Source organism: Nilaparvata lugens, chromosome X (assembly GCF_014356525.2).
Source record: "Nilaparvata lugens isolate BPH chromosome X, ASM1435652v1, whole genome shotgun sequence".
In the NCBI taxonomy this organism is placed as follows: Eukaryota; Metazoa; Arthropoda; class Insecta; order Hemiptera; family Delphacidae; genus Nilaparvata; species Nilaparvata lugens.
The window spans coordinates 85,099,005-85,243,183 of NC_052518.1; the positions used below are offsets into that span (position 1 = coordinate 85,099,005).

Consider the following 144,179-nt stretch of genomic DNA (forward strand, 5'->3'; position numbering starts at 1 on the left):
CCTGTTATCAAATTCAGTCCCATATTATCAATACATTCCAGTGCAGTTTTGGAGAATTGTATTCACAAGCTACACTAGGATTGATCAGTAGGCTACTCACAGATAGAACAATCCATAACAATAGACCAGACATCATATTAATAGATAAACAAAATCAAATCACATATTTAATAGACATTTAGGCATACCTAACACACACAATTCAAAGCAATACAGTAATGAGAAACTGCTTGGATATTTGCCTTTGACAGAGGAGATAAAAGATGTGGAAGCAAGAGAGAGTGATGACAGTACCTTTGATAATGTCAGCAACAGGTGTTACACCAAAGGAACTGCCAGAAAGGTTGCACAGTTTGAGACTGTCTGTATAGGTGCAAAATTTAATGCAGAAAGCAGTAATACTTAAATACTAAAATAGAACAAGGTGTCATTTTGCTAAATAAGGCAATGACACCTTACTATTACTCATGGAAATGAAGATAAAAAGAGAATTATAATGATAATCCTGTGTCGCCAACAGGAGGACAAACTGCTGAAGTACTTCCAGAGTGCAAACAGTGGTCTGCTAAATGCTATTTGTCTAGTAGACAAGGAGTATAGACCATTTCATCTGGCACAAGGAGTCCAATTGTAACTGCTGGCTCAGTAGAAGAGAGAATAGAAGCATGGAAGCAGAAAGAGCTGCATGGAAGATTTGCTGCAATACTTCATTCTGAGTGTGTTGATAGGAAGGAATCTATTTTTAAATTGTTGTACACTAGTGGCATATTTTTTGAAACTGAAGGTTTTCCCATTTAGGACCAGGTTATCTGCACTAGAGCTTACAGAAAACATAGTGGGGTACACATTGGATAGCAGCTATCAGCTTTGTGGGGAAGGCCATAGAATCAATACAACATATTATTTGTGGTGGCTGTTCTGTATTAGCTGGTACAGAGTGACCACCTGTTTATCTTAGTAGTTTGAGCTGCATGTGAGCTTCTGGCTGTCTATCGCAGTCCTAACTCTAGCCTCTCCGCTTTCATAGAAATGTATTGTAACGAACAGTCAAATAGATCTATTCGCCTATTAGCTGGTGATATTAATATTGTGATCTACTAAACATTGCTCCCAACTCTACTGATGTCCTGAATGATGCTGGTTATTTAGCCTGCATTGATAGCCACACGTCCAGCTATATAGTGGCATGTGTACCGACCACTTTTTTATCAGACTCCCACAATTTTTTAAAGCATCTTCTGTTATTTTACAGTCTTCAGTAACTGACCACTACGCGATATGTTTGAATTCACTATCTGTCAACTCACCCAAACCTTCCTATGTTGATAAATTTGTAATGAGAACAAATTGGAATGAAATAAGAGAATCTCCAAGTAGGCAAAATTGGGATAGCGTCACTGAACAAACTGATGTTGATATGGCTGCTGACCGATTCATTGACATTCTTCAAAACATTATCGAATCTAAAACTTCTAAAATAAAACTATCAGCTAAGAAAACCCAAATTAAGCCATGTATCAGCATGGGACTTGTTAATTCAATTCGGCATCGCGACAAACTTAGAAAACTTAGACTCAACAAACAACCTTTCAACCAAATTTAATAAAATGAATTTACACAATATAGAAATACTCCACACTCTGCAATTAAACAAGCCAAACATTCGTATTATAAAAATAAAATTGAAGAATCTTCTCATAACCCAAGTAAGCTCTGGGCAGTTATAAATGAAATTTCAGGCCGGCCTGTCAAGAAGCAGCCTTTCCCTATAAAATCATTTATCGAGACTCACGAAATAACTAATTCACAGTAAATTCAGGAGGTCAGCAATAACTTAAATAATTTTTTTCGGCAGTGGGTAAAAACTTGGCAGATTCCATCATAGCACAGAGTGTGCCAGAGATAATAGATCAGGGTCATGCTATAGAAACTGTCTTTGAGTTGCAGCAAGTCTCTAGGACTGATTGACACAATCAAAGGCCGATCTGTCCCTGGCTGTGATGGGATCCCAACTGGAGTTTTCAAAGAAAATTAGACTCTCTAACACTCCCTATTCAGCACATAATCAGGCTTAGCATCGAGATGGGTCATTTCCCAAGTGCCTTAAAAACGGCTAAGGTGATCCCAATCCATGAATCAGGGCCAAAAAATGCATTCTCCAACCTCAGACCAATTTTTCTGCTTGAACGATGTCTAAAATTTGTCAAGAAACAGTTATCTAAGTACTTCTCCGTGAATAAATTAATTTCTGAAAACCAATATGGGTTTCAAGAGTCCAGGAATACTTCCGACACTCTTTTTGAAGTTACCCGGTTTATATCAAATTATATCAAAATAAATTTTCAATTGGCCAAGGCCTTCGATTCCATTGATAAAGATAAACTAATCACCAAACTCGAGATGATTGGAATGAAGGATAATTTACTGGAATTGTTTAAAAGTTATTTCAATAATCGACAGCAGTATGTTTCCATTGATGGCAAAATTAGCAAAACAGAACCTGTTGAATATGGTGTGGTTCAAGGAAGTACCATTGGGCCATTACTATTCATTATTTATATAAATAATCTTTCAAAGTTACAAATTAATGGAAAATTGTTCTTATTCGCGGATGACACAGTATTGGTGTCAACTGAAGGCACTTGGGAGAGGACCTATTGCAGTGCATCGTTAATAGACCTTGCCAAAATATAAAATTGGTGCAACCACAATTGTCTAATGGTTAATGTCACCAAAACTAAATTTATGCCAATTGTAACAAGAAACCAGGCTGATCCTGGCCCAATAATATTAAAAATACACTCTTGTGGAAACGCAAGGATGCAGGATTGTGACTGCAGTACTACCGTATTGAACGAGTTGATAGTTACAGATACTTGTGTGTAGTAATAATTTATTACAAGTTGAATTGGGGGCAACATGTTCAGTGTGTTTCCTCTACACTCTTGGAACCACTGGCTGTCACACAGAGAGCAATTTTTAAAACAATCTTGAAAAAACCATAGATATTTGACTAGCTTGCTTTTTTCAATGAAGAAAGAGGCTCTCATAATTGATGTGGCAGTGCCCCTTGATGAGAATCTAGTGGGTACCATTGTCAAAAAGAAAAAAAAATATCAACCCCTGTCAGTTGAACTGGAAGAAATGTATGATTTGAGGAAAGTATTAATAGTCCCTATAGTTGTGACTGCCAATGGACTGATCACAAAAGAATGGAGAAAAGCAATGGAACAACTGCAGTTTGAAAACTGGCATATGAGAATTATGCAGAAAGCAGCAGTTCTTAGTACAGCCAATATTGAACACAAAAGTTTCTAAGCCTCTGATCTAGAAATGAGAGAATGAGTCTCTGATTTGAATTGGAACTATTTAGTTTTGAGATCAGAATTGATCCCCAGCTACATAGTATTGGAGATGAGAAATAATTTTATAATAATAATGTTTAATAATAATAATAATAACCCAATCGTAATATCTGTGAATGGTCTGATTCTTAATTCAACAGTGGAGAGCTGTAAGGTTATTGATGTCTCAGAAACTCTGGTAGGGAAAATGCAGAAGTCTGTTCTGCTTGATACAGCTCGCATAGTACGCCAAACGCTCCAACATACTTGGTAAAATACTTTATCAATAATAGAAAATAATGCCAAGAGGTTGCATAAATTTTGCCCCTCTTCGCATAAGCTATCCGCAACTGCGTGAAAAAGAGAAGAATATAACAATAATAATAATAATAATAATAATAATAATATAATAATAATAATAATAATGAATTGGAAAAAGGGCAATTCTCTTTTCAGCAATAATGAGACATTGTTCTACAGGAGCCTTGCCAAGACACAAGAGATGGACAGCAATAGAACTCCCAAGTTGAAGGATGTAGAGGATTACTGGAGGGCATTGTGGGCACAGGGTCAATGTCACAATCCAAATGCAACATGGATTCACAGTGAGAACAACAGACTTGGTGGAAAAATTCAAATGCCATCATTGGTAATAACAGAAGCACAAGTTGCTAGTGTGCTTGCAGTAGCTGGAAATTGGACATGGATATGGATATTAAATCCCTACAACAAATTAATGTATGCAATCTAAAACTAAGTATTGATAATGAGCAATTTGAAACTGCAAGTCTGGAAAATGGTTTCTCCAGGAGAGGAAGGTGAATGTAGGGTGATACAGGTTAGCTTCATGCATATCTGTGACTGCATAGAGTTTCATGTAGCAAATCTTTGATTGTTTCACAGGGGCATAATTTGTCATATGCCAGTCTAAAACTGTGAAGTGTAACATAAAGAAAATCTTGAACTGCTTTACAGGAAAATGATTCTAGTCGTGACTGCATTTAAGAACCATCATCAGCTAGTCTACAACTGATGACAAGGAAATGATTTGAATCATGCTAGTCTGAAACTATGTAGGGTGACATAAATGAAATCTTGAACTGCTTTACAGGAATTAATATCAGACACACTAGTCCAAAACTGTGTGGTGGAAATGATAGCAATTCTATACCTAACTGGTATTATAGGAAAATAGATCAGGATATACATATCAATAAAATAATGTAAATAGGATTTAATAGCCAACCTGTGACTCATAGGAAAGGAAATGATTCAACATATACTAATCTGAAACTGTGTATCAGGATTAATAGCCAATCTATGACTGCTATTATAGAAAAGGAAATAATGTAACATACTCTATCTGAAACTGCATACCGTATCAGGAATAATAGCAATTTTCTACTACTATTATAGGAGAGGGAACAGATTAACATATGCTAATCTGAAACTATGTATCAGGAATAATAGCTAATCTGTGACTGCTATTATAGGAGAGGAAACAGTTTAACATATGCTAATCTGAAACTGTGTATCAGGAATAATAGCCAATCTATGACTGATATTATAGAAGAGGAAATAATTCAAAATATGTGAATCTAAAGCTGTGTTTAAGGAATTAACAGCAATCTAGAACTGCTATTTTTGGAAAAGAGACAATTCAACATATATGCTAATTTGTGACTGCATATCAAAAAGAATAGCTTATCTGTGACTGCTATTATAGGAGAGAAAACAATTCAAAATACACAAATCTATAACTGCATATAAGGAATTAACAGCAATCTGGAACTGATATTTTTTCAGAGGAAACAATTCAACATATGCTAATAGAAATAATAAATGAATAAATGCCTTTATCGAATGTAATTGCATTACACTTATACAATTGATCTACAATAGTCAGCTGGCATATACTCCATGGCAAAGATCTGTCAGGAGGAGTTGGTAAGCTGTTTTTTACATCATTTTTTTTAATCGATAGAAAATTAATAACATAAAGATTGGAAAAGAATAAATGAGAAATAGGTGAAAAAAGGTTTATACAATAAAAAAGAAAAATCAGAGCAATAGTACCTTATGTAGTATAATTAAAAACTGAATTTCTGGATCATGAAATATCTATACTTCCATGCATCTCCACAGTATTGTCCCACTAGCTTCCAGTTGTCTTCATTCAGATGTACCTTCAGCTCAAGAACCGGGCATCTGGCTATATGAAGTGGATTATGTCATCTTCCTCGTTCATATTGCAGAGAGAGCAGATCCTCACGTCTTGTTGGTGTGAGTAATTGTTCAGGTAGATAAGCTCTGTCCTTGACTTCATGAACCACTTAATCCATGAAAAGTCCACTTGTTTGTAGATGTATTTGGTGAATCGAGTCAGTTCCAGATACAGGAAGCATCTCTGGCTTCTCTGCAGTCTGCTATTGAAACCCTCTCTCAGCCCCTCTAGTAACCTCTCTATCGCCTTCTCGGCGACTTTAGTAACAAGTGCTCCAACATTGCCCACAAGGAATTTTGTTGCCTGTATGCCATAAGCCATCTGCATATCCGTCCAGTCTCTGTATACAAATACCTCCTTCTCAATAACCCTCTTGAGCAGAATATGCGGGTATCTGTTATTGGGCAGATTGATGCATCTCTTCATGTACTTGAAGTGGAGCCTCAATGTATAGACAAAGAGTGGTAAGAGTCCAGTTTCAATTAGGAGACAGTAGTTTGGGGCCCACATCAGTAGGTTGAAAACCTTCTTGAGGAAAGGACGTTGAACTTTTTCCACTTCCTCAAACATCCATCCTCTCCAGCCATAACACACTACAGATCGAGCCATCACCTCAAATACTCCCAGCTTTGATTTGAAGGGGATTTTTTTTTGTGAGAACAAACCATTGAAAATATTCATGGACAACCTTGCTGCTGATGATCTCTCCCTAAAACGATCTGTTAATGATAACTGGGTGTCAATGTTATCCCTAGGTATTTGTAACTGTTTACCACTTCAATTGGTTCGTTGTTGTACCTCCAAACATCATGTCTACTCGTTTTGCCTCCTTTCCTGAAAATCATTATCTTTGATTTGTTCAGATTAACCTGCAGGCTCCAGTTCTTGCAGTATCCTTACAAGCCAGCTATCATCCTTCTCAAGGAAAGTCTGTCCAGAGCAAGAAGAGATATGTCATCTGCATAGGCTAACATCTTTATACATATATGTCTCAAATATGTCTACAAATATGTCTCAAATACTCCTCCATCCAGCCAGTGTTCCAAATCATTCAGAAATAGTAAGAATAGCAAGGGGCTCAGTAGGCAACCCTGCTTTATGCCGGTGCACATTTCAAACTTCTCCAACAATCCCCGAAGTCCCCAAACTCCAGCTGTTGATCCATTGTAAAGACTGTGAAGTGCGTTTAGCATCTTGCATCTTGTAAGACATTTCTAGTGCTGACAGTTTATAAAACAGTTCCTGCCTGTATATTCTGTCAAAAGCGGCCGACATCAACAAAGAAGACATAAACTTTCCTTCCTCAACCACATAACTTGATGTTGACAATACTCATGATATTGAATATATTGTCTATAGTGGAATAGGACTTCCTGAAGCCAGCTTGGGACTCACACAGGATGTTGTGATGTGTTATCCATTTCTCCAGCCTGTCAAATAGAGCTCCAGTAAACAGTTTATACACTGCATTGCAGAACGATATTCCTCTGAAGTTTGTGGGCTTATTGCTGTCTCCTTTTTTAAAAATCGGGAAGATAATGGACTCCTTGAAACAGCCAGGGAAGTCAGAAAAATCAAAGAAGCTGTTGAAAACGTCTGTTAACCTCACCAAAAAAGCCACTGAAGCATTTAAAAAAAATCCATTTGTAATTCTGTCCTTGCAGGTGCCTTATCTTTAGCTCTAGCAAGCACCTTTTTCAAGTCCTCTAAATGAGTGGTGTGTCCAGAATATCATCCGCTATGTACGGTTCAGCATACAATTCTTCATCCAGAGTGATGACAGGATTCAACAATTTTTCAAAGCGTGATAAATCTAGTCTACCCAGTCTTCTAGTGATATATGATTTCCTGCTCTGAAGCTCCTTTTCCTGAAACATCTCACAAGTTTCCAAAACTGACTCTAATCTTCCACTGTCTTAAACTTCTCTGTTGATGATAACCAAAACATTTTCTTCTTTCTCAGACATAACTGTTTAAAAGCTTAATTTGATTCTATAGGCCTGTCTCTAATAGTATCAGACTTAGTTTTTCGAAATGCTTTCAAAAGGGCAAAAGACTCCCTTCTTTTCTTCTCACAATACCAATCATACCACTGCTCTTTATTCCTCACCATAGTTATTTTTTAACTGTCGGCACAAGTTCGTGAATTAGGTATAGCAGGTATCTGAGGTCATCCTTTGCTGAGTCGATCCAATGCAGTCATCTCCTCATTTTCAAGGACAGCTCGTTTTAACAGCTATTTTTTGAGAGTAAAGAATTCAACATACCTATTATGCTAATAGGTAACTGCATATTAGGAAGAATAGCTAATCTGTGATTGCTATTATAGGAGAGGAAACAGTTCAAAATACATGAATTTATAACTGCTTATCAGGAATTAACTGCTATTTTTGGAAAGGAAAAAATTCAAAATATGCTAATCTAAAATTGCATAAAAGGAATTACAGTAATTTGGAACTGCTATTTCAGGATATGGAAAAAATCCAGGATATTTGTGTGAGTCTGCAACTGCATGTAGGAAACAATAGCGAATCTGAGACTGCTATTGAAGGAAAACAATTTAAAATATGCAAATCTAAAACTATATGAGAATCTAAAACTGTATGGGATATTAGAGCAATCTGAAACTGGTATTTCAGGGTATGGAAAAGAATCCAGGATACGTGAGTTTGCAACTGTGTGGAGGAAACAATAGCAGATCTTAGACTGTTATTAGAGGAAAAAATTTAGAATATGCAAATTTAAAACTGCCTATGAGGAATTAACAGCAATCTGGGACTGCTATACAAGAAAAGGAAAAATTGTACTGGTAAATTGTTCCCTAATGCCACCAGAAATAATATAAAAATACTGAGAATGCATGTAGACCAATATAACGAATTGTGAGACTGCTCACCAATCCCTATAGTACAACAAAACGTCATGAAGCGACGGGACAGGGTCTTTAACAATTCAATAGCTCTACAATTACACTTGAATGTCTCACAGGATCCGCAAAAATCGCGACTGTAACATAGAAAGTAACAGCTATATCCAACCCTTTCAGTTCACCCAAGTAGACTGGAGTTCCTTATCGGTATCCCTACCAGACAGGACGACATGAACATCCCAAGTACTACATGCAAGCTGGGAAAACAGCTCGAGGAGAGAAAATCACCATGGAAAATCCCACCTCACAAGTTAACTAATAGCCTGATCCACACACTCTACCTACAACGAATGTAGCATAGAGCTCCCTATTGGCTATCCTACCAAATAAAGACGTTGCGGGGCGGAGACCCCAAGATCCTCACACTACCAAAGTTACAGGTAAAGTGAAAACCACCACGTAATGTACATAACCAGGTAATATATATTGCACCACCCGGCTATGACCACAGACTAGAAACACAGCCAAAGGGGTGGAAGGGGATCAATGCAAAAGGGGATACACATTAGAAAATACAGATTAACAGCACAAAAAAGTTCTCACGCAAAAGACGAAAACATCACATTATAAGGTGAAAGCGAGGACAAAAAGAAGATAATGATGCAATGATACAAAAGATGATTATTGTAATATAGAACAAGTCCTGATAAGAACGAACAAACAACCTCCCTACAGACTGCTTCAAGTAAATTAGACCTGCAAGAGAAAGTTGGGAGCATGATCTCGGTGATGTGAATTGTGCTGCTGATGGATGCTGAAAATTTAATTTCAATAGTAGCCAAAATTTTCTATAAGTCATAAGTATACATTCTTGGTTCTTCTTGGTATCTATTTTCTAATATGGTTTCTATTTTGATGTTTTTTATATTCCCCAATAACAACAAGATACACTATTCATCCCCCTTTCCTTGTTCGCATCATTTGGGGTTCAACTGCTTTATAAAGCAATTACCGAATACTGATTGCTCTACTTTCTACGAATAATTCTATTGTTGGAAAACGGATTTTCCCAGTTTCCCATTATTTTCAAAATACGTTTTTGGATTTTAAGTAATGGATCAATGGAACTGAAATATTAGCTGCACTCTAAACTAACAGATCATACCTTATTAGAGATTCAACTAATGTTACCTAAGTAAACAGTTTTTAACATTTCTTTGTTCATATGGTTTGAGAATCCACAATAAATATTTAAGATTGCCTAATGGCAACTTAAAGGTTATTGTGTTGAAGAGAATAATGACACATTATCTGATTTTTAAAATTAAATAACTACCATTACAAATATTACAAAAAATAGAACATAACATAGCCAAGTTGACCCAGTAGCAACTAGAACAACTTTATAATAACCTCAAATAATAATATTCATCAAATAATTAATATTCATTTATCAATGAATATTGATGATTTTGGATTGAAACAGGGTAAATTATAATTAATATATTAAGAATCACATAAAACCCGGGATTGACAGTCAGTGATACTACTATGTATCAAACTTAGACCGGGATCCCAGGATCCCGGGATTGACATCATTAGGCTACTCTTGATTCGATATAACATCAATAAGTCTTACATCCTTTCTGAACCACTATATTTGATCATATTTGTCATAAGAAACTAGTTTTTTAGACACAAAACTAAATTTGTGTCTAAAATGTTGTTCAATGTTTAGGCTTCTAAAACGTCTGTTTTCAATGTAACATATAATTACAAACCTCCATTCACTACCTATTTATTTGTTGAGCTGAAATCACGAGATTTACATAAACTTTCTCATTGAATAAATGTAAGATATATATGCAACACATTGACTAATTATTATTATATATATATTAAATATCATTGACACATTGTTAAAATTATTTTCATATATGGCTCATTTTGTTTCATCTGGGCATAAAGATGGATTTTAAATGAGAACAAAAGTCATTAACCTTCTACTACCAAGCGGGGTAATTGGACTACCCCAACCCACATTTTGTCTATTTTTTGTAGATTATGTTGATGTATTTCATTGAAACGTTGAGTACTTGTTAAAAACATATCACTTTAGTTATTTTTTCTCAAAAAATCATTCCATTTCTCTTATTTTTGAAATTATTAGCAGATTTATCCTTGGGGTAACTTTATTAACCCACTTGGTATCCCATTTCATGAAATTTTTGGTATATTTCATCCATCATTGGAATACACAAGAAATTAATTTAATGTTAAATTTTCATTTTTTGCCAAACCTGATTCATAATGATCACTCAAAATCTAAATTTAAAAAATGTGCTTCTCTATAAGTAACTTTATTAACCCACTTGGTATCCCATTTCATGAAATTTTTGGTATATTTCATCCATCATTGGAATACACAAGAAATTAATTTAATGTTAAATTTTCATTTTTTGCCAAACCTGATTCATAATGATCACTCAAAATCTAAATTTAAAAAATGTGCTTCTCTATAAGTAACTTTATTAACCCACTTGGTATCCCATTTCATGAAATTTTTGGTATATTTCATCCATCATTGGAATACACAAGAAATTAATTTAATGTTAAATTTTCATTTTTTGCCAAACCTGATTCATAATGATCACTCAAAATCTAAATTTAAAAAATGTGCTTCTCTATAACCATAATTTAATTTTTTGACAACAATTCCCCTACAACAATATGATAGAATGCTCAATTTTGTTGTCTTGTTAGTTTTTGATTGGATATATATTTTTTAACAAAATAAATTTATTTTTAATTATATTAATAGTTTTTGTAATGCAATTGATCTATGAATTAATGGAAAAAGTTTTAAATAATTATAGAAAACAGAAATCTTGTTGGGGTAGCCCAGTTACCCCACTTGGTATTTCGTGTATGTGAAAAACGTTGGTAGTAGAAGGGACCAGTTATCTTGTTACAAAATAAAAACGAGCTGGGTTATTCTAGATTCAATTAAACTGGGGTACAAGTGTACCCCGTGCGCCTACTTGTGTTTTGCTATGGCTACACAAACAAGAGGTGTGATGATGCACTCATTCAGAAACTGAAACAAGAAGGGTCATCGAATGAGGACGATTCTATGGAAAATGACAATAATTTTGGAGAAGCAGATATTGTGAAGCACTAACATATGATCGTAAATAATAATCTTCCAGCAATATTTATTTATTTTCAAAGCACTTGAAAATGACATTAATGTCCGAAACATGTTGTGACAAAATAATTTAAAAGGGTAGGTACTGAGATTTATATTTTTATTGTTATTAAAAGTAGCCCTATAGAAAAAAGACAATAAACTAAGTACATTTGGGATAATAGCAGGGAGTCAGTTATTATGTTAGATATTTTTAATATATTTATGTTAGATAAATTTTCTGCCCATTAAGTAATGAAAAAGCAGAAAATGCTCAAAATACACCAATATTTGGATAACTTTAACAAAATTTTGAAGCCCACTTTACACAAAATATCAAGACCATCTGAACCTCTGTAACAAATTTTATATTTTTTTGTTAATTTGTTTTCAATGAAAGCTGAGAAAATGTTGAATAATTACAGTTTTAGGTGATTTTGAACATTATCAGGTGTGATTTCAAAGTCCTTATGAGCACATCTTCAGAACTAGTTCAATCTCAAATTCTCTCAACACAAAATTTGTACACTCCAGCTGAATCTGTGTACCAAATTTAGACATTCTCTGTCCATTAATAAACACAGAAAAAAATCTCAAGAAAAATGATTTTGACAAAGTTTTATATACAGAATAATGGGTGATGAGGGGTTGTCGGAGCGTGGTCAGCAGGTGAAATTATGGTCAAAGTCAAGGTAAAAGCATGATGCACTAGAATCGGCAAAAATATCATATTCTTTCTGTTCATTTGTTTTCGAAAAAGCTGAGAAAACGCAGAAAAACGTTGAAAAAACTATCGGCTCTTGTCGAAACTTTGTAACCCTTCCAAGATGAAATTTGTAGACCCTAGCTGAACCTTTGTAACAAATTTGAACATTTCGTGTCCATTGTTAACCACAAAATGAGAAAAAGCAGTAGAATGCTGAATCCGGCTAGACCTCTGTACCAATTTTTAACGTTTTCTGTTCAACATTTGTTTAAAAAAATGAGTAAAAGCACAAATGATAGAAAATGCCAATTCTGTGCATGCATTTAAATTAGATTATCTAATGCGTGAATTTATAGATCTATACTATACTATTATCATACACAAAAATATCATACCAAATATTATCATAACTATTAGTCCAGTCACTATATACATTCGGTATATAGTAAGTTGTCCACCATTCCATCAATGTTATTTGAATCAGTAAGCCTTACACAGTCCCAATCTTCATTACATAAATAATTTATTAGCATCTGTAGTTTATTTTCGTTAAAGAGTTGCTACTGGGAGAGTTGTGATCAGTATTTGAAGTAAGTCTTATATGTAAGGAAGTGCAGTAATGGTCAGTTAAACTAGTTTCTATTATGGTTGCGAATGAATATTCTTTTTTAGAAGCTTTTGTTTTAAAAAATATGCGGTCAATGCAACTATTACTATGATTCTGTGAACGAGTAGGTTTATTAATAAATGATTTGAACCCATTCAGATGCATGACTCCTAGGTATTCGTTAATTATTATCAATGATATTTATGTTCAAGTCATCCATTATTATGAAGTTATCAGCATTCTCTGATTGAAGATAGGAATCCAAGCTGATAAGGAATTCATTAATGTCAAGCGACGGTGATCGGTAAAGTGCTAATATTTTATATAGTTTATAATCAATCTGGATCTCCAAAGCTATTAAGTTTGTCATGCTGATTTCTACTTCAATTCTACTAAAATCAATCTCATTTTTTCACAAAAACACACAACCCATCACATTTTGTAAACTTATTACCGTGATTTATAGGACTATATCCATCAATATTATAATGAATTATCAAGCTAAGTCTCAGTCAAAATAATTATTTCAAATCTAGTAACAATGTTGCTCAAGTAATAGAGGAATTCATCGAAATTCTTAACAATACTGCATATTATGTTAATGTTTAATTGAACTCACTAATGGCACTCAAGTGTTACTTTTTCCAGTAGAGCCAAAATTGTATTATTACTTTGCTTATTATTATCACATGATCTTGTTAATTATATTGTACTGTATACTTCTAAAAATTTTTACTTTTGTTAACTTTATTATTGTTATTATTTTGTGATTGTAGAAATGTATTTAAATTATTTGGCAAATAAATTAATTTCAATTTCAATTGGTGCTTGCAATATATATTGTAGTTCTGATTATTATTCTGATATTATTCGGATACATGAGAGAAGACCAGAACAATTATTTTATTCATGCAAAATTTCCTTGTGCTAAATACAAGTGCTTGAAAGTTGCAATAATTCCAACAACATAGAAGTCAAAATAGAAGTCTTGTTGAAATTATTGCAGCTTTCAAGCAGTATAGAAGCATAGAAGTAATTTAGCAGAATCGTACTCCAGTCAAAAAATGAATTAATACTTGAAATAAAATTGATAGTTGACATAAATCGAAGTTCACTGGAATTCATATCAATAAATTCGGCTTGAATCTAATCACTTCAACACACCTGGAGAACACTAAGGCTCAAGTCACACTTACACGACTCAGGTCGAAAAGAGACTCGACTCTTACTAGTCGAGAGCATGTGTTTCCAAATGGTGACGTCGCAGAGACCAGAATCGACTGGTCTGAGTGGCACCATTTGGATGCTCTCAACTAGTAAGAGTCGAGTCTCTTCCCCTACCTGAGTCGCGTAAGTGTGAGTTGAGCCCTTCGACCATTAATATATTAATGGTCGAAGGTTGAGCCCAACAGAAATCTACAATACTATAGTTAGGTCCACGTTATAATGGCAGTGGAGAAAGATAGGAGAAAAACCTTGCCGAACCTCTGTTTTGTCAATGCCTTCTATAGACGGTAGCAGATACAGGTTTAATGATGTAATATTAACGGTTCATTCTCGTTTAAAATAATCAATTATTTTTTATTAAGCAGTAAGGAATTATATTTTTCAATAATTTCATAATGAATTTTCATAGTTAAAATGAAATATTTTGTTAATTAATTATTAATTTCACATTGTTAAAAGACGATCTGGCAAAAGAGCAAAGCGAGAAAGATATATAGCGCTATTCGCTTTGTCGAATGATATACAAGGATAGCAATACTATTGCTAATCAAACACTGCCATTATAACGTGGACCTCACTATAATATTTTTCAATATTCACTATTCGGCCCTCAACATGTCGATTTTGTTGAAGGGGTTTATTGAAGAAAACTAGAAAATGAGTAGCGCATGTATATTTATATATATATTATCATAGTTTCACGAAAGCAGAAACAAAAGGTAAGGAACCTGAAGGCGCGGCGAGTACCAAGATGCGAAGAAGCACACCGAAATGATGTGCTCCTCCTTCGCACCCTCACGGAAATGATAATTGGCCAAATAACCTTCAGCCAAATAGAATGCGCTCCTTTCGTGAAAAACACATATTTTTTAGCTTCAACCATCATCACCAATTACATTGTCCTCGCATTGATTTTTCGCAAAAGGATTTTTGATCAAAATCAAAAGTTAATGAGATTATATAATGTTCTATGAAAATCACCCGTTAGATACACTTTATTTCAATATTTACTAGTGTAGATATAGAGAAATTGAAAGAGAAAGAGAAGGAGATAGGGAAATAGAGATAGAAAAGGAAAGAATGAATTAATTTTGTGAAAGATAAAGGCATAAAAAAGAAAGAGAGAGAAATGGAAAGGGTGAGAAAGAGAGGAAAACGAAGAAAGAAACAGAAAGGATAAGAGGAAGAAGAAGAAGAATAAGAAGAAGAAGAAGAAGCAAAAGGGAGAAGGAGAGAAAGGGGACGAAAAAGAAGATGATGAAGAAGAAAATAAGATGATGAGGAAGAATATAAAATAGGCGAACATGTTTTTTTTTGACAACTCCTCCTTACGCTGATGACAACTCCTTCTCACATTTACAACACTTATGATTCGATGATCAGCTGTTTTGAAACAAAAATTATATTTTTCATTGTTTATTCAGAGAGAGAAATGGGAGGATAGGATAGAGAGGAAGAGAGAGCGAGAGAGAGAGGAAATCGAGAGAAAAGAAGAAGAAGTGGAAGAAGAAAAATAAGGAAGAGGTGAAGAAGACGAAAGAGAAGGAAGAAGTGGAGAATAAAAAGGGGAAGAAGGAGAAGTCGGAGAAGGAGACGGGAGGAGAAGATGGAAGAAGAAAATGCTGAGGAAGAAGATGATGAAGAAAAAATAGGAAAAAGCATATGAAGAAAAAGGAGTAGAAGAATAAAGAGAAGAAGAGAAAAAATGAGAAAATAGTTTAATGAAGTGGCATTTTCGTGCGACCAGGGATACGGTACCGGCGCGGTAACCTTCTGTTTGATTTTACCATTTAGTGATAGCCGTAAGTGAGACTCTGCTATTATTTCGATCTGTCTAATTAAATGATTCTATTGATTAAATTATTAAATGATTAAATTATTCTTTATCAGGCCTACACAATATGAATATCAGATGGATTAGTAAGTTCATCTCGCAAAATGGAAATAGGCTACATTTAAGAAATGCAGATCGCAGCCATAAAAATCATCAATGCCCAACATGAAAATCCAAGATATTTATCTTATTATTTGAAAATTTAAAAATACAACACATTATTAACTCTTGTTCCAAATAGGCCTACTATCCAACAGAATATAGTTCTCAAAAATATAAAATATATAATTTCTTTAGATACATTACTTACTATGACATAGGTTACGAGAGAAAACTGGCATTACAGTACCTACCATCCATAGAAGATAGAACCAAAGACACTAACAATTGACGCAATAATTTATCGATAATTTATTGATTCACAGAATGAAGCTGTGAATCAACAAGCGGCAAGCGATGGAAAAGGAGGGATTTTACTTTCTTCTTTCTTTGTGCTGTGAGTGTGAGGCCCTTTCAATGCCCACTAAATCCAATTATTCAATCCAGATTTTTTAATTGAATTTCAATTTAATTTAAATTTTATCCAGCACTTTTAATTTGTGCGAGGAGTGAAAATTTAATTAATAATAAATTCAAAATAATTTATTAATCAATTAAAATAATAAATAATCAATAATATTTATAATATATTATTTAATATCAAATCCAATATATTATTGAATTATGATACCGGTAATAATTATATTCAATTCAATTCAGTTTATTTCCAAAAAACATAATACACGAATAAGAAATACAATATACAACATATTTTGGAATCCCCGTACTAGACTATCCATCTGTGTGTAGGGGGGGGAGTTCCACTTTATACATAATAAGCTTAATCTGCTCATGGAAGTAGATAATAAATAGAGAATACACTTATGTTATGGATGTATTATTAATATTCTGATTATAAAATAGATAATATATCTTGTTGATGTATATTTAAGAATGAGTATGTAGGAATAAGTATACTTAATACCTTGATTGATTAAAAGAATAAATAAAGAAGAAAAAACAATATTTTTTGAAGACCGCAGTGGCAGGGATTCCAGAAATTCTCAGAAGAGAGAATGAAAAAAAAGCATAAACCAGAAAGGCAAAACAGTCAAATCGGTTATATCAATAATAAAATAAATACCAATCAATTGTCTGGAAACTTTGAAGTCGTGTTGGTCACCAAGCATAACGAGATTGGAGTAGTTCTTCTGAAGCTTCCCAACCAATCTAGTACAGCCACCTGTCCACCCTCTTCCTAAACACTACCAAACTAAATGCCTCTGCTTCCCTAATCACCCCTGGCACATTTCTGTACAAGATATGGGCCAGGTATGAAGGATTTGTCAATTCAGAGCCGTGAGTCAGCTGAGGTATCTCAAAGCTGTAATTGGATCTGTGGCGAGTTGAGTAGCTATGGTTAACTGTTTCTCCCAGAAGTTCAGTTTTGTATTTTTTGATGTGGATCAACAAGGATTTAATAAAAAGTTGTCTAACATTCAGTACGGGAAATTCGATAAACAATTGTATTGTTGGGTATCTAAGTCTCTCTTTAAAATTGTTTTTATAATTGATCTTTGGGTCACTGCGAGAGGCTCAATGACTGAGGAGGAAGCCCCTCCCCAAGCTAGAATTCCATATAGTATTATAGATTGGACATAGGCAAAGTAAACTACTTTGCACTGATCCACACTCAGAACATTACTAAGCTCTGAAAATGCGTGAAGCAGCTTTCTGAGCCTATTCTTAGCACACTGGACATGTTGTACCCAACTCATCTTGGAATCCAAGACAACGCCCAGGTATTTGTAATGATCAACGCGCTCAATCATACTACAATTACATCCAGCAGACCTGGGATTATTACAAGAATGCATCGTTAGTATTAGTGAGCCTGGATCAGCTTGATTTCTTGTAACTATTGGCATAAACTTCGTTTTTTCCACATTTACTGTAAGGCTATTGTGATCAAACCAGTTCTTTATTTTTGACAAATCAATTGAAGCACTCGTCATGTAGGCCTCCTCCCAAGTGCTCCCAGTAGACACTAGTGCTGTGTCATCAGCAAACAGATACAACTTACCTTCAACTACCTACTAATTTTGACAGATTGTTGATATAGATTAGGAATAGCAGTGGCCCAAGGGTGCTTCCCAGGACTACCCCATACTCAACATTCTCTTTATCACTATTTTCACCATTTATGCAAACTGATTGCTGTCGATTGTGAAAGTAACTCTTAAACCATCGGAGAGAGATATTTTTTATCCCCAATGATTCAAGTTTTTTTATTAAAATTCTCCTGTCAACTGTATCAAAGGCTTTTGCCAAGTCCAAAAAGGTTATCAGTACTTTTCTTCTTGATTTAATACTACTTGAGATAGCCCTAGACATATTGAAAAGAGTATCAGATGTATTTTTGGACTTTTGAAAACCATACTGTGAGTTGGAGATGAGATTGTACTCCTTTAAATACTTAGTCAGTTGTATTTTTATACACTTTTCGATTATTTTAGATAATGTTGCCAACAAAGAAATAGGTCTGTAATTGGAGAATATGCCTTTGGGGCCTGATTTATAAATAGGTATTACTCTGGCTGTTTTGAGAGCGCAAGGAAAGTGTCCAACCAGAATGCTTAAATTGACTATATGTAGGATAGGATGTATTAAATATGTCAATATTGTTTTTAATCACTCTAGTAGGGATTCCATCACAACCTGGAGCTGATCGCCCTTTCAAACTCTTCACTACCTCCTCCAATTCCTGCCTTGAGACCGGTTGCAGCTGAAATTCAGAGTCCACAGCATGTTCATCATCTCTCACTACTGGTGCATCCTGGGTTATTATAGAATTTGCTAGGTTTGCCCCAACTGTGGCAAAATATTGATTGAATTGGTTGGCAATTTCTTTAGTTTTTTGAGAGTCGATGACTTCACCAGGGCGGGAGAATGCACTAACGGAGAATGATTTACTATTATCTATACGACCTGAGATTTCGTTTATAACCGACCAAAATGTTCTAGGGTTACCAGTCGCTTCTTCAACCTTGTTTTTGTAATAGTTATACTTGGCTCGCTTGATTGCTGAATGTAGCATATTTCTATTAATAATTCTATATAACTATTTATTAATAATTAATTAAGAAGTGGCCGTAGTCGAGTGGATCAGATGCTGGCTTCATGATTCAGAGGCCCGGGTTCAAATCCCGGCCCGGGCAAGATATTTATCTCGGGCCACTCCCGTGTTTCGGATGGACACGTTAATCGCCGGTCCCGGCTGCCTAAAAAGCAGTCGTTAGGTCATGTCAGAGGCCCTGAAATTGATCAGTTGCGACCTGAAAACTCTGACACCAGACCTGAGCCAGCCAGGTCACTCGATATTATTATTATTTATTAATAATTAATTAAAAATAATGATAATTTCATTAATAATAATAATAATAATAATAAATCAATTAATAATTCAACTGATTCTTTTAATTTATATAAACCAGTGACTATAGAAACTATAGGGGGGTCCAGATTATAATGGCAGTGGATAGAGATAAGAGAACAGCTTTGCCGATTGTCTGCCTTAATTTACTATACTTCTACATTGTAATAACGGATTTGACAATGTTACGAAGCTATAGAAGGATAGCGATATCTGTTTTGTTGAATGATAGACAAGGATAGCAACAACAATGTTGATCAAATACTGACATTATAACGTGGACCATGCCATGTTCAATCATTGGCCCGGTTGCACAAAAGCCGGTTAAATTTTAATCATGATTAATTCCACGAGAACCTATCAGAGAAGTTGTGTTTTCAAAAAGCCTTTTTTCGTCTCCTCTGATTGGTTCTTGTGGAATTAATCACTGTTAAAATTTAACCGGCACATTCTGTACAAACATGATTAGAAAATTAGCATTGTCGGGAATCAGCTGTTTTGGTATGTGACTACCGTACGTCTGTGGTCTGTGCCAAATAAAAAACATCAACATTGATGTTGGGTCGGTCTTGGGTGGCTATGATCATGATGTGTGATGGCCTACACTGAAGTATTGTCTGATGGCATCTATTGTTAACATTTTATTTTTATAACATCATGAAAAATATTATTCTCGAGTTGGCTGGCAGTTCATGTGGCACTGGTATTTCTTCACTTGTATCACATTCAACATATTGGTAGGTTTCAGTAGGAGACCTACTGTAGATCTCTGTAACAGAGATTGATAGGGGAGTTCAAGACGAGTTCAACCATGATTCACATTGTTGTCGATTTCTAAGGATTAGCTGAACAAACATGGTGGAAAGTTGGAATTTTTTATCGATTTTAATTTTTTATGGCTACAATAGGGTTTAAAGTGTAATCTTATGTGAAATTTGACGAGAAATCCAATGCAACTCGTTTCAAGTTCGTAGCTTCAGTAGTTTTTGAAATATTGCAAAAATGTGCAATTTTTTTAACGAGTTTTGAGGTTAGCTGACCTAAGCAAGCCTAACCTAACCATGCGTAAAATAGGACTGATTTGATTTGGACTCACTGATGGTAGCAAAAATGTATATAATAATAATTGAAAAGTAGGCCTATAGTGTAACATTTTTTTATTTTTCCAAATAAGTTATCTCGAAAAATTTTGAGTTTAGGTTATCAAGTGACTGAAAATTTTCTCTTCAGAATTTATCATTCTACATTATCCAATAGTTTGAAATACCTATCAATCATCATGTAAATAATTCAACCTCTTTTAAAGCAAAAATTTGCACTTTTTTGCAATACTGTGATGTATATTAGTGAAAATAGATTAAAAAATTCCACCTTCCCACCATGTTTGTGTTCAGCTAATCTTTCGAAATCGACAACAATGTGATACAATGTTGAACTAGTCTTGACCTCCCCTATCGATTTAGGCCTATGTAGGTCTCAATGCTGGATTCCGCGACCCAGACCCATATACTAATGAGCCCCCCATGTGGTGCTGGCATTTCTTTACTTGTATCACATTCAGCATAAATCTATTCTATTGCCCAGTCCTTGCATAATGATTGTACATAGCAACTGTAGGCTACTCAGACTGGAATGTGGTTTTTGAGAAAAGGTAGATGTTTGAGAAACATATTCCTTCATGGTCAAAAAGCATGTTGAAAAGTAGATTGGTTTTACCACAGTCTGATGGTCCAAATTATATATACTACATCTCACATGGTTGGGGAATAGAGGCATATGATGCCGCTGCCCATTATCCAATTCCAGACCACAGCCTCTTACCAAAGTCAATCACTTTATATATGTTTTAATGCTGCACAACATGTTTCATACTAGATCAAATTACTTTTGTCAATCGATCAGTCGAGTCGTGACTTTGTTCATGCCCTTCACAACGCATCAGCACCTTGTCTCCTCTCCTCAACAACACCTTGGCAATCTTAAAAACACTTGGTACTTTGGTTTTCACAATTCATTCTGAATAGAATCAATCCTCCTTGTACAGGGTCACCTCTATTCCTCACCTCTAATATAGTCACTATGGGTCACACACGTGTTTCTGTGAACAGCTCATTCAACTAATTGGGTAGAAATTCCTTGTCAAAAAGTATTTTTATACTTGCTGATTCTAATCTTGTCACCTGCAATATTGTGATGAGGACCTCGATGAAACCTGTCTCCAACCTTATCCTTCGAGCTCTCTTGATACTGATGGAATTAAAGCATATCTCTTGATACTCTTGGCGCTGTCTATCAAGTTTTGAAACTAGTATTGCTTCATGCTTCGCATCAACATCTACTGGTCTCATACCTATTGTATGATGAATCCTGCCATTGTACTCTTTGAGAAGTAAAGTTAAAATATCTGTCCAGTGATAGGTCCCTCGTTCAGTGAATTTGACCCACATTTGAATCGTTCCACCATTAAAGTTTTTCATCAGAAAAGGTTGAATAATGATTGATACTATACTTTTGCAGAAGATGCTTTAACTTTGAATTGAACCATTTTTTACCATCATCAGTTTGCAAATGTTTCATTGGATATTGTCTCAACATAGGTTGCATTGCCTTGACCACTTCATCAGCTGACTTATTTTTTATTGGTACAGCATGTGCATACTTACTGAGACAATTGATAATTGTAATAAAATACTTATATAACTTGTATATATGACGTGAATATGAAATTATCTTCAAGGTCAGCTTGATAGAGGTCATCAAGTCCTTTGACAGTGACCATCCTTGTTGGATAGTTCCGATGAGTGGGCTTGTGCAGCTCTCTTGCTATGGCAGCCTTCCCCATACTGTATGCAGTCTGAACAGCAGACATTTTACTATTATTTATACATTTTGCTCTCTCACTAATAAAAATGCTTATTGATACTGATATCAATTAATGAGGATGATAGTGTCATAAATAACCTCCCTGTTGCTTATCATATACAATATGGAGACCTTGAGCCCAATGATAAAAGAAAGACTCACATCTAATTTGGAAATTACATTTTACATTTACACTGATTACGTGTTGGACTGGTACGGTAAACAAAAGATTGAAGTGGTTAGGGGTTTCATACCATCCACAGTCTTTTTTGCTGAAAATTTTCAACTTCAGTGGAGAATATTCGTGTCATTTTTACAAAATAATTATTTAAAATTTATTAATAAATTCATAATATTACAATTTAAAAAAATTGAATTAGTTGAATAGTTGAATTAATAATAATTGATTAAATATTAAAATATTATTATTTATGACACAGAGTGGCCCATAAGTTAGTTGACGCTAGCAATTTTAATCTAATACACCTTTGTCAATTGACTTATGGGCCACTCTGTATATTGAAAATATATTCAATTATATATTATAAATATTATTAATTATTCATTATTTCAAGTGATTAAATGTTTAATAAGACTAACAAGATCGGATAAGATGAGAACCTGATAAGCATATTTGAGAGAAAGATTCTCCTCAGAATTTTTTGAGAAGTGCTGTTGAATGGGGTCTGGTGCAGAAGAAGAAATTGTGATCTGTACACTAATTTATAATTTAAAATTGAATTATTCATTTTACAAATAATTAATTTTTTTATTGATTTTAAAATTACACAGACAAACATTTGATGAATTATAGGACATTTTTACTCCCAATTACTCACTTTTCACATTCAATAGTAACTGTAGGTAAAATTTAATGTATAATACTTGCGCAAAGTTGCTCTGCTGCACCCAAGAAACCAGTAAACGTTTCTTTCGGTGATGCAAAGTGTCACTTTGCGCACTAGTTTGGACATGTATGTGACCTTTTTTCTTACAATATTATGGAATTGAAGCTTTGTAATATTTTATAATACAATACCCAGAATGGAACATTCCTATTATTTGTTTGTGTATTTATTTTTATTCTTATTTTTCTCTGCAACTGGTAGCAAGAACAAATCAATAAAATATAATATCTAGTTATATTATAATTTTAGGAATTTTATGAAACAGCATGCATCCTATAAATATCCTTCAATCTTTTTTTTCAAAATCTTGCTAATATTTTTTAAGATTTAATTATTGCGAACTTTTTTTTATAAAAATACTTTTATTCTCATATATAGGCTATACCTATTCAACTAAAGCCTGCAAGCTTTCAGTTTTCATGTGGAAGTGAATTGTGTTGGATATCCAATCCATATTCAATAAAAACTACTTGGAAACGTTAACACTACTGATTTCAATTATAAAATCAGTGGTTTTGACAATTCAAAGTAGTATTTTTTCCAATATAGTCTTGAGTGGCTACAAGAAAAATAAGCCTTAGCTGTATCTACGTACAAATAAATAATGTATATTGATTGCATAGGCATAGGCTAGTTAAAATTAATTAGAATTTATTGTTGATCAACATCAAAAAACATTATACTGCTGATAGACGGTGTTCACCTATTGTTTTTACCAATATTTTCTTTATCATATTTTTTAACTTTTCCTCGTGTTTATCTTGCATGAAAATTTATTATGGAAATATTACATAGGCCCAATTCATGAAACAGCAGCTGTATTTTACTCGCAAGAAATAGTTTTTATTTATTTCTTTTCTGTACAGTTGATATTGTGGTAATTATTCATATTAAATAAAAATACTAAGAAATTGTCAAAAACCACACATTTATTGATACTCAGAAAGACCGGTTTCGGTTGTTACACCATTGTCTGGTAGAGATTGACAATGGTGTAACAACCGAAACCGGTCTTTCTAAGTATCAATAAATCTGTGGTTTTTGACAATTTCCTAGTATTTTTATTTAATTATATTTATTTTGTAATAGATCGAGTATAAGAATACATAAATAGTAAAATTCAAAGTGGAAACTCATAATTCTCTCCATTCCTAAAATATTAGGAAGATCTGTACATAATTATTCTTTATATTTTCAACTGATTTGTTATTTCTAATAATAAGTTATTTCTTGTTAGAGTGATGCTCACATGAGCTCTATATTATATACGTTTGTACATAGGTAATGGAACAAGTGATGAGAGATGAGTGGAGGACCTACATTGCTCTAGGTGGGTATCGAACCACCGGAAGGTGATTTTTTTAACTCAAGCATAGAACATAGCATTAGAGGAGACAGCTCTTCAAGTGTTCACCCTTACAACGGGAGTATCTGGCGCATGTGTATATCTCAACTTATCGATAGCTTATCAGAGCGGCCACAGAGCTAATTGTTTTCCGTTATTCTTAAAATCTATATAATTAAGCAATTTATAATCTAGTCTCTCTTATAAAAAAAGTTACATCATGGCTCTGTTTCTCGAAAATCACAAGCTATGACATATTTACCTATAGATTTTAGCGGTACCGGTGACTGAATTCACTACATCAGGGTGACATTAGGTACATAAGGGTGGCCATTTTAATATCTGAACTCCTCTAAATAGGCTACCAATTATGAGTTTTTAAAAATCGCTTCCCGGTGGTTCGGAACCCAATTAAAGCTGCAGGTCCACTCATCTCTCATCATCCGTCTCATTACCCACACACAAGCCTCTAGAACTCATTTGGACATCATTATCCTCAGCAAGAAAAAATGAGCCCTGTCTGAAATTATTTTAATGCCATCTCGTAGTGTTGCTACTATTGCATATAATAATAAACTACAGTAGTTACTTTGGGAACATCATATGTTTATATAGTGACTTAAACTTTTAAAAGACATCATGTGTTTCAATAGTGGCATAATATTAATATTCTCAACCCTCAATCATATGTTACTAATTAATTTATTATTTTATGATTCACTTTCATAAATTTAGTTTCACATAAAAAAGTCACGAGAAAGCATTAGTACTCTCGAAAGTCACAAAGTACATAATTCACTAGTAAATATCAACAGACTTGTTACTCTTTTTAGCAAAAATCACTTGTCCTTTTACATTGACAATGCCAATATATCTTCCAAACAACTGCGATTTTTTGAAATTCGCCAGTGATAGTCCCTTCTTATTTTTATGATATTCAATTATTCACTTCAATAACCGGTTATCATCACTAGTGAAATCCGATCAAAATTTTCACTAAATTCAATATGACATAGTAAATTTTAAAATATGACATATTGATTTTAGTGAAAATTTTGGTCGGATTTCACTAGTGATGATAACCGGTTATTGAAGTAAATAATTGAATATCATAAAAATAAGAGGTAACTATCACTAGGTAGTGAATTTCAAAAAAATCTCAGTTTGGAAGATTACATTGTATTGACACTGTCAATGTAAAAGGACAAGTGATTTTTGCTAAAAAAAAGTAACATGTCTGTTGATATTTACTATAGTGAATTATGTACTTTGTGACTTTCGAGAAACGGGCCCCAGAAAGTCACAAAAAACTGGGATAAATTTAGCAAAATTAACAGTGGTACATAAATAACAATATTGATAATGGGTTGGCAAACTGTTGTAGGTATGTGCTACACGATGTAAGTGACATAAAAGCTTACTAGCATGACACTTAATGAAGAATGTACACACCTCCAAAGTACTCTGACAGCTAGTATATGAAGTTCCAGGGAAATTAAACTTTGAATAATTTTAAACAAAAATGTTACCAAAGGGGAACGCTGTGCTCAATGACGGGTTGAAAAAGGCGATGTCATATCAAGCCGGACATTAACGAACAAATGACCGCTCCGGCTCAGTGGGAAGGCTTTAGCATTGGAGTAGGTGAAACAATGTGACACGAGAAGCATCCCAACATATGCGCAGTGCATTTTTTGTCCTATTGTGTCGCGTCCGACCTGGTGTCACATCACCCTAATAAGCTCTTATAAAGTATTACTATTGTGTAAATGGATTTCAATTTCAATTAAAATCTTTTAGCAACAGCAATATATTTCTGTCTTTATAACGATCAAGTTCGATATTGATATATGATATGTTGAGCTCAAGTAAAATACATGTATATGTTCCTATTGCAGTTGAAAACATACCTGGTATGATGATAGCGCATACTCAGCCTACATTCTGGAAATTGACATGTGCATTGCAAATAAAATCTATTTTGGATGTAATCGTGTTAAAGACTTAGTCAATGAAATATTCAGTGTTATCTGTTCTAAAACACATTGAAGATGATAATGCTTTGCTCCAAAACAAGCAATGACTCTATTACATTGGCCTGTTTAAATAACTTAAAAGATTCTGCGTACACACCGTATCCTACTTTTGCTTATATGCCCGATTAGGCAACCTTTTAAGTAGGTTGCATAGGATTTATCCTATGTAGGATTTATGTAGTAAACAGTAGGCTACAGTTTTTCATTCTTATTTCTTTGCTTATAGTGAAAGAATGAATAAATCTTTTTGTAAACCACCTTTTCAATATAAATATATTAATCAATCAACAAACTGTGATATTAAACAGAATTTTTTCAATAGAAAATACCAAGAATGAAAATGGTTCCTTGAAATTTAAGATTTTACAATTATTTTATCATACCTGCATAATGACTACTTGAACTCAGGCTAGCCTTGAAAGCAGCCTATTCCAATAAGTTCAAGTTGGGCTGTAGGGCAAAGAACACCATATGAAGAACACAATATCAGAAGAGGGCTTGAAAATATAATCATTATTTATTAGGTAGGCTTTTGATTATTTTGTGTCACTTGTATCCATTTCAAATTGAGAAGCTACTGCATATTATAACATTATAATCTTTTAATAGATAGCAATTAAGAGTTCAGATAATTTTAAAAACATATTCAAAACTGAGCTCTTAAGATTAGGTAGTATTTGTGTGAATTCTGAAACATTCTAGAAGGTATTGATGATTATTCAATTTATTCAAGAAATACGTAGAAATTTGTGAACATGTCGCAATATATATTTTTCAACATGTAAAAAGTTAAACAATTTCCCAATTTTTATAGGTTCACATTTAGCCCAATCAAATAGTACATCGGACCAAACAATAATTAAGGTAATTGATTTTATTGTTTTAATCGGTCCATTTGGGTATTAGTAAGAGTAATCTATGGTTTCCCACCAAAATTTCTGAAGGCATAACATTTGGGAGCCTGAAAACCAAGAGATTTTGGTACTTTTTCAGTTTTTTCACGATATCTCCAAAATCAATTGTTCAATCGATATTTTTGTTCTATTATTTTTTTGAAGAGAATTAACTTCTCTACAATTTTCATCCCCTAAATGTATGGAAGCGAGTTATAGCTTGTTAATTTTTTTCAACTTTGCGAAAAACCGCTAAATCCATGTTTTTTTCACTTCTTATAAAGTGGTATGTGGTATTTTTCGATCGTAATTAGAGTATTACTAAGTTGTCAATACAATCACTAATGATAGAGTTGGAACAAAAAAGGTATATTTTAGGGTGGTGATTTAATTTATGAGACTAATGATTTGGCGCTAACTTCTTTTGGGTGAATTCAGACCAACTGCTAATTGCTAAAAACGGTCATTGTTGGAAATAAAAAGTGCACGTTATACAGTGTTATAGTGTGAAAATAATAAAGTATCCACTTGAGTAGATTTCATAAAAATAGTCCAGTTGAGGATGAAACAGCAGAGTGCCTCCTCAACACCCCCCCCCCACCACCACCAAAACACCAAACGACGTTACCAATTCATCAGGTTTAAATATGAAATATGAATGTGCTTTTATTTTTCATCAACAGAAGAGGGATGATGTGTGTGGTTAAAGATCAGATTAGATTAATTCATACAAATAGATAACTTAGTATTTTTGCTTGGATCCTAGATTTCAATAATAAGTGAAATAAAAGTTATTTTACTATAAATTACACAGAAAGTTATGTAAACTTCTAGAATTCAACGAAATGGTGATGAAATGCTTGCTAAATCTACAATAATAATTTTTATGCTATTTCACCTCAATCCTACAAGTACAACCACAGCCACATACTCTCCATTTACACCAAAAGTGGTTGTGACACAACATCTGCCTTTTTCGGCCGAGGAAAATTGGAGTTATGCTCTACACTCAAAACCCACCCACAACTGGAGGACACAGTAAGCATTTTCAACAAACCTAATGGAACCCAACAGGAGGTGGTGGATGCAGGAGAAACTTTTCTAAAGATTCTGTACAGTGGTGCAAGACTTAACTCTCTGCCAAGTCTGCTTTTAGGAGTAAACATAGCCTCCCAAGACTTCCACCAACTGAGGATGCTGTACGTCATCACTTCTGCCACCTAATCCAATCTTGACAGCAAGCTGAAACATGTTGGTGCTCTGTGAGTGGTGATAGCAGTGTTCTTCAGCCTTCACTAATGTCACAGCAGCCTGCACCAGAGTCTCTTCAGCACATTGTGTCCTGCTAATGTAAAACTGGATGCAGTAGGGCATATAAATGCATCAAAGCAGGACTGAAATGTTCACCCATCTGCAAAAATTGCGATGGGGTAAACTGCGAAAATATGGTGGTGGCAAACCTTGAGAATGAAGATGACCTGTCCCCGGACTCAGGCAACCCTGAAAATGATGATGACAATGAGGCCGGCAGAGCACCAGGAGATAAACAACAAACAACCTGGCCCATCCAAACGTCCACGGAGGCAGTAATAATAGGTATGACTTCCTCAAAACTGGAGTAACCACTAGAGTAGATTTTATAGTTCTTACTGGAGTAGGGATTATTTACCTAAGAGTGAGTTTATAGTCCAGTGAGAGTTGATGCAACGTTTCCAAATCAGCAGATTATAAATAAAAGTACATTCATATTTCATGTTTAAACCTGATGAATTGTTAACGTCGTTTGGTGTTTTGGTGGGGGAGAGGGGGTGTTGAGGAGGCACTCTGCTGTTTCATCCTCAACTGGACTATTTTTATGAAATCTACTCTAGTGAATACTCTATTATTTTCACACTATAACACTGTATAACGTGCACTTTTTATTTCCAACAATGACCGTTTTTAGCAAGTAGCAGTTGGTCTGAATTCACCCAAAAGAAGTTAGCGCCAAATCATTAGTCTCATAAATTAAATCACCACCCTAAAATATACCTTTTTTGTTCCAACTCTATCATTAGTGATTGTATTGACAACTTAGTAATACTCTAATTACGATCGAAAAATACCACATACCACTTTATAAGAAGTGAAAAGGAAAAAAACATAGATTTAGCGATTTGAAGTTGAAAAAAATTAACAATTTTCAACAAGCTATAACTCGCTTCCTATTGGAGATAGAAGAACATTTAGGGGATGAAAATTGTAGAGAAGTTAATGCTCATAAAAAAAGAATAAAAATATCAATTGAACAATTGGTTTTGGAGATGTAGTGAAAAAACTGAATAAAGTATCAAAATATCTTGGTTTTCAGGCTGCCAAAAGTTATGCCTTGAGAAATTTTGGTGAGAAACCATAGATTACTCTTACTAATACCCAAATGGACCGATTAAAACAATAAAATCAATTACCTTAATTATTGTTTGGTCGGGCCGCATTATAACGACTATTTGACTGGGCTATTATAAAATTCTTAATAATTTATAAAATTCTTATCCTACATATTCAGTAATTTTTATTCAGTCGCAATATATATTTTCCAACATGTAAAAAAGTTAAACAATTTCCCAATCATTATAGGTTCACATTATAAAATTCTTATCCTACATATTCAGTAATTTTTATTCAGACGCAATATATATTTTCCAACATGTAAAAAAGTTAAACAATTTCCCAATCATTATAGGTTCACATTATAAAATTCTTATCCTACATATTCAGTAATTTTTATTCAGTCGCAATATATATTTTCCAACATGTAAAAAAGTTAAACAATTTCCCAATCATTATAGGTTCACATTATAAAATTCTTATCCTACATATTCAGTAATTTTTATTCAGTCGCAATATATATTTTCCAACATGTAAAAAAGTTAAACAATTTCCCAATCATTATAGGTTCACATTATAAAATTCTTATCCTACATATTCAGTAATTTTTATTCAGACGCAATATATATTTTCCAACATGTAAAAAAGTTAAACAATTTCCCAATCATTATAGGTTCACATTATAAAATTCTTATCCTACATATTCAGTAATTTTTATTCAGTCGCAATATATATTTTCCAACATGTAAAAAAGTTAAACAATTTCCCAATCATTATAGGTTCACATTATAAAATTCTTATCCTACATATTCAGTAATTATTTATTGATTTTAAAACCGAACCGTATCTTTCTCGTTTGTCAATGCTATCCCATATATTTTATACCCTACGTACTTCGTTTGTTCTTTTTTCCCTTTATTGTTTAAAGTTATTTAATAACATAAATGTTTCCTTGAAATTTAATATTTTACAATTATTTTATTATACCTGTGTCTTTTATTTCTACGGTGTACTTATTTAATATAAACTTTAAAATTGATCTTCTGATATCAGACTTGATAAAACAGTTTAGGCCTTGCTGATGCGTTCATTTGTACACAATGTGATAAATAAATTTCTACTCCACAACAGCATACTGTACTCAATATTATATAATGTAGTATAATAGTATATCAGTATATACACTCCACCTTATTTATTTTATTCAAATACGATACTAATTTTTTCACAATCAACTTGAACTTTTTTATTGCAGATGATGCCCTCAAGAGGCATGAGCGTTATGATAGTGCGTGCGTAATGGAAAGTGCTAGGGTGATTTGATGAGATGATCAAACGTTTCCTCAGTCTGAAGGAAGTCACCGACCGACAACAGGTCGAAACGTCGTCAAAGTAAGTATTTCCAATTCAAAAGTGTTTTCATTTCATGCGTTTTCATTTTTAACCTTTTTTTAGTTCAGTCTTGTCTTGTAGTAGGTGCAAAATGTCTATAGCTACCATACTCCTAGTCCTTCTAACTCCCTCTCATTTTGATATACGTAATCCAACTCTAATTTGGCTTCAAGATGCGTTGCAATGTGGTTTAACATTTTATTTTGAATGGTTCATAGAACTTCTTGTTGGTTGAGTTGTCAAGTTATCATGGATGAGCTTTATTCTGTGTTTAGTCAATGGATCTGTTGCTAACATTCTGCAATTTTGAGAGAAATCTAGCAACACTTTACCAGCATATACGATGAATTTATTACGACTTTTATAATGCCCACATGCTATTGAAAAGAGAGATATTCTTCAAGAAATGTTTCTTATAAGAGAAACTGTTTCATCTACATCATCTTCATTTGTTTAATATTATCAACATAAGCTATTATATATACCGTAGCATGTCAAAAACTTACCCCCAGATAATATTCAAAAAGATAGATAGATAGATAAATGTATTTTATTTGCACTTTATAACATTACAAAAAGTGATGTGGGCGAAGTTGAGGCAATAAGAGCTCCCTCTTCCACTTAACTCACTTAACTCAAAAAGCAAAAATAATAACAAATTATGCCTCTCTTTCAATAAACCATGTCATGTATTACTATAGGTATATCCAATGAAATATTAATCGGCAATTTGGAGCTATCCCTATGTCATCATTAATTGGAAGTTCAATCCGCGGAATTTTCCAATACTTCCCCAAATCTTTCCAGTCAAACATTCAATCAAGTTTTTAACATGACAATGCCACCAGGCACAGTCAAATCTATCAATTCCCTTTCCAGTGTGACTGAGTGGCTAAAGACGGTATCATCACAGACCATGCCCAGAATACTAATAAGCTGTGGAAAACAATAGGCAGCATTTGCCAACAGCGATGCGTAGTGAGTAGTGAGTAGCACAATTTTCATGCGTACAGTTCACATTGAAATTATGCGTGATCGTCTTTCATCACAAAAGTCTATGCTTATGATTTGACCTGTTTCTGCTCCAATCTGATATCAAATTTCAGGGTCTGTATTGAGTCCTTGATGAGAGGGGAAGAAAATGTGGCTGCTTCAAGTATATAAAGACAACAAATGTGGTGGTGTACCTTATTCTGTGCTCAGTGGTTCACCAACTCTGAATCCCAGTTATCATTTTCTGTTATTCGATTACAAAAAATCAACTCTGATATTTGTTCCATACATTTCTCTACACTATTAATTCGGAGTTACTTTTAAAATAATAGTTTATTTATACGTAAGTTATTTTTAATCAAATAACACATCAGTTCACATCAAGATCTCAATCGAAATGGTGAGTAAAAATAATTATTCTATTTTTTTAATGAGCTCTCTAAGGCCCGGTTTGTAGGACACTTATTAAACCTAACGGACCATGGTAAATTCGATTCAATAAGTGTCCTAGCAATTGGGCTTAATCGCCTCTATTCCATAACTACATAACAAACATACAATTATTGCTATATCTTTTAAGACATGCAATTGGCAAGTTTTAGCCATATATCTTATTTAACAATGTTAAGGTTCTACCAGAGGAGGTACACCTCGAAACACTTGCTGTAAATCACACCTGGAATGCTCCATTTGCATTAAAAATTTATTGTGTAAAATGTGATTTATGATGGAATTTTTTTGAAATTCAACAAACTGTTTGCTTTATCATATATACAGTATGGTGGTATCAGGTAGATATTTTATGTCAGTATATAAGGATTGTATGAATGTCTACAGTATACGTACAGTACACTTCACGATAAATGGGATAAATACAAACATAATCACATAATATAATTATATTATTTTCAATTAAATAGAAGCAATTTATATATCTGAAATTGTGCCTCTATCCCCGCATTATGGTCATGATTGTCTCCCATTCACAAGCTTTAGTAATGTATTTCAATAATAAATTCATAATTCAATTTATTGGTAAATACAATATCAGAACTGTATTGTAATTCATAGTTTTGTGGTAATTTTCATTAAAACGTAATATTCTCAAAAGAAACTCTGATAGATTGAATTTTGTGAATAATTCTCTAATTTTCAAATTTGTAAAAATCAAAATCAAATTGTTTTATTGTTTACATCAGTTTAGAACGAAATACACCACATCAACCAATCATCTTATCAGATATAAATAGTAATTAATAAGAGACAATTTTCAACATGTTCAATATAAATAATAACAAGGAATCAATATTATTGTATCTTGAAAACATTAACAATGATTTACTTCAAACTTATAATAGTTTATACATAATTTTAATTATAATCCTGGGACGACGGTGAAAATGTACCTTAAAATGTATCACAACCAAGTATTATTGCTCTTATTATTTGTGAATAACACTTAAAGATTCATTCAATCATTATTTATTCATTAAAACAAAACGAATCATTCTTCTTTTTTTATGTATTACTTCTTGTAAGTGGTTTTGTGATTGTGAGTTTAAGAAAATTTGTTTGCACTATTACTGTCCCAAATTTGTGGAGAATGAATAAATATGTTTTTTTTTTCAACAGAAGCTGACTTGGACAATTTTTCTTGAAGCTCCTTCGTCCATTCGTCATTTATCCAGTTTACTGTTGTTAGCAACTCTCTTCCTATCAGCATACAGTTTACCCGTGAAAGAGGACTACAAGAATATTCAGAATGGTACTGGGAAAAATTTGATATTGGGTGGAAAACACTACCCTATTCCGCCTGGTACTGACAAATCACTGTATGGAAAATACTTCGAGGGTGATATCTTCATGGAGAAGGCACCGGTGAATATTTATGATTTATTTATTTATTCTTACAATAAGTACCTTACATCAACATAGGATAGATGAGGAAAATACAAACAAATCACATAATTCTATTCTTTTATTTCTTGATTCAATTATATTACTATGTTGACTAAACTTAATATTATAGTTGTGATTAACAATTAAAGCTGAAACTAATTAACTTTACCATATTTTCCAATAAATAATATGCAATACTCCGACACCGTAAAAAAATGACCAGATTACTTGCAAAAATTTTCATTTATTTGCCTACCTAATTTTTAAAAAAAGTATCATAACTATAGCTCATATTCATGAGTAAAAACATTTTTCGATAAATTAATGGATGTTATTATAAGGTTTATCAATTCCCTACTGAATTAATGAATTATTCAACATTTATTTATTTTCATATAACACTGTAACTTTCCAGTGACTACTGTGTCAAGCACCTTTTTAAACAACAGCCAAGCAAAAGGTATTTAAGTTTTGACAAATGTGTCAAAAAACAGATCAGAATATATTCGCGCTTCCCGCTTTTTCTATTACCTCTTTTATCAGAATATATTCGCGCTTCCCGCTTTTTCTATTACCTCTTTTATCCTAATTAATCTTCGAATGTTTTTATTAGCAAATTATACATTTTTCACTTTGTCTCTTTGTTACAGTTTGGAATACTTTTTTCATTATTGTAATGTGGGTGAAATGTAATTTGTGAAAATTCAAAATATTCAACCACTCCAAATAAGCTTTGAACGTGGTTCAAATATCTTTCAAATATATTCAAAATATCTCTCCAGTAGATATTTCAGTTTCATAGCATCTTTATGGCATGAAATATCACAAACCTGAGAATTTTAAATTTTGTGTCAACAGTCAATAATTACAAGAACAATTAAATCGCTAATTTTCCTTTTACATTTCCTTATTAAATAATCTTATTAAAAATATTTTTAGTTATATAAGGTCGATAATCGTGTTGATATGGTGAGTACTGTTTTGGGAAAATCATTGCCATGGAGATTCCAAAATTATAAGTTGGCTTGACTAAAATTAATCTCTATTACGTTTGAATAATTTTTTTATGCCTACTAATTGCTTCACACAGCATTTCTGAAATCAAGTGAGGAAAATTCATAACATTCTCTGCTTTCTTATTATTCATGGGTGAGAAAAATCATATGAGTTTCATGTGTTTTGTTCATTCAGTATATTTTTTATTTAGTACTGAAGCATACAAACACAATCTAAAATTCTTGTTTCCAATTTCCAGTAAAACAAAAATTTATTTTGAGGAGAATGGATTCTATTTGAAAAATTTTAATATTTGACAAAGAATTGGAACCAGAGAAAATGTATCTTTTAGTTGAATTTTTTTCGGATTGGTTTCTACGGTTTTGCAGATTTGACGCCTAGGGATGAGCTGATAATAAATTTTGAAAATATATTGTAGATAATGACAATCAGTATTATCATCAATCATATTATAATCTGAGAGTATTAGACTAGGCTATGATAGTCCAAGATTAAAATTGTATTTTTTTAACTAATAAAAATGTTTGGTTTAAGAGGATCCAAAGCATATTCTTTACACATGGTATTTCTCAATCTGTTTTATTATCATGAGAATAATTTTATTAAAGACATTTGAGAAAGATAAAAATTGATGAGTTCATTGTGCATCATGAAATAAATCATTGATTTCAAAAACAAGACACAACAGTCACATAAAGATATTTCAATAGATAGTAGATGTACTTTATCATTAAATTGATTCGACTTGCATTTTTTTTAAATTCTGGAGGGTTGGACCCACCTCTAATCATAGTTAGTCATCATTAACTAACTCAGTCATCTAGCAAATAACCCACGCCTCTTAAAAGTTGTAGGCCCTATACTTATCATTTATATACAGCATTTGGACAGAAAATCGAATTGAGAAATATTTCTGATTATTTATGTGCTAATGAGTAGACCTCATTCATTGCTGCAGCATCACAATTTTAATTAATTTCTGAATAAACTATAAATTTCGTAGTTCGAATATAACTGTCATGAAAACCGTTGAAAATAAAGCAGTATTTTATTCTATATTTCAGAAACCGGGAGGGAAAAACGCAGTTTCTGATCCTGACTTACTCTGGCCTTATGGTGCAGTCGTTTTTAAAGTTGATGATAATGTTGGTAAGTATCAAAAGATTTATTGTTTTTGTTTAAATCCGTTGATTGATCGATTTTTTTAAGTAAACTCCATAATGCACACACATTTTTTTAGAAATTTATGGTTGACTGAACAATTTCATTTAAACCTATCATCATCATCAGTATTCTGCCCTAGGGCAGGTATATGATTCCTCCTTCTCCATTCCTCTCTGTCCAATGAGGAGTATTTTCCCTCCTCCCTGACATCATCCACCATCTTCACTATCCTCCGCCTCAGCACCCTACCTCCCTAACATTGCCGTCAAAAGAAGGCCTCCATGCCTCAGCAAGTGAACCAGCCAGTTCCGCTTCCATCTCCTTATTACTGAAAAATATTCCTTTCCACTCCTAATCATTTAAACCTATGCATACCTTTTTATTGTTTTTGAAAATCATTTTGCATGAAGAAATTCTTTGAGATCAATTATAAATGGAAATTTTTGTTGAAGATTTTGTTTATTGAATGAAACCACACATTTAGAGAATTTACAAGGGGTGGATAACGGTGAAGAATTGATTCCGTACTGTATCAATTTATCAAAATAAAATTGTTTATGACAATTTCTAGCAGTTTATTTTAATAAAGATATCCAACACTATATTCATTTTTTTAGTCAAAATATAATAAACTTTACCGTACATAGCTAGTGTACAACATTTCTCATTGGGGAAATGTATATTTTGTTACTGTGTATAATATCATACCAACGAATTAGGGATATCGATAGATTCAAAATTTGGATTTTAAGTTGTTTCTTCAAATGTAAGTAAGGGAAGCGGTTTGACTGAGTGGTCGCGCAGCTAAGCTATCGCTTAGATAAGTTGACAAATTATGCGCCTGCTACTCCCGTTCTAAGGGACCACTTGAGCCAATCCCTCTGAATATGATTCATGAGTTGAAAAATCGCTTCCTGGTGGTTTGGTATTCACCTAAAACTGTGAGTCCACTCATCTCTTATCATTATGTTATTATTATATCATCTCTTTATCATAGCTCCTGCAAAAAAAGAGTTGGAACTAACAAGACTACGAAATTTAATGACTCAATTGCTTTTTGAAAATATGTCATAATTAAGTAAGTTTGTTTTTTCAAAACATCAATAACAGAAATCCCTGTACAGAATGACTCATTGGTGTTCTATTCAATCAAGATATTTGGTTTGGATGCCTGGATATTATTGTTGATTTTTTTAACAGTACAGTTGAAATATATTTTAGGATGCCCTGAGTCACCACAATGTGAAATTCTCGCCAAGGCACTCAACCACTATCATGCAAAATCTTGCATCAGATTCAAAGAATGGACTGGCGAAGAAAATTATGTACACATATTTTTCAATACTGAGAACAGGTTTGTATTGTTTTATAGTGATTAACTTTATTTGTTAGTTTTCCCACTGTAATAAAATATGCACTCAAATCCCAAAATAGAATAAATTCAATATGATATTTATTTATCCAATGATACACAATACATAACTCATTAAAATTATTGAGGAAGGACCAACAGGCACAGCCCAAAACTGATCCTTTCCCGAATTTCGATTCATACTCTACTAGTCCAGAAAGTAAGTTATGTTTCATTCACTTTTGAATTTGAGTCCTATTTTCAATGCAAACACTGAAAACAAGAAATTTTGAACTCAGGTTGTTTAAAACCTGAATTCAATAACTAAATTACACTCACTAATCATTAAAAAAAGTAAAATTGTGAGTTACTTTAAAATTGCAATAGAAGCTTATTATAGCCTACATTATGAAACAAAAATCTGAACTAATATGTTATCAATTTGCAATTGTATAAATATTTAGGTGGTTGATAGCACAATAATTTGAATTTTGGGTAGAAACATTTAATGTTTCTCAAAAATAATTAAATGAATTATTCTCAAAATTCCAAGAAAGATGTTTTTATTGTCAATAATTACGGAGTCTCAATAAAAACAATTTAAATTATAAGGTTCTGTAACATTCAATATCAAGGCACGTTTATCACGCATTTACAGAAACAGACTGACCCAGTTACAGTAATTGTAAATTTATACTGGACCAAATCACATACAGTTTATACTATAACAAAGCTTAGTCGCTCTATGTATGCATTTCATTCATACTCTGAAAAATGTGAATTGTAAAATAAAATTATTGAAACTAATATTGGTCTTATAGTTTTTGACAAAGCTCAAACATTAATGATAGGAGCTAGATAGAGTATTGAATAAGGGTCAAAATATAGTGGAGTGGCGGAAAAGGGTAAAGGGTAGCGGAAAAGGTAGCTGAGAGTGTTGAAAAGTAAGGCATGTATTCAAATGTGTCAGAGTATAGTGCAGGGCAAAGTCAGGGTGCAAGGTGGAAGGAAGTGGAGGTATTGCAGCAATGTTAGATATATACATTTTTAATAAAACAATAAAAAATCTTATAGCACCCTTTATTTTTAAAAAAAAACTTTAAAATAGTTTAAAAATAAAGGATGCTATAAGATTTTATATTGTTCTATTAATTTAAAAAGTAGCCCATGTCAACGAAGTGTTTTTATACATTTTTAAGCATCTCGGTTACCTTTTCTGCTACACTATGTTTTTACTCTTATGAGGTAGAAAATTTGAACAAAACAAGTGGTGCTAGTGTTTATTGTGTAATGTTTATTTTTTCAGTGGTGCCTGCTGGTCACCTGTGGGCCGCATTGGTTCCGGTGAACAGCGATTATCATTGGGCCAAAGGTGCTGGTACTTTGGAATAATTGTTCATGAGCTTGGTCATTCAATTGGATTTTGGCATGAAATGAATCGGCCCGATCGCGATAGTTGGATCTATGTGTTTTGGAGTAACATCATCCCGGTAAGTCATCCAACTTAATTTTCAGTACAATGCTCTATTTTTAAAAGGGTTGGACTGGGCTATGTTTATGAAATATACACACACCCAAATAAAAATAGTCACAAATATAGGCTTAAAGATAAAATAGCATCTTGAAATTAGAATGGTCACTCAAATTTTAAAAAGTGTGAGAGTGAAAAACAACCAAGTGTATAAAAATCAACTAGGTATAATTAGTTGTAGAATTTTTCAATATTTAACCATGTAACCCGATAAGCATTTCTCTGCATGTAATACTTAGTTTACGTCATCTTATACTCTATAGACCTACACGGTATATAATTCAAATTTGATTATGTATAATTATATTAATGATTGGTCGTTGATCAATTAATATTTTTAGTTGATCTTTATGGAAACTTTTGTCTGTCTATGCATATGGAGAGCATTTCTTTCTAAGATTTGATATTAAAAACTGCTATTATTTTAACTGCCATACCTACTCAAGTTGAAGTAGAATCTTTCAATATGAGCGTATGGTTTCGCAGTGGTTTAAAGGACAGAGAAAATTCAATAATTGATGTGTATGTGTGTACACATACAAACAAATGTGTAGCCTCTTAGATGATTTGTCAGAATGTGATGTGAGATGACAAAGAAACAAGCATCCACACTGAGCTTTTTTATACATTCATTTATTTGGTATTTACATTATCATTCCTATAGCTTCAAACGTGGGTACAAAGAATGAGTATTAGAACGTATTCTAGTAATGTAGAATCACTGAATTGTAGTTCATTAATTTGAATTTTTTATTGCGGATGATGCTCACATGAGCTTTTAGCTTGCGCGTGGTTAATGGAAGTTACGAGGGTGATTTAATGAGATGATCAAACGTTCATGCTTACCGGCGGGATTCGAACCCGTGACCAGGTAGCGCTAGCAGACTGAAGGGTGCAACGCCTTAGTCGCCTCGGCTACCTGGCTGTGTTGACAAAGTCCTTTCATACTTTATCTACCATATAATCTTATTAAAATAATATTAATCAAAGTTGATTCAATCTGCATAAATTATCTGAAAGAATTTTTTACATGAATAACCCAACATAAGTAATAGATTATTTTTATATTGCCAGGGATACGAAACAGCATTTGCAGTTCATGACGATAACTCAGTCGATATGCTGGGCGAGCGATTCGATTATAAATCTATAATGATGTACGACGAGTATGCATTCTCTAAGGTAAAGTTATTATTTGAAATCAAAATCCAAAATAACACATTTTTTTGTAAATTGTCACTCAATGTTTTGTTGATTAGCTGTCAACAGAATAAAAAGACACCTCAAGAATTGAACTGAAATATCCATATACTTTTCAACTTTATTTTGTCAAATTCCTTTTTATGGAAAATAAACTATTCCCAAATAACGTTACCAAAATATGATTAATAATTATTATTTATCACATATTATTTATTTATGTTCTCCGTTTTGAACTCAGGATGGTATCTCACCCACTCTCCAAGCGAGAAATTATGAAGAGATTGGTCCCATCTGGAAGAAGCGAGGATTGAGTGGAAGTGATATAAAAAGGCTGCAAAAACTGTACAAATGCAGAGGTGTGTACACAATTATTTACCACTAATTTCACAAATATAATACAAGACATCATTTTACGTTACTTTTGTGTTGGTTTGAACTACTTTTGTGACCTAAAAACAACTTTATATTATTTGTTCTGAAAAATATACTAATAATGTAAGCTATTTTTATTGTTTATCCGATTAATATTATTATCTATTTATGTGTCTTAATTAATAACATACAATATTATAAACTGTACGGTAGGTACTTTTTTATCGATTTGATAATTGCTTATTAGATTTTATTTTATAATACATTTTTATCCATATTATTTTCAGTTGTTTCTTATAAGTGAAAATAGTATTAATTTGTGGTTCTAATTTTCTCTGATTATTGCATTTTCATCTAATTAATGAAGATGCTTCTTGAGCTGTGCCAGATGAAATTATCATGAATTTCTCCCTACTGTACCTTATTATTTTATTCTTTTTTTTATAGTTTTATATCATTTATGAATTGCTTATTAGTTATGTTTATTTTGCTGATAGATATTAGCTTAAAAATATGGTACCGTTTCTATTCGAATACTCTCATTTTAATCTTTTCCGTCGATTCATTTGCATTTTTGTGTATTTTTAAATGTATAAAAGATATTATTCTTAATATGCACAAGGAAAACATACAGTTTTCCTAATCTTAGATGTTTATAATTCTCAAGAGGTAACATTATAGATAATAATATACTTTTCTAGAGATAAATTGTATTTCAAAACCTTATGATCAATAATCAAAGAATCATTTCTCGAATTTTTATCTTATTTACTTCTTGTACTAAGAAAGCTGCTGAGTCATAATTTAAAAAAATCTGGTGTGGTACACTCACACAACTTTCCTTGCTCATTGATCTATAAGCCTCATTCTTAAACGAGGATAGTTTCGGGGAATAACATTATGCCGATTGGCGGCTAAATAATTAAAACTATGATTATACTATTGTTATTGTTTTCAGAGTATATTTTCCTTTGTTTGAATTATGAAATTTGAGAATTTTTTAAAAGTTGTCAAAATAGCTGTTCTACAAATATAATATCGACATGTGTTCTTTTGAATAAACTGCTGTACCTACCTCACGCACGAGAAGGAGGTTACAAAGTAAATTTCTCAGGGATGGGGTGGACCCCCTGTTAGTTTCCCAGGGAGGAGACTCATGCCAGTTAATAGAGCTAATACAGGGTATGAATTTGAAAAAAAATCGGTCAAGTCATTTTTGAGAAAATCGTGATAGAAATTTAACAAAATTCTTCTCAGGAATATTACGGAGCTCCTGCAATTTTCCCAGAAATGAGACTCATGTCAGTTGATAGGGCTTATAAATAGCTATCTAGGGTATAAATTTGAAGAAAATTGTTAGAGCCGTTTTCGAGAAAACCGTAAAAAATATGGTTTTTTAGCCACTATCCGTCATTTTTTCCGTCATTTTGAATTGAATTTTATTGAATTTCTTGTTGTCGGATCCTCATGGTATAAGGACCTTAAGTTTAAAATTTCAAGTCAATCGGTTGATTAGGAATGGAGTTTATATATCGTGTTCACAGACACACACACACACACACACACAACACACACACACACACACACACACACACACACACACACACACACACACACACACACACACACACACACACACAGACCAACACCCAAAAATCATGTTTTTGGACTCAGGGGACCTTGAAACGTATAAGAAACATGAAATTAGGGTACCTTCAATATTTTTTTAAAGCAATACTTTCCTTACCTATGGTAATAGGGCAAGGAAAGTAATGAAACATATAGAAAATATGAAATTAGGGTACCTTAATTTTTTTTGGAAAGCAATACTTTCCTTACCTATGGTAATAGGGCAAGGAAAGTAAAAAAATCAACTTCAACTGAAAAAATATACAGATATAAAAATGAATATAATTTTATAGAAATATCATACAAAGGTCTTAATTCTGACATTAATTCGAATAACAGCAAAGATGTACATCCAAAATTCAAGACTTGATCATCCTTGTCTAACGGCCATTATTTACTTCTAAATGTTTATAGAGATGAAAACGACCACGGGTTTAGAAACAGACCTGAATATGAACTTCTTTGTGTGGTACAATCGCTTTGACAATTCCCAGACCTTTGTATGTTTATACTTAAGGCTGTCAAGATTTTTACGAAAAACCTCTGTTGATAATGATTCTACTTTCCCCGCTTTAGTTAAGTGGTATAGTGAACATTACAGTCCAAACTTTACCAGATCATCGAATAAAAAGTCATTCTAAAGATATTACCGTGTTTACATCCTTAATTATTGTAATTAAGTGGACAGGAAAGATTGAGACACCATTTATGTAACATCAGCTTGTGGATTTCCATGTATTCTGAAGAGATGTCGCAGCTTATCAACGGCGTTTTTATAAACTAAAGAAGTTTGCGTTCAAGCAGACCTATCTGGTGATGATTTTTGTTTGGTGGGAGAGTAATAAATTGTCCATCCCAAAGCCATAAAAACACTTGACCCACTTCAAACTGTATTGCGTTCCATCTCCTTTGTTTCGCATTCTCTTCCCATATCATTTCCACCCTCTTTCACACCTCTTTTCTTCTCTCAACGTTCTCTTCCTATCTTACTTCTCTTTCTACCATTATAGCGATGCAGTTCTGCTTTCCTGCATCACGTCCCCACTTGTTCATTCTTGTTTTTGTTTTTCTTAAATATCAGTATCCCATGTGAAAATTGATGAGTCCCTCTCTCCATTCTATCATTGAGAAGGCTGTTTCAGGCCCACATGCACATCTCAGTCTAAACAGAGATAAATCAACTGATCGTTTAAACCAGAAATGTAACACTTTAGAATGAATGCGACAGTATATACAAGAGGAGTAATCATAATTTAGAGTTCAACGTAGATGGTGCATATAAGGCCCTTATTGCCTCAACTTCACCCACAACACTTGTAAAATTTATAGAGTGTTAAAATAAAGTATTCAATCAAAACTTTTCATTTGCCAAAATAATTACAAAAACTACATGATACACAATAAAATTTATATTTTAGGAAACCCCCTACAAGACTATTAGTCTGTGTGTGTGGTGGGTATCTATCTTACCTGTACGGTACTGGTACCAGATGTTTGGTATACCATATTTGTATCATTTAATTATGAAATTAATTAATAAATTCAGCTTCAAGAAGTATTTGGATATAAATATAGTGGGCGATTGAACATGGAAATGTGTTTTGTGAGAAGATGATTGAGGAGTACACATTGAAAATTATAAATTAATAACTTACCCATCAAACATATATCTATATTGCTCATTACTTAATGACAAGCCCATAAACTTAATAAGCATGAATTTCGATCAAGAATTTTTTATTTTTCTCCTTATACTTATACCATACCGTATTTTATTTTCCCAAACACACAAATCCCAGCTAATTATGATTTCCTTGTTTGATTGTTTAACCACACTCATTAATAACTCATTTTCGGATAATACATATCATACACATGTTTTTACTTACATTTTGCCGATGACAGGTGATTGGCTTGAAAATGTATAGTAATCGATATCATTTTACAAATAAATATCTAATTTTTGTTGTTGAAATTCACTATAGATACATTAAATATGTATTTTTTAAAGTGACATGGTTAAATTCAAATTAAATGGAAAATTTTCAATAGTGAATGAGTGATAGATATTGTATAGATTGAAGAATCATATTTAGCACCAATGCAAATCCTTTGAATTTTGAATAATCTCAGTAAAGGCATGTATGAATCAAAGTCGTTGATTGAATTCAAAAGGTGACACATATTGACAAGTCTATTGTTATTTTCTACATTATACACGCACTAACGCCCTTATCAATATTCAACTGCACGTCAATTTTGATTCATTTTGTTCCTTGTTTATTCAGCAGTTCTCCTTGTTTATGTATGCAGTAATTAATGCTGCATGAAGCATAAATCAAATCATGCCCCACGTGCAATAAGCACGTCAAGATTCGTTGGAATCACAAAAAAATCAATTTCAATCAATTTGAACTGTTTGGTTTTTGATTTGAATCTCTCTGGGAATTAAAATTAATTTAATTTTAAGATTCTCCACCCAAATGAGTTATGATAAAGTCTCATTAATAACGAAAATATGATATTTTATTATTTTTCAACTTTAGGTAACAGACCATTGACTGGATTTCCTTACGACATTACATGCTCATTCAATAAAGATACATGTGGATTCAAAAATGGCTTAACTGCAGCTTGGAATTGGAGAACAGTAAACTCTACAGGTATATAAATGAGTAAAAGGTCACTGTTATATTGAATAATTAAAATTCAAGAATAACCTACATGTACAAAGATTCAAAAAAACATTATCGATGACTCTGGCCGTCAAACTTTATTTTTAGCCTATTCTGCAATAATTTTATTTTCGTTCCTGTTGTATTTCACAGTAATTTAATCCTTTATTGAATTCTATTATATCCTCAAATGCTACTTAGAACACCACTTGAATTAATAAGTTTTGAATTTCAACGCTAATTATTCGAAATAATCAACATTGAATACACATCAAAAGCAATAAACATTATTTTCAACGGGGTCTAAATCCTCCCAATGTCTATTTTGAAATTTAAGTGATATTAAAGTGGTGATTATTGTGGAAAGACAAAGATGATCACATATCCTCGATAATTTGTGCATTTTATGACTAAATGTTTGTCTTAGTAATGTTTACCTAATAGTTAGCTGTGAAATCGTCCACTAGCCCCTTCATTACCCACACACAAGTCTTAGATTTATATTGGCATCATCCTTAGCAGAAGGATAACCGCACAACTGCATAAAAAATGCATAACGTAAGAATGAGATGTATACACCTATGTTTTATTTTTAATAAGTCAAAATGATTAAATATCGTGTATGATTGAATTAATAATAAATTGAATAAATTATTGCTTTCAGATGGCTACGTATATACATCATACGAATCAGCAGGAGGAGCGCTTGGTCAATTCACGTCTGTCAATTTTCATCCAATAAGCTCAAAAGACAAGACAAGGGGACCACTGGGGTGTGTTCGATTTTGGTATCTATTGCAAGGAGATGGAAAAGCTTCTATTAAGGTGAGGTTTACAAAATGCATTTTTATTTATGGCAAAATAAAATTGGGATTCAAATTTCATATCTATGGAATTATAAATTGCCGTGCTACCAATTTTTCCTTTAACGGTTGGAATAGCATTTAACACCTATCAACCTAAGAATAGTTGTCGGCTCCAATAAAATAGATTCTTGATAAACTGTGAATGGATCTATTGCCTATGAATGAGAAATCCAGTTTTCAGAGCAAATTAACTTATAATCTTCAGATGAAATTTTGGCAAAACACAGAAATATACAAAGAACAATAACTTACAAGCCCAATTATTTCAAGTAACTACGAACCAAAATACTTATCTAGTTTACAGTTGAAACACAGTGGCTATTGGCTTTACTATACAAACAGCTAAATCTGAATAAAACAGCACAAAAATTTATATAAAACTCAATTTAAAACATTAATAAACGAAAATGATTTAGAGCAAAACTCCACGACAACACTTGTAGCAAACCATTTTTCAGAAGAAGCAAGAAAGGGAAAAGCAAAGTTGAAAGTCACGAAACCAACGCCCTGTTCAATATCGATCTCCACAGACACGTCATCAAAAAATTATAACTTATAAGTTTAGAATTCACATTCTACATCTGTTCTCAATAAAACTTTATTTTGAAAATGTTATTTTAAATTTTCATATATATCTCGATTTAAATAAACCATTTATCCAGTAATTTGTTAACCCTGCCTCGGTGACATCATGGAACAATGCAACAAACATTTACGATAATAAATTCTCCGTCAAAAAGTTTATCCGTCTATTGATAACTCTGACATTTACTATAAAGTTCTATAGATCTCGAATTGAAGATTCGATTCCAATGTGAGAAGAAAAATGTAATATTACAAATACCCCCCTCTTGACATAAAAAAATTTTACTGTTTGAAAATTTAAAGAAAAAATTTACATTGACCCTAATGAAAATTGTTGAAATTTAAATTCGAGAACAGTAACAATTTTTTCTAGAAAAACATTACATGTCATCCAAAAATATTGAAAATTATTATAAAAATTCATCAATAGCGTTTGTTATATGTTTCCAAACAATATCTCGAAATATAGAATATCAATATTACTTTTGATTTAGCTTTATAATTTAAAGAAAAATATACCTAATTTATGCAAGTTGTTGAGACCAAATCCACACAGGGATGTAGCGCTTCACTAGAATTTATTATACATGGGTATTTTCTTGATTCTTTGCTCTTGAAGGTGTTCTAACCCAACATCTCTCAAGTATCTGACTATTCAGTTGATGGCATTCATAAATGTTATAAATTGAACAAGTTGAACAAAATTAGATTATTAAAATTGTATACTTTGCTTATGCTCAGGCCATCTCCCATTATGGGGAGGAGCTCTAAAGACCCCAATTCAGAAAGATAGAAGTGAACCAGTCACATTTTCAGGGCTGCAATAGGCAAACAAAGACGCTACCCAAGCTCTCTATTATACAGCGAGTTCAAAGTACTTAAAATTAGGCAAATTTTTGTAAAGAATTTAATTGTATACATGAATAAAATAAAAACCTGTTATATTTCATGTAAAATGGTACAAAATAGTTTTCGTTCGCCTACCATTTTTCCTGTTCCACGAACAGACCTAAAAATGTGTGTAGCACGCAATTCGATCATATATATGCCGTAAATTAATCAATTGTATTCCGAAAAATTTCCTCATAAACAGGATCTAAAAGTCATCTTTGCAAGTAATAGAGGATTGGATAAAATTGCAGGGTGAATTCATTAAAATCTTGTAGTACCGTAATTTAAAACCACTTTATACATACCTTTTCGAAATTTTCTTTCTCATTCTCCTTTCATCCTCTTTTTTCTTTTTCTCTCTTACTAACATTTTTCCTTTTGTGATCATTCATTTTTCCCATTTTCCTTATAAACTCTATCAGTGCAGTACTACGTATACCAGCGCACAAACCTTGTTTTTTCTGGCATTATCAGATTAAAAACATGTTACTTTTAGTTCAATAATTTATGTGTTGATTGGAATCCTAGTGTGTTTTTTTTCTTCGCTATTATTTATAAATCATACATTGTATTCATCTATTGTAATGTTTCCAAATTGATAAAAATAAATTTAAATATTTTTCATTTTGATAGGTACTACACGATACTTCATTTATCAATTCATTAAAATTAATGGAATCATTAATTTAAAGTTTTCATTATTTTATCACAGTATGAATCCAAATTTGCAAATGTGAGTACTTCGAAGTACTCAGGAAGAATATTTATTTTCAACTAAACAAAACCTAACTTAAGATTTTATTGTTCATTACAGTATGAATTCAAAATTAATATACTGCCACGTACTGAACGAAGAATGAGTATTCAATTTCTAAATTATACAGATTTATTCACAATAATGGAATCATTCTTTAAAGTTTCTATTAGTTATTAGAGTATAAATCCAAAATTAAAATTCCGCGTACTAAAAAGGGTAAATGAGGATTCAAATATTTGTTTCCTTTTTTCATCCAAAAGTAATATCATCACAGTAATATTCTATGTGAATGCTGTAGGCAGGGCATTCATACTCTCAAGAAGTGAGAATACTCCTACGCACTAAAAAGTGATTTGTATAGATTCTCGAGACCTTCGACCATATGATGTACTATATAGTATAGTACACTGGGACACACAATAAGCTTCGGTTAACATGTGAGGTTCTTTGAAGCTTTGGATCCTTGAATCCGTGCCTTCAAAAGCATAACATAGTACACTATAGTTTCAACCATATGTACTATATGCATATAGAAGGTCGAAAGTTGTTGACATTAACGGCCTTCTCAACACAACCCTCAAGAAATGGTCACATGGGGTGAGATTGGTAAATCATAGTGGTCAGGAATGTAGAGTGTCAACAGTCAGATGTTTGCTTCCCCTTCCATCTATTCAGTTGTAAGTTACCTTGCGAGTGACATGTTTTTCATGCACTACAAACTGTTCATTAATGCAGAATACATAGAGCATTAATGATGTGATTTGATATTTTTTGAACCCTTTTCTCCCTTTGCGGTATGGAGATTGGTGTCTTTGAATTTTCACATATGAGGATACAAATTTTATAAGATGGGATAATTATTCTGAATAATTCTGTAGAGTTAATAATTGAAAGAATGATTATTATTCTTCGTGATTTATACATATGTAGATTTATTTCAAAGTTAATAGTTACCTACCACAGAATTTTTCAAATTATGTATTACATAAATCATAGATATAGAGTTATGTATCAGCAGAGATGACAGAAATAATCAAACAAAAATATTTTTTTCTTTACTCTATGGTATCAGTATCCGCTTCGCACTCTACAGTCTATATGCAGAATACATTTTTTTTAAACGAAAAATATCAATAATGTGAAGAAATATTCACATGTGGTGGAGGCAAATATAGAGTGGAAACACCTATAGGAAAAATGGTCTAAAATGGATGAAAGGATTGCTGGTAGAAAGGGAATAGAGAGAACGAGAAAGAAAACATCAGAATGAATCCAGTATTCATCAGTAAAATGGAAATTTAAAATTTCGCAAATTACAAAAAGGTTACTCAAATTTGGAATACTGCTTATGTCTGTTTTTGGGAAAATAAGTTACTCATAGAGTAAGAATATTACTTCAGGCAGTAGTCTATGCATTTAATAATTACACTTTTTCATTTTTTTTTCATGTGGAAATGGTTTCAGAAAATGGTTCGTATTGATTTCGAACTTCGTAGTATGAAAATAATTTTCATATAATAATAATAATAATAATAATAATAATAATATAATAATAATTAGAATTTTCTAATCAATGATGTTTCTCAATGCAAATCTAACACCTGAGAAAAATAGAATATAATTATTATTAACTGGGAATGGAAGTGAAAGTGGAAATTTTTAGTTATTGAACTTCAAGCCAATATAACCAATAAGAAGTGTTCAGTTATAGGAAATGACATTGAGTTTCACGGCAAGGCGGAACATCCTTGCAGGATCTGTCTGCCAAAAAAGCCATATGCATGATAATAATCATTACTTGATATTATTCCTCCAGATCGATATAAGCACTCATCATAGAAAAACTTTATGGACACAATCAAGTATTTCAAAAACTATCAAAATCTATTATTCCACTATTTTTCTGGTATAAAACTCAAACTTTAAAATTCAGAATGATTTCTCTTTTTACTACTTTTCCTTATATGCTTATAAAATTAATATGACATATTGTGTGCATATTTTTATATGCTAGAGAATTACAGCCAGATGAATATCAAGCCAGTAGAATTTTCTAATCAATGATGTTTCTCAATGCAAATCTAACACCTGAGAAAAATAGAATAGAAATAGTACATTATTTTAAACACCTTTCACTTCCTCTTAAAAAACAATAAACTTCTTCAAATTATTAAACCATTAAACACCAATTGTGCTCCAAATTAATTTTTAATGGTTTCATAATTTTTTTTTTCAAAAGAAGTAAAAGGTGTTTGTTAAAAAAAGTTACTAACTCCATTTCATTACTAAAAGTAGCTCTTGTTGTTTATCTTAATCAAATACCTATTTTAATTGAAAAATATTTAAATGTGATCATAAGTTGGAAGCTCACCTTATTCGAGACTATTTGTTTTGAAATATTATAAAAATACTAAAAGAACTAGAGAACTATAGAATGAATTTACACAATGTTTCACTCCATTTTCTGCAATCTTAAATTTTCCAAATTGATATGTGATTTGAAATTTACAGTTGCAACATTCATACCTTCAGAAAGTGACACAATTGAATCCTGATCCGGATACGACTTTTGATCTATGGGAGAACGATACTGTAACAGGTGACTGGATTCATGTGGAGGTGCCTTTCTACATAACCAGGCCATTCAAGGTAATGGTTTTTATCTTTTTTCAATTATTGAATAGTAATTTTACAATACATGTTATGTGCTATCTTTTTACGTTAGGGCTACTCTTAAATAGAAATAAAAATACCCTTTTGTAAGTAAACTATTTTAAAGAAGGTTACTTGGATTTTTATTTTTATTTCTATGTTATGCAGGCCTACTTTGCACAGTATATTCTTTTGAAGCTTTTAAATTTAAACTTGATCAGTTCTTGAGCAGATCTTGTTCATTGTACAAAATGTGAGTCACATATCAACCGGAACCAATACATAATACTGTATACACCTTTTTCTTGTATTTATTTACAAAGTGCTGGTGGATGAGAGGATATCCCAGGGAGCTTTACGGTTCTCTAAGTGAAAATATGATTCTTAGGTCTTCTAAGAATGATACTCATGAACTTGAAAGTTAATTTTGGACTTGAATTTCTAATCAAGTGAGTCATGAGCTACCTACATTCTTTGAAAATGCCAAAGCTTTGTATGTTTGCATAGTTCATTTCCTAATCAACTATTAAATGAAAAATCGATAATTATCTAAACCTTGGAGTGAATGAATCAAAAATATCAATTATTGTTTATTCTTTTAGAAATAAATTACGAGATTATTTTGACATTTTTGACTATTAATTTTTTCGTTTATGAGTTTATGAGCTCGAAATGTTAAGATTTTTTTAAATGAAAAACTTCGGAATCGCAAGAGCTTGGAATTTATGCAAACATTTTATACTACACCGGACTTTTCAAGAATCTTTAATATGTTGATACATTATATCATCTTCTCATTCCCAAGCCAAATATCATCTGTTTCATACAACTATTACTTACAGCTAATTCTATATTATATCTCATAAGTTCTGATGATTTTTAAATCGTTTTCTTTTTCAGTTCATTCTTAAAGTGATTTATTTTCAATAATATTTTTTAGAATCTTGAATTAATCGTATATTAGGTCTAATATTTTTGAATTAAAAAAACTTTGAAGGAGATAATACCATATGGTACCTTCTTCAAAAAATGAATTAATATTTTAACTCTACTTCTCAATAATTCTATAAGTAGTTCATTTTATAAATATTACAGTCAACCCTTTATTACATGTTTATTTATAGGTACCGTAATGTTTTAACACATGATATATACATAATATAAATCATAGACTCGTATTTGCACAGTAGGCATATTAAACCATTTGTCGACCCAGGTTTTAAAGTGAATTCATTGATGCAAGCCATTCAAGTTTTTTGTATTTATTGATAAAACTTTTTGGATGAAAATATTCCCTTATGTTATTGTGCAAATAACCTTTCAGATCTGGAACTAATAAATACTTATTGATGTTCACAGCTTATTTTCCAATCGCAGTTTGAGTCAGAGGCGAGTTATGGAACAATAGCATTGGATGATGTGGAAATACTTTACTCACAGTGTACCAATGACACAATAATTACCGCGTCAATATCATCGCTTGGCTCCAACACCCAACAATCGGTCACCGACCATCCCATCACATCCAAGTATCAAGCTCCTCCTCCCCCTCCGCCAACTCCTGACTCCAAACCAGAAACGAGCACTTTACAGGACGAATCTAATGAAATGCTTTTTGACGAAGGAATTGAAAGTGATGAAAACGGAGAAGATTATCTCACAAACAAAGTGAAAGTATGAAACAGATCCTGGAAAAGTTAATTCTTGTGAAATTATTGAGCCATGTTAAATAAAAATGGTTATTTATTATCTTTTGAGAGAGATGTGTGTTTTTTAATTAAATTCCTTCCAAATCTTCAATCTTGAAACTATTTATTAAAATTATCAATGCGAACTATCTATTTATAGCCCGTTATAATTCATTATTTAAGAATGTGTCACATAAAAATTGAATACCGAAGGCTACCAGTAGCTTAACATTGTTCTTAAAGTCAAAATATAGAATAATAATGGACATTGAAATTTCATTTTTCCTTGGTATTTTCAAATCAGACATTATATTTTTTAATTCATTTAATTTATATCACGCGAATGGATCAATATTTTCTGCTGGAAATTATTGAACTTTATATAGAATTTTCTTATGCAGACATTTTACAAACTAGTGTGTATAGTGTGAGGGAATTAAGAATTGAGGTGAAACGGAGGAACAAAAATTGTAAAACAAATATTAATATTCTTAGTGCAAAATGGTACCTCGTTCCTTCCTTATTAACATTCCAAAAATCAAACGCTCAACTCGTTATGTGAGAAAATTTATTCGTCAAATTAGAAAATGACTGTACATTTTCCAATTTTTCCAAAATACCTGGCGAATATTGTTATAGAAAACTTTGTTCAGTTGGTACCTTATTGGATAGAATTTTAGGTGGCATCATTTGTAGTAGGCTATATTATTTTATTGAGGTTCTATTTAACAGTAGCATATTATTTTGTTCTAATCGTTCATTTAACTTCAATGTGTTGGGTAGAAGCTTTTGGTGCGAACCACACGTTAAGCCACACCTCCAAATGGTGCTGTACCTGCTATGCGCATATCCCGTGAGGTGTGACGCGCAAGCTACTATCTATCCAACGGCACTGTCAAGTCGATAGGCATATGTATCACAGAGGATTTTAGCCTGCGTTCCAGTGGGACCACCCAGCAGTCATCCTGAACGTTGCACTGCTGCAGTTCCGGCGGTACGTGGGCCGGTCGTATCCTCTAACTTGTCTACAAGCCTGGAAAAATACTCGTAGTCCCCAATTGTATATGTCTCTAAGGTGGGCGCTTGTACGCAAAGCAGGCGCCCAAGAAGGGACGCGAGCGTTTCGGAAAGAGAGATAAGAGTATAATATATCTCTTGTATAAAAACATTTTAAATTTTTCTTTAAAAGTTTAAATTTACTTTATCTGAATTTTGTGCCCTTAAAAAATTCCCACCCTGATCAGTTGCCAATGTGCTTATTTTATATACCAAGGCCTACTATTGATTTTGACCAGTGTAAGAAACTTATATTTTTTCAACCATTAAATATTTTAATGGAAATAAAATTAATACTAAATGCGAATTATATTCATCAATACTAAAATTAATAGGCTACTGGTGCCATAATTGAAAGGCTATTTTTGAAGGATGTAAGGTCTCAAATTGTTTATTCAAGGTTTACTGTTCATTTCTTGTCTAAAATAATCAATTGTAAGTTATTTTATTCGTCAGAAAAATACATTTTTGAATTAGTAAATACTCATTTTTAATAATTGAGATAAAATATTTTGTTAATTATTAATCATATTTCTTCATTGTTAAAAACGATCTGGCAACGTTGATAGAAAATGATAACGCCATTTATGCTTTGTCAAATTATAGAAAAGTTCACAAGGATAGTGACCACCAAACTGTAAGTTTTACAAATTCTGAAATAATTCCAAGCATCCCTGTGTTGTTCAAAAATGATTATATTTAATAGGTCTAATAGTGATGAAATTTCTATCGTGAATGCTGAAATAGAGATGAGTCTAGGATATAAAGGATGAATAAAGTTGAGAGTTTAAAAATAAAGAGCCAAGCTGATAGGGGAATTGTTATATAATAAAAGCAACTAATCTTGTAGTGTAATATATAAGTGTGGACTTAATCTATCCAATGCAAGCTGGTCATTGATGAAGAATTCAATGGAATTGAATTTATAGCAACACCAATGTTAATTAAATACTCCCTCAATACCGGTATACACTCAAGACATAAACGAATAGACGTATATAGTGAGGTCCACGTTATAATGACAGTATTTGATCAACTTTGGTTTTGCTATCCTTGTCTATCATTCGACAAAGCCGCCGGTACTATCCTTTTCTAGGTCCACAACGAAGCCAATTATTTTTTGACTATGTAGAAATTTAATTAATGGAGAGAATCGGCATCGCTATTCTTCTATCTTTATCCCCTGCCATTATAACGTGGACCTCACTATAGTTTCTCTACGATACACCATGTCTTGGACTATCTATCGACGAATTAGGAAACGATACACTTCAAATTCAAGCAATTATGATTCTCAGATACCAGGGAAAATCTGTACTTCTAACACAAACCTGTCGACTTTCTCTGTGGACTACTAGCAGAGAAATAAGGATTTCCTTTAGTCAGGATTGATTATTGCTCTGTAATTCTATTTTTTGATCCAATCACAATCGTCAATTGAATTGAATTGGAACATCCCAGATTTTTTTCAAATAATTGAGTCAATTTGTCGTTATGTTCGACGTTAATCGAGATGGCAAAGGTGATGGCGGGATCGGCTTGCTTTTTGTAGAGTGAGGTTGGTATCTTTTGTGCTTCGTTCTTGTTCGTTTTGTCGTTTGTGGAAGGAAGAAAGGAAAAGGATCTGTTTGAGATAATGGCTACGTTCTCTGATGTTGAAGTTGAATTTGTCGAATGATTTGATTTTGGCTATTGTAGCTTTCTTCAATGAAAAGATAGAATCATTTTAATCAATATCTCAAAATAATTATCGTAGAGTTTAGCGTCGTGTAAATGGCTGGTGTATTCTAGAAGGTAATTGAATAGTTTGGCTTATTGCATCATCCACGTTAGGCTAGTTTTGTAAGTTTAGTAGCACCTTGTACTTTAATCCAATCATTCCAATTTTTTTTTTTACTAATATCAATGATGGATTGATGATATTCTTTTTTACTTAGGGGTAAATAGGCCTAATCCTGTTGAGATCACATTAGTCTAGCGTCATTTTTATTAGATTATTAAGATAATGGTTTGATCATTGTGTTAGCCTAACAGCAAGGTTAGCTAGGTAAATAGGGAGTCTGAAGGCTCTGGATCTTACTATATAGGCCTACCTTTTTATCTATCAATAATGTTTGAATTAACGCTTCTTAAAGTTTATGTAGTAAATTCACCTGTTAGTAATGTATCCTTTTTAATTAGTTTATTAGAGTAGTGTAGGCTTATGTATATTTTGTAGAGGTAGGCCTACCTAAGCTTATAAAAATACCTGGTTGAGGGGGTTGTTGCATCGATTTTTCATCATCAAGATAAGTAAGCACCTTAAAGTCTTGAAAAATAAATTAGACAATATTCCTCGTTACTTGAAAGTATGAAGTCTACAAAGTTTAGTACATTGATTACTAGTTTTGTTGCATCATATTCATGTGTGATACTTCCTTCTTTCTATAATGGGTTAAGAGAAAGATGGGACTCTTCACAATGATTATATTCCAAAAAGGCTATTATCTTGTTCAGTGTATTTAGAATTATTTACATAAAGTCTCAATTTTTTGTTACAGTTGTAGAAGTTCGTAGCGTGCGCAGTGGTAGAAGAATAGTTCCGCCACGCCAATACAATTTTGACACTAACGATGACGATGATGAAGACTATGGGAAAAGGAAATCTTATGCGAAGTGAGTACATACATTAATATATTTCACTCTTAATACTATCCTGTCAATTGAGAGATTTTTGTCAAGGTATTGCAATTGAAAAAGGTGTTATTCCGAAATTGAAGAGTTCGACTCAGTATGACTAACAATTTTATGGCATTGTTAATCCCGATTATCTGTCTCAATTTGAATCTTCATTTCTCCCTTATCTACAACAATATTTTAATACAATACAATCATATGGCCGTACTTTCATTGTCTGAATCTTATGTAATTTTTACACTTTTGGTGACGGTTATGCAGGTATTACTGTTGAATCAAATGAAACGTTTCCTCAATTAATTGATTAATCATGATATTGTGCAAGTTATTTTTGTTATCAATTACTTGATTTTACCTTTAACCGGTACACGGTCAAAAATAATATCTATAATAGAATAGATAGGCAGTTGTTTTCAATCCCTATTTGATTATTCACTTTATACAGATTCCAGCTAGATATTTCTTTGCAAATACTCTTTCAATCATTATATGATGTGAACACAAACTGAACTAGTGACATTAGACGTGATGAAGTAAGTTTGATCATTGAAATGTAGCCTACTATATAGGTATTTAAGAAGTTAGTTCTACTACTTTATTCACGGATGATATATAATAGTTTCATTGACATTGTTTGCACTTTCAGAATGAGTCCCAATCGTGTAACAAAACGTAATGTTCTTGCTGCCCGCAATAACATCACTGTAAACGAAGAGAGGGAAAATAAAGTAGTTACTACTGAATGCCGAGAAACAGTACTCGCAACACCGAGGAGAAATTTGAGGAGGAATTATCAACGGAATAAAACACAGGAGAAAAATTTCAATAGTGAGTACTTTTTAAATTCAAGCTAGTCAAAGTTCTTACCAAAATTACTCAACCTAGAACAAGGGAAGAAGGTTGAACTTTTTCCAGAACAAGGTTTAACTTTTTTTAGAACAAGGTTGAGGAATTTTATTCAGAAGAATATGAAATAACTTTCATGAACGTTTGAAATACTTTTAATTCAACTTGAAGCCATCGCATACATTGGATTTAACTCTTGTCAAATATACAAAACTATAATGATACAAAAATAATCTAACCGTAATTAATAGAGCAGCAAAGAGGAAGATATCAAAAATCGCAGATGCGAAAACCTAACCTCAACAAAATTCGCTCGAAGCCTTTTGCTGTGTTGACACAGCAATTTTTGACATGTGTATTATGCATGTCCTACCGTTGTTGGCCAGCCTAATACTTGTAATAGGCTGCAAGTATTACTCATTTTTAAAATGAGTGCTTGAAACTAGCACTATTACTCAATGCAAAACAATAGTTGGCATTCTTGTCTCTTGATTTCTTTCTACTCATAATAAGAAGTATGCCGAAGTTACGATTAATTTCACTGCTTACCAATCAATTGTGTCCGAAGATGTTCTTTATTTCAAAGTAGACTCTATTCCCATCCCACCTATTATAAAATAAAGTGATTATCCTGTTGTGTTTTGTTTTATTTTGTGTGCGTCTTGTATGTTTTCCTTAATCCTTGTTTTTGTTATATTTTTTAGCAGTTACCTACCTTTTGGTTACATGAATAATTCCTTTATTATTTATACGATTTTCAGCTGTACTAAGTATTCTTGACAGTGGTCAATTTTTTACATTGCAATTTTCAAACTGTGTTATTAAATTTTAATTAGTCGTATATCATATTTAAGTTAGTGACATCAAGTGTTGATTGTATTGTACATTTACTGTTCTTCAATCAAGTAGTGATGTAACTCAACTATTTGAAGCAAGTATATTGATTCTCAGTTTGAATTTTAGGAAGCTGAAGTTTTTAACTACCTATTGATTAATTATTCAAGTTTGAAGTTGTCATTATGTTGAGACAACTTCATGATTCTAATGAATCGTATAACAGATATTGATGACCAATTTTAATGTTGAATTGCTATTGCAAGCTATATCCTTCTATAATTATCTTTTATCCTGCTATATAAGCAATCAACAAATTCAAATGGATAGATTGAAAATTATCTCAGGGAATAATTCAATCCTATCCATGAAGTTGTCTTATTAAGTTTGTCATACCTGCATTACAGGTAATAATAATTACTAATGGACCACAAAAATGTCGAAATTTAATAACAATAGGCGACTGCTGAAGGTTCACTAAGATTTCTACCTGTCCATCTATCGTTTCCAAAACCCCAGTTTTGATTCGATATTGCAAGTAGGCCTCGTTGTAAATAGACTGAGAATCCAAATATACTTGGTGAACACACTATAAAACAATCTATAATTTGGACAAAATAACTGCGTTGTTGTACAATTTGTACAATTTTTCCATGAAGCCCAATGAGTGAATATAATCAATGAGAGAACTGTGTTATATATTAATGTGCTATCAAATCAAATAGATATACAGAATGATTATAAAAGGACTTTACAACTTTGAAAGCACATAAATATTTATTGAAATTACTTACAGAATTGAGAAAGGTGTCATTTTGTTACAAAACACTCTTCAAATTTAAGGTGTGGGTGTTATTTTGGTTCGATGTGACAGTCGTTTGTAATGTAGCATACATCCCACCGATAATCGATTTCTTGTCACACTCGTACCAGCACTTCAGGCGTAACTTGTGCAACCGCAGCGATCCGACTTCAGAGATCATTAAGATTGTCTGGTAGAGGCGGAACATAAACCATATCCTTAATGAAACCACCCAGGAAGAAATTCATCGGTGTTAAATCCGGTGAGAGAGGTGGCCATGCAATTGGCCCTGCATGGTAAATCCAACGAAGTTGAAAGCAATTGTCTAGAAAATTCCGAACTCCGTGGAAATGAACTGGTGCACCGTCATGCTGAAAGTAAAAGGACACTTGTTCATCTTGTTCAGCATGATGGTGCACCAGCTCATTTCCACGGAGAAGTTTGGGATTTTCTAGACATTCGCTTTCAACTTCGCTGGATTGGCTGTGCATGGCCACCTCGCTCACCGGATTTAACGCCGATGGATTTCTTCCTGGGGGGTTTCATTAAGGATAAGGTTAATTTTACGCCTTTACCAGACAATCTTAATGACCTCCGAAATCTGATCGCTGCGGTTGCACAAGTTACGCCTGATATGCTGGTACGAGTGTGGCAAGAAATCGATTATCGGTGGGATGTATGTCGCATTACCAACGGCTGTCATATCGAACCAAAATGACACCTTTCTCAATATTCTGTAAGTAATTTCAATAAATATTTATGTGCTTTCAAAGTTGTAAAGTCATTTTATAATCAAATTCATTTATTTGCTATAAAATAATACAGATTGATAAAATAAAATTTATTTTATTATTTTATTTAATAATATTTAATATTCTAACTTACAAAATGGCACTACCGGCAAAGAAAACTTTTGCGCCGGCAATGAGTTCGAACAACTAGGTACAGCAAACATGTCAATAGAAAGAAAAAGAGCTTATTCAAACCACTAGAATAACTAAAATTATGGAAAGCAGGTCACATCTCAATACTTACAAACGATAAGACAAAGTAACAAAATCACAAGCAAGTGACAAACTCAAAAAGACCAATTCAAGGAAGCCATGACAATATTTTTTAAAATTTATAACATAAGAATGAAACACTACATAATGGATATAGATAATTTAAAATAAACATTTATCCTAATCCAATCCAGTATAAGATTCATTATGGATTTTGTAATTCTATTAATAATGAAATCAGTTGGGACTTATTTATAAACAAGTAACACTGATATTCAAACTGACGTCTACATACACTTAAGCTGGTAAGGTCAATATCAAATTGTAATGGATTGGAGGGACGCAAATTATATGGATTATTCCTTAAGTTGAATGTGTCACTATTCTTATTAATGAATAATATGATTCTTTTAACATATGTTTGCCTCACTGTGAGCACCTGGAATTCTTGAAAAAGAAGTCTACTAGGGTACAATCTTGGCCTGTATAATGCAGCTCTGATAAGGTGTATCTGTAATGTGATTAATTTGTTCATATGGATATCATAAGCAGCCCCCCATATCAATTCCATATTGGAAAAGTGATTGCGCATAAGCATAATAAATCTTTTTCATTATTACCATATCAGCTATTTGATTTAGTTTATAAAACTTATAAATTAGATATTTAAGCCGTCTGCACATATATGCAATATGAGTATCCCATTTTATATGATCATCCATCATTATACCCAAATATTTTAAGGATTTCACCTTTTCAATACAAGGGCAATTACAATACATTTGATTTAACAAAGCGTGAGAATGCATTTGTAAAGACTAGGTTTGTACTGGTTGACCTATTTCAGTAGGAGAAAAAGTAATAAATTTAGTCTTCTTCAGGTTCATGGTGAGTACATGTCTATCAAACCATGATTTTACAATTCTCAAGCCCTCATTTGCATTGTTATATACATTCCCCCATGACACACCAGAAAAAAACAAGAGCCGTGTCATCAGCAAATGAAATTACTCTGCAGTTAGGTATTTTCAGATTAAAAAGGTCATTAACATAAATCAAAAAGAGCAATGGTGAAAGGACTGTGCCTTGAGGAAGACCAAATACAGAAAGATTTTTCAAACTTGTTTTACCATTAATTGTCAAATATTGAGAGCGATCCGTTAGATAACTCGCAAACAGATCGTTTGCTATGCCCCTAACTCCACAATTATGTAATTTTTGCAATAGTATCACTGTGTATTTATACAATATAAAGAGTGTCTTTGTATTCCTACAAAGACATTAATGCTATTATACATTCTTTATATTGTATTTATACAATATAGAGAGTGTCATGATGAAAATAAAATAATAATTAACAATAATCAGTTGAAAAAGTCTTGTATTGAATACGGGCTAATTGAAATAAAATGTATTTTTCAACTTGTTCTGCACAATCCGCACCATCCTTCTCTCTGATATTAATCGGTAACTGATTGAAGTAACTGTCGAATTAAATATATTCAACCATAGGTGTTTGCGTAGGAAAAATGCACGATTCAGTAACGCGTATATATTTTGTCCAAGTATCAACTTGTTTTATTCAGTGTATAATAGTTGAGTTAATTGTAAAGTTGTTATTCAGAGTATGATAGTTCTTCTTTATTAAAATTAGATATAAGAAGAAGTTCCAGAAAAAGAAAACTCAAGTACGAGAATTACAGTGACAGTTGGATTGTTGGTGCGCAGGCATTAATCGGCTATCCAATGTATGGAAACTCATATTCCATGAAAGGTTAGTAGATAGAAAAAGTGAGTTGATGACTGTTTAACTTGGAGTTTCAACGAGTGATGGTTATTTTATTCTTTCTGAATGCTTTTTTATTTTTTTACTCAAATTTTAAAATTTTTAGAGTAGATCATTCGCGTCACTGTTTTGCTTTTATTATTTGATGAACCTTTTTTTAATAGCAAGTAATAATTAATTCAACTAGTTTAGCAAGTTGTGTCATAAATTTCCCTTGATTTGACTCCTTGTGGCGTTATTATAAAAAAATCCAAATTATTTATAATCATATAATTGAGATGAAATAACTTAATTGAGTATCTTGAATAACTAAAAATTGAGTCATCAAAAAATCAATGTCATGTCATTTACAAAACAAAATTAACAGTCATCTTGAATACTCCCAGTGCTGCCATCAAAGCCAGGATGTTAACGTTTATAAAAAAAAACATGACCTAAAGCAAACCTTTCATGTTAGATGTTCATAAATTTATGTCTATTGTATGAAATATATCAACTAATTAAACTGTTATCCGGGAAAATATAAGCTCAGTTGGCCACATAGAAAATTAACAGCACTTATGTATGTTAAATAATGAAAACCATAATAAAAATATTCTTGATTAGGCGGAGTAAGGACTAATAGTCCTCTTTGCAAATCAACATCAAATGATAAGCTTTTTCATTCCATTGTAATGTCGACTGTTACTCTGCCAGCTTTTATATCTTACAAGAAATAAATTCTTGTTCATATTTGCCTCTAGAGCATCTGCAGTGCTTTTTGAAGAATAAGGATGTAGAATATGCTTTCACGACTGAACTCGAACTGACGTACTGGAGCCTTCGTTTGTAAAGCTGCCTCTTTAATTATTAGCAGGTGCTAGTTGCTTACATCTTTTTGGTGGTTGAGTTTATGTTCGGCATATGTTTGGTGACGGCGGCCATTCTAACAGTGGAGTTAAGTAAGTGTAGGGGAGGTTACGGAAGGTGAAGGGAAAATGTACATCACGGGTGAAACATACCTGGGATAAGTAAGTTATCAATGTTTGTTTATTTGCTTGTCAATTCAAATAGGGTACAAAAATTGTATTTTATTAATTTACTTGTACGTAGTTAGGGTTATGGAAACGTACTGGTACCAACTATCTGAGTTGCTGTTTCTACCTGGAAACACGTCCTCTAAAACCCTCCCATCGTTAGCTGCTCCTTCACATCTCGTCTTCTATTAGATGTCACGGGAATAACCCAAGGATGGTGGTACCTTCCATCTGACGGAAGGACATTTTTCAATATTCCAGTTGATACTCAGTAATCAATCATACATCTCAATCGTTATTTTATTGAAGCATTCATTGATTGATTTGAGTACTAGAACTAGTTAGAACGTATCCATCAGAAACTAAATCCTTGCGAGACTGTGTAGGGTTTGGAGAGCAGGGATCTATTCTAACCAAAAGAGATAAGGCATTTAAACAACCTACTGATAACATCGAAATGGTCACCACCAATATTTAAAGCTATTATGTAACTATGAGTAACCCTTGAGTCTAAAAAGGTATCGGCCTTCATTCCAAGAATCAGAGATTCCAAATCTAACCTAACATACCAGAACGTTTCCATAACACCATTATTATTCTACGTTGAAGTATTTTATATTATGCTTAGACTCAGATTGTTAGGTCTCATGCTATCTCTTAAGCATGTTTAACTCTTGAACAATATTTTTCTATCTTATTCTGAGATGGTTCAAACTCCAACATTATTCAGTAAAGTAGGCAACAACTATTGATAGGTTGCCATTATTTTCTATTGATCTTCTTCTTGTTTGACGTTACAACCCAGCACGGGTCACAGCCTCGCTCAATCTTCTCCGCCAAGCATCTCTGTTCAATGCATCCCTGCACTTCAACCTTGGCCACATCCTGGTCAACCAAATCTTGACCCCTCTCCTCCTTCCATATATTTTCCCCATACATCGGCATCTTGGGTGGGTATGTGTCATCTGTTCGTATCGGGTGTCCTGCCTATCTTAGTCTGCGCATGCGCACTCTCATCACTTTGATACAACTGATACAGCTCTTCATTATGCCGCCTGCGTCAGAATCCTGCTTCTTGAACTCCTCCGCAGGACCTTCCTTTCAAAGACACCAAACATTTTCTCTTCATTCGATGTACTTGCTAAAGTCTCACTGCCATATAGGAGTACTGGCACGATAACTGTCCTGTATGACTTGACCTTTATGCTCACATTTCGACTTTTTTGATCAGCTTCGCCAGTGCATCTGCTTGCCTGCTTCTTCGCCTCACTTCGCTTGATGAGTTTTTTTTTGGAATTGATGGAAGATCCTAGGTATACAAACTCTTTCACTAGCTCAAAATGTCTCCCCTGGATTTCCATGGTTTGTCCTTGTAAGTCAATTCCAGAATTGGAGGCTACCATGACTTTGGATTTCGCTTCATTTATTACTAGGCCAATACTCTTTGCAGCTTCTTCCAGACTTCTGCAGGCTTCAGTCATAGTTGCAGGAGACCGACTTGCAATATCTACATCGTCAGCATATGCTAATATTCGTGTCAATCGGTTATAGAGATTACCTCTTGTGTCAATTTTTTAATCTCTCACTACCTTTTCCAGAGCCAGGTTGAATAAAAGGCACGAGAGAGCAGCACCATAGAGAAACAATAGCATAAGTAGATATCCTATAGTATAGGGCGTTTATGTCGCAACTTTTACTGTTATCTCAAGCCAATAGTCCACGTAGTTCTTTCCCGTGAAGCTTTATAACGCTGGTAGTCTCATATTGTGCCGTTCATACACTCTTACCCAGTCAAAACAGTAAAAATCGACAGTAATCGGCTTGAGATAACAGTAAAGGTTGCGACATGAACGCACTATACAATGGGATATCTACTTACGCTATTGTTTTTCTATGACAGCACCCTGCCTTACACCATTCTATTCATTCATTTTATCTTGACACAGCATATATGCTTCTTCATTGTCATGTGGACAAGTCTCGCCAGCTTTTTTGGAATGTTCATTTCCAACATGGCTACATGTAGCTTTCTCCCTATTAAACAATCATATGCTGCTTTGAAATCAATGAACATATGATGTGTTTTTATGTCATATTCCAGGGTCTTTTCCCGAATTTGGCGTAGCACTTATATCTGATCCACAGTGGAGCATCCTTCTCGTCATCCAGCCTGATATCCTCCTACTGCCTTGTCTGTTTAGGGTCTCAACTTTGAATATAGAGTATTCGAAAGCACTTTGTATCCTACATTCAATAGCGTAATGCCTCTGTAATTTCCACAGTCTAATCTGTCTCCCTTTTTATGTATTGGCCCTATCAATCCTTTATTAAACTCATTTCGCTGTCCCATACTTTTGCAATCAGCCTATGTAGATTTTCTATGACAGAGCCTCCACTACGCTTGAATAGCTCTGCTGCTAGTCCATCTGGACGTGCTTTGTTATTCTTGAGCTTCTTCATTGCTTTATCCACCTCTTCCAAAGTTGGTGGGTCCTCTTCTAAGCCATCTGTTGGTAGTATTTCTACATTTATCTCGTCGTCCACTTCTGCATTTCCATTCAGCACTTCCTGGAAATATTCTCGCCATCTTTCTAAAGCTTCACTCCAGATTTCTACTCTAGGAGCAAAGCTCTTGCAGTCTCTCCATCTTTTCCAGCCTTTGAATTTCGAGATTCCTCTTCTTCCCTCTGTGCATCCTTTTCTCCATTCGTCTCAATTCCTTGTATCTGTTCATGGCTTGTCTTGTACTTCCTCTCTGTTGTAGCACCTTAAAAGATTCATTTTTCTTTCTAGTGGTCTCTCTGCATTCCTCATCAAACCAACATTTTCTATCCATTCTTCTTTGTTCACCTAATACTGTCTGAGCTGCATCTTTGATAGATTTTACACATTCTTCCCATTCTTGTGACAGTGTACCTGCATTTCCTTCCAGCAGCTTGTTGGATACCATTTCCTGGAATCTCTCTACTTTTCCCTGTTCATTAAGTGCTTTCAGCTCAAATCTCATCAATTTTTCTGGGTACAATTTTCTAGAATTGGCTATTTGTGCCGTGCCCTTATTATTGCCCCAACTAAGTAATGATCTATTATTGAACATTTACGATTAAGCTTACATGATTTATTACTTATGATTCATGATTTAAATTAACAGAAAATGTCTAAATAATAGATAAACTTTCAGCTTTTGCCATTGGCATAAGCCATGCCAGGTTATTTTTTTTCTTTCAATTTTACAATTGTATTAATTTGTTAAATTTGATTTTTCGGCATATGCAGTTTCGAATCTTTGATACGTTTATAGATGAACTCATCTATCTAGCATTAAAGTGGCCTCAATTTAATATTCCATATTATTTTATTATGAAGATTTGGAAAGTAATTTCAACTGAAAAGTTTATAGTTAATAAACTGCAGGTTTCAAAATTAGTTTCTCTCAAAGAAGCAACAAAATGTGTATTCAAGTATTTCAAACTCGAAAAAAGAAAATAATGTGATATGTAGTGTCGTGTATGTTCAGTGTTCTTAATATGGACATAAACTTTATTAGTATTACTTTCATCCCATTATTTCTTATCCAATCAGGTGTTGAACCTCACCTAACCCATCTTTTGATCAAGTAATATTTTATTGTCAATTTTTATGGATGAACTGCAACAAAGACTTGTGAAATCTTGAAATATTGTTTTGAGTTTATAATCCTGACTAATGTTTTGAGTTGTGTCTGGTTTTCTAACATTATAACATGAAAACATATATAAAAGAAGTTCAATGTTGTTACTTGTATTTAACATTTTGTATCAACTAAGAAAAATATTAAAATATCAGTGTTTAACGTTGTTGAACTTTGTTCCTTAGTGTTTAATCAAAACCTTCTACCACAAACTACAGACTTTCAAATGAGTTCCAATCAAGAGCAATTCGTATTGAATGACTCATTTTTTTAATTTTTCATTCATACAATAATTTCAAAATTTTCAATTATTAATACAGTATTTTTCAGTTATCAGTGATGATTTAGTGAAGTATTCTTATTTAATTTGGTTTTCAACTTTTCTAAATTCATAGTTTATAACTCAAAATTGGACAGAAATCATGAAGTGTAAACATAACCTGTTCTTGGACAATTTCTATCTAAATTTGGGAAAGGAACAGTTTTGGGCTTCAAGCCTGTTGTTCCTTTCCCAATCATTCAAAGCTGAGATTGATATTGTATCCATCAATGTTTATATAAATAAGTACATCATCGAAATTATAGGGAAAGGAAAAATAAGGCAACCTTGTGCGTAGTAGTCCTAGGACAAGATTATGCTGCACTTTCAAACGAGTAATTTGAAGGATGCCCTAGTCATCGATTCTATGTTAGCAAGATAGCATTCTGCATTCCATTCTTAGCACCCTCAGCGGAATCAGATTTGCTGACACCCTCTTGGTCTCAACTCTACTCTGGAAATAATGACTGGCCCAGTTGACTTCTTCCAGCTTTCAGATGTCCTTGATCTGACCAGGGGAAGATTTTTGAATACTTTTTTAAATATAGTTGACGTTTTAAATTATATTTTATAATATTTATCCATGATGAAAAGAACCGAAATCCATAAATGCAGTCTCTCAGTATTGATGGGGTACTTGAACGTTTAAAATACAATGTATGTCGTATTGAGAATGGATGTCTTTCACTGGATGATGTCCTCACTTATATGCATTGGTAATGAGATGAGAGACTGTATAATTATACAAATTCTGAAGTTGAACTGTGCTGTCATCTGTCTCTCTCGTGCTTGATAGCACGCCCTATGTGACTGCACCACCAGCGTCCTACAAATATTTTTATCCCACCTCTTTTCTCATGATAGAGGCCCCCTGTGGGTTGGGGGAGTTTTGAGTCGATCATCGTACTCAAGAATGTGATGAAAACCAGAATTCATCCATGCTTGTCGTAGGAGGCGACTAAAACGGACCTCAAGGCAACTCCAGAAGTTGCCTTGCCTTCAAACCCACGGGATCTGATCCATCAGGGCAGTTTCGGAGGAGCAAAAAGATAAACCCAAGAGACCAGAGATGGCTGAAACTCCAGGCATGAATGTGGGTCAAGAGGCTTAGTCGAGGTTGGCCGGGCGCCGGTGCCCTAGAGGCAGTTTGGCGTCCCCTATCTCAGCGGAAGGACCTACAAAATGGCCAGGAGTGGAACTCACATAGATCTCGAGGACTAATCAGTCTAAAGAGACTGCCAAGCATATCACACTGGATTGCGACAACAATTGCAACCGGGTGATGAATGGAATGTTAGTATAGGGAAAAACCCCTGGTTCTTGTAAAGAACATAGGTATTGGTTTGCCTAACTAACATATTACTTGGCAACACAATAAGCATCGGTTAACGTGTGGCGTTCTTTGAAACTTTGGATCCTTGAATCTGTCCCTTCAAAAACAATAATTTCTCATGATAGAAAATTTGTTCAAAATGGCCGTCTATACAAGCAGACGGATGAGAAAATGTGTTAAATATTTTCTAACAAAACACGTGGTGATGAGTGAAAGTTGCAATATTCGAGTAATAATAAGTCACTTGCTGTATATTGCCAATAGCTGTGTAATTGCAAATGTCCGAAACATATCTGTGTTCTCGCTGCAGCTAGTGGAAGCTACTATTGTCCTTGTAAGCAACGTGCTTAAGGGGGTATATGGAAGCAAACTATTAATATTGGTATAGCCGGTAAACAATTATTAGTCTAGGTCAGATAAGTTGTGAATGTCACTTGGAAATATAAATGGCTATCAAATGAAATAATATTATATACAATAATAGATAATATTATTAATATTTTTCTTTTTATTGTAATTTCATTACAATATTGTATAACTTGAAGAATAGAATGTACTTTCCATTTTTTATATTATAGTATAATCTGTTCATCGAAAGATGGACAAAACATGAATCTTGCGCTTGTGTAAGTATAAAATTAAGGCTGTACAAAGGCTAAAAATAAACTTTCTACTGGTGATATTTTTCAAAGTTTTTCGATTTTTATATCGTGAAGCTTTCAAAATGAAAAAGTTTTCTCAGGAAAACATTTTTTCCGATCATTACTTTTTGAGATATGAGAGCCTAAAGTTTGAATTTTTGGGACAGAACATTTCAAGTTCGGTAAGATAAATAAATCCATGAGATTTACAGGATACAAAGATGTACAAAGGTATTGTTGATCTAGTAAAACAAAAATTTTCTGAAAATATCAATTTTAAGAGGGTTATTCAATTTACTGAAAATAACAAAAAATAACTTTTAGTTGCGTTATTTTTGGTAAATTAAATAACTTTTTCTAAAATTGATATTTTCAGAAAATTTCTGTTTTACTAGATCAATAATACCATGAAGAATCCATCTTCTGAATCTAATGGATTCATATCTCACCGAATTTGAAATGTTCTGTCCCGAGTAGAAAGTTAATTTTAGCCTTTGCACAGCCTTAAGGGGGTATATGAAAGCAAACTATTAATATTGGTATTCTAGGTCAGATAAGTTGTAAATCTGTCTTGGAAATATAATATATAGGTATCAAATATAATAATAATAAATAATATACATATTTTTCTGTATATTGCAATTTCATTAAAATATTATACATAATTGTATAACTTAAAGAATAGAATGTACTTTACATGTTTTATAGTCTAATCTGTTCATCGAAAGATGGACAAAACATAAATCTTGTGCTCGTGTAAGTATAAAATCAATTAAAAGCTGAAATGAGTGTATAAGTATAAAATAAGCTTATATGAGAATGAGAATATTATATTATGTATTGTCTATCCTTTCCATGAAGAGACTATAGAAAAATAGTCAAATACTGAACAATTTCTAATACTTTGTTTCTCGTATTTTTCAGAGGGTAAAAACAATTACGACGGTGACGAAGAGGAAGAGACATTTGATGACGAGGAGGAAGAATTGGAGGAAAATAGAAATGAGGTGGAAGGAAATGAAGTTGTGTCGGACAAACAGGCAGAAGAAGTGAATGAACAGATTGATGATGAGCAAGTGAATGGAGACGACTGTGCAGATAATTCAGAGAAGCCAGTGGAAAATGGCGTAGTTGAAGAGCCGTCTAAAGAGGAGGGAAGCCGTAGCCAAAGATTGCGACGTGCATGTCGGGACAAGATTACACCGAACACAACAAACGGGCGACCGAGACGAGGCCGCAATGGCGCCGCCAATTCCAATGCTAAAACTAGGAAACAGAAGAGGAAGAGAAGAGGTAGGCAACATTATCTTATTAATTGAAGAAAATACAATTAAATTGCCTTTATTCAATTTATATATTTATTTTTTTATTGGATAGAGTAAACAATACAGTAGTAGGGAAAGAAAAAACAGGCTTTTGCCCAAAACTTCTTAAATTTCCTAATTTTATCTTGAATTGTCCAAATATTATGTAGGTTATGTCATAATTATTTCATAATAATCGCATTACAAATAAATCAATTATAACATTTTATCGTCGGCATTTTTTCTCCATGGCAAAGTATCGTCTGGAGGAGTAGATGGGTTCGAAAAATAATAATAATTCACTGCTCTCATATTTTTATTTTTTCTTTACACTAATGTTCCATTTTAACCTATAATTTTTTCACGTAGTTACAACACTCTTACATTTCACATCTTCGCATAAGTAGAACATGCAATTCCTAAAATAATTATTTAACTCAAGGATTGATAAGTAAAAGCCTCTATTTTGTTTTCTAATGCTGTCTCGAATTCCTTTCCAATTAACAGTCTTTTGGGTTGCAGTACATAATGGGGAAACAAAAATAAATTCATATACATTTATCTAAAATATGTAAATTCAATAGAATTGAATGAAAATTTCTTCTTATTCAATTTAAACTTTTGCTGAGTATTATTTACTTACTAGATTATCAAACTTCATCAATCTGGAACTGCTCGTGTGTGGACAAAATTTACAAGACTGGAAAAAAAGTGGGACAAGAAAATAAGCTTGATTTAATTTATAGGTTAATAGGGCACAGTATTTGATATCGAATCTAGGGTGTATTTAGCTGACACTATTAGAACTGAATATATAAAGAAGCAGGCCTGCTGGTCCCCCCGGGCGTCCAACAAGTTGTATTCACTCCAATCTGGCAGGATTGGTAGAATGGAAATTATTAATATTTAATTCTCTCCATTGTTGATGGTAATGATATATTTTTATATCCTTTTTAGAGAATCGACAATTTATTTGTTGAAACACCGCCGATTTGTGAAATTACATCACAATATTAAATCATCGTTATCGTAATTGCATTCAATCTTTACCCTCATTGATTAATTTTTTATACTTTGTAAAATTCGTTGAATAATTAGCAATACCGTCAATCAATTTAAATTAGTGTATAAGCCAGTAAATATTGTAACGCACATAAATAAAGAAATCTAATTCAATCATTGTTTTCATTTTGTGCATGTATAAATAAAATAAATAAATGAACCGTGTGAATATTGTTAAAGGCAACGGAAACACCTCCTCTTCGGAGAGCAATTACGAAGCTCCGGTTGCTGCTAATTCGGGTGTGACCTACTGTCTGAGAAAGACTCGAGGCCAAGTAGATAGGTTTAATGTAGCCGGACCGCTGAGTTCACGCAGGAGGCGGCATCGTAGTGTTACCGAGTCGGAGACTTCAGCCGACTCAGAGGATGAAGCAGTCGATAAAGCCCGTCGCGGCAAGCGGAAAAGGTCAGACAATAAATTCTTACTTGTTAGTTTAATTAAGAGGTGTGTATAGATTGAAATTGTAATTTAAAAATTCAAATTCTTTATTCGCATTCTCAAAGTTTGAAAGAAAATTGAATGAATCAATTTATGACTCAACATTCTGCGTCGACAATATAAATAACAATAATTGATGAAATAGCATAATACAGAGTGGATCATAAATCAGTTGACGCTAGCAATTTTTAAGGTCAGCTGTTGTTACAAACCAAACCATAGCTGTTTAGGTTTCTTTACCATAGTTTAGTTTGAGGTTATGTTTGGTTTGATGGTTGTTCATGATAGTGTGTTCATTGTTATTCGATAAATCGACTTATGGGCCACTCTGTATTTAAAATAAAGAAAGTTAGTACTAAAATGAAATAAGATAGATTTGGAAGTAAAAGAAAGGTCGTTTCAAGGATAATTCTATAATTGAATTGAGTAGTGTACTGTTATCTTTATCAGGTTTTAACTATGCAACTGATCTTTCTTGTAACTTTCTTTCTTTTACGTATGTTACAACTTTTTGTGTTAAATGGCAATAAAGGATTATTTATTGATATTGATCAATTGTCTGCAATTAATTTTAGTTATGATGCATTATGATTTATGTAAGTTGGTACTCCAGAATGTATCTTGTGTTTATTGGTAAAAGAAAAGCAAATAGTTAGTATTATCAACTCCTCCATGCGTACAGGGAAGCATCCCTTGCTTGAAAGTATTATTTATCAATTATTAAATAAATACTGGAATGAGAAAGGTTGTGATTCGTGATAATAACCAATGGTAAACGTCCGATCAAGTGTATAAAGTATGAAGCATACTGACGGACATAACAGGCAAGTTTCACGGCATCACAACTCAGAAGTTTTAAACAAGATTTGCTGGTGGAAAAACGTATTTTCTAAAACATGTATAACAATTTATAAGTTGTTATGCACCATATGAGATGCGATAAACTTCAGATTTGGAATGTGTAATCAATAATCTCATATCTAATCGCTACTTTCTGTGATCGCATAGTGAGGAGGAAGAGAGAGGTAAGAGCCTAAGAGGTCGATGTCGAGATGTACCTCAATGTAACACAAATACGTGATGTGTTATGAGGCACCCTCATAGTGAGGAGGTCAAGATAGAGGTTTACCGCGCGGTTTACCTCGACCTCCTTACCATGCGCGCGCATGGTATTTGTGTTACATTGAGGTACCTCTACCTCATCACTATGTGAGCACCTTTAAATGTTGTACTGTATTTTGAAGCGCTGGGCCTCTCCTTCAGCATACTGGAGTTACCTTGGCAGTCCTTTATCAGTTCTCTATTAGGTGATTCAAAACTGCACGGCTTTCTCTCAGGAGCACAATTTTATCGCTAAAAGCATATCAATTATGTGCACTTGTACACATAAGAGATCGACGTGGAATTTTGAATTATCCTGTGTATCTTACTCTTTATCCTACATAATGTACCTTGATTATCATGAGATGAAAGGGAGTAATATTTCTAACAATTCTATTAATATACAAGTTTTAATATTACTCTGTGCGATATTGTACAATTGAATTTATCAATTTATTTTAATATAGCATCCTTCATAACGTTGGGACGGAAAAATTCGGTCGTCTAGGTGACCTCGACCCGGTATCATTGGATACGGATATAAAATTCACCGAAGTTGGAGGCCTAGAGGAACACGTTCAATGCTTGAAAGAAATGGTGATTTTTCCCATGAAGTACTCGGAATTATTTACGAGATTCCATATAACATTGCCGAAAGGAGTTCTCTTCCACGGCCCGCCTGGTAAGACATTACTAAATTCAGTATATTGATAGCATATGCTATCTTTTCTCTATGCTAATTGTTTACCATAAGTGTACGAAATTGATCTTGATTAGTTTCTTGTTTGGCACAGTAGTAGAAAGTAATTATACTACAAGAAGAGGTTTGTAGATTCTATTAAAGCAAAATTCAGAGGTTTAATATTTTTCAACTATTTAAATTTTTCCTACAATTTTCATCTAGAATCACTATACTTTCTTGATTTATGATTCCATACTTGATTATGTAGAGAATTAGTGTAATAGGAACTTTCTTAGCTGACATGTTTGTTGTCCACCTGGTTGTTTTAGTTGAATCAAACTGAAATTAACTATCTAATCCTTCTCTGATTTTGTTTATACTACTATTGATTGGCTGATTCTGACTCTGGAATTAGTTAGTTAGATCATACATTAAAATGTTACAGTTGATTGATTGAAAGACAGAAATAGTCAGAGAAGAACAATTAATAAATTTTCACAATCACGTATAGCTGATAAAATAATGAATTTCGTTAGTGACTTATTCAGTCACTGGCTATGTGCCTATATTTGGCTGCCTTATTCTGAATATGACTTTGAAATAAATAATTTTGATCATTTATTGTTGTTGATATAAGTCCATATACGTCTTTGAGAGGTGGCTAGTAGCTACTAAATTATATATCTTGAAAAGCTATCATTTTTCAGTGATTATTTGTATTATTAACTATTTAATATAGTTATATGTAGTATTGTAATTGTTATTTACACTAATATTAATATGACCACTCCAGTTTTATTGATAAATCGACTGGTATTGAGGTATAGTTTTTCTATTATCAAATTTGTCTGTATACTGTTATCGTATATATTCATTCCCTTATTCAAAATATTTGAAATTTCTCTGCCTGAACCTGCAATGTTAGACTGTGTTATGGCTGAGAGAACTTGTTTGTATATTTTTGAATAATGCAGCGTAGTTCAATCATAGCGTTCTCATTCTGTAAGGTTGCTGGATTTTGTTGACAAATAACTGCATTTGAATAGACTTATCTTATATATTCATCTATCTGGATAGAGACCAAATTATTCAAATGCTTAATTGTGACTTGGCTTTCAGGTACTGGTAAGACGCTGTTAGCTCGTGCTCTAGCCAATGAGTGCAGCTCGGGTCAGCAGAAAGTGGCATTCTTCATGCGCAAAGGAGCCGACGTGATGTCAAAGTGGGTTGGCGAATCAGAGCGCCAGCTACGTCTGTTGTTCGAGCAAGCACGTCAGAGTAGACCTTCTATCATATTTTTCGATGAGATTGACGGTTTGGCTCCCGTAAGATCGACAAAACAGGATCAAGTACATGCCAGCATTGTGTCCACATTGTTAGCGCTGATGGACGGTCTTGATAACCGTGGCGATATCATCGTTATCGGGGCCACTAATCGGGTGAGTTCACTTCAAGTCCGTCTTGCAAATATGTTGGCAATGGCCTCCGTTCACATCAATACAGCACTAAAATATTGTAGCTGCAGTATCTGAATCTATGTTTGCAAATAAATGCAATACGTATGCAGAACGTATGTAAAAAGCGTTGGAAGAACATGGTATAAATCTAAAATATATCCCCGTTAAAAGAGGCATTGCAGTATATGTATTTAGAAGGCCAAATGAAATGTTTATCTAAATGTTAACATAAAGCTAGGAATTGGTGTAGATGAAAATTATACTTGACCATTCAAAATTGATTTGTCAGTTTACGAAGAATATAACCAAAAGTTGAAATATTTATTGGAGAAATTCCAAGCATTAATACAATAGTTGAAATCTTAGAAGCGCTGAATAGTTTATACTTGAATAAGTATTGCCACATTATAATTCTTGAGCCGGTGAATGGAGCTCGGAACTGAAAGATAAGGAGCGATAAGATAAGGCGACTTGAGTTATTAAATTCATTCCGTCATATCAATTTCAGTACAGATTAATTTATAATACATTAATCTGATTTATATAATAATATAATACATTAATTTATAATACATTAATACAAATTAATCTGTATTGAAATTGATGTGACATCATGAATAATAAATTTAATACCTCAAGTAGCCTTATCTTATCGCTCCTTATCTTTCATTTTCGAGCTCTATCAGCCGGCTCAAGAAAATTGTCATGTGGCAATACTTATGCAAGTATAAACTATTTAGGCTTCTAAGGTTCGACCTGCGATCATCTTGCGATCTGCTCGTGTAACGTTCGTTTGCGGAGTAGAGCGTAAGTCTGTTCGCATCTTTGGATTTTCACTATTGTATCATGATTGTAATTTCTCCTATAAATATTTTAACTTGTGGTTATATTCCTCGTAAACTGACAAAATCAGTCAGGAAATCTGACAGGAATGGTCAAGTATCATTTTCAGTCACAACAATTCCTAGATTTATGTAAACATTTAGATAAATATTTCATTTGGACTTCTAAATACATATAATGCCTCTTTTAACGGGGATATATTTTAGATTTCTTTCAAGTTCTACCACCTTTTTTTTACAAACTCATTGCATTTTTGCAAACATAGCTTCTATATACAAGTTAGATACTGCAGCTATTTATTACTAGTTTATTAATCAGTTAACCAATTTCAAAAATTAACGCATTTTATGAAGAAGCACAAAAGTAGCACAATAAAACCCACTAAATGGTTAAAACCATTGTATGTATATTTGTTCATAATACATAAGAGTTTATAGTTATTTTGTTATTATAATATTAATTGAATAACAATTGAACGACAATTGTTTATACCGTTTTTAGTGCAATCTATAACAAGCAGTAAATTCAATTTGAATTACATTCACCTCAGAAAAACCAATAATTTTAACAAATAAAAAATTACATAAATAATATTTAATGTTGTTTCTGGTTTGTTACAATTATTGTAGAACCATCCGGTATCTCTGTCAATCCACATACAATGTAATATAACGTAATAGAAGAATGAAGAAATACAAAATATCACTAGAGATTAGATTGCTTTGTTTATCGTAATCTGCTTTAACAAAGAAGTAATCCAATCTACTCTACAATGATTGTTGACGCTTCAGTAATATTTTATTTCAAATCAAATTTTATTTCCAATACTTATAGAAAAACACTTACATAAATATGTGTGACAACAACAAATAAATGTAAAGAAACTAACGAAATATAAAGCATAATGAATAATCAATAGTCGCTGTCACAATGATCAATAATTACAAAGTAGTGGAAACAAAAGAAAAATTTATTTTTCTATTACATATTTATGATTCAGCACTATTTTGTATTTTTATTTTTCGTACAATATCTTATTTTATCTTTATTTTTCTATTACTTATTTATGATTCAGCAGTATTCTGTATTTTCATCATTTTTGTGTTACAGATTGACGCAATAGACCCTGCCCTGCGCCGTCCCGGACGTTTCGATCGAGAACTGTTGTTCCCACTGCCCTCCAGCCAGCAGCGCGGTGAAATCCTCAAGATCCACACCGGCAAATGGGAGAGCCAACCATCCGAAGCGGACATTCTAAAAATGGCCGAACTTTCCAACGGCTATTGCGGCGCGGATCTGCGCGGACTCTGTGCGGAGGCTGTCATGGCCGCTCTCAGGAGACGGTATCCGCAGATCTACAAAACAAACGACACACTCCTCATCAACCCTGACAATGTCAAGGTTAGTTTATTTTATTGGACAAATGGGTAACAGCATTCAAAAATCTGGTCGTCATTTGGTTGCACTTCTTACCTAAACTACTATTCTATTACATTAGTTGGATTTATGTTTTTTTTTTTTCTTCATTTGTCATGATAAGTGAAGAATGGTAAATTGTTGATTGTCATAAAGAACAGAAGATAAATAACTTACATACAGGTTGGCCGGATGTCCCACGAAAGGTGTAACAACCATAGATTCTACATGAAATTTTTAACAAAAAATGTACAGTACAGTAAAATTTTTATTTATCGACCTCACTTCTCGAGACATCGATTTTCGACTTATAAAAAAAGGCCAATTACTATAAAACTATCAGACAGAATCTAATTCTAAGTATTGAATGAAAAAGACTAAGAAATTGTCAAAAAACCACTGATTTATTATTAATTAGAAAGACCGGTTTCGGTTATTACACCATTGTCAATCTCTGATAAACTAAAACTAAATACAAGAGCAGCAGAATTTATACTGGTAGGCGAGTACTGCTATTGGTCGAGGGCATGAACGCCTGCCATTGGCCTAGCTAGACAGTCTCCTCCCCCTCAACGGTGTGACAAAATGGCGGCTTAAGCAACAGAATCGCCATGATAATAAAATATACTTTGAGTACAAAATAAGAACCAAGAAAATAAGTGTGAAAGATAATAAAACAAATATGTAAATGGAAAAACTATTGACTAATGTATGCTTACAATTTTATGATAAAACTAAATTCGTAGTGTTGTACTGGTTGAAATGAATCTGGTCATTTAAACTATACTGGGAATTTTTCTTAATTACTCTTGTTATTTCTAAAGCCTCTAGAATATTCAAAGATCTGCCTTTGTTATTAACATGCAGAAACTCAACATTCTCCTTAACTGTGAACTTGTGATTATTTGTTATCAAATGTTCTGCAAAGTTAGATTCCCCATTTTGTTTATTCCAATCTCTGATGTGTTCTTTAATTCTACTTTTGAAACTTCTACCAGTCTGACCCACGTAACAAGCATTACAATCATCACATTTAAGTTTGTACACCCCACTTTTATCCCAAATATCAATTTTGTCTTTACTCCAGCTAAATAGACTATTTAAAATCGGTTTGGTCTTGAACGCAACATGAATTCCATTCCTCTTCAATTCCCTACCTATTTTATCAGATACAAGGCCTAAATATGGGATTGTTATCCAAGTCTTCTCCTCACAGTTTGAGCCTACAAAGCTAGAATTGATTGAAATTTTTCTATTAATTTTACTCAATAATCTGTCCACCATACTTTCTTCAAACCCATTTGTGACAGCTATCTGTTTAATTTTAGTGATCTCAATATCAAAATCATGATGGCTCATAGGTATTGTTAGTGCTCTATAGACCATACTATTGAAAGCAGCAAGTTTGTGAGAAATAGGATGACAAGAATGAAGAGGAATGATAACATCAGTATGGGTTGGTTTTCTGGAAATAGAAAACTTGTGAAAACCAGTGCTATGATCTATTCTTAAATCTAGAAAATTCAATACACAATCCTGTTCTACCTCTACAGTGAATTTTATACTCTTATGTAATCCATTCAGGTAGGAAAGAAAATTGTCTAGTTGTCTGTTGCTTCCTTTCCATAAGCAAATAATATCATCAACATATCGAAACCAGTAAACAATTTTATCTTTGAAATGACTATTTTCAATGATTCTACTTTCTAACTTAATTCTTTGTTTTGTTTGACAGGTTGAATGGGGCGATTTCGCCGAGGCATCCAAAAAATTAGTACCATCAACTCACCGCAGTACGCCGGCTGTTGCCCAAAGGCTCCCTCTCTTTCTTGAGCCGCTCTTCAAGCACACGTTGTCTGAGCTCAACGCACATCTACGTGCCGCCTTCCCCAGCGGCTACTGCAAACAACAAAATGCATGCAAGCAAATGGTCAAGGCTCCACGTTTGCTCTTAATTGGGCAAAATAAAGAGGCGACATTATTGGCGTCTGCTCTTCTTTGCAACATGGAGAGCTGCCCTGTTCATGTTTTTGATGTTACAACGATGTATACGAGAGGGGGCATCTCGCCGGAAGAGGCGTGTGTGATGATTTTTAATGAAGCGCGGCGAACAGTACCATCTGTTATCTACATGCCTTGTGTAGATAACTGGTGGGACACTCTCGCCAGCACCCTCCAGGCGCTCATTATTTTAACGCTCAATACCATCGACCCATGCCTTCCTATTTTGCTCATGGCTACTACTCAAACAACCGTAACAAGCCAGGTAGCATACAAAACGAACATTTCAATGCTGTTTATTTCAAATTTAAAATTGATGCCCAAGTAAACGTTGTGTGTGTAATTGATTGAGGTGATGCCTGCCGGACAAGGCTGTGCTAGTAGACTGAAGTGATCCCCACATATCGGTATCAGAGTCAATTGAAATTGAAAATATTCTTTCCATGAGTTGTTATGGGACTGAACATACCGTACTTTCTCAGTTGGGCTGACTGCAAATAGTGCCAGTCCCATTAGAACTGATGAGAAGAATATTTCTACTGTACCGGATACGAATACTGCACTGGTGTGTGGGAATCCAGCTTGAGCAACCAAACATTAATAGAAATTAGGCCTATTCGTTTTTGGTTGACCACACATGTCTGGCAGCTTTGATTTGAATTGTAATAGATTTAGGTTTAATATTTTTTTTACATTTTTTCCACTAATTTAACCCAAAGGATTGTTCCATGCCTTGAAGAAGTTTACATTAACCTATATTATCAACACCTTTTACAACTGTTTTAAAATTACAATTGACAATAATTTGATCCCAATCAAAACGAGCATCTGTATCTCAACAGACGGAGTCCGTTATGTAGATCATTCATAATTTATTATAAACAATTAAAACTACCAGTACCATAGTTATGAAGCACTTGTCTGTTGCTGTAGATGCAAACTGAAACTAGTGAAACTGAAACTGCTTGTGTCCTAGGTTGTTCCCCACTGCCAGGTTGCACTGTGGGCCTAACTGTTCATTAATGCATATTGTCCTCTATCAAATCATATCTCAAAAAGTAGAAATGATTAAAAAGTATTTTCTAGAAAATGTATTTCCATTCGGTTACTTGATAGTATATAAGCTTGGTGCATAACCTTGAACTAATAAACAGAAGAATACAAAAAATCAGGCAGAGTATTAGTCATTTTTAAATTTGATAGAGGTAAATATGCATTAATGTACAGTTAGGCCTTAGTGCAACTTTGCAATGCACAGCAATGGGTACCTTTGAAAAGTGTCTGGACCTCAGCGAATTGACGTGTTCCAGTTTACGTTTGATGTCTGCAGTTTCTAGACTGGAAACAGTATATAGTTCCCAAAAGCCTTGAAACAACCTTGATCTTAGTGTATAGCAATAGAAATTTATGGAATAGAAATAGTAGTTTTATTGGATAGAAATAGAAATTTTACATTATTTGTTGGCAGCTGGAACGTATATTCAGTTCATATCGAAAGGAAATCTACCGGGTACCGTATCCTACCGATGCGCAACGAAAACAATTCTTCCAGCCATTGATTATCGCCCGCTCACTACGACCAATCCCCAAAAACAAGTCAGTCGAGGAGGAGCTGGAGGAGCTTCCCAGGGCACCTACCCCCCCTCCTCCCAAGCGCACTGCTGATGAGTTGCGGAAAATCATTCGTCAAGAGGATACCATCCTTCGAGACCTTCGATATGCCTTACGTATAATCTGTGAGAAAATCGCAAGAGAAAAGACGTGAGTTTCATCCTATTATTTGTTTATTGACAGTAAATTTTGTTTCCATACAAATTATATTTCTCTCTTATAATCTTGTAGTAAGCATTCCGTTTTTATTTTGTATTGTATTAAAGAGTAGGCACCTACTCAGAAACCTTAGCGGGACCATATTATAATGAATTGATTGATTGAAATCTATCAGGAAAAAAACACATCGTATGGATGTTTGTACTTTGTACTATCTTCTTCTTCGTAAGTTGAGCAGATAACTGAAATTTTAAAATCAAAGCAGAAATAACAGATATGACAAATATTTTTATTTTCAGAATAAGGTGTCATTTTTTCGATGACGAATAAAACAGAGTAATGGTTATTGCTGTTCTACTGCATTTTGTCCATTAGAAACTCTTCATATTACGATACTTGAGTTAATTGTTGAATGTAATAAGCAAATTAACTACAGTTATTCAAGTCAATATTGAAATCTCTTCTTCACTCTATTTGTGACAAAAACACGACAATCTGTAAAACCATCAGTTGCAATCAATTATTTAATTGTTCTTCTTAATTTAATCTCTGGGTAATGTTCAGGAGATAGGCCGGTCAAAGATTGCCAGTTGAAGATTTTGTAACTCATAGTATGCTTAGAATAGTTTTGAAAATGTTGTAGTGTGAGCCTTGGAGAAATTCCTTTTTCTTCGATAAATGCAAGAGCTGCACCTACAGTTACCTAAGACGACCTTTCCCCTAAGACTTTCTCTGTCTCTTATTCCCTTATATAGAAATCCTACCTCAATTCTTCAATCTAAGTACTGTGTCTCCAAAATAATACTTATGATATTGATTTTTGTGTTTTTTGCAGGTTCTTTTTATTCGTGAAACCCGTGGATGAGCATATAGTAACTGATTACAGAAAACATGTACACCAACCTATGTATATAGAAAAGGTTATGCTGAAAATCAACAATCATGAATACTCATGTCTCAGTGATTTTGTCGAAGACATGAAATTAATTGTTGATAATGCACTGCGATATAATCCAGATAAGTGAGTAGTTAATCAACTTTCGATTTTCAATTGAATTTCTAATTTTTTTTAGTTACGAATTTATTAGCTGATATTCAAGAATTGAAAATTTAGTTTTTAGAAACATAGTAAATACAATTCAGATTTAATTAAAAATTGGATTTATTTATTTCTAAATTACAAAACTTCAATTTACAATCGCAAATAATGCATTACAAATTTTAAACTATTAAAATAACTGAAAATTCAGCGGAATTATTCATCCAAATTAATTAGCTGGTTCATATATAACATTTCAAGGTTATTTATACCCATACTTCAGTATGAAGTGTGAAACTTATTAAATATAGCCTAATTGTATATTGTATAATATATTTATAACTATATCAAAACATATTTTGAAATGAACAAATTGGATAATAAAAAAAACACTAATAAGGTAATAAGACATTCTAATAGTAACCTATATTTTAATAGTTTTTATTGGGTGAAATTGTCAACACAACAAAGGAGTTCTGTCTGGTGTCTGGTAGATATCACTATTGAATAGCTGAAAAATGCAACTGTTACAGTATCAATCTTCTGAACGATAATTGATGAATTGTAAAAATGAAATAATTGTTTCTCACTTTGCTAAAAATACATCAATAGATTCATTAAAGTTAGAAGTAGGCAAAAAATAGCGGCTACTGTCATTTGATCAATACAAGTTGGCTACTAAAGCCCTTAGTAATACGTAGTTCAACATGTCGACTTTTGAGTGTCTTGATTATTCTTTCTAAATAAATCTATGAAGAATGTTGAAAAACTGGCTTGTAGTTGACTCTATTTTATATTTAGGAAACTATCATCAGAATGTGGTGTTTGAAATCATCACACTTGGAAATCGAGCCTCAAATAAATTAAAAAACACACCTCTACTATCTCTTATAATGCAGATGTATAACACAATTTTCATCAAGACCCTGCAGGCATTCTCAAAACTGATCAAATCCCAAATTAGTCATAAACGGTTCAAAGATTGTGCTATGTATGTTCATGATCAATTTCCTTAGATCTAAAACACATCACATTATCATCCCAAGCTGAGTCATTTCAATTATTAAATTTAAAAAACGTATCTGGAATTTTGATTGCATGGAAACATAGAGTTCTGAAATAACATAAAACAACAAGCATGTATGATAGTTTACATATTCGAAGTTTACTGAGTTGAATCCTAATTGTTGACGGTTTTTCAAGGTATGTTTTTGATTTGATTGTAATTGTGTCTACAGGACGGAGGAGGGCAAAGCGATTAGGCACCGAGCTTGTATGTTGCATGATAAGTATCACCAACTCATAACAGAACATGTTAGCCTAGAAATGGAAATGGCATGTAAAAAGGTTGTCAAAGATCGGCTTCTCCGTGAAAGGTACCCAGACCATTTACCACACGATTTCGATTTGCAAAAAGCCATACAACCCATACCGGGAGCAACCTGTGAGTAGAATCTTCTTTTTCATTTCATTTTACTATTGCTGCTTCTACGAGGATTACTTTAGAATTAAGTTACACTATTTTTTATAGTGCTGTACATGACAGAAAAAGGCTAAAATTTTCAGGGAACTTTCTTGCAGGTTTAATGGGAGAGCTGTAAAATTTTCATTCGGCTGCCATGTTTCATTCGTCAGTTAGGAGCAATCCAATATGGATCTACCACTCACATCTACCGCCAAATGAAAAATACGTCAAGTCATCCGTTCTTTAACTGGAAATAATAAAAATGCGACTAAAATTCACCGCAAGTTGTGTAGTGTGTATGGTTATTTTCAACATTTGGAGAGAGTTGATGAGTAATGATACGATAAATGTGTTATAGTATATCTTCGTCAATGTTTGGGGCACGTGACGTGAATGGACGGCCACTTAGTTGTTGGTTGTGTAATGTTATTCCTCCTTCAACACTCAACAGACGATTCGAACAAATGATAAGCAATCGGCCTTGACATAACGTCGTCACCATACACACGACACAACTTGTGGTGAATTTCAGTGGCTTTTTTATTCTTTCCCGTTGAAAAACTGATAACACTACCATACGAATTTTTCATTTGTACACTTGTACACATTATTCATCTTCTATATAATAAATACTTCCTCATTATTTTAATTTATCTTTCGTTCTTCATGACTTTTATCCTTCATCACATATTTTTCATAATGGTAGGGTCTCATTTCCTCACGTGCCTATTTTGACCATTTTTGAGAAACTGATTAAATATACGTTTTGGAGGAAATGTTCGTATGAAAAGAATTGCAGAGGATGGTTTTTCAAATATTTTCGTGCAAGAAACAGTGAAATATATTGAACGGTTATCCAAATGCAAGTGATATAACAAAACCCTGAACATTTTGGCGGCCATCTTGTTTTCAAGGTGTTTGCCTGTGATTTCAACTTATCATCATCGCTTTCCTTATACTAGTCCCATGGAAGGAATTAAGACATCTTTCACGGCTGTTACCCGAAAATGGACACGCAGTGCATTTTAGTACATTTGCGCCCGGACTGTTAATTCACTTCGGATTTCACTGTTTTCTCGTCAATAGTTTTTGTAATTACTTTGTAATTGATTCCCTCTAGATATATTTCTTTTATCGATTTTCAGTGCTGGAAGAAGACAACAACAGTACTCTGCCATTGAGTGAGAACGAAGAACCTGTAAACAAATTGTTGAATAAAACTGCAGATTCCGTGTTGAATTCTTCAACTAGCAGAGCAAGCCAACGAAAACGAAGGAGAAAATCGGCCTGGCAGCATGGCCGTATCAAAAAACAAGCAACCAACAAAATAAATTCACAAAGACACGAATTAAATGTTAACAATCACGTAAGTAGTCAATCAACTAAAATTTAATTTCAAGTAGTAAAAAAAAATCAACCGAAGTTCATTACTAAATAAGAATAAAAAGCCACATAACAAACACAAGTAGAAAAGTGTGTAGATTTTAAGATCATTTGAAGTTACACATTATTGCGAGAATATTTAATAGGAGACTGTAACTAAGGTATTCAATGATGGCAAATCTGGACCAATCATAAGACACTTTTATTTTCAACCTTACTTTTTTTATTGATTCATTTCGAAGGTTAGACATACTGAAAGACATCTAATATTACTAATTGAAATGAGCAACAGTATCTATGTCTCCTTTCAATTTTGTTTGCCTGATACCATTGTATCTGTTTGGAAAAATCTTTTGTTGATAAGTCATGACTTGTGTGTGTGGGTGAGGTGAAAGATGATACAAATGAATTCCAAATGAAATTAGAATATGGCTAAATTTGAGATGGCTGAAATTTCTTTTAGAATTCAGATGTGAGTAATTTGTCCGTTCATATTTATCATGCAACGATATTTAGATGACAAAGGAACTACAGTATTCCATTGGTCAGCTATCTTGTTGAATAGAAGCCTAATAGAATCCATTCTGTAATCGACGTTTTTGTTCTTCTCTACTCATAGGTATACAGTTACTAAAATCTGTTACATAGAACTGTAATCTATTTATACATATACGAGTACAATTACTAGATTATTCTTATTCCTTTGCCATTTTTCAAATAGGAGAAATTTAAGACTGACTCTAATTCGACTGGTAAAGCCGAATCGCCATCTTCTGCCTCTAAGAGCGGCTTTGAATCCAAGCAATCGAAGGTGGTGTTAGTGAGACTGCCTTCACCAATCCGTCACAGCACTCCCGTTCGTAGGAGGAAACGCACAGCTGAACCAGGTTGGTGCACTCTTTAAACTCTTAAAAGAGTTGGTTAGTAAACTATATTTTCCTTTTTACTCAAATAACTTACTCATTCAATTTAGTAGTAGCTTTAACAGTAACGACAGGCTACAAATTTGAGAACTTTACCAGTGGACCAGAGTATATGTTTGTGTTTCTTTACACAAAACAAAAAATGGCAACCCAAAGTAATAATACTTTACCCTGGGACCAGATCTTAAAGTAAACCTATTGAAATGCATTTGGAACACTTGCACTCGGAAGTGCTTGGAACATGACTATTGCATGTATCCAACTATGGTACACATGGTCCATGGTAAAACCTTACTGTGTACCATATTTGTACATATAGTCGTAAGTCGTTTAAGTGTTTCTAATAATATTGTTATGAACTGTAGATAGTCATGCTGATATATGATACTGAATTAGGTTAGTGCAAAACTCTTTCTGTTTCCTCGAATAACTAACTTGTTCAAATAAGTAGTACCTTTAAATAATAATAGTTAATCATGTTAATGTAAGGTTCTGGCCATATTATTATGACACTATACAATTTATATTATCTACTTACAATGCACTAAACAATTAATGTTGGAGAGTGTATAGGTAGTATACAGCGCCCCTGGAGTTTTAATGTAACGAGCTGATGTTCGGTAAATATAGACAGACTTTCCAGAGAAAGTAGCATTGTGCAAATTATACTCTTCAATGCAGTTCATTTTATGTTGATTTCAAGTATATTCTTAACTTCCAACCTTACAGTCTATTTGCTATAAACAATTACCTATTCGTTCCAAATTTTTCTCTTCTCAATTTTTTTTAAAAATTAAAACTTTGTATTTATGTTTTCTTTCTCTGTATGGACCCTTGACATTTAGCATCACTCAATTCTGCCATATTTAATTTTCATTATTGATTGATCGTGCATGACGAAATTGATTTGCTTTTTGTACAGAAGTAGCTGTACCCAGTACATCGTATGCAGCCATGAATGGTGATGTGCATTCAGATGACGAGATGGAGATCGACGGTGAACCGGTCACCATAACCAAACAATTGCAAAAGAATAATGACAAAGACGATGAAGATTTATGGCTTGACCATAGCTTCAACATATCAACAGTTGATTCACTCGAAAACAATGGTTTGTTGTCAATTAACTATTCTAATTTGAAATATAACTTGTACTGGGATCAGTCAGTTTCAACTATCATTCTAGTCATAACTGAATAAGATTGATATCTCTTAGGGCCGTTGCACAATACAAGTTTAAGCTAAAGTTTAAAGTAAATCTGATTTTTTAAAACTAAAATTTCGCTTGCACGGAATAAGTTTAAACTCTTTCTGAAGTTCAAACTCTAGGAAATTCTTAACTACCAAAGCATGAGGTTTAAACCAAATAATTTGGATTGACTTGACATCTTTTTCGTTGCATTTTTTTTCTTTTATTTGCGATACAAATGACACTGATGTTATTACATTGGTAGATAAAATAATAATAAACACATCATTTCAATTTCTGGGATGAGGAAGAATTTATTTAACATTTTTATTTGGTACAGGACAGGACCATGGTTTTAACGCTTTAGCTTGAATAAAGCAAATGCAAAATTAGTATTGGATCAAATAAAAGACTAAAAATAAAATAAGATTACTTTGAACAGTTCTCTTTCAACAAAAGAAGCTTTAATATAATAAAATATTTTCTTAACATTGAGATATTATGCTTTCGAAAGTTTTCTAATAAACGTGGGATACCATAGTAGATTTAAGTATAACAGCATCACTTTTCTCATCTTAGATTCTAAAATATATTTTTTGGTAATAACTAAATTAAATAGTTATTTTATTTCATCATTTGAGAAATTCCTCGAATTACAGCTCTGTGCGTCTCGAACGACGAATGAGGCTATATAACCTCATTGTACTACTGGGTTGTAAACAAATAAATTCCCTGTAGAATTCACTCTTCTTGATATTGAAAACTATGTATTTCCATTATCAACGTAACGCTAACTATCAACTTGAACTGGACTAGTATGCAGCTATGCACTGAGAAAACCGATTCAAGTTTAAACTTTTAGATCAACTTAAACTCGATTAATTTAATCCAGTTTAGCAATATATTCTGTGCAAACGTCCGTCCCTTGATGTATTTGCCTGTACAACATTGGGCTGTAGTGCATTAAATGGGTTTATGGTAGTTGGGTGAAGTTAACTTTACAATCGACACCAAAGCCCATATACTTCACTACTTTAGTATAAAGGCTTATACTTTTAGTGCAGTATAAAGGCTACTCTTGAATTCTCGTAAATTTTACAATGTGTAACAAAAAAGGTGATCATTTTTACAATTTATTGTCAGAAGCCCATTTACTGCTCTTTCTCCCAACATTTTACTATAGATGTATATTTATAAATATCAATTATGATATTTAACAACATTATAAACCCATTGAAATTTGACTACATTTTCAGTCCAAGAGCACATAACTAGAAATATTTTTGTTTTTAATATGAATAGCTCAGAAAAAAAATCAATTTCTCGGTCAGCTCAATATAAATTTTATTATGGTTTCCTAGTGTGGTATTCAATTTTTATTATGAATTGTATCGTACTAAATTTTATATTTCAAATTCTATTGCTTTCCAACTAAAATGACAATAAAAAATGATTTGTGTTGTTGCAGATGAAACAGGGGCGTGCAATAAGGTGGTCATCAACCGCCAAGCTCTAGAACAAGTTCTGCAAGAAGTGGTGAGAGTGACAAGGAGGAAGACTTCCCTGGAGCTCATCCTCGATCTGTATGCGACTCTCAGATGTATTATCAACAAGCATCTGGGCACCAATCAACGTCAAGCACTGCCAGCGGTATGTCCTCAATAAGTATTATACTGTTAAAAATAAGGAAACTCAAAATAAGGAAGTACGTGTACTTGGTGTAAAGAAGCTTCATTTTTTCCGGTAGAGTTGTTATTATAATTCGAGATTAAGGGCCATATGATCCAACCACGTTTAAGTGGAATTGAATCAGCTGGTGGCTGAAACTCCTCTGTATGTAACATAATAAATGCGACCATACATTTATTTAATACTGGATTAAGAGTGTGCGGTAATAGTCAGCTTGATCTTTTGGAACAAATAGCGCTCTTATTTATGGACAAAAATCCACGTTCTATATTTCATCGGAAAGAGGATTTAATTCTTCAGGGCAATTGCTTTTTACTTCTTCAATTTTTAAAATAATTCAATAATTGAAGCATGAATAGATAACTTCTATTGAATTTTTAGAATGAATATTCAAAGCATTTGCCCTACTTTTCATTAAATACTTCAACCAATAAATTTCTCCCGAGAAAATCCGGTATAAATTGTAAACGTGATGATTGTGTTTCAAAAAGTATGCATGATTTTACAGTTTTATTATCGGTGTTATGGGACTGAATTCATGCCCCGACTTCTACTGCGCACTCAAAATTTAGTTTAACCGCTATAAAAGTAGTTTGTCCAACTTGGATTAGTCAAGAAATAATATAGATGAAGCATTAAGGGATGTTAATGGAATAAATTTGCAATGTTTAGAACTGTGGCGAATGAATTGAGTGGAAGAACTAATAAGGAATTTTTTTTTGACCAGGAAATGGAGAGTGAAATCAAACGGTTTGCAGTAGAGACTCAGGAAAACAATGAGACATCCAGCCAGTATCCAGTCACCTCAATTCGCAACACGCGGAAAAACCACACCTTTTAGGACTTAACTTAAAGATCATACATTAACTGCTGTCAATCCCTGAATTCAATCCTCATATTCATTTTATTCAAAATGCTTCCCTGAAGCAATTAGAATATTGAAATCCTTTTCAGTATGTACATGAAGTACATACAGAGTGAGTCATATCTATGGGAACCCCTCAATAAATTGGAGACTGTTGTAGATATAATACTGTAACTCGCAGGATAAGTTATTGGTCGAATACTCTACCTTTTGAAGTACAACTGAATTCCAACTCCCCATAATGTGGTTGTTAGGGGCTGTAAGTCGAATATTTATATGTAAACACTCATTGTGTGGTACATAATTTTAAAGGCCTTTTTAAATCAAGAAAGTTGAAATCAATGAAAATGTTCTATGATACTTTCATCCATAATGGCGACTGATTAAAGTTTTAGTTTTTAAAGGAATAGTTGATAAAGTTCAATCAGCCGCCATTTTGGATGAAAGTATCATAGAACATTTTTATTGATGTCATCTTTCTCGTTTTGAAAATGCCTTTAAAATTATGTATCACACAATGGGTGTTTACCTTTAAAATATTTGAGTTACAACCCCTCATTTTTTTAAAAACTAAAACTTCAATCAGCCGCCATTTTGGATACAAGTATCATAGAACATTTTTATCGAAGCCATCTTCCTTTTTTAAAAATGCCTTTAAAATTATGTACTACATAATGGGTGTTAACATTTAAAATATTCGAGTTACAACCACTAAGTCACCCCCTTATTAGGGGTTGAAGTTCAGTTGTACGTCAAAAGGTAGAGTATTCGACCAATAACTTATCCTGAAAGTAACAGTATTATATCTACAGTAGTCTCCAACTTATTGAAGGGTTCGCATGCATATGACTCACTCTGTATATAAAATAAGCTTCTTGTATGATTTATTGTACTTTTTGTGATAAGCTTAAAAATGTCCTTTATAAGTTCAGTTCAGGAAATGTAATATTTTGTTCACTGTTCAAATTATTGATAATTTCATAATACCCTGAACTAGTCTGAAATAAAAATAATAAAAGGGTACTAATAATTTATAATATGAATGTACACTTTGAAGTTTTTTATTTCAGTATTAGCCTATATTTGAATGTTATTATTTGTAATGTTGAGAGTTAGAAGACTATATAAAGTCTTAACAAAGCCTTAACTTGAGTATTTCAATTTCATCATTAATTTCTGTCGTTATTTCATTCAGCATAATAATTTTTACAGTCTTAACTCAAGTATTTTCATTATTGATTTCTGGTGTTATTTCGTTCAGCATAATAAGTTTTACAGTCTTAACTCAAGTATTTTCATATTTCATCATTGAGTCCTTGCGTTTATATTGTTCAACCTAGTAAATCAATGTTTTTATTACAGTATTATAATTAATAATATCATGATGGATGGTATTATTAATATGGTTGATGACTTTGGCTTATTATTATCATTAATGATTTCTGAGAATGTCTTATCTGTAGAAATCATTTACGCCTAATATGGCAACTTTTTGTATCTTTTATAATGAGACTTTAATGTATCTTTTATGATCTCTTTAAATGGAATTATTGTTCCTCTTAATTAGCCATAACAATTTTGTAAATGTTATAGTATCAATATAGCATTGTGTTCAATTTGTATAATTTTTTTGGATCGTTTTATGATCTAAATTTTCATTAATAAAGTGTTTGAAGATTTGTATTTATTCCTATTTTTTCACCACCTTTCAATTTTTATAATGTAGATATTTCCGTCCTAATATTTTCGCAAAATCACTATCCTGAATAAACCTAATGATTTTTTATCGTTATCTGACACATCAAGAGTCATGGAGACTTTTCTCAAAAGAATATTAATAAGTTCATTTTGAAATGCTGTAAATAGCCCATATTACAATGTACTGTACAAGCCAAATAATACGAGTCTCTTAGCTATGTAGTAAACTAATGGGCTCGGCAGATTGCAAATTAAACTTGGAATAAATTGCAGTTGTTGACGGAGTTCAGGAAATCACTGCTTGATACTGTTTCTGTATTTACATAACATGAGCTTAGATGTAGGCCTATATAGATATGGTAGATACATGATTCTTTTAGGCCTTCTTTAAAAAGACTTGGTCTTTCAAATGCACCATCCTTGTAAGTCTAAATAAAAATGAGGTTTTAGTGACCTGGCTTCTTCAGGATTCTTTTGAGAGTTGTCAGATAACACCTGATTAAGGCTGTGCAAAGGCTAAAAATAAACTGTTTACTCGTGATATTTTTCAAAGCTTATTGATTTGTAATATCATCAAGCTATCAAAATGAAAAAGCTTTCTCAGGAAAACATTTTTTTCTCTGATCACATTACTTTTTGAGATATGAGCGCCTAAAGTTTACATTTTTGGGACAGAACATTCGGTGAGAGATAAATCCATGAGATTTAGAAGATAAATTCTCCATGGTATTGTTGATTGAAATAGAACAAAAATTCTCTTAAAATATCAATTTTTGAGAGAGTTATTCAATTTACTAAAAATAACTTTTAGTTGAGTTATTTTTAGTAAATTGAATAACTTTTCTAAAAAATTATATTTTCAGAAAATTTTTGTTTTACTAGATCAACAATATCATGAAGAATCCTCTAAATCTAATGGATTTATATCGTACTGAATTTGAGATGTTCTGTCCCAAAAATTCAAACTTCAGTCGCTCATATCTCAAAAAGTAATGATCGGAAAAAAAATGTTTTCCTGAGAAAACTTTTTCATTTTGATAGCTTGATGATATACAAATCGAAAAAATTGGAAAAATATCACGAGTAGAAAGTTTATTTTTAGCCTTTGCACAGCCTTAATCTCAGGACCTGTAAGATTTAGTAGTTAGCCGGGACCGACTAATTTACGTGCCCATCTATGTCTGTGAAGTACTGAAATTATTGAAAATATCATTTACGTAAGCCATAGTTAGGCTGGCCCAACGAAGGCCAATGTCGACCTGCGCCAGTGTGTGGACGGGTGGTTTTTGCCTTCATTGGCCATTAGGAATTAGTAAGGAATTGCACCTTTTCCAGGCTGGGCCAACATTTGGCTTCGGCATTAAATTGACATTTTGACATGAGCATTGTTATAGACTACTTAATCGTAAAATGCGAGATTCAATTAGTGAAATCCTCACTAAGGACTTCTACTAGATATTAAGTGTATTCAAGTAGAAATACGGTATCAAAGTTCAAGTAGCCCATTTCTACACAAAGGATACATTTTTTATTGAATTGACCAGTTCAAATACGGTACGGGTTGATCTTCAACAAAACTTATTTTTAGTGAGAATTTTAAACAATCATGGATAGTTCATGTATACGTGGAATATTATTTTTTAATAGTTGATAACAAAGATAGAATAACACTAAAAACATGAAGGACACTTGTCTTAAATTATTGAAAGTAGTTGAGTGGCTGATGAGCAACTTCTTTCAATCCATAAAGAGCTTTGTAGATTCCACACTTTGAAATATTATTTTGCAATAAATTAAAAATGACTGGATATTATTCGGATGTCTTTCCCACAATGACAGAACCCTTTTAAAAAATAAACATATATTTATGTTGCAACTGCGTTATTTTTTGTTGTAATTAGCTCATTAGAATTCAGAATACTAGGTAGTTAGGTACCTGAAAATGAAGTTACCGGAAACATAATAAGTTAGGATCATTTAATAATCGTTCAAACTTTTAATGATGTCCCTGTGAGTAGATACATTTGTAAAATGTATTCTAGAAACATAAATGTTGTGGAACTTTATCTGTTGAGGTGATTCATGATCATGAATAACATATATTGTCAATTCCACATGTAATTTATTTTAACCAAACTAGTCTCAGTATCTTTATGAGAAATCTTTAGTAGTAAATCAAGTGAAGATGATGCCTTGAGCATTGAAGCAAGTTTAGTTCAAATAAAACATATTTAATAGAATAATTAGATATATTAGTAGACCTACATTATCGATATGGTAGTCGGTCGACAAGCCAGAACTTTGAGGTCATCAACATTGAAATAATATCACATTAAAAAACTTACAAATAATTCGCAAGTTTAATGAGAAACATAATTTTTTATTCACTTGGAACAAAAAATGAACGGTGTAACAAAAAAGACTTGTTTCTACTTTCATTAGAACTGTACGGTACTTGAAATTGGATCATTTTGATTATAAATTTCTGTGGTAGAAATTATCATGATAAAATGCAATAATAGCACGTTCATTTTATATGACAAGGAAATCCAGGTGATTATATGAAATGAAATTTGATTCTATATGAAAAGTGTATTCTGGTTGGTGGAATGAATAACGCTTTCGGGCCAAGCCACACAAGTCGTTTTTCCAGTCAGCTCGACAGGACAGGAAACTCTTTGATTGGTTGTACAGGAAGCCAACTTGATACGCCAACCCAATCTGTCCTGTCGTGCCGACTAAAAACGCCTCTTGTGGCTTGGCCCATAATCTCTTCTGCTTTCCTAGCCCCAGAATGGCAGACTATATTACTAGGTATCGTATTTTCTCCACATCAAAGAATGTGAGTGTTTTTTTCACTTGAAAAGTTTTATGAAATACGATAGTAATAATAATAGTGAAAACAAGATGGATAACCAACAACGAATTTCTGCCGAAAAGACTATATTAATTTACATAAATGGTAGGTACTGTCGTTAATGGTATACATGCGTGGAATTCAGTCACACGGTGGTTTTGATGTGGATACTGAAAAATATACAAAATTGTCCAAAAACATATGGAAAATCAATTCAAACATTTTAAATATAAGTTTAATGAAAAGTATTGTACAGGTACGGGTAGTAAACTTATGAAAATCGATAATTGAAGTATAATAAAGTTTATTTTACATTTTTATTTTCTAACTGAAATTTCAAGAACGGATGTAACATTCAAAACAGGGCATGCTCAGTGCAAGATCAAGTTGGGTTGTGAACCTCTTTAATAGTTCACATAATTGTGAACCTCCCGGATATTTCAAATAGTTGTGAACTAATCGAATAGTTCTTACAGCGGTTGTGGGTTCGATTCTCAATAAATTTATGCCAAGTCCCAGATTCGTATGTGTCTTATTATCGGCAGAAAATACTACAGCCAACTCCAACAGCAGTACTCTGTAACTTTGTTTCTACAGGTATTTAATCTAAACCAAGAATTTATAATGAAATCTATCATTATACAGAGACTTCCAAAAAATGTATACAAGCTTTGACAGAGCTTCCAGCTCCTCTTATTCAAAGTCTAAACAGGAAATATTAAGAATAATCTGACACTGTATTGTAAGTCTGAGAGTGAAGAGCAAATCTTCAAAGGCCTAACACCACTGATATCATAAAAATCATTTCCAAAGTGCATGCTAAAATGCAATATTATTTGCTTCAATTGACTCGCAAATAATTAGTTTATGGAACAGGAACGAGGAATTGAATTATGAGAATGACTCGTTTAAAAAATAGGAATGAGCTCATTCCAATTAAAAATTACAAACAACACCGGTGTAAATCATGTCGACCCCCTACGGTTATATGGTCTGTCCGAGTACCCTAACAAAACTACCTCCCAGACATATCCTACAGCTACGTCCATCCCATGAATAAAGATATCCTATATATACAATATATACATTTCATATATATATATATATATATAATATATATATATATATATATATTATATATATATATATATATATATATATATATATACAGGGTGTCCCAGATAAAGTGTAAACCACGGCTACCATAGATTCTACATGCAATTTGCAACAAAAAATGTTCAGTAAAATTTTCTCCTATCGACCTTCGTTTTCGAGATATATAGATTTTTCGATATTTTTCAAGTAGGCGTACTTCCAGTCATTAAATCGTCAAGAACCATTGGTCTTAAGTGAATTTTAAGGACATCGTAGAAAAGAGGACAAAATTTCACATTGATTTGAGGTATAAACCATGCCAAAGTCGATTATTGAGTAGTATTTTTTAGCGGTCAAAGTTGAAAAAGTGATTTTTGAAGTTTTTTTGAAAACTTCAGACACATTTTTCTCGATTTTTTTTCCAGGGTACGAAATAATTTTTATAGCGCAAAAACTTCCTTTTTTGATTATCTTTCGAATGAGACCAAATACAGGTGTCTAACTCAAATCCTCGAATCAGAATTTCAGTTTAAATTCGATTTTTTAATTAAAAACGAGACTTATCTTGTTTGAGTGTGAATAATTGTCTACAATTTGATAGCTTTGTGTCGAGTGATTGAGGGCGTAAAAATACTTTTTCTATAGGAAATTTGGCTGAGAAATTCAATGAAACTGGTTAGAAGTTCGTATCTGCATATATATATCTGCATCTTATATAGAGTTCAATGTACGTATGAACAGTGTGCATGTGTGAATAAAGATTCCAAATGTTTTTTGTAGACACTTTATAATCATAATTTTTCAATTACAATAAAATATCACATGTTGGTAATATAACAATTTAATTGATATAGATTTTAATCGGCCCCAACACCCACAGTGATCATACAATGTGAACTATGCACTCCTATGCTTGTAACTAATATCTTAATTTCTTATTAAACCTATTATTGGTATTTAAACTATCGACTCCATACCAGTATTTTATGAAACATTCCAAGATTTATTGCATTCGTTCTCCTCACATTATATATATATAGGAAGTTCCATTAATTGGATTTAGATGCATCTTTTTATGTCATACTTTGAATAGAATTTGCACCAGAAATTCATAAAGCAGCATCTTATAATATTAGTTATTTTATTTTTTTACTAGTTGTTTCATAATCTTTTTATATTAGATTGTATTTATATTGTAATTCCTAGTCTATAATGTATATTTAAATTTGTTCATTCAACAATGTGTATTTAATAGTTTATAATATTTCAATTTACTTGAATCGTTTACGATAATAATAATTTGATTATTATCACACATATCCTCCAAGCTCTCCAATAGTCCAGTCAAATGGACGTTTTTCAGGAAACAGTCCCGAAAGAATCTTTCTCGATGGTTCTATAATGTATTTTGGGGCGCTGAATTCGAATCTGAGATTTGCTGAGACGCCAGAGAGCGGCTTCACCCCAAAAACCCCCAAAATCTCAGACTTTTTTTAATTTTTCCAACCAATCTAGAAAAATTCAAGTTTTTGGAGAAAAACCATTCTTTACTAAATTATAGATAATACATTTTTTAATAAATTGAGTGGTCGCTCGCGCAGGACTCTACCATTTTTGGTTCAGGAGCTACGCAGGCATTTTTTAAGGGGTTTTCAAAACCATGCAAACATACCAATTCTACCCTATACAACATGAATATTTTTCTAGTAATTATGAAAAATCACACATAACGTGAAAGAACAATTAATTCTGAACAGGATTTCTTAGGAATTTTCGAATTTAGTAGAGGGGGGTGGGGAATATACCCATAAAATCATGTTCTACAGCCAAAATACAAATTTTTCATTATAATACCTTTTCAAGGCTTTCCTAACAAAAAAAAATCGACTAAAATCATCTTACGAGGGTTATGTTCTATAAGAATCACCCGTTAAATACATTCAATTTCAGTATTTCCTAGTGGGGGGGGATATAAGGATATATCCTAGATATATCCTATAATATAAGGATATATTATACACATAAGGATACATCAAGGATCAAAACTTTAAACACTTTTGACAAAATGATCAGGTCTCCTCGTACTACAGCTCATTCTTCCCAGCTCGTCAAGGCGGTTCAAAATCATGTATCATAACTGAAATTTGATGAAAATATGAAAAAATCCTCTTCCAGTGTATTTTATCCCATATTTACATACACGAAAAAATGGCCAATTTCTATATTCAAAACTGTGTATCTCGATAACCCAAAATGATAAAAAATGGTACTTGGTCTTGATTTGAAGAACAAAATCTCCTCTTTCATGTGAGGTAAATGATTTTTGTAAAAATATAATCGTGAAATAAGATACCCTATTTTTGTTTCAAAAACGTCAATAAATTCGCGATATTTTCCTCATTTTCACAGTCTCGACAATTTTTCGATAATAGAAAGTGATGCAAGATGGATTTAAGGCAACGCAGCTTACAGAGCATGTAATTATCTTTCATTTGAGACCAATTGCAAGTTTCTATCATGTACCGTACTCGTTTTAGAGACTCATGAATAATGGTAAAATCGCAGAAAAAATGACAAAATAAAAATCATCATTTTTTTTCAATTGGCTGTAACTTTGGAACGGTATTGAAATCAAAGGATAGGGTAATTCATGGGAGCGAAAAGAGGAGAAAATTCTCTACAAACTACTTTTTGGATTTTTTATCTGTTTCACCTTAGTCCTTATCAAAGATGTCTTAATCTTTATCGAAATAAAAGTTCCAACAAATGAAATAAATAAAAAATAAATATAATTATTTTTCCTTTGTGTTCCCTATAGACTATCCTAGGTGGAAACACTTTAATTAGTGAAAATCAATCACTTTTTGCTATTCTAATGAAAATCAATATCTCCTTCGAAGCATCTTCACGATTTATGTACTCTCTCACTTGCACACACAAAAATTTAACAATATCTCTTTGATAATGCTTAAATAATTATACTCCGTATACGGAGAAGTTGCTTCTTTTCATTATTGGGAGAGCGCTGAATTGCCCTAAATATTTCAACTTGAAATATATCTGTGTAGCCTACATAACAATTTATTTTTCGATGTAACTTATTATTAAAAAATGATAATGCATCAAGAACGTTTAAAGATTATATTTATTAAGAGAGAATCATTGCTTCCCAAGTACTTATCACAATACTGTAGACCTATTGACACGAGAGGATGAAATTGACCAAGACAACTTTGAAAGTGTAGTTCAAGATAGCAATGGAAAAATAAGATCCATCATCCATAGGTAACCGGAAAAGAAACAGGAACTAAGAATATTTTCCTTAGTAGAAAGTATATAATATGTTTTATATTTCTGATGAGTATTCACATGAAGTATAATAGGAATCTGAAAAATACAATTCCAAAAATTATTATAAATTTGTGGAGATCAAAATTGTATAGGTACTCACCAGAATAAACAAAAAAACATAATTCAGAAGATATAATACCGTAGATATAATCTCATGGCAGATACATTCTCTTAAGACTGAATTTATTCAAAACAATGAAATGCTGAAAGATATCTTATGGGTACATTATTCCGCGATCAATAATGTCAAATTCATTTCACCCATGAGAGGGGTTATTTCACAGATTCAAGAACCTGTTTTCAATATTATTACTTACTGGTACAACAACTGAATAAGAAATCTGTGGAGGCCATTTTGGCATGAGGGTATCATAATATATTTTACCAGGACCGTTACCTACTCCTCAATTGAGTGTAACACCGGCCCATGTGTTAGGGTAAACCAGCCCACGTTGGGACACCAAAATTCAAACAGCTATAACTTGGACAAAAATAGAAAAAAAATCATTTTTTTATTTTATATTTATTGTATTTGCTTACACTTTTATCCTTGAGGATGGCAACTGCATTGATCATCAATTGATTTTTTTATCGCAAAAACAATTTTTTGGGGAGTGTCCCAACCTGGGCTTAAGACCGGCCCACGATGGGACATCCATTTCCCAGGTTGGGATATTGAATTAAAAATAAGCAATTCATTATTTTTGTTAATTTATAACATTTTATTATAATTATTGATAGTATAAATACATTTTTTTAAACTATTACCAAAAGTCATTTGCACAAAGTGTGTTTGAAATGGCTACCTCTGAAGCTACATTACAGGCTATAATCATATATTTATCATAATTATTTATTTATAATTTATTTCATTGATATGTAGCCTATATTGAGTAAAATAAGATTCAGAAGCAATGCTCATTGTTATAATATGAGCATAAATATATCATGATTGCAGTGTCCCAATGTGGACTGTCCCAAGGTGGGCAGATGGTCATGGCTTTGTTTTAGACAGAATAACTGGATTAAAAATAAAATTACAATAATGTTCTATATTTATGTCAAAATATCCATAAAATAATACAGAATGCATATTAGCGGTAAGACATGTTAAAAGTAAAAATTGAAATTCCTCTTATCAAAAAAAAAACTTTGAGGTTAAAAAAACATGTTTTAAATTCTTTCTCAATAACGACTGGTGCTACATCAGAATCTGAATTCTGAAATATTATTATGTCTGTAATCAAGGCTATAAACAGCTGATAAAACATAGCAGCTGTTGCCAACCTAACACTCACTAATTTCCCACAACTTGAAGTGTCCCAACGTGGGATTGTCCCAACGTGGGCTGGTTTACCCTATATGCAACACACAACACTAGATTTATATCATTATTAAATATTATTCACATATTCTATTCTGCCAGATGATTATATCAAAGTATTATTTACTGCTGTCTGGTAGGTATTCGGAATAATTTTAATTCATTTTATGGTCTCACTATAATTTTATTTATAGTATAAGAAGATAATCCTCATTCCTACCGGTAGGTTAATAATTCGATCCCGGTAACTAATTATTTAAAGAGTAGACAATGCATCATTTATATCACAAAATCCACACTATAAACCTAATTGAGAACCGGTAGGTTAATAATTCGATCCCGGTAACTAATTATTTAAAGAGTAGACAATGCATCATTTATATCACAAAATCCACACTATAAATCTTATTGAGAATGATGGAGCCATGATGAGCGAATGATGTAACCCATATTTTTGAGGACATTTCTGTTGTTTTAACTCATTGGAAAAATCAATTCCCATGCTCTCTCTGTTATTTGACAAAATGATGGTGGGGATAGTTCGTCCAATAGGTGCAGTCAAACTGCTGTCAAATACAGGCTGAGCGCTCCTATTGATACAAAAGTGTGGTGTGAGTGGTTGTGTATCATTCACCGTCAAATATGTATCATAGGTGATATTCAATAAATTTCAGCCTGCGTAACACCAAATCTATGGTGAGGTCCACGTTATAATGGCAGTAGAGGAAGATAGGAGAACACAAAGACCTTAAAGAGATATCTTTAAGGTCTTTGGGAGAACAACGTTGCCGATCCTTTGTCTTGTCAATGCCTTCTATAGATGATAGTTGATACAGGTTAATTGATGTAATATTAACTGTTCATTCTAGTTTAAAATAATGAATTATATTTTATAAAGCAAGAAATTATAATTTTCAATAATTTCATAATTAAGATGAAATATTTTTTAATTAATTAATAATTCTACATTGTTAAAAGATGATCTGGCGAAATAGCAAAGCGAGAAAGAGATAGCAATCAACAAGTAAATGTGAGTATTTGTGTGGTGTGTTTTTAAAAAATGTTGAAAATAATTCAAATGCACTAGAATGTGAAGGTTTTTGTTGTAATTGGTATCATATGAAATGTGCAAAGTTATCCATAAATAATTACCGTAACATTCATGACCTAGGAGAAAAAATTTCATGGTATTGTAACAAGTGCAACTTTAAGGTTAAGAACATGATCTCAAAGCATGAAAAACCACAGTGTGAAAGTCAAAAAGATATTCAATTCAACAAAATTTTAAATAAATTTAACGAAATAAGTGAGATGTATGCAAATTTAAATGATAGGGTTAAAATTGTAGAAAGTTTCCAGTTTTTGTCATCAAAGCCCACAACAAACAAGTTGTATACTGCTAAGCTAAACGTGCAGCTTTGTGATTATTCGAACGTTACCTATGATATTAGTGATAGAGTTGGGACAAAATTAAAATCCATTTCAAATTTTGAATCTGAGAAAAGAGAGTTACATCCTGGTAAAATCCTAAATGTAAAATGTAAAACATCGACCCAAAACCCAGTAAATAAGCGTTCAAATGATGCGGTTCTATGTACTGGAAAAGATACCGGACTTGGCATTTTTGAAAATATTAAAGATAGTCCTACTAGTGAAATTTTTCTATCTAGAATTGATAAAAGTGAATCTACTGACTTGATAAAAAAAATGTTGACTGATAAAGACTTGAACAAAATTGAATGCATTGAACTTCAAATAAAGTTTGAAAATTATAAATCATTTAAGATTATAGTTCCTACCGAATCTGTGGATAAATTGCTCTTTGCTGATTTTTGGCCTTCTGGTGCCTTGGTTCAAAGGTTTTTTTGTGACAAAAGCACCAGTTATAGACACTCGTGTTTTTTTTAGGGAGACAAACCCATTAGTGTCAGCACCTGTGATTAGATGTTGTGAAGCCAAAAAAAATCTTGTTCTAGGTTATTGGAACGCACAGTGTTAGATCTAAGCAGGGTATTCTTTCTTGATTTGTTGGAGACCAGAAGCTCGATATATTGTGTTTATTGGAGCATTTCTTGACAATGGGTGAGTCAGATTTCTACTCAACAATTTCTGATCTTACAACTGACTCAATTTATTGTAGAACTGTGACCAGATGTGGTGGCTCTGCTATTTACATTCGGAACAATATCGATTCTACCGAAATTGATGTTTCTGTGTTTTGTATAGAACTTGACTTGGAAGCTGTGGCTGTGATGGAGCCCACTTACCATATTATTATTGTTTCTTTGTACCACTCTCCCAGTGGTAATTTTGACAGGTTTTGTGATCTATTTGAACGTTTATTGTCTTTTTTAAATCGACACCACTTCACATATAGAATACATATATGAATTTTATTGGTGATGACTCAAGGGCAAGATATATTACCGAGCCCACCAGAGGAGTCTCCTGCCTGGACAATGTTGCTGTGAGCTTTCAACCAGATGTTTGCAGCACAAAAGTCATTAAACTTCATGATGATGACCACTCTGCACTGGTATCAAATCTTACACTGTGTGGCCCATCCATGGTGAGTGATAAAACACCTATTTGGCATGAAAACTATAGTTTCAGATCAAGGCCTGTACATGAAAATGTACACTGATCCTTTTTAAAAACGATATGGCCAGCACCCCCTGGGATGTAGTGCTCCAGAACCCTGGTGACTATGGATTATTTGGGACTTTCTTCAATCATTTTTATGAAAGATTCAACCTCTTTTTTCCTGAGAAACAAAAACCATATCGCTTTCAGCAGCTGCAGCAGAAACAGGGACGAATGAGAAGTCATCAAGAGTGGTATACTGATGATCTTGCCAGGCTGAAAGGACTTATGCTTGCTCTGAAGGATAGGTGTGAACATGGCAATGATGACGACAGGGAGAGATACCTGTTCAAATATCTTAATAAATTCTTAGCCATTTGAAGCAACCATCTTTATTCACGTAGATAACAAACTAAACTCATTAAACAACTTATTATTTTATCAAACAGTTATCATGTGATTAAGTAACATCACATGATATACAACTATCTTCCCCTTTTACTTTCTCAAACATTTCCTTTTTCAACCTTTCCTTTGATTTCATCGTCTTCTTAAAAACCTCTCATTTCTTCTTAATATTCTTCCACTATTGGACTTCACCACATAGGACCGTGGGGCATCAGCTTCATTAATAACTCCAGGCTCCCATAATTTTGTTCTCCAATCTTGGATATAAATGGGCTGATTTTCTTTGAAATAAGATACATGTTTCCGTGACTGCTTATCGTATGTTTCTTTCTGTTGAAATTTATGGTTCTTCATTTGCACTGCTATTTCTTCCCGAGGAAGTTGATGAAGTTTCAAACTATCTTGAGGATAAGGGAACTTTGTTCTTATCATTCGACCAAACATTAACTGAGCAGGAGAATAATTGAGACCCGCAACACAACTATTCCGATAGTTAAGCAAACTCAAGTTTAAATCGGTTTTGCTTTCAGCACACTTTCTTATCATAGTCTTTGCTATGTTCACCCCCTTTTCAGCTAAGCCGTTAGACTTAGAATAACGAGGACTTATTGTAATAATTTTAAAATCCCACTCCTTTGCGAACTGTATCATTTCTTGGGAGCCAAACGGATTATTATCAGCTATTATAATCTGCGGAATTCCAAACCTGCCAAATAACTGGGATAAAATAGATTTAACAGCCGAACTTGTCTTACTGTTCATTTTTGTTATTTCAAGCCACCTTGAATAATAATCCACAACTATGAGATAAGCTATTCCTTTTACTTCAGCTATATCCACTCCAATTTTTAAAAATGGAAAATCGGGTATTTCATGAGAAAGCATCGGACTTCTTACATTGGACCTTCTATATTTTTGGCAAAGCGTGCAGGATTCAGCCAGATTTTTTATGTTCGCTTTTATTCCTGGCCAATAATAAAATTTTGAGGCAATGCTGTTCATTTTTGTTTCTCCTAAGTGCGTTTCATGGAGCCTATTCAAGATAAAATCTCTCAAATTCTTGGGTATAATAATTCTTGAATTATAATACAATAGACCCTTGCTAAATTGTATTTCATTTCTTATTTTGAAAAAATGCCTTAGTTCTCCTCCATCAACAATGTTATTAAGCCAGCCATTTTCACAATAATCTATAACTTTCCGAAGAACATCATCATTCTGTGTTTCTGTTACAAATTCATTTAAGCGTTTCTCTGAAAATTCAACTTCGCCATTCTCAGTAACACAATGAACCATATCCGCCATGCTCAAATCAACTTTTTCTTTAGTTCTTACACCGCACCTTGACAAATAATCAGCAATATACATGTTTTTCCCAGGTAAGTACTGGAGGCTAAAGCGGTAAGGCATTAGTTTTAGTCTCAATCGACAAACTCTGTTATTCTGTATGTTGTTTAATGGTTTCTTCATTATTGAAACTAATGGCATATGATCAGTATATATAGTCAATTCATCATGACCGTAGATATAGGTGTGAAATTTATCACAAGCAAATACAATAGCAAGGAGTTCCTTCTCAATTTGGGCATATTCACATTCAAAAGAGTTCATAGATCGTGATGAGAAATAAATTGGCTTGTTGTTCTGTAGTAAACAGCATCCTAAAGCGTCTTGTGATGCATCACATTGGATTAGAACTGGAATCTTATAATCAAAGGGAGCATTTACCTTGTCACTTGTAAGAACCTTTTTAATGTTATTGATTGCATTTACATGAATCTCTGTCCAACACCAAGAGACGTCTTTCTTCAATAATTCTCTCAATGGTGACACTATTTGTGACATATTTGGGATGAACATTCTCAAATAGTTGACCATCCCCAACAGACGTTGTAGTTCAGCTTTATTTGTTGGGTCGGGGAGATCATTAATAACCTTTATTTTTCCTGGATCAGGAAGCATTCCTGATTTATTAAACAGCATTCCCAAATACTTCACTTCAGGTACGCAATATTGAAATTTCTTGAAATTAAATTTGATGTTTAATTTCCTTGCTCGTTCCAAGACCTATTTCACTGTCTCGTCATGTTTTTCTTTGCTGTTTGAAGCAATGCAAATATCATCGAAATAAACCACTACTCCTGGAATATCTTCAAAATACTTTGAAACACATTTGTGAAACAATTCTGGTAAATTACATAAGCCAAAAGGAGAACGTAAAAATCTATAAGTTCCAAATATAGTGCTAAAATTGCAATATTTAGCAGATTGTTCATCAAGGAGTATGTGATAAAATCCATCTTTTATGTCAAGAACGCTGTAGTACTCTTTATTTGCTAGACGAGGATGAATATCCTGTATTGTTGGGATTGTAACTCTTTCTCTTACAATGTACTTGTTCAAATGTACAGGGTCTATGCAAATTCTTAAGGATCCATCAGGTTTCTCTACTATCACAGCATTTGAAACCCATTCAACGGGCTCCTCAACCTTTTCAATAATTTTCATGGTTATCAAATCATCAAGTTTTTCTTTAAATTTGTCCTGAATCTTCATTGGTATACGTCTCGCTGAACTGGCATGTGGCATTGCGTCCTTTTTTAATCGAATTTTGCACTTGTCGGGGAAACAACCAAGGCCAGTAAACACATCAGAATACGTTTCAAAAAAATATGTTATATCCTTCACATTGTTGTTACTACTTTGCTTCTGAACTTCATCAATTCGTTTCACCAGATTCAACTGAATACAAGCTTCAAGGCCTAGAATCGGTACTGTACTCTCTTTGAACACAACAAAGTTTATCAAATCAAATCTTTTTTCTGATTCCACTTGAGCAGTGAACTGACCCAGAGGTGAAATTTTAAATCCTCTGTATGCTTCTAATCGAACACTACTCTTTTTCAACCTACTCAATAACACACTATCTTTCACAATTTCATATGGCAATATATTCACTTCTGCTCCTGTATCTAATTTGAAGTTTACTGGTTTATGTTCAATTAATAATGTTTTGAACCAAGCCTTTTCATTGACAGTGTTAACTAGATATACTGAATCATCAAACTCGTGAGCTTCTTCTATTGCTGTTGGACTTTCCACAACATTATGTAATGGTTGAGGTAGCCTTTGCTCACTCACTCTGAAATTATTTCTTCTAGCTTTATTCAGGCACATTTTGCTAAAATGATTCATCTTACCACATTTATTACAGCTTTTACCAGACGCTGGGCAGCTCCTACCTTCTACATGCTGCATTCCGCAATAGCCGCATACAATCTTCTGATATGAGTTTGTTTTCCTTTTATCATACTTGGAAACTGGATGCACTTCCTTTCAAGACTTTTCTTCATTTATTGACTTCTCATGTTTTTCACCTATTTCAACACTGCAACAATAATCAATTATTTTCTCCAACGAGGCGTTGTCTCGCAACACACGTTGTTGCATTTCTTTCGACCTTAACCCCAATGCAATCATAGCTTTCAATAACTTATTCTCTTGTTCCCCAAATTCGCATCTTGTCACTAGCCCCTTCAAAGTTGCATAGAATGAATTAAATGATTGACCTTCCTCTTGTTTGCAAGCTATAAAATTGTATACATTCATGATCTCATTCTTTTTTGGTAAACAATAGCTCTCTAATATTTTTAATATTGATTCTACCGTTTCAGGCTCATCCACATCTTGTAACGATTCATATAATATCAAAGCTTCATTGCCTAACAAGTTTTTAAATCTTGCAACTTGAATTTGGTTGGATTTTTTATTTGTCTCAGTCGCTATAAAATAATTTACAATATTTTTCCTGAATAATTTGAAATTTTGTGAAACATTTTCCCCGTTGCATAGTAACGGTTCTGGCTTGTTGAAATCCATGTTCATCTTTTAAGAAAAAGATATAATAATACGATAATTACCCAATCTTATTACTCACTCAATCCTATCGTTATCATTCTCCTTTTCTGTTCAATTCCTTGACTGCGCCATGTTTAAATATCTTAATAAATTCTTAGCCATTTGAAGCAACCATCTTTATTCACGTAGATAACAAACTAAACTCAGTAAACAACTTATTATTTTATCAAACAGTTATCATGTGATTAAGTAACATCACATGATATACAAACAATACCGACGTGCCAAATTCATTTATAAAAAGCACATCAAGCAGGCTAAGAAGCTGGCAACTGCTGCAAAGATCAAAAATGCACCAAATCGCTGTAAGGTGGCATGGGATGTGATAAACTCACATTGGTCCTTGCTAAGGAGACAGCTTGATTTCGCGAGCCCTGATGCATTCAACAACCTTTTTTTGTTGAGTCAGTTGTCAGCATTGTAAATAATCTGCCCACAGTTGCTGGTGATCCAGTTGAGCTGCTAGCTGCATGAGTTCCACCAATGAATGCTCGTCTGTGTTTCTTCCACCCCATCACACCGCCTGCCCTGAAGAAGATTATTTGTTCATTCAAGCCATCCCGAAGCCCTGATGTGTATGGCATGTCTGTATTCATGCTTAGAGAGGTGGTGGATGTTATTGCAGACCCCCTTGCTACAGTAGTTAATGACTGCCTGAGATCTGCCATTTTTCCTGACTTCCTGAAAACCTCGAGAACCATTCCTTTGTATAAGAAGGGTGACCACCAGAGCCTAAACAGCTTCAGGCCAATATCTATGACTCCAATCTTTGGAAAGGTGGTTGAAGCGGTCATAAAACCCCAACTTCAGGAGTTTTCTGAGAGAAACAACCTTTTCTCAAGTATACAGTTTGGTTTTCGTAGGGGGAGGTTAACTGTTGATGCAGTGAATCGAGTGGCTGAGAAAATTGAATCAGTGTTTGGGGATGGTGAGTCCCTGGCACGTACATTGTGTGATTTGAGCAGAGCGTTTGATTGTGTGGACCATCACATACTAATCAAGAAGCTTTGCTATTACAGGGTTATGGACTCTGCTCTTGACATCTTGGAGTCATACCTGACTGGGAGGACACAGGTGGTGTCATTGGGTGGAACTGTTTCATGTCCACTCCCTGTCAGGTTTGGGGTAGGTACCTCAGGGTTCAATTCTGGGGCCAATCCTGTTCATCGTGATGATCAACGACCTGGATGACAATGGTGCAACTCTTCTGTTTGCTGATGATACATCATTGCTGTCGTCTGGCATTGACCTTCAGCAGATGTTGGAGAGGTCAGCGGAGCATCTGCGGTCTTCAACCTCATGGCTCCTGGTAAACCGTTTCCAGCTAAATGAGAGCAAGACACAAAACATCATATGCAGTTTGTCGAAGCTGCTGGGCTTTATGCTGGATTCAAAAAGCTCAGCTGGGCCAGCCACATCCAGTAGGTGACCAAGAGACTGTCCCGAATCTGTTTCCTTTTGCTCAAGCTGAGGGAGGGGACATGTGACAGAGGCATATCTGGTCATGGTGTATCAAGCACTTTTCCACTGCCATATCTCCTATGGTCTACTCATGTGGGGTCACTCAGCCACGGTTGTGGACATACTGAAGCTGCAAAAACGGGCCGCCAGAATCATTACTGGAAGCGAACATCTTGCTCATTGCAAGCCCATTTCTGCTAGGCTGGGTATTCTAACTGTAATCAGCCACTTCCTCCTTCTCTGCCTCATGTACGTGAAGAAGAATCAACAAAATTTGTTGACTCAGACAGATGTGCATCATTTTCTGAGAACCAGGGCTTATTACGATGTTTAGGAATATGTGAATGATGACCTGCCTCAAATATTATCAGGCTAAAGTGCCATTATGTTAAAGAGCAAGGCCTCATATTATGATATATTTTTTTTCGATCTGAACTTGATCACTGCCATCTTGATCAATTTAGTGTTTTTTTTTATATAGTTTTTCATTCATGACATGACGCCATCGATCCAACAATATTGTGAGTAATGGATGAAGAAGGTGTAAAGGTGAATGATAGACAAGGATAGCAATACGATTGCTAATCAAACACTGCCGTTATAACGTGGACCTCATTATAGCTTCAGTATCAAGATACCGTATCATAATGAGTATTCCTTTGTGCAGCAACCATCCGGCATCCAAGCAGAAAACCTTTTCCATTCGTCTGCGCTGTAGTGTCTAATCGATTATTTTCTTCATAATTTCTGTAAATTCACACAGTATTGTACTTTTGGTGCCTAATAATCACTGATCAAAATTCATAGAATATGGATCGTATTTCATCTGGTTGGACATCGTCTTATTTCAAAAATACGAATGAATTTCCATAGTGCAGTTCTAGGTTAGCATTCTATAGACTCAGTTGTATTGGCAAAGTGATTATAATGTTAAGGTTAGAATGACCGGTGCCAGTGCCAGGTCATTTTTGTTTGTTTTCCCTTGTAATGAATTCGTGCCAAAAATAATTAGTTCATAAATCTTCACGTTTGGCAGATATCGGATATAAAACAAGTGATGAGTCGTCATTTCGCCATTTCAATTTACTCAAGGAACTTCTTATTATTGATGTGTTGTCTTGCTAAATCACCGTGACATTTGTGTTTTTAAATATTTATTTTTAATTTTCCAGCATTGACATTATAGGAATAGGATTTTTAAAATTTTAAATATGAAGCTGTTCGTGTTCGATTTAGGTTAGTTTTTAGTTGGAACTAATAATGTGCAGTTGTGTCTTCATAACTTGATAGACCACATTTTCGAAATCATGGATTTCGACTCGGATCAGAGCCTCAAAGAATGGGCTAAGGATAAACCTTTGAGTATTCTACAGCTGGATCCTGCAGATAGAGCCGTTCTAAAGATAGCAGGTGAGAAGAAAATTTTGTATCATTTGGTTAGATATTTTGGCTTTTCTGCATTAGCCTACTTTATTTCAACATTTGACTTTGAAGACTTATCTGTAATCATTTTACTGCTTTTTAGCCGATAAGACAAATTTCCATTTGAAAATTCATAGAAAAGTTATTTTCAGATTTTGAAAGCTCTCCCATTATTACTACTTAATTCTTGTTTCCCTTAAAATATCGATTACATACTGTATTGCATGTACCTAACCTTCTTATCCACTAATAAAAAATACTAGCTACAATTGTTGAGCTCCCAAAGTATATTTTGTACAACTATTGATTCAGCTCGGAAATAAGTGTAGCCTATAATAGCATAGATCAACATCAAGCTTATGAGTACGTTTTCTCATGGATTATCAAATATAAATTAATTTTCCAACTGGTAAGAAGATATCTTTAGCTCCTCCTCATTCTTGTCACACATATACTGTTCAATTTCTCTGGTTTGATAGTATAATTATATAAACAATAAAAAATGCAGACTATTGCAATATTAATAATTTAGCTTTTAAATGAATAATATAAGTTAATTACTATTTCAAATAGAAAGCTTGTAGACATCATCGGAAATCAAGAGTCCATGGAAAAAATTCCAATTGCACAGTATTTTATAGTACCATGAATATTTTAATTGAAAAGCAATAGATTCTAAAAAACAATCTTGTGGATTTGGCTTTATGGAATCTCCATGAAGTGACACCCCCTTCCCTTGATGATACTACAGGAGTCAGAATGTGGGCGAAATTGTTTGACTGGATTACTCAAAACCAATAACGTGTACTCAAAACCAATTAACGAATAATGTGCTATAATTGAAGAATCGGTGAAGGAGAAGGATAAAGAATGAAGAACCTTCTTACGAAAGATAAAAGGGAAATTTTGTTGAAGAAAAATTTATTTTCGGGTTCTCTAGTCATACATGTTGAAACAGATATTAAGAGAAGAACATCTAGATCTGAAACAAATAAATTTTTAATTTTTGCTGAATGTACGAGGGTCATCTTTTTCAACCTCCGATCACTTATTTTAAGATACAGAAAAGCGGTAGGGGAGCGATTTTCACAGAACTTAATAGCTTATCATCCCCACCAAACGCCCTGTAATCGGTGCGGCCAGATCGTAAATATTGTTGTCGAGTATGAATGCTGGTACAACCAAGCTTATCCAGCTTGTCAAATGTGGTAATTTCGATCACCCACCATACAAATCTTACTTGTAATCATAAGTGTAAGTAACTTGTAGTAAAAAAAATATATTTCATATAGGCCTACATTCCTCTTTTATTTATGACCAATCGGAGGTTGAAAAAAGAATTACCCACGAATATAGAATTATTTTATACTAGGATGTTATTATAATTAACTATAAAATTAAGATCATAATCTGTTTTTGACAGAAAATTGGACTTGGAAATTCTTGAAAGTGAAATGTCATCTATATCCTTAGGAAATGTTACTGTTTATAAAATTTGGGAGAAGAGCAGTTTCGGGCTAAGCCTGTTGCTCTCTCCTCTCTCGTCTCTCTGCTATATAATTTGTAATTGTATTGATGAATGAAATTGATAAATCATTTATATTAATAATTTGACTATAAATAAATAATGCTCCAGGACAACGTCACAGAATAAGTACAGAATGGAAACTTGTAATAAATCGCCTATCTAACCAATGCTTTTTACCTGACCCCAATACTAAACACGTCACGTGACCTTGGGAAGTTCCAATCCTGGTCTTCTGATTGGCTCGTAGCAGTGAACGAGATCAATTGATCCGGATCATTGAAGTGATCCGAACCTACCATCAATACTATTACACAAAGACCTTAAAGAGATATAGACCCACAATGCCTATGTCTTCCCAATGATAGCTCTTACTTGAAATTGAAGGCCGCCATTTGGGTATTTTAGCACGAGTATTATATCTATATATATTTGTAATACAATAGATCACAAAGGCATTGGTGGCATTGGTATGTAATAATCTTATGGGTTGCCCCCTCAATGGCGGATTTCAATTCCAAATACAACACTAGCGCTGTATGTGAGTCTATGCATCTTTAAGGTCTTTGCTATTACAATGCGGCGCTTCCTAACAAGATGGCGGATTTTAGCGTCAGGGTACTAGCCAAGTTTCCGTACTGTATGTATACTGTGACAACGTTAGAGCTCTATTCTATAAGAAAAGTCGAAGTAAGGTTTTAGTTGACAACAATTAATGAACTTAAACGAAGTTTTAATAAAAATACTTATTACACAAACTTATACTTATTATATACATTATTAATAATGCAACGAAGTATTAATAAAAATGTTGCCGTGAATGTCTCAATTGACTGTTCAATATATATATATATATATATAATATATATATATATATATATATATATAGCACTTAACAGAAAACACTTTAAAGTTTTGTAATAAAAATATAAACAGGATACACACGACACGGATAGATTAAAAACACTTAACAGAAAACACTTTAAAGTTTTATAATATAAATAAATATAACTTATACTTATTATATACATTATTAATAAAAATAACTTATACTTATTATATACATTATTAATAATGCAACGAAGTATTAATAAAAATGTTGCCGTGAATGTCTCAATTGACTGTTCAATATATATATATATATATATATATATATAATATATATATATATATTATATATATAGCACTTAACAGAAAACACTTTAAAGTTTTGTAATAAAAATATAAACAGGATACACACGACACGGATAGATTAAAAACACTTAACAGAAAACACTTTAAAGTTTTATAATATAAATAAATATAACTTATACTTATTATATACATTATTAATAAAAATAACTTATACTTATTATATACATTATTAATAATGCAACGAAGTATTAATAAAAATGTTGCCGTGAATGTCTCAATTGACTGTTCAATATATATATATATATATATATATATATATATATATATATATATATATATATATATAGCACTTAACAGAAAACACTTTAAAGTTTTGTAATAAAAATATAAACAGGATACACACGACACGGATAGATTAAAAACACTTAACAGAAAACACTTTAAAGTTTTATAATATAAATATAAACAGGATACACACGACACGAATAGATTAAAAACACTTAAAAACTTACATTTAAACGAGAATTTTCGGGGGCTGGGCCCCCTTTGTCAATCAACCAGGAAGTGGTTGATTCAAAAACTTCCTGGTTGATTGACAAAGGGGGCCCAGCTCATATTCATATTTGAATTGGTTGATTGGAATGGAAGTGGTTGATTCAAAAACTTCCTGGTTGATTGACAAAGGGGGCCCAGCTCCCCGAAAATTCTCGTTTAAATGTAAGTTTTTAAGTGTTTTTAATCTATTCGTGTCGTGTGTATCCTGTTTATATTTATATTATAAAACTTTAAAGTGTTTCCTGTTAAGTGCTATATATATATATATATATAATATATATATATATATATTATATATATATATATGCGTTTCTGTTGTATCAAGTGATCAATTTTAAATGTAATTTAATTACATTGAACATGTAATAGGTACTACAGTACCACAATGTATTTCAAAGATTTCGTGGTCAATTTACTCAATAATAAGCCTGATCATATAATTTCCAATAATTTTGATTATACAATAATGCAAGTTTTTGACAGCACAGCAAGACTCGACAAATTTAATTTAATTATTATTGATTGAACATTTCAATTTTTTGTGAAATAATTTTCCAATCGATAAAAAGTATTCAATTTTCAATTGGTAGAGACAAAATTATTATTTGCACAATTCATCATGGAATAGAGCTTCAAGGTTGTCCTGCATTATTTGAGTTGTCATAGTAAAAAAATTATCGTTTTATCATGGTGATCGTTCATTTATTATAATACTACATTACATTGATTTAGAATAATGTTCCAGTTCTTGTTCTTGTATCTATTCTTGTAACATCTATCACAAGAAGTGTGTTGGAATTCAAGGCTAATTATTCGCCAAAAAGTTTTTCTAATATTTACAAAGTAACACATTGTCAAAACTACAGCAAAGTTGTAGTGTTTCGTCATGGAAAACAACATCAATTTCAATTAACTATTCCTCTACGAATTTATCCTTTCAGCTCACTATTATTAGAATTGTTCTTCTTCATCCTTCACCTATTCTTTAATAATTACAGCACATGGTTGGAAAATCTAATATTGGTCTTGGATTTGGTTCACGTTTTCTTCTAAAAGATTTCGCTGAGCTATTTGAAAATGTATTGATTGCTTCAATATTGAAAAAGTGTGTTTTGTGTTTTAGTATAATATCCATTTAGCACCAGAACACACTCACACAAAAGCGTGGGTTAGTTTGTATTAGCAGAGACAACTGATACAAGAAACTAATACTGATACTTAGGCCTACGCTATATTTTCTCTATGGTATTAAGCGAGAATCGTTTCTCGCTTTTACCATCGAATTTCTCTATTAATTGAGCGAGCCATCCCCAATGATATTGAACAATATTATGGAATTGAATATTCCTTTCAGAAGTTTGAAATACTCTTTTGTTACTTAAAGTATTAGTGTCATAACATAGTGGAGCGACGAAGGTAGAGGGTACCAGAGAAGGTAGCTGAAAATATTGAAAAGAAATGCATATATGTGTCAAAATATAGTGGAGCGGTGAAGGTGGAGTGAAGCGGAGAGATTTGAATAGATTTACTTTTCATCCGCTACCCTCTACTTCACCCCCAACACTAGTAATATTTCAAAATGTAAAAATAAAGGCAATCATCTATCTATCTCTACCTTTGCTGCTTCACTTGAGTTATCACTCTAATAGGCCTGCTATACAAGTAAGGTATTAAAGTTTCATTTTTTATTTATAATAAAATAGATGAATGAATTTTTTGGTACAAGTACCTTAAGAATAGGATTAAATTAAATTATTTCCATGTTTTTATTTGTTATACCTTTTTGTTTTTATTAATGATGTACATTTATCTTGGGACCGAGTTGAAAATGGGTCCTTGAAAATGTTTTGGAACAGAGTTTCATAAAATCGGGATTTTCATTTTGTTCAGAGCCTATTTTAAACCTTATAAGGACTCTAAAAACATAATTAACTATCACCACATAGTGAAATAACGTACCTCACAATAGTATTAAAGCAGAAACGTATTGTCAAGTACTGTAGAAATCTAAGAATCTTAAATAGGCTACTGATCAATAATGTTGAAAAGATATGAGCTAATCTTGAAAGAGTGCGAGGATAATATAGACCTCTTATTGGATTTGAAAAAAAGAGGATGGTTGATCAATATGGTTGATGGTTGATTGGCTGGGGTGGGGATATTGAGAGGGAGGATGAACGGTGTGTGAGAGTGAGAGGGGGATGAAAAGTTTGTAAGGGTTGATTGATAATTTATGCATAGGGAGAGCGGGAAACAGAAAAAGAGAGACAGTGACTCAGTGAGTGAGATAGAATGAGAGTGAGTGTTTGAGAGAGAGAAACAGTTGAAGGGTAAGAGGAAGGTGGAAATAGTGTGTGAGAGTGAGAGAGATGTGAGATATAGTGTGAGGAGAGTGACACGATGAGCAATAAATAATGAGGAAACTCACAGATTCTATATGAATAGCTGCATATCTGCATGATACGAAAAGTGATCGAGGAAAAGGGATAGATGAAAGTGAGAGAGAGCGAAATAATAGCTGTGAAACAGATAAAAGCGTGAAACAGATTAGTTGGTTGAGAGAGATGGCTAAATAATTCATCCCAGAATCTATTGAGCAAAATAAACTGGGTTAAGAGTCTGCAGCAGCTATTGTCTGGTTCGGTTGGCTGTATGGGAATATATTGTATTCATTTCTTTACTGCGGAATTTTGCTCTAATTTCTTCTGCTCCTCTTGTACGGTAGATGGGTGTACCATAACTCTAGAAGCCCTTCTATGTGTCTAGACATCGTGATATTTTCTGTATAAAAATTAAGGGAACATTGCAAATGAGTTGGTAGCAGATGAATTTCCCATATTTACTTTTGAAATAATGATTATTACCCAGATCACTCACGTAAATTCAAAATTATTAACTCGTTTATATGAATTAATAATAATAGTAAGTGATGCTCACAACTCATTTATTTGAAGATAAGTAGGAACTTGTTCCGAAGTATTGTTTTAAGGTGTCAGGTGTCAAGCAATTCATTTGAATGAATGTTCTACAAATTTATCCAAATTGAAACCCGTCATCTTTCTTGACGATTTAATTTTCGTGAAAATTCATGAATTAAGATGAAAATTAATAAGAAATTGCATTTATTCATGTATGAATATTAAACCACAACACGAGGGTGTATTACATACAGTTCTAAGTTACTACTGAAACAAACCATCATAAAACAGTAGATGATAAGTTGAAGAAAATGATAATAAAAAAGGAAAAAACTCTTCCAATAGCAAATGAAAAAAATTAAATTTCTTTTGAATTTGAGTTCAGCAAAAGGAAATATCAAAAGAATGAAGAGAAAAGTGAATATAAATACAGAAGAGATGCGTTACTGGAATTTCATTTATCTGGGTTTGACTTTGATATAATTCTTGCAAAATACATGTTTTAGTGCTATCGAATAGACTGCAATACTGAAATCATTCATTATCAATCATTGATATGTTTGTTGATCAGCTTTTCTCAGTCATCTTAGTCACTTTTTTTGTTTTCCGATGAACCCACCGGGCAACTTCTCAAAACCAAAATTGAACTTCTCAACGGTTGCAATTAAATCAACTGCATGTGGAAACTGATGAATTTATTTGTTTGATAAATTCAATAGCACTCTAACATACATCACATCTATCATGAATATAATTATAATATTAGTCTATTATTATTATTATAAACACCTGTCATAGTAGAACTCTATTACTCCAATATTTTTTTATGATTCTCTCAAACATCTTGAAATTGATTATTGTGTATTACACACACTTGAAACAGATTCTTGATGATATCATTCTACTAGATTACGCCATGAAAAGCACAAATAACCGGAAATTCCTAACAATTCTGTCATAATATCAACGATTTTAAAATCAATAATGGCCTCACTTAAAATTCCCTCACTTAAAACCGAAGATTCCAAATCATCGCTCATACAGTTTCAGCTCATACAGTGCTTCAACTGTTTTTTCGACTCTTGTGTTTTGCTTTCTTAATTTTGTACTATTCTTCAAAATTTGTTCAATAGTGATCGATTGTTAACTATCATCATTCTGTAATGCACTCGAGATGTATTGTGTATTGACCTAGCTAACTTTTGGTGCTCCGGGAATACACAAAACACAATGCACGAACAATTGATAGGCAGCGATTCGCGTTATGTGAGATTGCAGCTCGGATAACACACCCTGCACACAGGGGCAAAAGTGGCGTCTACTAGTAGCTGCCATTAGTGCTAAATTGACATCACAGCGTCACAACCTCAGCTCACATAGACGGAGTTTCCGTAACCGCCACTAATAACCAGGTTCAGTGAACGTCATTATTGTCCCTGTGTGTAGGGTGCTTAAGTAGGGTGCTGGGATTGTTGGTTTTCAGTATTTTTCGCCCCACTTGGTTGTAATGAGCTGGTTTACGTGCGTCGATTTTCAGAGTAGGATAGAACTTCTAACCTAAACTTCAGAAGTCAACGACAACAAGCATTGTTGACGTTGACATTCAGATTAGCCAAATTTCAAGTGTGCAAAACAGCTGATCAAAAAACTTTTTATTATTTGTGTTTATTATTCAAGAATCAAAACATTTATCATATCTAAAAAATCATAATATCTAATCATCTTATTGTCATTTGGAAGAATAAAAAGTATGAACTCAACCTCTTACATAATTGAACATAATCTTTTAGGTTATTTAGACAAATCAGAATAAAAAATAAAAATACTTGGACAATTTCCTGATATTCAGATTACCTCAGATTTGCTAGAGTTATGAACTTCCTGTTTTGCTTTCGGAAGTGCCTAATAAACAATTATTCTCATATTTATATTGTTTATTTTTCTGTGTGGCGAAAAATAACGTTCTCACCATGGGCAAAAATGTTTTTCCGGCTCTCAATCTTTTCTAGTCCTCGGCCTACGGCCTCGGACTTGAAAACCGATTTCGAGCCGGAAAAGTCTCATTTTCGGCCCTAGGTGCGAAATATACTATTACATTCAAATTGATCCTGGAGTACTTTCATTTTACAATCATTTACCTCATCTACAGCAAATAAACTACTCACTATATACCAGATCACAAATCTCTATTTTGGCCACTAGTTTTGATCAGACTACTAGTGGAAAAGAATACAGGGTAGAAGTCAAGTGGTCCTTTTTCATTTACAATTATTTACACATGTGAAATCATAGACATTTATACAGCGTCTATTTGACTTTGGTTAGTGACACGCTATATTTGTTTATAAATAACGGCGTTAACACCTACGTAACAATTGTAAGTGGTTGTCGTCGTGACATCATCTGCTTGGAGCTGAAGAGATAACAACTGCAATCTCCTCCTCAAGCCACGGCCTCCTGCTTCAATTTCCTCCGCTCTGACATCTCGTGACATTGACCTTAGATTGTTGTAGTTATAGTGTATATTGTATACAATCTGCCGTGCATGGGCAGCAGAAGGCATGCGCAGATTGAGGATACGGCAACGTCGCATTTACACTTCCATTCTAGTGTGCGAGAGCTCGCGGGAAGAGTTACATTTTGTATGTGTATGTGTGTGTGTATTGCTGTGTACTTGCTCTGATTGCAGTCAGCTGCTCTCTGAGTGAGTGACTGACACACGCGAGCCTCTTAAACAATTAATGAATGCTTTCCACAAACTTCTCTCACGGTCTCTCTCTCCCACGCATTCTGTCTGCTGTTATTATTCTCTTGTCTTCTCTCTTAATTTAAAAATTCTAGTGTAGAAGACGGTACAAAGTGTCCAAATTTCGCTGCTTTGTACTATTTTTATTTTTCACTGCTGACTCATTCAACAGATTTTTGTTTCAGAATCGAATTAATGACGGTTATTCGTAGCCCACACTCGATTTATTCAGCAATTGAATAGAACTACTGTATTAATTAATTTTACTATTTTTTATGTTGTTGATATGCACATCCAATACTGGAAATTTGGTTCGACTGAAGCGAGTCGAGAACTGGATCCAATATTTATTAGGCCTAGTCCTAAGTTGAATTGATCACTATAGGTGATTACTGTAGGTGTAATTGCTTCACCTTAGGCCTACTAAATTTCGTCACTCTACAATAAATTATCTTTCTACTCTGTGTGTCTTATCATCTGTATCTCCGATGGTAATTTTGGTATTTTCCCTTCAGAGAGTATACTAACATACAATGTTACATTTTATACTCTTAAAGCTAAAGCTTTAGCTTTTTATACAGTTCATCACTAAATAAATTTTATACAACCAAATCTTAGAATCAATTTGGGTGTATGGGATCCCAACTACAGAATGAAGATCTTACCAGGAGGCTGAAGAGAAGGAAGTCTTTTGAACTAGTTTAAAATCAATTGTGGTAGTGAATGCAGCCTATATAATTTTTACTCATATTATCAGATTTAGAACTACTTGTGTCATCAATGGATAAACTGAAGTTTTATAGTTTTTCATAGTGCACGATTTATAGTAAAATGAGAATTAATGGTTAAGTCTCTGAGACTAGTTTTAATGACAATCAAAATATAAATCCTAAAGCATTCATCCTGTATCTATCTGTTTTATCATCATTCATCTGTTTTCTGTAATTCATCTATTTTTCTGTTTTTCTTTAACAAATAGTATCTAAATTTTCATCTCAGATTCTATTCTACCTCGTATTTTTTATTCCAAAATTGAACCTGCTCATTGCTCTTATTTACAGTCTTAACCAGACTCTTTCTCAGGCATCATGATTCATTCGGCACCATTCATCATTATCACATACCTCTTGTTTACAAATTCCCTTAGCAGTTTCACACATCATTGAAATTTGAAATTTAATTCTTCGAATTACTGATTCCTCTTCATTGTATGAGAGCTTCATGGCCTCTCTGATTCAATCTCATCGGCTTCCTATCGAAAACGATCTTTTTTATTCAGTTTATTTATTCATTTCATTTCTTATTCTTTAAAATAAGTTTTAAATAACATTTCTCAAAATTTCTCCTCATTCGTGTATCTATTTATTTATTTATCTTGACTGTTACGATTCCATATTTTTACCAACTTTCCATCTGTTTGTAAACTTACTCATTCCATCTCTTCTTTTGTTCATTCATTTGCAAACTCATTCTTCATTGATCTATTGCAAATTTCTTACTATTATCATCTACTGCTCTTTCTATCGCAGATCTCCCCAACTATCAAAACGGATCAACTACTGCTCTTTCCATCGCAGATTTCCCCAACTATCAAAACGGATCAACCTCTGCTCTTTCCATCGCAGATTTCCCCAACTATCAAAACGGATCATCTACTGCTCTTTCCATCGCAGATTTCCCTACTATCAAAACGGATCAACTACTGCTCTTTCCATCGCAGATTTCCCCAACTATCAAAACGGATCAACTACTGCTCTTTCCATCGCAGATTTCCCCAACTATCAAAACGGTCTTACACCGATTGCTATTCGACTTATTTTTATGTTCTTTCTATTTCTTGTTTCCTTAATAAACAATTTATTGACTTACTCTTTCACCTCAAATACTCTACTCTCTCAGCCTTCCTATTGCAAATTCTCCTCAATTCAACATCCATCCATTTTGTTACTCAATTTCTTTTATTGACCTGCTACAGATCCCTTAAATTTATCTATTTCTTTTACTGATCACTGATTGCTCTCACTCTCAACCCGCATTGTATTTTTATCTTGAAAGCAATAGTACGTTGTCATAAGATGCGACCCAAGAATGCAAAAGCAGCAAGCTATAGTGAGGTCCACGTTATAAGGCAGTGTTTGATTAGCAATGGTATTGTTATCCTTGTCTATCATTCAACAAAGCTGATAGCGCTATCTCTTTCTCGTTTTGCTCTGTTGCCAGATCGTCTTTTAACAATTTAGAATTAATAATTAATTAACAAAATATTTCATCATAATATTGTCAAATTATTAAAAATAATTTTCATTGCTTAATAAAATATAATTAATTATTTAAAACAAGAATGAACAGTTAATATTACATCAATAAACCTGTATCAGCTACCGTCTATGGAAGACATTCACAAAACTGAAAATTGGCAACGTTGATTTCCTATCTTTCTCCAGTGCCATTATAACGTGGACCTTACAATAGAGCAACAAGCCCTTGGATATGTGTCTCTTCTTACGGCCACTCAAATATAGTGATAGTGTACAGTGTACATCCTCTAGCTCTTCTATCACCTCTGAGCTAGCAATCATCAGCGATGAATTAATCTGGCGCTTCTCTCTTCCTACTCACTCACTCTCTCTCTCTCTCTTTGTCTGTACTTTTGTTTCTGTCCTTCTTTTCTCACCTGACTCCACCCCTTTCCACCTACGTCGGATGGAAATTATTCCATTGTTGGTGGCATTTTTTGGTAGCACAATTGTTGCCCTCATTGTTGCCATGTTGCGACATTCATTGTTAGTTGCAGTTGTTTCCGGCGCTCAGCTCATTCAAAGCCAAATCAATGGATGGGTTGATGTTGCTCTATACTTGACAAATACCTACGCACTTACGGACACTATTTATTCATTTTATTTGTGAATACAATTACAGATCGTATAAATGATTGATTACCATTATGATCATATTCTTAAGGTGCGTACAGATTTACGCGCCGCGAACACGCAAATTTCACTTTTCATCAGCTGATTATATCTGTATTTGTACAGATACAGATATAAAAAGCTTGGCATTAGCTGATTAAAAGTGAATTGCTCGTGTTCGCGGCACGTAAATCTGTACACACCTTTATATATATCATTTCGGGTGACATCCGCTTCATCGAGATCTCAAGAATCAGCCAGGGAAGGCAACTTCAGTACGTCCAGTTTTCAGTTTGTCAAGTTCCTGTTACTTTCAGATAGTCCAGCGGATACAGTATCATAATTATATTAATTTCCAAGGCCCGGTTGCACAACAGCCTGTATAATTCTAATCGTGATTAATTTCACGAGAACCAATCAGAGAAGGCTTTTTCGAAAAAGGAGCTTATTTGATTGGATCACTTGAAATAATCACGATTAACATTTAACCGGCTTTTGTGCAATCGGCACTAAAATTATCAAATAATACGAGAATATTGCCATTTAAGAGCGAAAATGTAATCCTTAACCTTTTCCAACCTAACATTTAACTTACTTCTTCCTAATCCATTCTCACTAATCCCCAACTAGTGTGCAACGGTGTAGATGACTATGTATCAGCATGCAACGAAAACTTGATACCGTGAGACTTGAACTAAACCGCTCAACTTTCCACTTGTCTCAGTATCTCAAGAAATGGACAGAATATGCATTTGATGAACTTTTTTTTACTATTTTTTGCAATTTACATTACTATAAAATACTGTAATGCTGGGCTGCAGCAAGCTATAATACAGGGTTATCATAAAAGAATGGTGCGGTTTCGAACATGGATTAAAGAAAAAACCAAATTACTTACAGTTAATGTTGTTTATTCATCTAATTTGTCGTCTCAAACAGTTTTTTTACATGATTAATGAATTTCAATATGTGCGCGCCCTTAATCGCTCGACAAATAATTATATCCAAACGATAATCAATTTCTCCCCAAACATTCACAAACATTTCTTCGGTTATGGTTGTCATTGCTTCATTAATCCTGTTTTTCAAGTGGTTCAGGTCGATTTTTTCTTGTGGGGTTACATTAAAAAGATTGTTTAATGAAGCAATATTCACAAAAAAATCGCGACAGCAAAAAATCGTTTGGACATTTTTATCGAGCGACTAAGGGCGCACATATTGAAATTTATTAATTATGTAAAGAAAACTGTTTGAGACGACAAATTAGATGAATAAACAACATTAACTGTAAGTAATTTGGTTTTTCTTTAAACCATGTTAGAAACCGCACCATTCTTTTATGATGACTCTGTATTACAGATCAATATGAATATGGGATCAGCACAAAAGTAAGTAGCTTTTGCTATTTACAACCATGAACATGGTAGCAATGACTTGATCTTAGAAGGTAGAGCTTGACTTGTCATTTCTCAACTGTAACAATCCCTCAGTAATCTATGATAGGCCTATCGTAGTGTGAGTGAGCTATTGCTTGTACAGATATACTGCACATGTTAACCTCTTGGGTGTAACGTATAGAGAATGGCTCGCTTCAGGCCTTCAGCCTAGTAATAGTAAACTCTTCATATCTCGTGAATGGATGTATCAATAATATTTTTTGCTCTAGAAATTGTCCTTATTAATGCTAAAAACGCCGATAATATCAATGAAATTTATTAGTTTGAACTATCGGAATTTATAAGATATTCGAATAAATTGAAAGTTGAAAATTTAAAGTTAAAATTTAAAAGTTGAAAATTTAAAGTTAAAATTTAAAAGTTGAAAATCCCACTGAATTAAAAGGTAGTAGAAATCGTTATTTGAGGCAAGAATCTGTTAATTTTTCAGATAACTATTTTCCATAATCAAGGTAATAACAGATAAGAATTGGAAATTTCTCTACTACTATTTTGTTGTAGATACCTCGATGATAACAGTAATAACAGACAAAAATCGATTTGTAAGTATTCAGATACGGTAATCACGTTCATGGACATTCGAAATCTCTGTAGAAATGTTGGAATATTTCAACTACCTTTACTCTGTAACGAAGATTCAACTGAGAATTGTCTTTTTCTGTTGGGGCTACTCTTGAATAGAAATAAAAATAGAGATCCAAGTACCATTTTTAATATAAATTTATGTAAGCAATTTAAAAAAAGGGTACTTCGATTTTTATTTTTAATTCTATTCAACTTGAGAAACCTGTCAGATTCCTCGTGGATCTTTCTGCATAAATTTGGTTGAGGAAGAATAGCTTTCATTTAGGCCTACCGTTACTCTCGAAGTGGTAGTATAATTATTCTATACTGCGTTACTCTTCAAGTAGTTATTCACGCTGGTGATATATATTTCATTTATATTCTGTTGAGTATTTGGAGTACATAAATATGCTTAATATGGTATATGGGTTGCATAGAAGTGGCACTTGTGACTGTTGAATGCCTGGCCTGTCAAGGGTTCGCCTTTTAGTCAGTTGGTCGCCTTTTGGTTTGATTGTGTGTGGTATGTGGGTGGAAGCTGAGTTCACTGCTCTGCACCTATCCTCTAGTGGGTGGTCAGCGAATTATCAGTCGTGTGAATGAAATGTATGAAAGGTGCTAGAGACAAGTGACAAGGAAGAATTGTAGGATGAGTAGATTAAAGAAAGAACATGAAAGGGTGTGGTGAGAATTGGAGTGTGATGACATTGTGATAGAGATAGAGTGAGAATAGACTGCAAAGTGGAATAATCAGTTGGAAAGAATTGTGAGTAGTTTGAAAGTGAATGATAATTGAGTCATGAGGAGAGATTCAAGAGGCTGAGTAGTGAATAAGTGAAAGAAGTGTTTGACTGCAGAAAACTATGTGGACAGTTCTTTGATATTAAAATATTAAAAAAATACAGTTTATTTGATATAATGATATATAAAGTACCTATTAGTAACCTACCTATGTTTTCTCCATTATTGAGAGTAAAATCATAGAGAAACAATAGCATAAGTTACGCTATTGATTCTCTATGGTAGAATTCAATGGAAATGAAGTTTTCAGGGAAATTCATGTTCTCTCTCTCTCTGTCAATTATTAATTAAATGAGTATCATTTTTTCATTATTTGTTATCTATTTCTTGATAAATCAGCACAGAATTTAGGCAAGAAGCATACGAACTTGGTAAGTTCATTATCTTCATAAATAGTCTATGTAACCCATTTTTATATTCATGAATGATTTTAGTTTCGATGATTTATCACTACTATCGTAGTATATATATATATATATATATATATATATATATATATATATATATATATATATATATATATATATCAACTATGGTCCTGTACCAAATAAAACGGTAGAATTTGGCAATATGTGTGTTTTTATTTCACTATTATTGTACGAAAGTAGAAATGAATCAAATTTTTATGTTTTGTCCTAGTGCGCTGTGGCTCGGTAATGCACAGTTTTCCTGCACGAAAGTATCACAACGATATATTTATGACTGCCTTTGGTGAATAATTAAAACGAATGGTTGGTGGAAGACTAATGCAATGTAATATATGAACCATGTACTGAAAAGAATAGATGAGTAGAATAAGAATGAGAATTTAGAGGGAAAATATTGGAAGAAGGTGAATCGGATACGAGAAGTTTTAGTAATAATATGATAGATATAATATATATCAACTATGGTCCTGTACCAAATAAAACGGTAGAATTTGAGCTAATGAGAAGACATCACCACAAATCGAATTAACTCAATAAAACTTCTTTTATTAGTATATCATGAATGTATTGAATGATACATAAATCAATATTCATGTTGGAAAGCTGCAAAAAAGCCATCAATAGATAGATAAACAGTATTTAGGGTTTTCCTCAAAATTTATTTTCTCATTTTCATTATCGTAATCTATGCTGTGAACATGAGTTCTCATCACATTCAATCTTTTTTCTATGTAGTTCAATAATTTTGTTATGCTACTGAGATTCTGACAGCTCTTCAAAATTGAACATATTTATGCATCCATTTTCAATTTGAATAATGTTAATATTTTTGTTATCTCTACTTTTTATTTTTACCGTTACTTATCATTTCTCATTTTCAAGGTCTGTCAAATTGATAAAAATAAAACTCTATATTTCACTTCGAATTATGCTCCTAAATTTCCAATTAATTTTCTATATACAAATATAACAGTTGATGTAGATTAAACTAATAAATTTTGCTAATATTAACTCAACTCTCATTTTATGTATTCTCCAAAAGTGGCTTTTCTCATTAATAACAGGATGATATTGTGTTTCATATTATTAAATAAATGAAGCCAACTGACATAAATTTGTTATTATTTTCTGCTGATTGCATGTATCAGAGAACCTTGAGCTAATGAGAAGACATCATCTCTTCCTGAGTTTGAAGCTAATTTTCTTATTAAAGTATTGCGTGCAAAAGGACCAATCAAAATATTGTATTTTCCATTGGTATACCGCGTAGAAAATTATTGTTAAGTTTATTTTGTTATAATATTAAGATGGCCTTGTGGCGGATCTATTTGGTAGGCTTCACTGAGCTGATTAATAATTTACTATCTTCTGTGCAGTTATCATTATTGATAAAAGTTATGGAACTCCAATAAAAACGTCCTATTCAATGTATAACAAAATGGCAAGTCTGCATGGCAATTCCCTAATTCCATTCATTGTCTTCAATTAACAGCTGTTAAAAAGAAGAGAAGGTCACTGACTTGATTATAGCTCCATTACGGTCTTCCTTTCCTTCTCCAATTTCCTCTTCGTTCTCTATTCTGAGGTCATGTATATCAAACTCTTGAGAATTGATACCAAAATATTTTTACGAAACTAATTCAATCTAGATGCTCTCATCATGAGATCAGAATTATTTGTTTATTAACAATTATTCATCTTTATGAATGGCACTTCTTGGTTTTTTGTTATTAAAGATAGATTCTCAATATAAGCATTAGTGAAAACATGAATTTATTGGTAAAAACCAACCAACCTAGGCTGACTAGGTAACTAGCAACTAGTAACTGAATAACTGAGGACTAACTGAATAACTAGTAACTGAGGATTAGTAATTGAATAAACGAAGAAGCTTAACTAAGATATATGGTTCATCTGAATTAAAAAACAAAATAATTTTTATTTGAATGCAACTCCAAATAAGTGTTTTTAACTAAATCCTAGTCAAAATCTTGAAAATCCTACTACTTTCAAATGTTATATAGCAAATGTTGATTAATAATTTGACTGTGAGGTTCCATGGATTTGAAAATGTTAACGATCTGAAAACATGTTGGAAAATTTCATCCATTTATTTTATGTTATTTATTTACTGAGAGAGAGAGAGAGAGAAAATCAACAGGATTCTCTAAAAACTAAACGACTATTGATGTATGTATTTGAAATTGTGAAGCCATTCAATTATTTATGCTTTTCTTCCTTTTTCCAATGTGCAATTTTTATCTAAACTTGAATTTGAGGATTCATACATTTTGATTTATTTGCTTTGAATTATGATTTGAGACATGCAATTTTAATCTGATGAGATGATATATATATATATATATATATATATATATATATATATAGCGTATGGCATTTTGACACATTTACCTCTCAAATATGAATTATGCGCTCAATTATAATAATTGATTGTCATTAAATTAAAAAAGTCAAAATATAAAACTATGCACATGGAGAGAACCAGTAGTTTTAATAACAAAATTATTAAAAGATAAAACTAGATAAAGCTAAGTCCAAATCAGCCAACCATTCAAGAGCTGCTGGTGCAGCATTCACAAAATCCTCGAGATGATAATGAACATCTATAAGCCTACCTTCAAAATTTTCGTCATTAAAATAGTAAGTAATTACAATCTGCCTATTCTGATCTACTCACAAAAATTTTGAATCATTTCGAAAGTTTTAATTTTCTTCGAACTGGAAAAGTGAGTTTATTACTCAGTTTCTTTGAGTGAAGATAGCGGAAGCTGTATCGATTGAAGCAAATACATTCAATTTCCTTTTGCACCAACGTGTTAAGAGGATTTCTGCCAGAGCTACAAAACTAACCGATTGCTTCACTGTGTTGAAGTAAAAAGGGGTTGGTAGTTGGTTGATGACTTTCCTATGTATACTTCCCCTACTAGACCTCTTTTGAACCCTCACAGTGCAGGTGCTTTGTCGGCCACTCAGAGCAGCTGCTCCATTAATTTTATTTCCTAAATAATAATTGATTTGTGCTCTGAGTTGATGAATGGTATCGGTTATATGGTTAGTTTTCCTGCATTAGAATTATTATATGCATTATATTTAACATTTCTCGTAGAGAAAATATATAAGTAATAGAAGATCTGTTGAAATGTAGGGAAGGTAATTCACGACAGGTTAATGATTCTAATTTAGTAAACATCAAGCATGTGATTGCAAAAATTTGAAATTCTATTGACTAGAATAAATAACACTTTACAGTGTAGTTGATAAAAAATGTTCAACGAATAGAATATTTTGCAAAGTCAAAGTGGATATTCATTGAAAATAATATTCAAAATGGAATCATCAAGTGTACATGTATTGAAATAAATTCTCCCTCTTTTCATATTTTATTGAATCAAAAAACTCTATTTCATTCAATAATTTTAGTAGCCCTATAGAGAAAAGTGAGTGTATATAAATGTATATTCAAATGACTTGTCATCATGAACAATCTGTGGATAAATCGAATAAGCGGATTAAATACTGAGCCCTGAATTTCACGTTCACTAATAAGTTATCAATATTTGGTTCATCCAATTATCAATTTCATTGAGCCAACCGAAGCTAAATTTGTTATGATGTATTGAATGAACGAATCATGAAAGTCTCCACTTTTCCCTTTTGAGTATTTTAAATCAAGTCTTCAAATCACAGTCTCTCATTCTCGTTTAAGAGAAGTTGCATTCTAAAACAATTTCTTACAATGTTGTCGTAATCTTCAATAATTCATATATTGTTTTCAAACCATTCGTATATAGTTTCCAGATGATAATACAGATAAAAACTAACCAATAGATCTGTAATAGGAAATAGGTCTACGTTCGATCGTAATAACAGAGATATACTTTAATAATTAATCAGGGTATATGAGCTCATCTCATTAAGTTCAGTGTAGGAATTCCTAATATTCGGTCATTGCAAGAAGCATTTAATAATTTCATAACCCTACAGGATTCCATATAGAAGTAACCACACGCTTATCAGATAATATCGGCTTGCAGGATATTAGGTTATGAATTCCTTGTTATTGAGTTATTGTGTGAAAGTAAGCAAAACCCTTTGGAATTTATTGATTTGACCAATAAATTTAATTCTGTGTAGGAATTGAAGAGATGTCGGAGAATGTATTTTACGAGGGAACTCTGGCTTATTCCGGTTTGTTCTGCAGTGAAAATGATTTATAAGAAAATGAATATAAATTATTATAGATATTTTCGAAATAATCATTAAATTTACAGATTAATTTGTAATTCTTCATTGCAATCCAACAAATCATTTTGTTTAAACATTACATCGTTACAAATATATAGATGATTGAATAAAAACACACATACAAGTTGAGTCAACCCTAAAAATGTGACCGATGTGGTCACGAAGCCATGGTCGTGTACCGAATAAAACTGTGTAGAATTTGACAACATATGTGTGTTTTTATTCAATTATGGAACGGTTCTACAATATTGACAATGACTCAGTCGAATTTTTAATATATAGATGTGTTGAAAGAATAAGACGTTGATGTTGTAGAGAATAGGACGAGATATACCACAACCACAACATCTCATACCATACAATCGAATTATTAAACTAAGCTTTTGTAAGAGGGCCGATTGAGAATCATGTACAGTATAAATCACAAAATACTTGGCTTTACCCAATAACGATAGAAAATATACTCCTAAATAACATTATTGTTTTGTTTTTATATTCATTCTAATGATTTAAGATTTGTTACAGAATTTGAGTTCTGATCTGAGAATTGTGATCTTCGTATGCTTATTGCTTACCTGTCTGTTTGACACTCTAATTCTATTACATCAGGCCTTCTAAACTTAAGCGAATTGATAAATCAATTCAATTTGAATTATTTTACATAGAAAATTAAAAGCACATTACATTACAAACATCGATAATTATACTCTCTCGTGTAGATAGGAGTCGATATTAAAAATATTACATTGGAAATAAATTAGGATTATTGTTGCTGTCAAGGTTGTGAAAAATTCAAGTGCAATTTTCGGTTGAAATGGGTTTGGAAGAGGTGTTGGAATTGGGTGATACACGTCAATGATCAAGCTGTTTAGTTTTATGCCTGTCTAGAATCTATTTCAAACTCAAACTTAGATTAACAAGCGTGAATTCTCGTTAAAAACTTTGTAACGCCAATGTTTCGTGACTGTATCACACTACAAGTTACCCCGAAAATTCCAAGTTGGATAAAAAACGTAAGATTTCGAGCACGGATTCAGAGGTGGAAAAGCAGACATTACTGAAACCAATTAACGGGTTGTGGGTCCTGGTTGTTTAGTGATCTAGCACCACAATTACCACTAACAAGAGTTGCGAGGTGGAGTCAAAGTTTTAATTAATGCCTTACTCACCTTAAATAGCCCTGATTTCATCGCATCACGAGTCAGAAACTTTGAAACTAAGTTCAATCGATAATAGGTAAAATGTTTGACCTGGATCTGGAGTGTTGAGACCTGACAATTACAATTGGTTCGCAGCGTACCTCATTATTCTAGGGGTATTCAAATACTGTATCAAAGTTGTTGTATTGCTCGCCACTTCTAGAATCTACAACTGGATAGTTTGAATTGTTGTATTTGTATTAATGTTGCGTGTTGTTGCAGTTCGGTTGTGGTTGTGGTTGTTCATCCCAAACAAAATGAGTATGTTGACATACCTACATGTCAGCAAACATGTTAGGGACAGAATGAAGATAATCTTGTACTATGATTATTTGACATTTGCGTGCCTTCAAAATAGCCTTACTGGTTTACATTAACTAAAATGACACTCATTCACTAATCAATAAGTTTGTAACTTATGTAATAAACATGTAATCCGTAGTTACAATTTTAGTTAATTGATAATCGCAGTCAAACTTGACTATATTTTAAATACTAATTGTTTTTGATATTCATTGCTAAAAAACTAACAAATTTGGTGTACTCACAATTTCGGTAGGTAATTTCCCTATAGATGATTAGATGAGTGTAATGAGTAGATGATTTCTAGTAATTATAACAACACTGATCTTCCAATGGGATAAGACAATATGAGATATGAGTTTTCTACGGAATCTGAGTTCTATGAACCAAAATTAATCAAGTAGTCTCTCTAGGCCTCCTTTCAAACTAGGTATCTTGTAAATAAACTAGGCCTCGGTTTCTAGGACACACTTATTAAATCTGATTGTCCATTAAACCTATAAATTTAATTTATATTTATTGGTCTATTAGCTTCATTAAGTTCTCTTTAAACCGGGCCTTAGCCAAATTAATAGTATGGATGAGATTTGATGTAACATGTAATCACATAAATTACGTACTATTTAAAACTGTTAGTTTTAATTTTTTTCTCACAATTACATATATGGTTTAATTCCCACTACTGTCAATATATATTAGCTCATACTGCTATCATTCCTCGCTAAATATGTTGCAATTATGATGCAGTCAATTTCTGTTAACCATCTTTCTAGGATTATGAAATTTTTATGACAATTATAGGGAGATGGTTAACAGAAATTGACTGCATCATAATTTAATAGTACGTAATTTATGTGATTAATGTTGTAATTTATTCTGCTTGCCTATACCAATCATCCTTATTCAAATAGCTTGACAAATTTATGACAGAACTTGAGTTTGTGGCCTAAGCCCTACTTAACATCAAACACTGGTGTGACTTTTCAATGCTACTAGCCATAAAATAGAATAAAATACATAAGATATACATTACCATCCATATCAACTACTTCTTCAACTTTTATTTGATTTTATAAAATATAAAATGGTTGTTCTCTCTTTCTACATTTGATTTAAGTGGCATGCTTCAAACGTTGAATGTGTGATATAAATCGACTTGCCTCTTGCGTTGAAGGAATGGTATTGAGCAGTTACTCATTGATCTCTCATTGAGCAGTTACTCATTGATCTCTCATTGAGCAGTTACTCATTGATCTCTCATTGAGCAGTTACTCATTGATCCATACGCATGAGTAACATTTAGTGATGCAATTCTCCTTAATAGTTGCTGTTATTAGGCCTAATGATTGGGATCCTGTTGAGATTACATTGAGGTTTCATTCCTGACGATAATAATTTTCATCAGTACAATAACATCTATGTTGTCTATTGAGTTATCTGTTGCCTATTACAAGTATTAAATGATCTGAAATGTTGTTAAAGCTTATTTACATGATTGAGATTTGGGTTATTTGTTTTATAAATTTTCACAAAGAATACTATTGCATTCTATTCACATATACGTGATTTGGAAAGTTTCACTGTTTTCAATGAGATTGTTCTTTTTAAGTGGTTTTTATCTCCAAAAAGACTTTGATAAACATCATTTAACTATTTTAAACTGTTTTTTCAAAATTTTTGCAATTATTTTTAACAAACATTCTTTATCATTACATATGATGGCGTAGAATTTATTATTCTCTGGAATAGTTGACCCATAAAAGTCTAAAAAAGTGTTGATCAATGAAATTGATATTGTGGAATTTCTCCATAATATTGAGAAAAGTAGCCATAACTCTATGTCATAATTTGAGCTTGAGAATAAAAAATTAAAATATTCATTCCAAACATTTTTTAAGGTAGAGAATCAAAATACTCTTCAAATTTGCTTTTTCATTCAGAAGTGGCCCCTTTATTACCATACTGTAGTTTGGACATCTCAAATTACTATAGAAGGAGTTTATGATAATATATTATTATAATTTTGATACAATAGTGTTAGAGAACTGGAGAATTGGGAAATTGCCAGCCAATTTTCGCTAATTTTGTAGGTGATTTATTGAAGACTAGCACTAGCAGGGAACCCGTGCTCCGCAACAGTCCACTTAAAAACTTTACAAACTGAAAACTTGAAGAATTCAAAATAAGCCTATAACCATCATCGGCAAATTAAGAAACATTATTAAAATTTCAAGTTAGTCAGTTGAGTAGTTCAAACATGATGTGTCATTCGTGAATTTCCTATGTATATAAGCCAATATTATATATGCCAATATTATATGTATGTATTATATGTGTGTCATTCGTGAATTTCCTATGTATATAAGCCAATATTATATGTGTATAAGCCAATAATTCCTTTCTTTATTATACTGTATTATAGAATAGTCAAATTGTTGAGTTATCACGACTTGAGAGGTATTACCTGAAATCTGAATTTCTCAACAATTGATTAACTTTTAATAAATAGGTAAAATTACCATTGTAATTATTAATACGGTTTCAGGTCTACGTATTATTTGAAATATTCTCCTGAACCGTTCATTCCAGTTGAATTAATTTTATTCATTCTATCACTGTCACTTTTCTTGCTGATTGAAACTATTTTGGTAGAAAAGATGCTAGAGAAAGAAGTGCTCGAGAATTCTCAACCAAAGCCAGACATCCGTCTGAGAATCACTGGCATGTTGGATGGTTTTTATGTGTTTTTAAGAGCCAATGTCTGCATTTTAAAGCTAGTTAAAGCTGAGTGCAAGTTTCGTGGTTTACGGGCTCGCTTTCAACCAAATAGTGTACTTTGAACCGTGGTGAGGTGCTCACCTACATAATTGAGTGTTGAAAAGCTGACTCGATTCTTTTATCGCGATAATTTTAATTCTCTCGCCACTGAAACTCGCTGTATTTACATGTTATCTCATCCTCGCAGTTCTTAGTGACTTGTAATTTTTTTCCAATGTGTCATATACTGCGCCGAGACTAATTGAGTCTCAAACTAACTGCTAAATTTACTTAACACGCTGCTCAATTCAAATGTTTTCACGGGTCTGGGATGCATCAAGTTTTACCGGTTTGTATTATCATGAAAAGAGGTGGCTTGATTGCTTGTAAGTGGTTTTTGAAGGTTCCAAACATAATGAAATGTGTCTTCTGTCACTGTTATTGTGCAATAGATTCTACTTTTTTGCTTCTTCCTTGAAGTTCGATTCTGCTAAAAAAATATTGTATTTCAGCCGATGCCTTACATCTTTCATGAATCTTGATCGATTTCTACTTGAATGCATTACGAATGTACTAATTAATTGGTTATTCAGACATTTTGAATTGTTTGTGTTAAATTGGAGATTCTGATTCTCCTATCTACAGGATAGTATAGTTATCCTACAATCTCATCCTCATTTTTCTCTTGGAACACTGGAACCCTTTTCTTAATCTTTTCAACCATTTCCTTAACCGTTCACTGGATCCCTTTTTAATTTCCACTGTATTTTCCATTTATTGCTTCCTCATCCATGAAAATTAGTTAGAAAATGTACAATAATATGTGCATTTCTGATCATTTCGTACCTATCTGAAAACTTATTTATTCAGGGCTACTTTATTATGTTAGTTTAAAAATAATACCTTTTAAAAACTTTTTAATATAGAATATAAAAATTGGTTACTTGTTTTTTATTTCGTTAATATTCTATTTCAAAAGTTTTTAAAAGGGTACTCTGTTATCATTTTTAAACTAAAATAATATATGTATATATTTTTCTTGGGAAAGATTAGGAATACCTTATAGTATTGCCTTTGATTGAATGGTTTCAATAACCTTCACCCATCTTATGACTATCTTGAACAATTTAAGTGGGTTTATTCCTTATTTTGTGAATTTCAAGTTTGTTTCACGGTTTTACGAAAGTTTTATTATCAATCTATCCAAATTTAAAATTGTTTGTTTTATTCTAATTTATATTTTCAAATGATGATTTGGTGTAGAAATTGAAATGGACATAACGTATGTATAATATTTGAACAATTTGAAACTAAATAAGGAAATTGAAGAAGTTTTGGGCAATGGACTGTTTTTCATTATTGATTTTATCCGATCGTTGTATTGTTTTTGCTAACCTAATAATAAAAATGTGAATGAAATTCTTGTTTAGTCTACGTCCTCCCACGTTCAAGCAGGCCTACCAATTACAACTATACATAGAAATCTAATATTGTTTGTATTGTTCTCATCAGTTCCCATTTTCCATATTTCTAAATAGGGTAATCTCTATCTTTAAATTCTCTATGATCAGTACCAACTTTCCATCTTTTCAATGATCATAAAAATACTTATTTTTTCATTATGGTTCCTGTGCCCAGTATAACAGTTTCGTAATCAATAATTCACTCTATTTTTCAATTCTAAAACTATTGCATCGTTGGATGAAACTGTTTATGATTATTTTTTGTTACTAGATTTTTCAAGACCAGATGGTGTTTGGGTTGGGTGTCTGGTAACTCAATGCAGGCCTATTTGTTCCATCCAAGCTTTTAAAAACTATTATCCAACTGTTTGTTTGGTCATGACGTACTCAGACTATACAGTGCTTTTATTCTGAAAGACTCCTGGATTAAATTCCACGATTATCGATTATAGGATCGATTCCTTTAGTTTTTAGGTGAGCTGTATAAATAAATTCTAATTGATTTAGTTTTCAAACACATATATCCAATTCAAATGAAACAAATAGGAGGAATAACAATTCAAACTCAATTAAAAATTCAAAAGAATTAACAATTCGAACTCAAAAAAAAACAAATAGGAGGATCACTTACCCCAATCCTAACTTTGATGTTATGATGTCATACCGATTTGTCACAAACATGGTTTCAGGTGGTAAATTGGAATGAGGAATATATGAATGAGACAGATAAGTAAAAACAAATCGAAATTATACTGCGATGATGTGTAATACGCTCCTGGTTCCTTACTTCTCACACAGTTGAACTGACTGGATTTATTGCACTCATAGTATTCACCTACAAGATCTAGGGCGTTGGCTTCATTTTCAATATATTTCCACAAGCACATGTTATAATTATTCAAATCACTGTACAAACGAGTATATATATTCACGATACTATTGGGCCGATGTAATTGCCCAGGATGTTATATTAAAGAATAACAAATTAAATGAATATGATGCTAATTCTTGGATCGAACTATCAACCAACAACAATGGTCTGTCTACGATTAGACCTTTGCAACTGAGGCATTCCCGCTTCTCGGGGCCCGGGACTGCAGCACATTCCTCGGAGTGGTGGGATACTCAGCAAAACGAAAAGTGACGAAGGCAAAAACGAAGCTACTCGTATTAATAAGGTCAGAGTAGCTTAGAGAAGGGATAACATAAATTGAAAATCCATCACTATAGCAAGCCCGGCATTAAGTCGAAACTACATCGAAACTTGCCTGAACAACTCCAGAGGAAGAAATCCTACGGATAAACTGTTCATCAGAATTTTTTCAAAATTATAATTGACAGGATTTTGAAAATAGAGTAGCTAATAAATTCAATCACAAAAATAAAATAATTGAATTAGCTTAGCGAATTTAGAGATGGTTACCCTTTTTACCAATGGTTTTTACCAACCCTTTTTACCAAGGCTTTTACCAATCGACTTCAAATTTTGAACCTCATATTCTTGGACCCATTCTGAAGATCAAATTTGTTTGCCCATGAAATTGTCTCATTTTGCTTTCTTTTTAAGGATATAATAGGATGACTTTGTAAGTGCCCGAGAAAATAATTTGTAGATTTGCTTTATCACAAATCGCAAATATTTCTCAATATTCTTTTAGAATTGAATAAACTATCAATACCCCAACATTAGATGATAGCGAATTCTTCAGCCCGGGGGTTTACTCATTTTTCGCGGCTATGTTGAATACTTTGAGAAAGTAAGATGATTCTTTGGTGAATATTAATATTGAGTAGAATGACTTTAAATTGTAACAACTCATATAACATTTTCTTAAGGAACTAGCTTCGCTTACTAACACATTATCAATATCTAGTAAAGTGCAAGAGCAAGGTTCAGGATTGAGCAGCAGAATATTAAGGCTGTGCAAAGGCTAAAAATAAATTTTCTACTGGTGATATTTTTCATAGTTTTTCGATTTGTATATCATCAAGCTATCAAAATGAAAAAGTTTTCTCTGGAAAACATTTTTTTCCCGATCATTACTTTTTGAGATATGAGCCCCTAAAGTTCAAATTTCTGGGCAGAACATTTCAAATTCGGTAAGAAATAAATCCATGAGATTCAGTGGATAAATTCTTCATGGTATTGATGATTGAATAAAACATAGATTTCCTGAAAATATCTATTTTTGATGAAGTTATTCAATTTACCAAAGATAACTTTTTTTAGTTCTTTTTGGTCATTTTTAGTAAATTGAATAACTTTCTCAAAAATTAATATTTTCAAAACATTTTTGTTTTATTAAATCAACAATCCCATGAAAAATTTATCCTCTGAATCTCATGGATTTATCTGTTACCGAATTTGAAATGTTCTGTCCCAAAAATTTGAACTTTAGGCGCTCATATCTCAAAAAGCAATGATCGGGAAAAAATGTTTTTCTGAGAATTTTTTTTATTTTGATAGCTCGATGATATACAAATCGAAAAACTTTGAAAAATATCACCAGTAGAAAGTCTATTTTTAGCCTTTGCACAGCCTTAATTTATTACGGGTGGCTGTAGTTTGAACGCTCCGTTCACTGTGGGCGTGTCTTGCCTTGGCCAATGACGAAACTGAATCTTGATAGGTCAACTAACGACCTATTGTATGGCTACATTCACTACATATATTGTACTACTCATTGGGAAACTAGAACTGTATAATAAAACCATTTTAAACCCAATCTCAAGCCATTTAAACCATTTTAATTTAACCCATTTTAAACTCAATCTCAAGCCATTTAAACCATTTTAATTTAACCCATTTTTAACCCAATCTCAAGCCATTTAAACCATTTTCATTTAACCCATTTTAAACCCAAGCATACTTTCACAGTCACTCAATTATTAATCTTCTAAATACGAACTAAAACTTTTATTTAAACAAGAATTATTAAGAAAATATTGTATTCTATCACAGTTGTTATTAGCAGAATGAAATCCGTTAATGAAGAAGGAGAACTTTTAATTCAATTGAATAGTCAACGAACATACTAGAATAGTATCTAAAAACACTTCATTCACATGGGCTACTTTTTAAATTAATAAAACAAAAAAAATGTTAAAAGCACCCTCTATTTATATTAAATATTTATAAATGATATATTATTTTATTTTATAACCTGACGATGGTGTGATCACCGAAACTAGTTGTTGAATTATTTTAAAGTTTTTTAAAAATAAAGAGTACTTTAAGATTTTTTATTGTTTTATTAGAATAGTATCTGTATCTATCGTATCGTAGTCCTTATAATAGTTATAGAGACTATTTATAACTTGTTACTTGTTTTGAAATGGCACATACTACTGAGAAATGCACGATTATTATGTTTTTAGATTTGTTAATTTGTATTCTATTCTCGAATTTGATTTGTGAGAGAATTTTACAAATTTATAGCTTGTAGGTAGGCCTACCTTTTAGATATTTTGAAAACAAAAGCTCTTTCCATTGTTTAATGAATTTTAATATAACTAGACCTATATACTTGTCACAAGCACCCGTGTCACGTGTAATTTTATCTCTCCTTACTCTCTATGTAGATTTTAAATGTAACTTAAATAACAAAGCTTGAGCCCTTTATATGTATGTGATTCCATTTCAACATGCAGATTATCGCTTTCAACTTTCTCTTGTTCCTAACGAGCATACATTTAACTGTTTTAATGATTTGCTTTTCGAAATTGGGCGGAAGTCGCACAACATGATTTTTGTAAGTCTCTTGTTACTTTACGAATGTGATTGCTTGTTTGGTTGGTTGTTGTAGGTTAAGTAACATACCTGATTCAAGGCTTTCAATTGTGAGTGTTCCAATTTTAGTTCTGCCGATGCAAATACTCAATTGTAAAACGGATGAGATTGCGTATTCAAGTGGTACAACATAATACATACAGCATAATACAACATAGAGTCATAGGTGGAATAGAGTCAGTTAACTCGACGTGTGGCAATTGAACGTTTATTGAACCAATGTGAATCCCACAGCCACTATGCATAAAGAACGGATGTTCGGAGCTAATTCACTTTTCATGTAACTATTTTCTCACCATGGTAGGTTGTCTCAGATTCCCATAATATCTGTCCAACTTTAGCTATTTCAATTTAAAATCTGATTGAATAATAACGTGCATTTGTTCAAAAGGTTTGCAACGTTTAATACCTTTTTTCCTCGAAAACTTGTGATAATTTCAAGCATCTTAATTCATAAAACAATCATAAAAAAATTGAGAGCCTCAAGATGCGTGATAAGAACATTCGTGAGAGATCCTGATTAGAACAGGCCTGCAATCTCTCATCCAATAGATAGATACCGTTGAATACGGTACGTATCTTCAATCCAAACTGGATTCTCACATATCAGTATCAGTGAACATGTCAGGTACAGTGATAATATTATTCCAATAAGTTCCAATGGGACTATTCATACTCGTTCGGCTGTACTGAGTGGGAAAAGTCCAATTAGAACACATGGAAATTGGCTGGTCACTTTCAGTAATACTGATATGTGCTAATCTAGCTTAATAATAATAATATAAGAAAACAATATCACATATTGATTGTTTACTTCTATAAGATCTATTAAACACGCCTATTACAGAATGTCTCACAAATGAATAACACATCTTTCAAACAAAATCTCTTCGTCCACAAGATGAAATTAAGCTTACAGTACATCTATACAGAGTGTTTCAGAAGTAGTGTCGAACATTTTAGGGTATTGTTCCTGGATGATAGGAGATACAAATGTCGTATTTTAAGTGTCCAAAACTCAGCGGTTATCCTTATAGCTGCCATTTTGTTTTTTTCACTTATGCATTTTTATCTCAAGAACGAAATGATGTATTGATCTGAAATTTGATGCTATAAAGACTCAACTTTAAAAAATAAAATGAAAAATTTTCGATTTAAATTTTCAAAATGGCGGTCATTTTAAATTTTTGATTGCAAATTTCTTGAAAACCGTTCACATTACAGAAAATTTACAAGAGACAAAAAATTTATCAAGATTTCAAGGATACCTCATCTATCAAGATTGGTCAGGGAATAATAGTGACATTGATTATTTTCGTATTGCATGCATGACCACTTTTCACAATTTAAACATCAATATTACTTTTTTAATTCCAATTGTATTTAAGATGAAGCTTTGAAGCTTTTCGGTATGGCTCCATATGGCCATCCAGCTGATTTTACAATGATTTCCAGATGATCTTGTTTGTTCATGATCATGCATGCACTACGAAAAGAATTAATTTCTCTGTTATTCTCCGACCAATCGTAATAAATAAGGTATCCTTGATAAAATTTGCTAACTTTTTTGTCTCTTGTAAATTTTCTGTAAAGTGAACGGTTTTAGTGAAATGTGAACAATACCCTAAAATGTTCGACACTACTTCTGAAACATTCTGTATACTATAGTAAAGGAAATAACTGGCTTTTACACGTACATGATAGGAACATTATGTTTGACGCATCATCACGTCTCAACTATTGGACTGATTAACTTGATTTTTTGCATATAGATTCTTAATTAGCCGAGGATGGTTATATGCCTATTTTCAATTCTTCAAGATTTCATTACGTCAAGTTTTCAGTTTGTCAAGTTTTAAAATGGACCTATGCGGAACACGGGTTACCTGCTAGTCAGAAATAAGATTGTTCATATCTCATATTTGATTCTTGATTCACAGTTTCCTCACATTAATTTAATTATCTGTAAGATTTCATTTACTCATAGTACAGTATAACTCAGGTTTGATCAAAGGTGTCTCAACTTAGAAAGTCTCAATACTCAAAGAGAATAGAATAATAATTTAGTTCTATTATCTCTGCGTATACTTATATTGTGTGAATCACATTTGTTCGCCACTAAATAATGTAAGGCATATATCTGAATTGGAACCTGAGATGAATGACGATACGTGATACCTGTCTACTGAAGTAGCTGTGCCGAAGCTGTGAGAAGAGAATCACAGAGAATTAATAAACCGTGTTTGGAGTGATGATTACGTAATTATGCCGGTCTACTTGTATCAAGTACCGGCTGAAGGGGCTCTCATATCTCAATGCCAGTTAATTTAGAACCTTCATTATCTTAGTGGTCAATCAACCCAACCTTGAGGTTATTTTATGTAATTAATACTCCGTCATTCAAACTCAATGAAAATTTGCCTGTGAATGTTGGCGTAAACGAAAAGTTTATCAATTTTTATTAAATAAGTGGCTGTAGCTGGCTGTTCCAGGTCGTTGTAGGATATCTACTGCTACATCACTTCAACAATACACAAAATATCTTCAATTACCCTAACCTCTATTGGAAATCATTATTTTATTTATCCTTCAATGCATGTACGTTTTCACAAATTCTTGGCAATAGGTATCAAATTTATATAATTGGGCCATACAATATTATTATAATCTATTTGAATTACATAAATCAATTCATCTGACCTTATTCATTATTTTATAATATTATTTTTTTCCAATAAAACTTTAATTTTTAAAAAACCTACTACCATAGAGAAAATATACCGTTACATAATTCGTCTATGCTACTACTATAAACCTTTACTTAAAAGATTAATCTTACTTAGCTTATATAAGCTTAGATTATCTTACAGGAATAGAAAAAGAATATGATAATTTTTGATGACTAGCAGGTAACCCGTGCTTCGCAAGGGACTATTTTAAAACAACAAAATAAAAACTTGATTTTAATAAAATCTTGGAGAGTTTGAAATAGGCCTAGAACCATCTACGGTTAATTAAGAATCTATATGCAAAATTTCAAATTAATCAGTCCAGTAAATGAGACGTGATGATGCGTCAAACATACTTTTCCTTCGCTGTTCGTGTATAAGCCAGTTCTCTTCTTTCTTAGATAACAATATTTTTTTCATAAAGTAAATTGAATCGTTTTTGGGGAAGAATTTGGTCTGAAGTAGCTGTCAGACCATATCTGACCATTCAGATCGATTCTCCCGTTGGAATAAAATGACTTTAATTATTTCTATGTGAACTCAATAACTCGTGGCAATTTTTATAACCTAATAACACCAAGTTACTTAGTACTGCACTGCTATCCATGTACTGTCTATCGTGTGACGACTGCTGCAGTTTATATACAGTATCCGGCTATGACATTGGTTTTGTTTTGGTCGTACACACATGCTAGGAGTGTTGCATATGTTGTTAGCTGAAGGCGCTGTTTCATTACACTTCACTTTTAGTACTGAATATTCATGATACCGTTTCAATTAGCGTACTAATTTTTCCATTTGAATTATATGAAGAAGACAGATGATACATTTTTGCTTTAATTTTGTTCAAATAATGCTTAGTATACTAATCCAGAGGTGCTCAATTGTTTTCAAACACTGTGTCACTTTTCAGAAAATTTCAATTTAATCCTGGCTATTCCCGTTATCCTTTGGGAAAGGTTTTGGGGTATGACATTGTGTTTGATATACTGTAATTTGAATTGAATGTTTTATGGTGTAAACAATGATTTGACGTAACGATGTAGAAAAATGTTCCTCTTACCATTGGTAGATCAGTTACAAAATACTGTAATTTGAATTTAAATAATTGTGTAGTATGGTGAAAATAATGGTTTGATGTAACGATTTAGAAAAATGTACCTCTTACCATTGGTAGATCAGTTACAAAATTATTGTTAATCCTATCCTGATTAAAATTTTGAACTACACTGTTTTCATTTTACTTTCACATATTATTTTTCACTTCACTATTCTTTGCACGTCCACCTCAACTTGTCTTAGAATGTTTTCACTGTAGCACGGAATAAACAATCTAGAATTGATTGTTTAAAAAATCTAGTATAGCAGTTTTCTGTGACCATAGGTAGCGCGAAACTCAGCTCTCAGTATTTTAACTTAACAAAATGTAATGTATCGATTTCATGTTAAAAGTGGGCAAAACTAAACTCAGAAGGAGGCTACCTCAACATTTTTTATATTTCTAGATTCGCAGCTCATTTAAAACTGTTCCTCTCACTCACTTTATGTGCCTTTCCCACCAACAATACGACTGCTCCATGTGGACAATGATCCCGTAGACGTTGCAATAATCTTCATGGGAAAAGATATTGTAAGTTTGAAATATTCCCAAATACCAGTATATTTCCCACATCAAACAGAAATACAGTACTGTGATACCGTGAGAAACTTTCAACTCTTTTAAAAATAGAAAACTGATCACAAGTTAGAAAGATAGTTTTTTCAATAGAGAAGTTATTTCTGTAGAAAATTCAATTTCTTTATTTATGAATACTCCTCAGTTAAATCTCAACTCCATACTTCACGAAAAGTATCCAATTAATAAATACATTAAATTTATATCTTGATCACTAAGAATACCACCCAATGTATTTCTTCAATAATTATGAATAAATTCATTCTTTTGTACTATAACATTCTAAATAGGGAAGGTCAAATAATATCAATATAGTATTCCAATAATTATTTTAATTTTTATCCATTATCTGTGGTTTAATTAATCATTCATCCAAACAATGTTATGCACATTTCTCCATTACTATGATCACCATGAATGTAGTAGGTGAATTATTGTTAATAGTTATCACTAATTACTGTACTCTGAAATTGTATGATTTGATAATACTAACGAGAAAAACTGATCTCAGAATCAACTATGATTAATAATTATTGGAATAGAATTTGTAATTATTACATCACATCAGCAGTAATATTCTTATCGGCTTTCGTTATGTTTAATTTGAAAAGTGTTCAGAATTTAGTTCTTTATTATTTAAATCTGTAAACTTGTTCTTGGTCGTGAAAAAAAAAGGCTGCAGAACAGCATGGTCTCACTGGACTTCTTCCAGCTTACGGTAATTGACTTAATATATTGAGGTAGGCCTTAGTTCCGAACTCTGCCACGAGAAGCAGTAGCTATCAGCAAAGCATTCAGTTAAAACTATCTTCTATTCACGCTATCAATCAGCTGTTAGCTCGTTCCCTCATCAATAATTATGCTAGTTTTCAGATAGGTTCTGTAAATTTATGGTGATTTGAAATAGATTTGATTCTAATTTTAAAAAATTAATCATCAAATCACTCACATACGTTCTATTACCCATTCACAAGCTAAAAGCTCATGTGGACATCATCAGCAATAAAAAAAAAATGAAGAATGGTGAATACTTACATCATCCACCTCCTCAAACAGATGCATAGAGTGCATTGAGAAGGTATGAGGAGGGTTGGTTTACAAATTAGCTGCTTTGTAACGCAGGACCCTTCGTTTAGATGCTTTCTTGCATAAGTTGTAGATTGTAGATCACTGGAGCTTATAGCTAGGTTTTTAGCCGGGAGAAGCACGTTGTAGTTGCACCCCGTATTATATCATACAGGCCTAAAGTATTTGCACAATTTATTTACTATGTAATGAGTTACTTTTCTGCCATGGTTGCACCCTATACTATAGAACTTGTATAATTTATTTATTCATGGATTATAAAAATAAAATTTAAACGTTTCCCTTTTTGCTACCTTATGATGTAATGAATATGGTATGCAAATTTATAGAACTAATTTGCACTTACAGGGTGTTTCAGATGTAGTGTCGAGAATTTCAGGGTATTGTACCTGGATGCTAGGAGACTACAAATGTCATATTTGAAGTGTCCAAAACTCAGCGGTTATCCTTATAGCTGCCATTTTGTTTTTTTCACTTAAAAATTTTTATCTCAAGAACGAAATGTTGTATTGATCTAAAATTTGGCATGAATATTTATGCTATAAAGACTCAACTATAAAAAATAAAAAAAATTTTTTTCGTTGAAATTTTTCAAAATGG

The 144,179-nt window shown here is 32.9% G+C and overlaps 3 protein-coding genes across 4 annotated transcripts; all 3 read left to right on the plus strand.

Annotated features, from left to right (window-relative positions):
- Positions 1-20,051: 20,051 nt before the first annotated feature.
- LOC111045362 (meprin A subunit beta) lies at positions 20,052-52,630 on the plus strand. 2 transcript variants are annotated; one of them, XM_022330757.2, is made up of 12 exons: positions 20,052-20,207; positions 31,137-31,273; positions 33,899-34,144; positions 36,247-36,331; positions 37,568-37,700; positions 39,004-39,187; positions 40,303-40,410; positions 40,670-40,787; positions 44,979-45,095; positions 45,772-45,932; positions 50,718-50,855; positions 52,218-52,630. In XM_022330757.2, the coding sequence occupies exons 3-12, from the start codon at positions 34,130-34,132 to the stop codon at positions 52,536-52,538; spliced, it is 1,380 nt and encodes a 459-aa protein (XP_022186449.1). In that variant the 5' UTR covers positions 20,052-20,207; positions 31,137-31,273; positions 33,899-34,129; the 3' UTR covers positions 52,539-52,630. The 2 variants fall into 2 exon arrangements, with proteins under 2 accessions (XP_022186449.1, XP_039297726.1); XM_039441792.1 differs by lacking the exons at positions 20,052-20,207; positions 31,137-31,273 and adding an exon at positions 32,235-32,666.
- Positions 52,631-56,093: 3,463 nt separating this feature from the next.
- LOC111045128 (ATPase family AAA domain-containing protein 2) lies at positions 56,094-90,066 on the plus strand. Its single transcript, XM_039441793.1, has 17 exons — positions 56,094-56,257; positions 56,925-57,106; positions 61,419-61,538; positions 69,454-69,822; positions 71,076-71,301; positions 72,903-73,117; positions 74,237-74,556; positions 76,528-76,818; positions 78,569-79,099; positions 80,303-80,595; positions 81,440-81,625; positions 82,882-83,087; positions 84,254-84,474; positions 85,213-85,378; positions 86,337-86,525; positions 88,072-88,253; positions 89,020-90,066. Exons 2-17 carry the CDS (start codon positions 56,926-56,928, stop codon positions 89,131-89,133), a joined length of 3,810 nt encoding a protein of 1,269 aa, XP_039297727.1. The 5' UTR covers positions 56,094-56,257; position 56,925; the 3' UTR covers positions 89,134-90,066.
- An 18,466-nt stretch (positions 90,067-108,532) lies between these two features.
- LOC120354497 lies at positions 108,533-120,176 on the plus strand. Its single transcript, XM_039441794.1, has 2 exons — positions 108,533-109,262; positions 119,682-120,176. Exons 1-2 carry the CDS (start codon positions 109,160-109,162, stop codon positions 119,999-120,001), a joined length of 423 nt encoding a protein of 140 aa, XP_039297728.1. The 5' UTR covers positions 108,533-109,159; the 3' UTR covers positions 120,002-120,176.
- Positions 120,177-144,179: the final 24,003 nt, after the last annotated feature.

Coding starts and splice junctions, on each gene's coding strand:
- LOC111045362 (XM_039441792.1), top strand. Junction 34,145..36,246: donor TCTTCATGGAGAAGGCACCG/GTGAATATTTAT, acceptor TCTATATTTCAG/AAACCGGGAGGGAAAAACGC. Junction 36,332..37,567: donor TAAAGTTGATGATAATGTTG/GTAAGTATCAAA, acceptor AATATATTTTAG/GATGCCCTGAGTCACCACAA.
- LOC111045128 (XM_039441793.1), top strand. CDS start 56,926: ATGAGTCCCAATCGTGTAACAAAACGTAATGTTCTTGCTGCCCGCAAT. Junction 71,302..72,902: donor CGTCGCGGCAAGCGGAAAAG/GTCAGACAATAA, acceptor ATTTTAATATAG/CATCCTTCATAACGTTGGGA. Junction 74,557..76,527: donor TTATCGGGGCCACTAATCGG/GTGAGTTCACTT, acceptor TTTGTGTTACAG/ATTGACGCAATAGACCCTGC.
- LOC120354497 (XM_039441794.1), top strand. CDS start 109,160: ATGGATTTCGACTCGGATCAGAGCCTCAAAGAATGGGCTAAGGATAAA. Junction 109,263..119,681: donor AGCCGTTCTAAAGATAGCAG/GTGAGAAGAAAA, acceptor TTTCTATCGCAG/ATCTCCCCAACTATCAAAAC.